General features: G+C 42.1%; 1 protein-coding gene across 1 annotated transcript; it reads right to left on the bottom strand.

Moving 5' to 3' along the window:
* Positions 1-24,418: 24,418 nt before the first annotated feature.
* Positions 24,419-134,048, bottom strand: TMIE (transmembrane inner ear). The gene is made up of 4 exons (XM_063450839.1): positions 133,755-134,048; positions 92,201-92,318; positions 42,099-42,248; positions 24,419-24,677 (listed from the first exon to the last, which is right to left on the bottom strand). Exons 1-4 carry the CDS (start codon positions 133,854-133,856, stop codon positions 24,571-24,573), a joined length of 477 nt encoding a protein of 158 aa, XP_063306909.1. The 5' UTR covers positions 133,857-134,048; the 3' UTR covers positions 24,419-24,570.
* Positions 134,049-144,179: the final 10,131 nt, after the last annotated feature.

Raw genomic sequence — 144,179 nt, 5'->3', positions numbered from 1 at the left:
CCGGTGGACCCCAGGTAAGTTGCCATACCTTCCTTAAATGGTCTGACAACTAACTGTTATAGAGCACCAGGCACTCCTGACACCATAACCACTACAGAGGGCTATAATGGTTATGGTGCTTAGAGTGGTTCTTCTAGAAAGATTTGACACTTCTGGTTTTTATTTCATTTTTAGAAAAAAACATTCCTTGCTCTCACTCTAACTTTTATTTCATGTTGTCGGTAGATGACAGCCCCAGAGATTATTATTAAACTTACAGCTGCTCTGTCATTACCCTGTCACTGTCGCACATTCCGTCAAGCTAATATCTTTACAAAATACTCATATTGATTTTTGAAATTCCAACGCAATCAATAGATATTAAATATAAAGCTTCTGTCTTGGGTTTGTTTAGATGTCTTACTTTTGTTTGTTCCAAGAAGCTCTGTGAATGTTCGTGATTATATTATATATTATTATATTATATCCAGTTTTGTTCCACAAAATTAAAGGGACACTCTAGATGTAGCTGGCGTAAGCACTTTATGTGTGAAGAGTGTGTCCTAGGTTTTCAATTTTGCAAAAAGGGCAGATTTCAACACAAACTGGCACTTTTATAAATGAACTTTGTTACACCTCCCCCCCCCCCTTATCAATTACCCAGAACACCTGCCTTGCAAAGACTTTTCATTGAGCTGCATTGGGAAGTCTGTTATTGGACAGTCACAGAATGTTTGGACTGGCTTAAAAGGGGAGGGCTTACAAAGGCTGCAGACAAGAGAACTGCCGCCTTTGCAAGCTGCTTTTAGATATAGCCCAATCAAAAAAGTGCAGAATTAAATGCATGCGTATTTCATTGGGTTATATCTACTAAAAAGTATTTTTTTTTTCATAGATTTTTTTGTATTTGGGAAGTGGACTATCCCTTTAACATTTTATAAGGGCTTACGAACCGGCGAACCGCCATAGACTTCAATGGGCAGGCGAATTTTAAAACCCACAGGGACTCTTTCTGGCCACAATAGTGATGGAAAAGTTGTTTCAAGGGGACTAACACCTGGACTGTGGCATGCCGAAGGGGGACCCATGGCAAAACTCCCATGGAAAATTACACAGTTGATGCAGAGTCTGGTTTTAATCCATAAAGGGCATAAATCACCTAACATTCCTAAATCACAATGGATATGGATTGACACCTGTCCTCAGAGACCCTGATACACACTGACACTTCAATGCCGCCAACAAATTTGTTCCGTTGTCACAAACCACTTTGCCTATATCCAGTTGCTGCGGAGTCAGCCACTTTTCCACCTGTGTGTTCAGGGCAGACAGGAGTGCTTGTCCGGTGTCACTCTCTGCTTTCAAGCAAGTCAAACCCAAGACGGCGTGACACTGCCGTATCCGGGATGTGGAATAGTACCTGGGGAGCTGGGGGGGGGTGACGTTGATGTGGAGCAAGACGCAGCAGCAGAATAGGACTCAGCCGAGGAGGTTATGGACGAGGATGGAGTAGGAGGAGTAGAGGAGGTGGCAGCAGGCCTGCCTGCAAGTCGTGGCGGTGTCACCAACTCCTCTGCAGAGCCACGCATTCCATGCTTGGCAGCTGTCAGCAGATTTACCCAATGTGCAGTGTAGGTGATATACCTGCCCTGACCATGCTTTGCAGACCAGGTATCAGTGGTCAGATGGACCCTTGCCCCAACACTGTGTGCCAGACATGCCATTACTTCCTTTTGCACAATCGAGTACAGGTTGGGGATTGCCTTTTGTGAAAATAAATTTCGTCCGGGTACCTTCCACTGCGGTGTCCCAATAGCCACACATTTTTTGAACGCCTCAGACTCCACCAACTTGTATGGTAAAAGCTGGCGGGCTAATAGTTCAGACAAGCCAGCTGTCAGACGCCGGGCAAGGGGGTGAATTTGTGACATTGGCTTCTTACGCTCAAACATGTCCTTGACAGACACCTGACTGTGGGCAGATGAGCGGGAACTGCTCAAGGCGAGAGACGGAGTGGCAGATGGTTGAGAGGGGCAAGGAGGACAGCAGTGGTTGATGTGGCTGAAGATGCTGGACCAGGAGGAGGATGGCGGCTTTGAGTTTGTGTGCTGCTTGTACTCATGTGTTGATCCCATAGGCGTTTGTGATGTGCGATCATGTGCCTACGCAAAGCAGTCGTACCTAGGTGGGTGTTGGACTTCCCACAACTCAGTTTCTTTTGGCACAGGTTGCAAATGGCATCGCTGTTGTCAGAGGCAGACACACAAAAAAAATGCCACACTGCTGAGCTCTGCAATGACGGCATTCTGGTGGTGGACACAGCATGCCTTGATTGGCATGCTGTCGGGCTGACCCCGGGTGCCGATGCATGCTGTCTGACTGTGCCACTAGCTCCTTGCGACGACCTCCCCCTGCTTCCAACTCGTCTCCTCCTCCTCTCTGTCTCCCCATCTGAACTTTCGCCCTGTTCTTCTTCTTGCCTAGCGGGCATCCACGTGACATCCATGGACGTATCGTCATCATTAACCGCTTCACTTGTAGCTGACAACTCAGCAAAGGAAGCAGCAGCGGGTACAACATCATCGTCATCACACCGTACGTCCATGTGTGTAATACTGCCTGACTGAGACATATCCCTGTTATCTACATCCTCTGGCAATAATGGTTGCGCATTACTCATTTCTTCAAACGGATGTGTAAATAACTCCTCTGACAGATAAAGTGAAGCGGCTGTGGTGCTAGTGTTGGTGGTGGCGGCAGGCGGGTGAGTGGTATCTTGAGAGGTGACCGAAGCTAAGCTGGAGGAGGATGGTGCGTCAAGGTTCCGAGCGGAAGCTGTAGAAGATTGGGTGTCCTGTGTTAGCCAGTCAACTATGTCCTCAGAACTTTTCAAGTTCAGGGTACGTGGCCTCTGAAAACTGGGCATTATTCTAGGGCAAAAGGGAATCACAGCACCACGACCACGACGGCCCCTGCGGGGTGACCTGCCTCTGCCTGTCATTTTTTTTGGATTAGTGGTACTATGCGTGCAAGCTAATGTGAGACCAGATATGAGTGGCAATGTGCACTGGCAGAGGTTGGCAGAGTACATGCTGTAGGCTTGACACCCGCTTGAAGACAACTAACTGCTATTCAATCTATAACAGTGGAAAAAGTTTTTTGGTTTTAAATGCACGCTATTGTGACACCAGATGTGAGTGGCAATGTGCACTGGCAGAGGTTGGCAGAGTACACGCTGTAGGCCTGACACACCCGCTTGAAGACAACTAACTGCTATTCAATCTATAACAGTGAAAAAAGTTTTTGGGTTTTAAATGCACGCTATTGTGACACCAGATGTGAGTGGCAATGTGCACTGGCAGAGGTTGGCAGAGTACACGCTGTAGGCCTGACACACCCGCTTGAAGACAACTAACTGCTATTCAATCTATAACAGTGAAAAACGTTTTTTGGTTTTAAATGCACGCTATTGTGACACCAGATGTGAGTGGCAATGTGCACTGGCAGAGGTTGGCAGAGTACACGCTGTAGGCCTGACACACCCGCTTGAAGTCAACTAACTGCTATTCAATCTATAACAGTGAAAAAAGTTTTTGGGTTTTAAATGCACGCTATTGTGACACCAGATATGAGTGGCAATGTGCACTTGCAGAGGTTGGCAGAGTACACGCTGTAGGCCTGACACACCCGCTTGAAGACAACTAACTGCTATTCAATCTATAACAGTGAAAAAAGTTTTTTGGTTTTAAATGCCTGCTATTGTGACACCAGATATGAGTGGCAATGTACACTTGCAGAGGTTGGCAGAGTACACGCTGTAGGCCTGACACCCGCTTGCAGACAAGTAACTGCTATTCAATCTATAACAGTGAAAAAAGTTTTTTGGTTTTAAATGCACGCTATTGTGACACCAGATATGAGTGGCAATGTGTACTTGCAGAGGTTGGCAGAGTACACGCTGTAGGCCTGACTACCGCTTGAAGACAACTAACTGCTATTCAATCTACAAAAGTGGAAAAAGTGTTTTGGTTTTAAATGCACGCTATTGTGACACCAGATATGAGTGGCAATGTGCACTGGCAGAGGTTGGCAGAGTACACGCTGTTGGCCTGACACACAGACGCTTGCAGACAACTAACTGCTATTCAATCTATAACAGTGAAAAAAATGTTTTTGTTTTTAAATGCACGCTATTGTGACACCAGATATGAGTGGCACTGTGCACTGGCAGAGGTTGGCAGAGTACACGCTGTAGGCCTGACACACAGACGCTTGCAGTCAACTAACTGCTATTCAATCTATTACAGTGAAAAAAATGTTTTTGTTTTTAAATGCAAGCTATTGTGACACCAGATATGAGTGGTGGCACTGGTGAAGTGGGCACAGTATCCACTGTGAGCCTGACACAGAAGCTGGCAGGCAGGCAGGCAGGCAGGCAACTGCAATTAGATTACACAAAAAAAAAAAAGCAGACTGATGTTCTAGCCCTAAAAATGACTTTTTGGGGTGCTGTCCTTACAGCAGAGATCAGATGAGTCCTTCAGGACTGTAGTGGACACTGAATACACTAGCCTAGCTATACATTTCCCTATGAAATGAGCAGCAGCTACACTTTCCCTCCTCTATCTAAGAATGCAGCTTCAGAATGAATCTAAAATGGATGCTGTACAGAAGGTGGGATGGTCTGGAAGGGAGGGTTTGCTGCTGATTGGCTGGAATGTGTCTGCTGACTGTGAGGCACAGGGTCAAAGTTGAGTCAATGATGACTAATAGGGGGCTGATCGAACCGCGCATGTGTTCGCCCGCCGTGGCGAACGCGAACACGCTATGTTCGCCAGGAACTATTCGCTGGCGAACAGTTCGGTACATCACTACTCCTCAGCTCATTGAAAAGTGCAGATTTTTTTCTAACTGCTCCATCATATCATTATCATACACTAGTTGCCTGGAGTATCCCTTTACAAAAAGTCATTTTGTGTATTGAAATAAAAGTTAATTCTGTTATTAAAAAATAAAGTTTTCCGATTTTAGTAGCATTATAATATTACCCGGAAGAAATGTTATTTTTTTATACGACATTAATCACAGCTTAGTGTCTAAGACCTGGTGTTCATTCGCAGCATCCGATAATAGAAACCGGCAGAGAGAGCGATTTGCATCTGATCTAGGGAATTTAAAGCTGTGCTGCTCCCCAAGGGCAGGTAGAGGCACAATGTAAAGTATTCTATTGAAAATCATCACTATAATAGAATGCTGCTGGGGGAAGATATCATCCCGTATATTGCAACATATTCCAAAATAAAATTAGAAAATTCTGAAATGCAATGACATGTCAAGTATTTTATGTATGAAGATGCATTACGGTGATTTTTCAATGCTTATTAAATTGCCACAATGTTTAAAATGAAATAATTTCCTTAACTGACACCTTCTATTGCTTCATAGCTCAACAATAACAAAAATGTGTGAGATTTCTATATCTTTAACCATTTATAGAATAGAGAGTTTGGGGTTAAGAGGTTGAAATGGATTTGTTATTTAATTTTACAATGAATTAAAGGAAAACCCCAAAAGAACCTTAGCTTACGATATCGTTTCCAGGACTAAGAACGTGTCTCATGTGCCTTATATTACGCAAGAGAAACCTGCACTTTTACAAACTCCCTTGGGTATCACCTCCTGGATCATCTAGATATATAGGATGGTTTCCTTCATCACTCGACAGATCACTTAAAGGAGAAGTGAGGGTATCTCATGGAGGAGCCTTGCTGGAGGATCATAGCAATTGCTGGGTGTCCCAATGCCTCGATATTAGAAGCAGTGGATTGGCCAAAAGTGTCTATGAGATACAAACTCCAAGCTTGTTATCTCTTAATGATACCTAAAGCAGTTTACTTAGTAGGCATTATCTGCTAATCTGTAGCACCAATTAAACAATGAATAACAGTCATTTCTATAAGAGGGAGTTAAAAAAAGAACTCTTATTCAGTAATTCAAATATTGACATTGGGTACCAAGCAGTAAAGACTACAAACTTGAAGGCCCCTAGGCTGGACGTGGACATCCAAGTGATGCTATGGCCATCTCCACCCCAGTATGATTAACCTCGTCAATGGAAATAATCTTTTAACAGTTGCTTTTTGCTTTAATTCAGTCATTTTAAATTAGGATCATTTGTGTGATGTTTCCAGTAGTATTTATCTACTTCAATATGATAACCTAGTGTCTGTTTGGCTTAAAAAACGAGTACAAAGAGTTGTCGTTAATGGTAAATTTTCAAGCTGGACAGAGGTGGCAAGTGGTGTCCCTCAGGGGTCTGTTCTGGGACCCCTTCTATTTAACATTTTTATAAAAGATCTTGAAGACAGCATTGAAAGCCATGTTTCAGTGTTTGCAGATGACACAAAACTCTGTAAAAGAATACAATGTGAGTAAGATATTACTTTGCTGCAGAGGTATTTAGATAGACTGGGGGAGTGGGCACTCAAATGGCAGATGAAATGTAATGTTGAAAAATGCAAAGTTATGCACTTTGGCATAAAGAATACACAAGCAACGTATACCCTTAATGGAAGCGAATTAGGGATAACAACACACGAAAAGGACTTGGGAATTGTTATAGACAACAAACTATGCAACAATGTGCAATGTCAATCAGCAGTGGCCAAGGCCAGTAAGGTGTTGTCATGCATGAAAAAGGGCATTCATTCTCGGGAATATCATTTTGCCTCTTTATAAATCACTGGTAAGACCACACATTGAATATGCTGTGCAATTTTGGACACCTGTTCTAAAGAAGGATATTATGGCACTATAAAAAGTGCAAAGGCGGGCTACAAAATTAATAAAAGGAATGGAACATATCAGCTATGAAGAAAGGTTAACACATTTAAACCTATTTAGTTTAGAAAAACATCGCCTGAGAGGGGATATGATAACAATATACAAATATATTCGGGGCCAATACAAACCATTGTGTGGAAATCTATTCACAAACCGGACTTTACATAGGACACGAGGTCATGCGTTTAGACTAGAAGAAAGAAGATTTCGACTAAGGCAAAGTAAAGGTTTTTTTTTACTGTAAGAACAATAAGGATGTGGAATTCTCTGCCTGAAGAAGAGGTTTTATCAGAGTCCACACAGATGTTCAAACAGCTACTAGATGCATACTTGCAAAAACAGAATATTCAACGATATAATGTTTCAATGTAGGGTAATAACTGCTTGATCCAAGTATAAATCTGACTGCCATTCTGGGGTCAAGAAGGAATTTTTTTCCTAGCTTGATGCAACATTGGAAGTGCTTCAAACTGGGTTTTTTTGCCTTCTTTTGGATCAACAGCAAAAAATATATGTGAGGGAGGCTGAACTTGATGGACGCAAGTCTCTTTTCAGCTATGTAACTATGTAACTATGTAACTATGTTTCAACTGTAAATTGATGGCTGTTTTCCATCATTTTCATTGTTGCTTCCAAATTCGAAACATAAAAACTGCAATCACAGCCTGGAATCCCTCATTAACCCCAAGACTTCCAGATAATTATAGTATGAAATGTAATAACCCATGTGTTCTAAGCTAATGGGGCACACCATTTCACAAAACTGAGCTGACTGAGAATTTTTCCAGCTCTGTTGAAGTCGTTTTCAGGTCACCAGCAACCTACTGTAGGGAATAGACCCTTCTAAACTCGGCACATTAATGCAGCACATTGTAATTCAATTGAGTAAAAATATTTTTGTTTTATTATAAATACAAAAATAATTGATTTGTTTTATATTGACCTAATGCACTTTTCTTACAAAACGCAAAGTCCTATTTATGAATTTGCAATTTGTCGATATTTTTTCCAGATTGAAATTCAGCCAAGCTTATGCATATTCGCTGTGTTTCCGAATTTTAAAATTCCAATCAAAAATGTATCTGAATTCTGAACAAGCTGAATATCACAATAGCAAGGCTGATCTTCTGACTAGCCGCTTTATCCCTTACCCCCACCAACCCCTCCCTGCCCCCCTTTGGATCCGTGGGTGTTATATCCTCAATAAAAAAAGTGATTGACAAAAAAATATGTGTTAATGTGTCGTTTTTTAACCAGCTATTTTCTGAAGATTTTTATTCTGTTATTTTAACCCCTTAAGGACGCAGGACGGTTCAGGACCGTCATCGGCATTTTTCCATTGCCGACCGACGACGGTCCTGAACCGTCCTAAATTTAAGATGTACTTACCCGATCGCCGTCGTTCCCCCGGCGGCGATCGGCGTTGCTCCCGGTGTGGGGAGACTGCCTGCAGCCCAGACAGTCTCCCCATGGCAGATTAGGACCCCTGTGGCCATGTGATCGCCCAACAGGGCGACCACATGGTGACAATAGGTGTCCATGTGTCTGCCTGCAGGGGGACTGTCTGTGCTGACAGGCAGTCTCCCTGCTAGTGTAAAATCATTAAAAAAAATTAAGTTAAAGTGAATAAAAAAACAAATATTATTATATATGTGTATATATATATATATGATATATAGACATATATTATACCTATATAATATATGGCTATATATCATATGTATAATGTCATACTAAGTGTATTTTTATATTAATATGTACATATATTAATATAAAAATACACTTATAATTAAATTACACACGTATATATATATAATATATATAATAACTATATATATTGTATATATATATATGATTATAAAATACAAATAAAAAGTAATTTAAATTAAATTAAACATGTAAAAATAATAATAAAAATTAAAAAAAATTATATATCTATACGAAATTTTATTCTAACTGTATTTTGATATTAATATATATATATATTTATATCAAAATACACTTAGAATGAAATTGTATATATATCTATGTATATATAAATAAATAAAAAGAATATGAACTATTCATATGTCCATATACAAAATTACATAAATAATTATATAAATATGCACGTAGACTTCAAATATATAAATAGGCATATATATTTAAATTCTACGTGCGTATTTATGTAATATTTTTACATAATTAAGTTATTTTATTGATTGCAATTTAAGGCACCTGCCTGCCAACCCAGGCCGAAAGTCCAGAGAATTTAATTTGCTATCACTGTATTTTACCCTGTAACGTTCTACGACACCCTAAAACCTGTACATGGGGGGTACTGTTTTACTCGGGAGACTTTGCTGAACACAAATATTAGTGATTCAAAACAGTAAAACATATCACAGCGATGATATTGTCAGTGAAAGTGACTTTTTTTGCATTTTTCACACACAAACAGCACTTTTACTGATGATATAATTGTTGTGATACATTTTCCAGTTTTGAAACACTAATATTTGTGTTCAGCAAAGTCTCCTGAGTATAACAGTACCCCCCATGTACAGGTTTTATAGCGTTTTTGAAAGTTACAGGGTCAAATATATGGGTCAAATATTTTTACATTGAAAATGGCCAGGTTGGTTACGTTGCCTTTGAGAGCGTATGGTAGCCCAGGAATGAGAATTACCCCCATGATGGCATACCATTTGCAAAAGAAGACAACCCAAGGTATTGCAAATGGGGTATGTCCAGTCTTTTTTAGTAACCACTTGGTCACAAACACTGGCCAAAATTAGCGTTCAATTTAGTTTTTTACTTTTTTCACACACAAACAAATATGAACGCTATCTTTGGCCAGTGTTTGCGACTAAGTGGCTACTAAAAAAGTCTGGACATACTGAATACCCTGGGTTGTCTACTTTAAAAAAAATATGTACATGTGGGGTGTTATTCAGCGATTTATGACAGATAATAATGTTACAATGTCACTATTGATACATTTTAAAAATGTATGTTTTGAAACCGCAATATCCTACTTGTACTTATAGCCCTATAACATGCAAAAAAATAGCAAAAAGCATGTAAACACTGGGTATTTTTAAACTCAGGACAAAATTTTGAATCTATTTAGCAGTTTTTTTCATTCGCTTTTGTAGGTGAGTAAAAGATTTTTCACATAAAAGTAAAAAAACATGTATTTTTTTCAATTTTTCATCATATTTTTTCATTTTTGAAAAATTAAATTACATGAGATTATATAAATAAGGGTATGTAAAGAAAGCCCCTTTTGTCCTGAAAAAAACAATATATAATTTGTATGGGAACAGTAAATGAGAGAGCGGAAAATTACAGCTAAACACAAACACCACAAAAGTGTAAAAAGATGCCTGGTCGCAAATGTACAACATCGCAAAAACAGTCCGGTCCTTAAGGGGTTAAATCATTATTTCTCATAGTATCACATTTTTATTTGCTATATATTTTTTGTGGTCAAAGTCTGAATATGGGGTTAACGTAAACATATACTACCCAGAAATAACTGAAAATATTAAGATAAAAAAATTAATATACTGTGAAAAAAATCCCAATATAGAGAATATATATTGTGCTGGTGTGATAAATGTAGAATTCACTAAAAATGTGCTCTCTTACTACTATTGTTAAACATAACGTGATCTTTTTTTTATGTTGCGGTTGATGAAAACACTTAGGTGAGATGTACAGCGGCTGTAATTAATTATTCAACTTTTGTCCTTATTTATCAATAATCTCCCACCTTTCACTGCCTATCCATTCTAACACTTACATGACTTTGAAATTACTTTTCTTCACATTTTGCAGTCATTTAAATCTTGTTCATTTTTATTTTTGATAAGCTAGATAAATAGCACAGTGTAGAAAAGTGATCAGAGACTTGAAGAATTGGGTCACACATTGGTAGATAATATATATTATGTATTTACAGTCATAACATCTTTTTTTTAGAAAACTAACAAATGAAAGTTAATACTCCAAATTATTAATGGTAGGCTTGATACATTTCAAAAATATATATTAAGCTCTTTGGCAAAAAAAAAAAAAAATCAGTTTTTGTACAGTACAATAAAATCAAGTTTTTGGGAGTAGGTGGAGGTGATACTCCTGGTAGGTTCCATTGGCAGAATGAATGTCCACTTTTTTCAGATTCCTCTAAGAATGTCATTTTTTTGCAGGGGGTTTCTTTGCCGGTGCTTTTGGGGCACCTGCCCCTTTTCCATCAGATTTTGCCCCTCCTGTTGATTTTTGAGCTCCGGTATCTTTCCCACTTTTCTTTCCTGCTCCCTTTTCTCCTTCTTTCTTTTTTGAACTATCTTTCCCGCCTTTATCCTCTCCTTTGGTTTTTCCATCTTTTCCGTCTCCTTTTCCTCCTTTGCCATCCCCTTTACCACTTTTTCCATCTCCTTTCCCTTCTCCCTTTCCTTCTTTACCTTCACCTTTGGCTTTTTCTCCATCTTTTTTCTTTCCCCCTTTGCCACCAACTTTCTTCGCATCTTCAGCTTCTACTTTCCCAGATACAGTTGGCACGTCCTTCTTTTTTGGCTCTGTCTTTGGAGCTGCATGTAATAAAAAAGAAACATTATTAAAAAGGAGTTCTACGGAAGCTTCCACATACCTAATTCGATGCCATAATACTAGCTGTATTTTATCACAACGGAAAGAGTAGAAAATCATAGAGAAAACATTACAACAGAAACACAGTGTCCTCTCTTCTACCCAAGTGCATTGAGCCATAAATACATATTGTACTTTGCTACAGCTCCACCTACTGTTCAGAAAGTAAAATACGCATATTTGAGTCTTAATTCGGCTGAGAATGGCTCATAAATTGGATTAAGGAGTTTGCTCACAGTTCTCTAACGTAGCTGCAGTCACAACTTGGCTAATTTAGCAAATTTTTATTTTTTCAATTTCCTAAAATACCGTGTTTTATTGAAAAAATTATCTGGAGAATAGTGTGCAGTTACACCAACACCTGCGAGTAGTTACAGTTTTTGTAATTAAACTGTTATCAGTTATAGAAGTTTCCATTCATTTGTAGCATTTTCATATCATTTCGAGCCATGCTCACGTTATACTGCAGCTTATTGGGACCTACTGCAAATTCTGAACCCGAGTTATCATAAAATGATAAACAAACATACGTTTTTAGAAAAGCTCATTTTCATTTTAATACATTGCTTCATAAACTATTTTATATTTTTGATTCAAGATTTTTTTACCAATGTTATATTTCTATACTTTGTTTTATAAACCATTTTATGATACATTGCTTTATTGACCTATATATTTTTGAAATAATGTTTTATACGTTTTGATCAGGGCCTTTCCACCTCTCATTCCTGTCAGTCAAAATGAGGTTCAAGAAGATTTGCTGCAATTACTTATAGATCGTGCTTACCAATGTTACAGTGCTGTGGGATATTCCCTGTATAAATCATAAAAAATATAATCATTTCTTGATTTTTGTTATTGCTGCGTATGCTTTGCAAATCTCCCTGCTATTGTACTATTCTTGGACCAATAAATAGTGTTTCTAGAGGACTTTGTATTTCTTATTGAAAAGTTAATCTACCATTTCTTCATTCTTTTAAAGATTACTAAATGCACAGAGACCACCTAATTTTAACAGCTACCAGGCGCCCAGACCACCGTATTTCAACAGCCACTAGAAACATCCAGACCACTACATCTCAGCAATCATCAAAGGCGCATTGACCACTTCAACTCAACAGCCACCAGAGGCACCCAGACCACTTTATCTCAGCAGTCATCAGAGAAGTCCAGACCATTTCATCTCAGAAGCCACCAGAGTTGCCCAGACCACTCTCAACAGCCATCAGAGGCTTGCAGACCAATTTATCTCACCAGTCATCAGAGGCGCACAGACCACTTCATCTCACCAGTCATCAGAGGCGCCCAGACCACTTCAACTCAACATCCACCAGAGGCACCGAGACCACTTCAATTAGAGAGCCACCAGAGGCACCGAGACCACTTCATCACAACAGCCACCAGGCACCCAGACCACTTATCTCAGCAGTCATCAGAGGAGTCCAGACCATTTCATCTCAGAAGCCACCAGAGTTGCCCAGACCACTCTCAACAGCCATCAGAGGCTTGCAGACCAATTTATCTCTCCAGTCATCAGAGGCGCACAGACCACTTCATCTCACCAGTCATCAGAGGCGCCCAGACCACTTCAACTCAACAGCCACCAGAGGCACCGAGACCACTTCAATTAGAGAGCCACCAGAGGCACCGAGACCACTTCATCACAACAGCCACCAGGCACCCAGACCACTTATCTCAGCAGTCATCAGAGGAGTCCAGACCATTTCATCTCAGAAGCCACCAGAGTTGCCCAGACCACTCTCAACAGCCATCAGAGGCTTACAGACCAATTTATCTCATCAGTCATCAGAGGCGCCCAGACCACTTCATCTCACCAGTCATCAGAGGCGCCCAGACCACTTCAACTCAACAGCCACCAGAGGCACCAAGACCACTTCATCACAACAGTCACCAGGCCCAGACCACTAAATCTCAGCTGCCAACAGAGGCACCCAGACCAGTTAATCTCAGCAGTCGTCAGAGGCATCCAGACAACGTCATCTCAGCAGCTACCAGAGGAGCTTGCTCTGCAACTACCAAGTTTCACTCATTCATGTGACAGTCAACGTCCCTATGAGAAGCATTTGATTGGATACGTACAGCACATGCAGCATACACACAACTTGTCTACAATGTCCTTCTATGAGAAGCATTGGATTGGTTGATCAGAGATTATTTGTTTTGTCTGAAGAAGCCAATGATTCGGCGAAACGTGTCATCTGACTAGGGGTAGATGTCATCACGCAAACTCCCCCTCCCGGAAGTATCCTGATCGATAGTACAGCCAGCCCTGGAACGTGTACAACACGAAACACAGAAAAGCCGGCGGTTACACTTATTCCAGGACTGTTACCATAAGGGATCCGGTTATATTTTACCTACAGCAGTATGTTTTAAGTATTATATTGGAAATAAAGACAGTGTTTACCTATCTACATTGGCTGCAGTGGAAGTCTGTGCTTTGGGCCATTACAGTTAGAGCAGACTTTTCTGCTCTACGTTTGTGAGTTTATTTCCAATTACTTTGACGGACGCAAGTCTCTATTCAGCTATGTAACTATGTAACTTTTGCATTTTAGTTATTTTTATCTTACAATATTATACTATATACTATTTTGTTTCCTTTTTATGTTCCTCGTTTGGAGCTGTATTTTCCCTCATTAATGTCTTCAGTGTAAGTTGTTATTAATTATACGCACCAGTTGCAGACTGCACTTTTATATATAAATATTTTGCACATATTTGCTGATTGTCAGCATACGCTTTGTCACTTTATGTGAGTAGGGTTGCATATTGCACTTTGTACTGTATATGTTGTGTTGCAAAATGACAGCCTATCTTTTTGAATATGCACTTTAATTTATAATATATATTGCGCACCCTTTTTATCTGTTTTTATTGTGTTAGGAGTGTTTTGGGCTAACACACGCTATAGGTGCTGCTTTGTTCCTAAGAAGTTTCTAGTTTTTATGGTTTTATGTATCGATCTAATTTTAAGCGTCATTCTTTCACTTGTTTATTTTTATTTGTTTTGTGTTTATCTTTTTGTTTATTTTTTTTTAGCTGCTCAGTCCCAACCATAGTTTTAGCCATATTTAACTGTAATGAAAGTGAAAATACAATGTGAATGCTAAGTGAATTTCAAATTTAAGCTCAAAATAGAAAAGGTCAGTTATACTTTCATTTCACCTACTCGGCCTTTAATTTGAAATTCACTTTAAGAAATAACCCTATGTAGGCTACGTGACACTTTACAATGTTTCTATAGGTGCCCAGCTGTCCCAGATATGACGGGACAGGCACAATTTCTGTCCCACTATTTTAGGCCTGAACTTTAATATCGCATTTTTGGAAGCCTTGAAAAAGTCTTCAATAAATGTAGTATGAGAGCATCATTCCTCTCGGAGTTCACACAACTGTCAGTTCAGCACTCAAACAGTTAATCTCTAACACTCTCTGCCATCGACATTATCACAGAACAGACCTAACACAGCATGACATACAGCTTGGGAGCATATAAAAAATAACCAGAATTTATTCCAGCAAAGTTATTTCTGAAGTCAGACTATTTTTAAAGCTCAGACAAGAAAGTCCTTTTACCTCTCATAACTATTTTTAGGCTGACATTTGCTTGCGCTTCTTAATAAACGAATTTAGTTTGGCAAAATCACATATTCCAAAGCGCAGTGGCCAATAGGACCAGACATAAGAGAATTCAGTGTTGTTGAAACTCCAAGCCTTTCACACGTTTTTAACCCTCCAAACGCCAAAAAGGATGATGGCATTTTCTGGCACAGTAAGTTTTCCTGCCACGGTGAAATCTTAAGAGTTCCTTCTAAGAGATCCGATCTGATGGAATGTCCATACAGTAAACTGTATGCAGGAAAACATGATACATTGCTGATTATACATTAAGATCAACTAAGCACTCCATAATGTTTATTAATAAACTGGAAACTGACTAGCGGATTCAAATTATAGGACAAAATAGGGAAAATTAAAAAACAAAAAAAACAAACATATTTTGCCCTAATTTTCGCAATTAACTGGCTAATTCCACACAATTTATTTAATTTTGTATTAATTAATTAATGCTTGTATTTTTTTTTATGTAAATGATTAAAAGGCAGCAGCATACTAACTACCAAGGGCTGTGTACCATAGATTAAACAAGAAGTGTTAATATATTTACTATAATTGGTTAGGAGGGTAGGTATTTACTCCACTAATGAAGTAAGAATCCTTGAATGAATTTTGCGGTGGGCGGCCCTGTTCTTCGTCTTGTACCTCTCCTAGTTTAAGACAGCTGGCTAGCTGAAACTGCGTTATTTCACTGGCTCAGGCCCACGGGAACCTTGCCTGATCCCTCGATTTTTGAGGGACAGTTATACATTGTGTGTTTTGTTGGGCAGGGAATGAAAGTACCGCCTGTCAGTATGTGGAATTCATCTATGCCCACTATGACATTAATAAATTAATTGATGTTAGAATCACAATGATTAACTCGATTTCCCCCGGGGGACTTATATATTTTATATCCTGCAGGGCAGGACTTTGATGCCCTAAAGGCCACAATAAAATATTCTGCAAAAATATTATGTTTCAACAACCCTGACGGATATGTGAAGATAAAATGTGTCAGTCACTGCTAATAGCTGTTAAAAAGGAGCTCTGTTTACATTTTGTTTATTTATTCAAATATTTTGTGTTTATTTATACAGTCACCTACGAACACAAATCCTGCTTGTGGCAGGGAGGTTTGGCCAGGCACTTCCTCTGCTTATGGTATAAAAAAGAATCCTTGAAGTTAAATGGTTTTATCTTTGAAACGTAAATTAGATGACAAGAGGGTGAATAAAATGAGACCCAAAGGGGGAGCTTACAGGTTCTCTAAATTCAGCTCTGGAATATAAGGCGTCTGGCATTTTCTGTTTATTTTGCTGTGTCCCATGTCTGCACTGAATACTGTGATAAATAAAGTTGTGTTATCACCTCCTTAATTCAGAAGTACAAAATATCGTCGCCCCTCCCCCCCCCCCCCCCCCCCCCCCCTTTGCGGGTGCCAACTGAATAAATGCCTGGCATGTTATATATATAACATGGGTTTTATCATCTTTTACGTGGAAATCTAATAGTTATTTTTCTATTTTATCAATATTTGCCAACTACGTTTTAATGTTTGTATGTGATCATTATCAGATACTCAATATGTTTATACTGACTTTACACCTTGTTTCCATGAGCTTCTGGCAAAAATATCTCTAATGAGACTGAGAGGGGTATCGTTCTAAACCCCTACATGCTTATAAACCCTTAATAAGGAAAACATGGGTTTGGCGGCGGCATTGTAACAGCTGTGTGATACAAAAGTGAATACAGATATAAAAACCAGGTCCTGCGCTCAAACTCTGTTCTACACTGACTTTTTAACTTGCTTCTTCGAGCTTCTAGCAAAAAATATATCTAATTTATGTTCACCTCCAAATTCTTATTCCGCCAAATACAGAATAAACATATGTTTATTCTGTATTTTGTATTCACACACAGTGATTTTTTTTATTGGGGTCCCTGAGGAAGTTCATAACGAACGAAACGCGTAGGACTATTCTTCTACATCCGTATCCTATGCTAAATTGGTGACTGCTTATATATTTATATATATTTTTATCGAATACATTTTCTTTACGTTTTTAAACCCTGACCTGTGGATGTCTTTGGGCGGAATAAGAATTTGGAGGCGAACGGAAGGATTGTTTTGACCCCCCATCATATCTGGGGAGGTACCCTTAGAGCGCTTATACCTACTTTTATTTAGTGAGTGCAACTGATTACTGCGCAATACATTATATTTGTAACAATATCACACTATGTTTTGCTTTATGTTTTCTCTGTAGATTTACACAGCTATCTCCCGAATTGTTTTTTGTTGTGGTTTCCTATATACGATATAGGTTGTTTTTTGGGTAACGACCTAGGGAGGCTGCTATACGTCATTTGAAGCTAAGTAACATTATTTGTTATATTTTAATTTTTATAATACTTTTTGCACTATTTGTATCTTCTGGTGATATATATTTGTTTGCTCTATCTAATTTATGCCAGAAGCTCAAGGAAGCAAGGTGAAAAGTCAGTGTAGGACCCACCTGAGAGGTTTGCCTTGACGTGGCAGGTGGGCTAAAAACTCTCATGGCCATTGGAGCAAAAATAACCTCAATTTGTTTAAATATGCATAGGGATTTGGGAAGAGCGCAGGTAACTTTTTTTCTTTGGTTTTTACTGTATGTATTGGGCTGATGTGTACTGTGGTCCTTGCTGCCGCCCAAGAGTAGTGGGAGTTTGAGCGCAGGACCTGTTTTTTTGTATTTGTATATATGTTTATAATTGCACTATGTTTATAAGATGATAATAAGAATATTTTGAACACCCTCACTAAAATGGCAGCAAAGTGCCAGGTTTCAGAATGGCTCAATTGTTTAGTTACCTTTTATCCTGATTCACATCTTCAACAAAGGTCCAGAGCTGATGGACATGTTTGTGCTAGGAGAGACCCATGCATCTGTATTTAGGAAATCTCTCATTTCTAACCATTAGCCTGGAGTAAAGTATAAGTAGGTGAGCAAATGGGATGTTATCCTAGTACAAAGAAAGTGAGTTTATCTCCATACTCCTTCCAATTGCTTGAGACATACATCCACATTAATACCCACGGAGAGACTTATATCCATATTATCCCCCTATGGACAGAGACTTACATCCATACTCCTTACTGTATTCCAAGGAGAGACCTACATCCATATTGTATCCCATGGAGAGACTTACATCCATACTGTATCCCATGGAGAGACTTACATCCATACTGTATCCCATGGAGAGACTTACTTCCATACTGTATCCCATATACTGTCTCCCATGGAGAGACTTACATCCATACTGTATCCCATATACTGTCTCCCATGGAGAGACTTACATCCATACTGTATCCCATGGAGAGACTTACTTCCATACTGTATCCCATATACTGTCTCCCATGGAGAGACTTACATCCATACTGTATCCCATATACTGTCTCCCATGGAGAGACTTACGTCAATACTGTATCCCATATACTGTCTCCCATGGAGAGACTTACATCAATACTGTCTCCCATGGAGATACTTACATCCATACTATATCCCATGGAGAGAATTACATCCATATTGTATCCCATGGCAGAAACTTACACCCATACTCTATCCCATGCAGAGACTTACATCCATACTGTATCTCATGGAGAGACTTAAATCCATACTATGTCCCATGGAGAGACTTACATCCCTACTGTATCTCATGGACAGAGACTTACATCCATACTGTATCCCATGGAGAGACTTACATTAATACTGTATCCCATGGAGAGACTTACACCCATACTATATCCCATGGAGAGACTTACATCCATATTGTATCCCATGGAGAGACTTACATCCATATTGTATCCAATGGAGAGACTTACATCCATACTGTATCCCATGGAGAGACTTACATCCATACTATATCCCATGGAGAGACTTACATCCATATTGTATCCAATGGAGAGACTTACTGTATCCCATATACTGTCTCCCATATACTGTATCCCATATACTGTCTCCCATGGAGAGACTTACGTCAATACTGTATCCCATATACTGTCTCCCATGGAGAGACTTACATCAATACTGTCTCCCATGGAGATACTTACATCCATACTATATCCCATGGAGATACTTACATCCATACTATATCCCATGGAGAGAATTACATCCATATTGTATCCCATGGCAGAAACTTACACCCATACTCTATCCCATGCAGAGACTTACATCCATACTGTATCTCATGGAGAGACTTAAATCCATACTATGTCCCATGGAGAGACTTACATCCCTACTGTATCTCATGGACAGAGACTTACATCCATACTGTATCCCATGGAGAGACTTACATTAATACTGTATCCCATGGAGAGACTTACATCCATACTATATCCCATGGAGAGACTTACATCCATATTGTATCCTATGGAGAGACTTACACCGATACTATATCCCATGGAGAGACTTACATCCATATTGTATCCCATGGAGAGACTTACATCCATATTGTATCCAATGGAGAGACTTACATCCATACTGTATCCCATGGAGAGACTTACATCCATACTATATCCCATGGAGAGACTTACATCCATATTGTATCCAATGGAGAGACTTACATCCATACTGTATCCCATGGAGAGACTTACATCCATACTATATCCCATGGAGATACTTACATCCATATTGTATCCCATGGAGAGACCTACATCCATATTGTATCCCATGGAGAGACTTACATCCATACTATATCCCATGGAGAGACTTACATCCATACTGTATCCCATGGAGAGATTTACATCAATACTGTATCTCATGGAGAGACTTACATCCATAATGTATCCCATGGAGAGACTTACATCCATACTGTATCTCAAGGAGAGACCTACATCCATATTGTATCCCATGGAGAGACTTACATCCATACTGTATCCCATGGAGAGACTTACATCCATACTATATCCCATGGAGAGACTTACATCCATATTGTATCCAATGGAGAGACTTACTGTATCCCATATACTGTCTCCCATATACTGTATCCCATATACTGTCTCCCATGGAGAGACTTACGTCAATACTGTATCCCATATACTGTCTCCCATGGAGAGACTTACATCAATACTGTCTCCCATGGAGATACTTACATCCATACTATATCCCATGGAGATACTTACATCCATACTATATCCCATGGAGAGAATTACATCCATATTGTATCCCATGGCAGAAACTTACACCCATACTCTATCCCATGCAGAGACTTACATCCATACTGTATCTCATGGTGAGACTTAAATCCATACTATGTCCCATGGAGAGACTTACATCCCTACTGTATCTCATGGACAGAGACTTACATCCATACTGTATCCCATGGAGAGACTTACATTAATACTGTATCCCATGGAGAGACTTACATCCATACTATATCCCATGGAGAGACTTACATCCATATTGTATCCTATGGAGAGACTTACACCGATACTATATCCCATGGAGAGACTTACATCCATATTGTATCCCATGGAGAGACTTACATCCATATTGTATCCAATGGAGAGACTTACATCCATACTGTATCCCATGGAGAGACTTACATCCATACTATATCCCATGGAGAGACTTACATCCATATTGTATCCAATGGAGAGACTTACATCCATACTGTATCCCATGGAGAGACTTACATCCATACTATATCCCATGGAGAGACTTACATCCATATTGTATCCCATGGAGAGACCTACATCCATATTGTATCCCATGGAGAGACTTACATCCATACTATATCCCATGGAGAGACTTACATCCATACTGTATCCCATGGAGAGATTTACATCAATACTGTATCTCATGGAGAGACTTACATCCATAATGTATCCCATGGAGAGACTTACATCCATACTGTATCTCAAGGAGAGACCTACATCCATATTGTATCCCATGGAGAGACTTACATCCATACTGTATCCCATGGAGAGACTTACATCCATACTGTATCCCACGGAGAGACTTATATCCATACTGTCTCCCATGGAGAGACTTACATCCATACTGTATCCCATAGAGAGACTTACATCCATACTGTATCCCATGGAGAGACTTACATCCATATTGTATCCCATATACTGTCTCCCATGGAGAGACTTATATCCATACTGTATCCCATGGAGAGATTTACATCAATACTGTATCTCATGGAGAGACACACATCCATAATGTATCCCATGGAGAGACTTACATCCATACTGTATCCCATGGAGAGACTTACATCCATATTGTATCACATGGAGAGACTTACATCCATATTGTATCCAATGGAGAGACTTACATCCATACTGTATCCCATGGAGAGACTTACATCCATACTATATCCCATGGAAAGACTTACATCCATACTGTATCCCATGGAGAGACGTACATCCATACTGTATCCCATGGAGAGATTTACATCAATACTGTATCTCATGGAGAGACACACATCCATAATGTATCCCATGGAGAGACTTACATCCATACTGTATCCCATGGAGAGACTTACATACATATTGTATCCAATGGAGAGACTTACATCCATACTGTATCCCATGGAGAGACTTACATCCATACTATATCCCATGGAGAGACTTACATCCATACTATATTCCATGGAGAGACTTACATCCATATTGTATCCCATGGAGAGACTTACATCCATATTGTATCCAATGGAGAGACTTACATCCATACTGTATCCCATGGAGAGACTTACATCCATACTATATCCCATGGAGAGACTTACATCCATATTGTATCCCATGGAGAGACTTATATCCATATTGTATCCCATGAAGAGACTTACATCCATACTGTATCCCATGGAGAGACTTACATCCATATTGTATCCCATGGAGAGACTTACATCCATATTGTATCCCATGGAGAGACTTACATCCATACTGTATCTCATGGAGAGACTTACATCCCTACTGTATCCCATGAAGAGACTTAAATCCATACTGTATCTCATAGACATAGAAAGAGATGCCTACTTCACGTTATGGCATATGAGCCTAATAACCCTCGTGGATATAGGCTTACAACTGCACTTCATGATCTGAGACTTAAATCGACACGCTGTACAATACCCTTCACAGCCTGTTACACACCTTTCCTAAAGTGGATAAATGATCATTATAATCAATGTATAAATGTAGTCTGAGCAAATCAACATGAGACTTCCAGATTTATACACTGTTAATGTCGGACAAATAAATTATCTCAATTTTGTAGACAAAATAATGAATTCAAATGTATACACTGTTTGTGATTTGTTAATACCCACTGTTTAAATGTTTCCAATCCATGTTGATTGATATGCTAGATATTCTATTTTCTAATAACATTTTTCTGAAGTTCATTTTGTACATAATGGACCCCGGCAAAGCTGTTTATTATTAAATCGACAAACATTTCACTGGAACCTAATTACACCTACGTAGTAACATAAAGATTAATTAGTATTTAGGTCATTGCAGCTTCATTATAGAAAATAAACAGCAAGCAGAGTAATTATCCCACGTATTACCAGATTCAACCTCCTAACAAGCCGCATGCTAATCTGTGCGCTCCAACATTATCGTTTGACATTAAATACAAAATTAATCAGAGAGATAATGAAATAAGATACGGCATAGGAGCATCTGTGAAGGTATAGTCGATTAGCATTCCTTATTTTTTATTTTAGTTTCTTTATACCTAATAAAATAAATTCACCTTGAAGCACAGCGGTTATTGAAAAAACAATGTGCATGACGAGTTAACAGTCAGGTAGGTGTAATCTGAGATTGATCAAAGTTCTTTTGTTTGAAAAGTTATGCCAAGTTGCAATGCAGTTTGTATCTATGGTGATTGCGGCACTGTTTAGGTCAGGGGCAGTCAACCTGCTCACTATCGCCCACTATTGGGCGGTTTGGGAGTTCAGACGGGCGGTGGTGCGTTCCGCAGAAAACACCCAGTGGACCAAGGCCGGCAGTGGAGATGCAGAGGCAGCCTCTCTGTAAGCCCTCTCTCAAAGATCTCTCTTACTGCCCCCCTGGCACTTAATTCCAGCAGAGGGAGGGAAGGACCTGGGAGGCTCTGTGTTCCTCCCGCAAGCAGGCTGGTTGGAGCGTTGCTGCGCATTACCATGGCATGCTGCGATACAGTGCTGTGCTCGCAGGAGGACAGGAGAGTCAGCCTGCAGCCAGAGGAGCTGCAGGATAAAGTGAACATGCCACAACTGAACCACCAGGACTTGCAGCATTATGTTCCCCCTCCCTGGTAAAAGGTAAGAAGAAGGGAGGTGGAGACATTAAGACAGATTTTCACATCCCACCCACCTACACACAGCATAGACCCTATGCATTCTTCACACACAAACACACAATACACCCCTCACACACACTGCCCCACTAACACACATACTTCCCGCGTCACACACACACAGACTGTCCACCTCACTCACACACACACACACACACACACAGACTGCCCCCTCATATGCCCTACACCCCTTACACAGACTGCCCCCTCACAGAGACAGCCCCCTTACACACACACAGACTGCCCCCTCACACACACTAAACCCACCATAACCATAAACCATAAAAATGAGGAAAAATATGAAGTACATAAAAAATACAGAGAGTAAATAAAATGATATGCACTCACATGCTTTAGGAGCTTAGGTGCAGCTCCAATTAGACACAGGTGGAACCATCTGGAGCTGATCTATAGCTCCTGAAAATTGTGTGTTTTATACTGCTTTCACCAACTGTCAGGAGATACTACACTATATTGTTTTCTCTTGGTTATTTTTCACATCCACTGACCCTCTCCAGGATTCGAGACTATCTGCAAGGTGCTGCTCCCTCATTTCCATAACGAACTGTACTTTTTACAAGAAGGAAGAGACTCTGGTTTGGGTTGTTATAGCTGCCTACTAATACTCTCATTAGCGCTATAAATCCTTTATTTGTTTTATTGTTTGAATTGTTATTGCTTAACAGACAAATTTTACCAAGAACTGTGCAATGGGTTAAAATGGGAGCAGGAGCTCTTACCCTGCCCTCACATGATGCCTGATGTGTGGACCACAAAAATTAGGGGTGGGTGTACATTATGCCATCAAGTGACTTGGAGATGTAAGTCATGGTAAATTTTTGTTTTTTGTATTTGAACCCTCATCATTTTGAAAATACATCACATATTAGGTCACACCGCTTATTATATGAAGAAAATGAAAAAAAAAGCAATTTTATTTTCACATTTTCATCTCACCACATAAGAAAACATTACATAAAAACATATAATATCTCTCACTGCACCGAGAAATGGTAGCTATACAAGAGATCACTTTTAAACCTGCATTTAATCAATCATGACATTTAAACAATACCATACGTACAGAGAAATTAACACGAAAACAGATGTGAAAGAAGTCGGAAGAAGATTGGAAACGGAGTAAAAGATGTAACGTCTAATTTCCTTGCTGAACTATTTCATCTTCTTCTCTTAAAACAGGAAGAGACCTGTGAGATCGAGACTGGACCTGGCCAGAAAGAGTTTGGAGATTGTCAGGGGATCCTGGGATAAGAAAAATCAAAACAAGGAAAGAATAGACAGTGGTTAGAAAAGGCAGGAAAGGAAATAAAGTGGCAGTCCTCCAAGTCTATAACTTTGTAAAAAGTACTGAATAAAATTTAGAGATCAAATATGTTATTGTGTCAACTTTTTCCTTCAAACACCAATGCACATTAACACAAATATCTTAACATGTAAAATGCTGTATATTTTTCTAAATACCAATTATGTTGGTGAGAATATAAGTAAATGAATGAACACTCATTAACTAAAGTGAATGGTAGAGAGTATGGCTTGATTTAGGAAACCTAGGTTCTAGTAACATTTTCCGTCTTAGATGAAATCCAGTCCCCCATCTAGCCTGTTAATGTATTGTGTGTCTATCTCATGTCTCTTGGTGTTACGCATAACCTCCTCTCTCTATTTTTTTAGATACCCTCTTTCTGTTGAAAATGTCACCTTTCTCTATCTGGATTACTCATGTGAAGAGCGTGCATATCTGATGCGCCAGCATAAGGCAGCATAGGCCGTAGAGTGAACTGTCCCAGGGGTAGGAAAATCTAGGTAACAGGTGGAGGTAACAGGTAGGACAAGGCTGCACAGAGCTCCCCTCCTATCCCGCCTCTCACTCTTTGTAGTCTGGTCTAATGGACCAAGTTAGAATATATTTTCATCCGCTATCCAGTCTGAGAAGGAGCTGCACGCATGAGGGAGCGGGGAATACAATCCACGAATGCGGATTAAAATATCCAAAATGGGCAAAAGGTTAGATAAGAGGGGGGGTTTAAGAGACACACAGGCCTACGCAGACTAAGACTAATATTTGGGAGTAGCAAAATGCATCCTCGCTTGTATAGTCCAATATCTTTGCATCAACCCTGCCTGTAATGGCATACACTAGCCATAAACCTGAGTTTCTCTCTAAGGGGAATTTTTTTTCTTACTATTACTAAAATCACACTAATAAAATACTGCCATTTCTGCAGCGAATGCCTATCCTCTATCACTCATAGAGTTATACAAGTTAAATGTTAAAATAAAACTTTTTAAAAAAACATTTTGAGGAAAGCAAGCAATATAATAACCCTAATGTCTAAAGAAATAATACAATTACCTTTGCGCCAATCTCCTTTATTTGTTTGTTTAAACTTTTCCTGGTTAAAATATCGATATTGCAGTTTTCCAATTATAACAACATGTCTGCTCTCGCCATTTACGAGGGAAAATCTATTAGTCTAATTTATTTTCTAACAGTGTATAAACCAAGGACGAAGAAATATTGCACATATTTAATTAAGTATGCAATGTCAAATGCATGGTGATCGCCACAAAAATTGGGTTATTTTAGATAATTTGTTGTTCTTTATGCAGGTCGATATTTTTTAGCACGTTTTTTAATTTCACGCTTTTGCAAACAATAGAACTGGTTTCCGTGGATCCTTGTTAATGAAAACAAAAACAGTAATTTTTTAAATACCTATTAGTTAATTATTGTATACCTGTCATGGCATCACTAACCAAATTCATTTTAAAAAATAGTGTAAAATGGATTTGAAACGTGGTATCTATAACACACAAACTGAGGACAAAACGGGAACTTTGTGCAAAAATTGGTGATAAGGTATACCCCGAAAATATATTAACTTGCAGAATTTAAACGTACTTTATTTGTTCTTCCCTTAAGGAAATATTAGTGAGGGGTAAAGCTCGGCAGACTATATAACACACATTCTGGAATTATCATTAAAAAAACTAAAATATTGTTTCTGTAATCTACAGTACATATGGCAAGTATGACTGATATGTAAAAAAATTATGACATTTTTAAGAAACTGCATGGGAAGGATTCCTAATGTGGGCATAATGCACATCTACTGGCTAAGATCAAGCTTATATTATGGATATTTTAGGCGGTTTTTGCAGTCTGTATCAAAGCCCTGCAGCATGTTCATATCACTGCTTCTTACTCTATTCCTGACTGCTACAATGATTTAGAATGTTTGAACTACAATGACTTATCTATAGCATGGAGAGGGCTACATTTATTGTACTTCTGAGTGAACAAAAGTAAATGTAAAGGAGATTTATGGGCTTAAACAATGGAGAGAAAATGAATGTTGAGTATGTATATACAGGGCTGGTAGGGTGATAGAGTAAGTGCGGTGGGTTATACGGTGTGATCTTTATTTGGGTAAGTGTGTGATCCAGACAGACGATAAGAGCAGTGTATGGGGAGAGAATGTTGGTTTTCCTTTACAAAGTCTCATTGTCTTTCATTCTGTAATGCTGCAGTTAGAGCTACAATCACTGAGCTATCGCACTACCTACTCGCCCTGCCAGTGTACCCTCTAAATGTGCCTCTATCACCAGCTGGGGTTCTATCAGATTCTAAGACTGCATGCGTCCTCGGCTGACTGAATAATATCCTTTTAATGAATGTCTAATGATTGTGCTGTCAAATGCTGATATTATTATATTAACCTGGTCTGACACCACATGACGTAATCTGATTTGTGTACTGCTCCTCTGTGACAGTACTGCCAATGCAATCATTGATTCCCGGATCATTACTAATCTGTGCAGCGTACCCTAGGTAAGAGGGGACCTTCATAAGAAATAAATCTGTCACCATCTGCTTTTTTTTGGGGGGGGGGGGGTTAAGATATGGGTTTTAATTTTCTATTTGAGCATCTTCTATTTAGTGGCATCACCAATCATCAATACATCAATCAATAACAGAAGGAATGAAAACTGCAGATTTAGTGAGAGACACAATATATTGATCCTAACACTTCTTTTTAGTCCTGTCATTCAATAGATTTGTTATTATGAAGGTAGAGGGCGAGCCTCCCTGTTGTTATTAAAGCGGTGACATGCTATAGGAAGCTATGATAATCTTAGTAGATTCTAATCCGTTACGCCAGCGGCGAGATAACGTCAATTGGAGATATTGTAGCATGCTGGGTGTCCTGTGCGCGCTGGGTCCACATGCTAAAGTCGCTCAATACTAACGCTGAGAGACAATTTTATGTTTCTGGTAAAATGCAGTGAGTTGGATCCCACGACACCAATAACGCTGGCAAATTGTAATGGTAATACGTCATATATTACTGTAAATATTGCTTTGTTCAGTTAATGGAGCTAAAATTAATATTATTAAAGGACCACTATAGTGCCAGGAAAACACACTTGTTTTCCTGTTTCTATAGGGTCCTTGGGGCCCCCTCACCCTCAGGGTCCCCCTCCCACCGGGCTCTAGGGGGTGGAAGGGGTTAATTCTTACCTGGTTTCCCCCACCAGGCTCCCTCGGCGCTGGGACTCTCCTCCTCCTTTTCCGTCATCGGCTGAATGCGCATGCGCGGCAAGAGCGCATTCAGCTAGTCCATAGGAAAGCATTCTCAATGCTTTCCTATGGACGCTGGCTTCTGCTCACTGTGAAAATCACAGTGAGAAGTGCGGAAGCGCCTCTAGCGGCTGTCAATGAGACAGCCACTAGAGGCTGGATTAACCCTAATGTTAACATAGCAGTTTCTCTGAAACTGCTATGTTTATAGAAAAAAGGGTTAAACCTAGCTGGACCTGGCACCCAGACCACTTCATTGAGCTGAAGTGGTCTGGGTGCCTATAGTGGTCCTTTAATGTTAACAGAAAGGAACATTCCAAGTACCATAACAATCACAGCTTGCTGCTGTGGTTATGGTACCAGGAATGCCCTGGTGCCTTTCTCTGCCTTTGCTTCCAATTCTGTAGAAACTTTCGCTAGCTCTCCAGGGACATTAAGAAACACGCGGGCCGTGATTGCAATCCAGCCGACAACATTTATAAGCAGTATATCGGCTCCCATAAACCTTTTATTTATTTTATTTATTACTGGTATTTAAAAAATGCCAACATAATTTTATAATATCAAAATTATTCCACTACTGTTGTTAAAGGATTATCATGAGCCGATACATTTCTGTTAGAATAATCTACATTTTCAGAATATACATAGAAAATCAATATTATAGTCAGCATTGAAAATGATGAATTTGGTGATTCAAGGTCATTTATCGAGGACGTAATCCTGGATCGGAAATATTGACTGCTAAAAGTAGTTGATAAATGCTTTTTTATTTTCTGTTGGCAGGGCTAGCAGCCAGTAGACAAATAGTTCAAAATGCCTTTTGGGGTCAATACCATCCCCCATTAGTAAAAGCATGGTTTATTACCACCCTCATGCCCTCACTCACCATGCCACAAGGGAAGCCATGTCCACTAAACAGCAAGCAGCCAGTGGGACTGGTCCACCTGTGGGGAGGGGTGTGACATGGACACCATTTAGGGGGAGTGTGGGCAATGGCATGTCCACCTTCTATATTTAGTTCAAAGTTTCACCCCCCCGCCCCCAATTAATGGGGGCTGGGGAGACACTATTATTTATTTATTTAGTTATTTATTAATAAAATATTTTACCAGGATGGATACATTGAGATTTTATTATTTTATTATTATTTTATTATTTATATAGCACCATCAGATTCCGTAGCGCTGTACAATGGGGATTTCTCTCATTTTCAAGTATGTCCTGGGTCCACAAAACATTGCATTGTTACAATAGGATACAGTATTACAAAAATATAACAGGTGATAAATATATTCAACCATGACAGGTGCGTTCTATGCTGAGGTATATTGCCATAGATCTCTTAAAAGATTTTAGATTGAATAAAGATTTGACTATGTCCCTGAGGTTAAATCTGGGAACAGCTGGGGAGAGCATGACTGCTGACCCTCTCCCTTTTTATCTTCCGTTACCCTTCCCCCCAATAAAACACAGACAACCAAATTGTGGGTAAGGGCAACGGCCACAGCTTTTATTATTAAGCCAGCATAATTTAAACCAACTGTCAGCTGCTGGGTTTTCCCAGCAGACAGCTAACACAACAAATCTTCCAGAGCCTCTTCAGCCTGAAGTCCGTCCTCAACCAGACCAGGCTGCGACTCCCCAAGCCCGTCCGGGCACTGCTCTCAGTTCCACTTGCTGGCGAAGGACAAACCGCAGCTGTGACAAAAGAAACAGAAAAGAAAACACACCAAACACAACACATATAACCATAACATATCCCGTGTTCACACCAACCCAGGGAGGGTGGGCGGGAAACAGCACTGCTAGGTTCCCTCAGCGTGCTCTCCAGTGGTCTGGTAAGTATTTCCCAGTGACCCCGGTCCAAGTTCATCCCAAACATTGTATCAATTTTTGTCACCATGGCAACCTCTCCGGGCAGCAGTCATGCTCCCCCTCCTTATCCACTCCGGGGGTTGGCCTTGACTGCTGACCCTCTCCCTTTTTATCTTCCGTTACCCTTCCCCCCAATAAAACACAGACAACCAAATTGTGGGTAAGGGCAACGGCCACAGCTTTTATTATTAAGCCAGCATAATTTAAACCAACTGTCAGCTGCTGGGTTTTCCCAGCAGACAGCTAACACAACAAATCTTCCAGAGCCTCTTCAGCCTGAAGTCCGTCCTCAACCAGACCAGGCTGCGACTCCCCAAGCCCGTCCGGGCACTGCTCTCAGTTCCACTTGCTGGCGAAGGACAAACCGCCACCGCAGCCTCTCCCCTATCCCTGGAGAGGACTGCGTCCCCCCGAAGCCAGCGCCTGTTCAATGGCTGACTGTAACCCCAAATTAAATATATCCAGCCCAATTTCGTTTAGGTGGACCCCATCAGCCCTCATTATGTTTGCGTTGTTCCCTTCCAGCTCCACATGACGTGCCACAATGCCACCCAGCCTACGCACAAAACGTGAAATCGTCATGTTGAAACGACGCCTGCCGCGCTCCACCGCCCTGGCGTGTGGCAGCGCCCCCCAAGCCGGTCGAGGAATAACTTCGGACCACACCAGTGTGACCTCGCTGAAAAGCGCCATACAGCGGGCCAAGTCGTGCTTGCACGCGTAAATTAAATCCACAGCTCGGCACCGTCCCAAGTCATTCCCCCCGGCATGAAGTACCAGAACCACTGACCCGGTCACGAAGCGCCGGAGCGCGACGCACTCCGGATACACTTGGTGCCACTCCAAACCCCGTATCCCCCGCCATCGAACCCTAACCTGCTCATGCGGGAGCCCTAGATTCCGGCCGTATGGTCTGTGCTCAGCGCGCCTAGCCGCCCAATAAATAAAGGAGTGACCGATGATCCAAACATACCGGGGGGAACCTGTGAAGAAAACAACACATCATAACTACCAACAGACTATAACAGATGAGGACGTATATACAGTTGAAACCTGCGAGAATCCCATCGACCCATGCGCTGAATTGCAGCATCGGACAACCCTACCTGTCGCGCCTGAGTTGCTGCACCAATCCGGAAGGAGTGGGGAGAATATCCCTTATCCTCTATGCCCAAAGCCCGCAAACTAGTCTTAAAAACACTGGAGAACTGAGACCGGGTTAAGACTGACCCATCTGCGTGAAGCAAAAAGGACTCTGCAGCCTCCGGCCGTAATCGCGCGTATTGACCTACCAGCGCCACAGGACACCACCTACCCCCAGTAGCACCAATGCTAACCGACCTCCCCCGACCTAACTGATCTGTTTTGGACTTCCGAATGAAAACCTCCACTCCACTCTGCCCTATGCGAACGTCCCCCCTTCGAAGAGATGCCAGAGCCCTAGCCGACGCGGCCACCAACTCACCTATCCGCAGCGCAGCGTAAAAACACAGAGAAAAGGCTACCCTGAAGAGCAGCGCCTCGAAGGGGGAGAAGCACACCGCAGAGAGAACCCCACAGAGATCATCCAATAAGTGGACGGACACCGGCCGTCTACAATCAGGAACCCTTTCTCTTCTCCATCCCCGAAGAACCCTCTGGACCACGAACTCTTTTGAAAGGTCCTCCCACCCCATACAACGCATCAGGAAAGAAAGAGCCCCTAAACTGCGTTCCACCGATGACACCGAAGCTGCGCGCTCCCGTAAGGAGGACATGAAAGCCAAAGTAGACAGCAACCTACCCTCAGAGGAGTACAAACCGAACTCTCTCGCAAAGACCAGCCACCGATCCCACACTGCCCGATAGGCAGACCACGAAGCGGGAGCCAGCGATCTCCTGAACAGGTCTGCTAGGTTCCGAAATCGAGGGTCCATAAGCACGTGGGACATACCAGACCGGCTTCCTCGGCTCCTGGAGCGACCTCCCGAAAACGATCCCACTGAAAGCGAGAAAGAGAGTCGGCAATGACATTAGACACTCCGGGAACATGGATTGCTCGGAACCAAATGTTAAATTCCAAACAACGCAGAACCAACCGGCGAACAAAGCCAATACTGGAACCGAGCCAGATGATAAACGATTCACCACATGGACCACGCTCATGTTGTCCGTGCGGAAAACCACCTGCCTGTTCGCAAGCTCCTCCCCCCATAATTCCACTGCTACCACAATAGGGAAAAGCTCGAGAAAAGTCAAGTTACGTATCAGGTCCGCCTCGCGCCATGCAGCAGGCCAAGGCTCCGCACACCAACGTCCCCGAAAAAATGCCCCGAAGCCCAGGGAGCCGGAGGCATCCGTAAACAACTCCAGGGCCACGTTAGATATCGCTTCTCGACGCCAAATTGTCCGACCATTGTACCCTGCGAGGAACTCACTCCAGACATTCAAATCGTCCTTGAGCCGCTTGGTGACCCGAATAAAATGATGGGGAAGGCTAATGCCGACAGTAGCCAGAGACAGCCGTCTACAAAACACCCGACCCATAGGCATGATCCGACATGCAAAGTTCAAGTGGCCCAACAGGGATTGCATCTGACGAAGCTGCACCTTCCGCGCACCCTTCACCCGATCAACCATGGTCGTAAGGGTCCCCAATTTATCACTGGGCAAACGAAAGACCAAACCGATGGAGTCAATCTCTATACCCAGGAAGGAAATAACCGCCTTCGGGCCCTCTGTCTTGTCCTCTGCCACTGGAACCCCTAAATCTCGCATAACTGCCTTAAACTGTCCCAACAAGAATTCACATTGCGAAGAGTGACCCGGACCGACGAACAGAAAATCGTCAAGATAATGCAAGAGGGAAGAAAAACCTGACACCTCCGATATGATCCATTCCAGCAATGAGCTAAAAACTTCAAAATAATAACAAGAAATCGAGCAACCCATGGGGAGGCACATATCGTAGAAAAATTCCCCCTGAAACTGACATCCCAACAAATGAAAACAGGAAGGGTGAACTGGGAGCAACCGAAAGGCCGATTGAATATCAGACTTAGCCATCAGGGCCATAGGCCCTGCTTCCCGAACGAGATCCAGAGCCCGATCAAAAGAAGCATATCGGACCCGACTATCCTCCTTCGCAATCCCGTCATTAACCGAAGCCCCCGCTGGAAAAGACAGGTGATGAATCAGCCGAAACACCCCCGGATCCTTCTTAGGAACGAGGCCCAATGGGGACACCCGCAAATTATCAAACGGAGGAAAGGAAAACGGACCCGCCATCCGTCCCAAGTCCACTTCTTTTTGCAGCTTAGCCGCCAGAATCCCTTCCCTACCCCGAATCGATGACAAATTGTGCGCAAACGACGCCTCCCCAGACGGAGTAAATGGGATCCTAAAACCGTCGGTGAAACCTTCCCAAAGCACCCGCGCATCTCTATGCCTGGGGTACCGTGCGAGCCACGGAAGCAGTTTTTCCGCCCGTACCGGGGTCCTCCCCCCGAGGAGCGTCATCCTTAGATGCCGTCCTGGGGAGGGGTTTTCCTCTTCTAAAACACCGAACCGCCGGGTGAGCCCCACCACAGTGGGAACACTCATGTTTAAATCGACAACTGTTGTACCACCTGCACTGACTCTCATTGAAGAGCCAGCAGATGCCCTTCTTGATCCCGGCCGACGCTCCACCAGGAGCGCCGGCGGCCGAAGGAAAGGACGATGAGGCTGGACGGCACGGGGTCATGAGAAGTAACCAAAGGTTACCATCTTGCATTCCAAAATGCATGTGTGGTCGAACCGCCATTTTTTGTCTAAATTGCTGGTCGTATTTAAACCAGCATTGACCCCCATAAACTTTATAAGCCCCCCAGATTAAATCCAAATAAGAAAACAAAGACGGGGCCCGCTCTGGAAACCTCGTCGACAAAATACTAGCGTAAGTTGCAAATCCTTGCAACCAATTACCGAAGGTACGGGGGAGCTCCTTACCTTTTCCAATCTCCGTCGCCTCACCACGTCGCGGTCTATCCGCAGATTCCCTATCAAAAGGGACTAACGATATGAGGTCCACATACTCACCCTTCAATATTTTCTCCTTCACCTCCAGCGACACATGCATCCCCAGGGGGGCTATGTCACACACCGGCCCCCCTGCAGTACCCTCCATAGAACCCAACGGAGGGGGCCCCGTGGGAAGTGAAGCGTCCTGCGCAGTTAAGCCAACCTGCCCTAAGCGATCTAATACTAAGCGCAGCAATTTTAAGACTTCCCCAGTATTCCCTTGTTCCAGCCCAGAGACCTCCTCTGTCCCTAACCAAGCGCGTGCGCACTCCAACTCACGGTTCTGGAGCAGGGGTCTCTCCATCAGCTCCACATCCGATCCATCCGTCAATACAGGTCCTGTGGCCAGCCTGCCAGCCTGCCCTCCAGGGGGCTGGCGGCTCACCCCCATGGTAGCTCCAGATCTTCTGGGGTGGGTGTGTGGAGGGGAATCCTGCGTCCCTCCCTCCTCTGTGGCTGCAGAAGCACGTTCAGGTCTCCTGGGGTGATGAAGAAGAGGGGAATCCTGCGTCCCTCTCCTCTCCCTGGTGGTCCCAAGATGCCCTGGCGAGTTCCTCCGCCGGCCTGCCTGCACCCGCTGGCCATCTCCACTTTCGGGGGGCCAGCGGTGCTCCGTTCCGGAATCCCCGGATCCATCTTCACCCGGACTTCCGGGTTCGGCAGTGGCCTGTGACGTCTGCGCTCCTTGACCCGCAGACGTCACGTACGCGCCACCGGCGTTCCGGCGTGCGGCGCCCCGCCTCTTCCGGCGTGCGGCCGCACGCCCTGACGTCACATCCGCTGCAGCCGGAAGAGAAAGGTGAGGACTGCGCGACCTCACCTCTCCCACAGCGCCATCTTGGGATCCGCCATCTTGATGGCCAGGCCCCGACCGGGCCATCCGACGCGTGGAACACCTCTCCCCGCTCCTTCTTCTTCCGGAAACCGGATTCCTCCGCAGGGGGCCAGCCTCACTCGGCCCTGGACTGGTAGTAGTTGGTGGCACAGCCCTGGCTCTCCTCACCGGACTGGGAGACAATCTGGATGGCGGCCTGGAACGGCGGGTACGACGTCCTCTGGTGGGCCCCGACCCCTCTTGAGACTCCTGGGTGTTTTGGACGCTGTGAAGCAGTGCAGCATAGGACTCTGCGCCGTGTGTCCTCTGAAAGGCCTGCAAAATCGTGAGTAGAGCCTCTCTGGGCATGTCAGGGACATGAGCCATGATGTTAGGTTATTAACTGCAGTGGCAAAATTCTGGAACAGCAGTTTTAAAACAGTAACAGCAGTTTTTCTTTTTTTAAGGTGACCAGAAACAGCACTGCTAGGTTCCCTCAGCGTGCTCTCCAGTGGTCTGGTAAGTATTTCCCAGTGACCCCGGTCCAAGTTCATCCCAAACATTGTATCAATTTTTGTCACCATGGCAACCTCTCCGGGCAGCAGTCATGCTCCCCCTCCTTATCCACTCCGGGGGTTGGCCTTTCTACTCTGGGTGGGAGCTTTCCAGAAATGCTCTTATGCACAAGGCTGGAAAGATGAAGAGTGCGTCAGGATTCCAGCGATAGCCAGTTTAGCTCTTTTAACATGTCACAGAGGTGGGTAAAGTAATTACATTCTAGTACAAAGCGGTAGAATGAATTATATAACGTATTAAAGGATCACTATAGTGTCAGGAAAACAAAGCAGTTTTCCTGACACTTTAGTGCCCTAAGGGTGCCCCCACCCTCAGGGTCCCCCTCCTGTGGTGCTGAAGGGGTTAAAACCCCTTCAGCAGCCCACCTTAATCCAGCGCCGGGCTCCCTCGGCGCTGGTGACCTCTCCGCCCCCGCCAACGTCAGCTCACGAGTGGAGCGGAATGTGAATGCGCGGCAAGAGCCGCGTGGGCATTATAACAGTCCACAGGAAAGCATTCCTCAATGCTTTCCTATGGACGCTCTGCACGCTGGATGCGAATTTCAGATCAAGCGTCGCAGATGCGCCTCTAGCGGCTGTCAGAAAGATTATCCTGCTATGTAAACAGAGCAGTTTCTCTGAAACTGCTATGTTTACATCTGAAGGGTTAAAACCTGAGGGACCTGGCACCCAGACCACTTCATTGAGCTGAAGCGGTCTGGGTGACTATAGTGTCCCTTTAAGATTATTAAGGTGGGTTTGCTGTGCGGGTGCATACACTACATCCCCATAATCAATGACCGGCATTAGCATTTGTTGCACTCTCTGTTTCCTTACTGTAGGGCTTAGGCAGGATTTGTTTCTGTACAGGGCACCTAGTTTGGGTAAAGTTTTGAAGAGATTTTTTTCAATGTGAAGGCCGAAGGATAGATTGGGGTCTAGCAACATACCTAGATATTTAAAAAAGCAGACTGCTGTCAGTTTGCTATTTGAATTTGTTCTGATGAATTTGTTCTGATGAATTTGTTCTGATGAATTTGTTCTGATGAATTTGTTCTGATGAATTTGTTCTGATGAATTTGTTCTGCGCATTCAGCTAGTCCAGTTGTTGATTTTGTAGTTTACGTAATTTAGGTTCCAGTTCCAAAGATCATTGCGCAATCCACTTTTCTACCTCTGTGAATCGGATTTGGAGCACAGCCTCAAGCTGCGGTAGCTTGGGTTTACTAGCGTAGGTGTTGTCTGCAGACATGTGTACAGTTGAGGATTTGCAGACGTTGGGAAGATCATTTAAAAATAATGTGAATAGCAGGGGGCCGAGTATGGAGCCTTGGGGATCACTACATGTGACTGGAAGAGGGAGGAAAGCGCTAATAGAAATGGCCACATATTGCAATCGGTCTGAAACGTACGATCGAAACCAGGTTAGCGGACGATCACCAATGCCTGAGTTTTTAGGTTTTTGCAACAGAATGTGATGGTCTACTGTGTCAAAGGCCTTGGCAAAGTCAAGGAAGATAGCTCCAGTTAGGTCTCCTTGTTCCATGCCAATTTGGATGTCATTGCAAACTTTTAAGAGGGCAGTCGTAGCTGAGTGATTTGGAATAAAGCCTGATTGATTTTGCATTTGCAGTCTTCCAAAGTTTGGGTATGTATCCTGATGACAGGTTTAGCAATTGCTGGCACACTGAGCTTCAGCACTATTTCTGGGACTTGATCTGGTTCACACAGGTTTTTAATTTTTAAATTATTAAGATGTTTATTAATGACACTAATAGGCACAGGTCTAAATTTTAATTTCTCTATATGAGGATTTGGAAGATTTGGCAGGGCCTGATCTTTATTTGTGGTCTGAAAATGAGTGTCATTTATTATCTTAGCAACCAGGGTGGCAGCACATCCAACAAAATAATTATTAAAGGCATTTGCTACATCTAGGGGGTGTTCCAGTGTTTGGTTATCCATTTTGACAGTGGAGCGTTGGGAGTGGATTTTTAGGGTTTGTATGCTATTTATGATTTTCCAAAAGTTTCTTGGGTTTGATAGGTTGTTGTTCGAATTGTCACAGAAATATTGGGCCTTTGCCATTTTTGTTTTGTGCATGCATTTCGCCATTGTCTGTAAGTACAGTGATCGTTCATGGAGCCAGTACGCTTGAACTTTGACCACAGCGAATCTCGAAACATTTAAATGAGGTCAGCTGTAACCCAGGGCAGGTGTGTCCCTTTTAGTTGCACTTTACGCAGAGGGGCATGCAAATTCCAAAAATGCAAGAGCTCGGACTGAAAAAATGCAATTGCAGAGTCTAGATCTGGTATTAGACTTAATGTGTCCCATGGTATGTTCTTGAGATCGTTTAAAAAGCATTCAAGATTAAATTACACCATGGCTATTAATTAAGTATGCCTAATTAATCATTAATTTTATTAATATAATTAATTATAAAAGTTTTAGCTCCCACACACTGACAATGGGTAGGGTAAGGGGTGTATTATTTTATTGGTTGGCTCCATCATGATGGCAGAAAAAGGCACTGGGATATCACCTCCACATTTTATTTTAATAGAGTCCCTACCTGCTGACTACAGGTGGGTGCATGGTAGGACAGTGATCTGTTTATGCCAAGTTCTAGAATCTCCACTTGTTGCCCATGGGTGGAGTATTACTAATGGCTGGGCAGCAATAGCCTATCAAGGGCAAGCGTGTTATTACAGTGATTGGTACCTCCCTTATACTAACATCGGATTCATATATTAGACATTAAAAAAGGCTGATAAATGTGTTAGTTAGGCACATTTATTGAACAATATTTCTTGAGCACCCAACCTGTTTATGGGGTGCTCATAAATTGTTATAGTTTGTCTTGCTTCTATTATCCTGTGCAGGTAGCTTTCTTCATAGTTTTAATGACTGAAACTAATCGCAGGATGAGTACAGAAAGCTAAGAGACTATCGACAACTCCATTAAAGCCTTGGTGCATTTCACACCAAATTACCAGTGAACTCTTCAATGAGCCACCAATGGAATTTGTCAATTAAAATGTGCCTTTAGCTGCTCTTTCTGTGTCACGTTTGCCCACATCTTCTGTAGAAAGGTATGAGGGCACCAGAGTTAGTTTTAAAACTTCTCAGCCACTCCTTGGACTGGGCAGCATTCACTGCAGACGCTACACATCTTAATGCTGTAAATATAGGCGTTTCAAAGTCAAGAATTATTTCATTTAGAATTATTCTTTGTATCGTTTTTATGCTTATTTTTTTTGTTCTTTAATGTTTAGTATCAAGGCCCTCAACCCCCTCTGATCCTGTGCATTCAACTTGTCTGGCTAGAAATACTTGCCTGTTAGTCCACCCATTGTACAGCGCTGTGGAATTTGTTGGAAATTTATAAATATTAATAATACTAATGCATTAAAAAGAGACCCGGCATCATTCTTGAGTATTCTTTCTATTTAAATGAAAAAATATATAAAATGACAAAAAAATAAAGGTCACAATTTCTCTTTAATCTTCTGGCAAGACTCTACAATAAAGATGACATTATAACAGTAAGCCTGCGTTTACTTTATAAACCTTTTCATTATTCTGCACTCGTCTGTTTATTCATATGAGCGAATCTGTGACAAATGTAGTGAATGTTACACATCTCGTACAGAGATTCTGAATGTCGGGATAGTAATGTCCCCACAGCATAACCATTTTATTCACCAGCACAAATTATAAATGCGGAAGCTTATTAGTATCAAAGAATAGAAGAAATTGAGACGTGGTCTGAATCCCACTGTGCTTTTCTATTAATTTGTCAGAATTAAACAAATCCTGCATTCATTCGCCACCAGAATGAGCCTATAATAACAAGCAAATTAAAATAGTAAAATAGAAAATGATTGTGGATGGATTGAGATGTTAATTTATTAAATACTTCATTCTTGAAAATGTAACCTCACGATTATTATTCTGTTTGTTTGCATTAACGTTGGGTGAACAGGTTCTCTATACAATTAGCAGATTGATCACACACATACCTCCTTTCAGGGATTAGCATTAATTGCTAATTACCCACTTACATAATTCAGAGCCTCTTGATTGATTACGATACGATTCTTTTAACCGCGGTAAATATATGTGTGTGAGCATCTGTATGTGTGCATGTATTTTATTAGGTACTTTTTTAAATGCATGCAGTCATTTCATCTAATGTGGTAAACCTTCTCAACACAATAAATAAACATATTACCATCTAATTACTTATCTGACATTCTGCCACTACACTCATAACAAACCACCTCCACAACTAGCTACGCAACGCCAACTATATTAATAAATAAATTAGTTCCATCCCCAAAAAAAGTCAAGAACCAGAGTTCGAGACAGGCTCCCTGGTTTCAATCAGTACAGCTACTGTAGAACATTTATTTGACCTCTTTAGTAAGGTACAGCATATACGACTCCAGGCACAATAAGCGAAGTTCATTTTAACAATAAAAGGGATTTCAGACTCATTGAGGCTTTCTAACTGTTCGATTTCCCATAGGGTGAGTCATCAATTAACCATTTTTTTTAGTTTTCAGTTCATGTCTCTTATACTTTATTTTTTGGCCTGTTTGCAGGGTCAAGAATGCCCCGAGGGGACCTACTGTATTCTGGCTACTTTCAAGTAAATAAAATGTAATAGATTCATATTGTGTTCATACAGTGCAGCCCTTGCCCTTGCCAAACAGTCCTATTTTTCCTCTCTCATTAGCTCATGTTCCCGCAACCCCAGGCGTCTCTTTGACACCTTTAATTCTCTTCTTCGCCCTGCTGTGGCCACCCCCAAAACTAACCTTACTGCTGATAACTTTGCATGTTACTTCACTGACAAGATTGAACAGCTAAGGAAAGAATTCTCCCCTCCTTGCCATTCTGTTACTCAACCACACATAGATCATGCCTTTCCTACCCTTCAGACATTCCCCCCAGCTACTGACCAAGAGGTGGCTGCTTTTCTTTGCTCCTCTCGCCCCACCACTTGCCCGCTCGATCCTGTCCCATCTCACCTTATCAGATCTCTCTCCACTTGTCTCGTGCCTCCTCTAACACACATCTTCAACTGCTCGCTCTCTTCTGGCATCGTCCCTGCTGACCTTAAACATGCCACTGTAGTACCTATACTAAAAAAACCATCCCTCGATCCATCCACCCTCTCTAACTACCGTCCCATATCCCTGCTCCCTTTTTCCTCAAAGCTTCTGGAAAGACTTGTCTTTACCCGTGTGTCTCATTTCCTCAATTCCAACTCTCTCCTTGACCCCCTTCAATCTGGCTTCCGCCCTTTCCACTCTACACAGACTGCCCTTATCAAAGTTACTAACGACCTAATCGCAGCTAAATCCAAAGGCCACTACTCCATACTAATTCTTCTTGACCTCTCAGCGGCCTTTGACACCGTTGATCATGCTCTCCTTCTTCAAACTCTTCAATCGCTTGGTCTTTGTGACTCTGTCCTCTCGTGGTTTTCCTCTTATCTCTCCCAACGCTCATTCAGTGTCTCTTTTTATAATGATACCTCCTCCCCTCGCCCTGTCTCGGTTGGAGTCCCCCAAGGCTCCGTCCTTGGTCCCCTTCTATTTTCTCTTTATACTGCCTCTCTTGGCAAACTTATTACCTCTTTTGGATTCCACTACCACCTGTACGCTAAGGACACCCAGCTATATCTCTCCTCCCCGGACCTCTCTCCTGCCGTCCTGCAGCGTGTCACTGCTTGCCTTTCTTCCATCTCTGACTGGATGTCCTCCCGCTTTCTGAAACTTAATCTCTCAAAAACTGAGCTCCTTGTCTTTCCTCCTCCTAATACTGATCCTCCTCTTTCGCTCTCCCTTAAAGTTTGTGGTACCAACATCAGTCCATTCTTGCAAGCGCGCTGTCTTGGCGTCATACTTGACTCTGGTATCACCTTTGAGCCTCACATCCAGCATGTTGCCAAATCCTGTAGATTCCATCTTAAAAACATAGCCCGCATCCGCCCCTTTCTTGCACCAAATACTACCAAGGAGCTTGTCCATGCTCTAGTAATTTCCTGCATGGATTTGTGTAACCCTCTCCTGATTGGTCTTCCCAAAAGCCATACTGCACACCTACAGTCCGTAATGAATGCTGCTGCTAGACTGATTTTCCTCTCTAGTCGTTTCTCTCACACCTCACCCCTCTGCCAGTCCTTACATTGGCTTCCTGTATGCTATAGGAGTCAATTCAAGGTACTAACTCACACCTATAAAGCACTGAACAACTCTAGCCCCTCTTATATCTCCTCACAGATCCATAGGTATGTCCCTTCTCGGTCTCTCCGCTCTGCCCGTGACCACCTCCTGTCCGTTGTCTGCACCAGTATGGCCAACTCGCGCTTGCAGGACTTCTCGCGGGCGGCTCCCTTCCTATGGAATAGCCTGCCTACCGCCATCAGACTCTCCCCTAGTCTTGCATCTTTTAAGAAGTGCCTTAAAACCCATCTCTTTAGGAAAGCTTATGGCCTCCAAGACTAACCCCTACCTCACATACCTGTCTCTTGCCCTCTCCTAAAGGGCAGCCCACCTTATTTGATTGCAAATTCCTGTCCTAATGTGTTTTACACCCTACCTCCTATAGAATGTAAGCTTGATTGAGCAGGGTCCTCTTCAACCTATTGTTCCTGTAAGTTTATTTGTAATTGTCCTATTTATAGTTAAATCCCCTCTCATAATATTGTAAAGCGCTACGGAATCTGTTGGCGCTATATAAATGGCAATAATAATAATAATAGAATGTAAAAATGTTACCTCCAGGGATTTCTGTCAACTCGTTTAATGGAGGAACACTCTCGAGTTTGTCAGCGTATTCTTTGCCTGCTTGGCGCTGAGCGTACCGTGCTTCAATCTCCTTCTTGGTCCTCGGAATCCGGCATTTAAAAATGCAGCATAGTGTGATGACTTTGTGGAAGAGAGTTGACAAAATAAACAAAAAAACAAATATTCAAAAAATAATTAATGTTCAAATATTAGGGAAATTAATAATAATTGTAATTAAGTAAAATATTACAATATTATTTGCATGTATAATTAGACAGTATGTTAAACAGTAGATAATGTAAGCCAAGTTTTACTGTATAATACCCGTCTTCTACTTTTTGTTATAGAGTTCATTAATTAAAACACCAAATTATGCCTCTGTCCCTCTTTTCTCTCCTAATGTCCATCTTTTCTATTTTAATGTCCCTCTTTTCTAGGAGCTCCATATTGTTGGTGTGTCTGAGTGTATAACAGAGCTCCACAGCAATAATACTCCCAGTAATGTGTCTGAGTGTGTAACAGAGCTCCACAGCAATAATACTCCCAGTAATGTGTCTGAATGTATAACAGAGCTCCACAGCAATAATACTCCCAGTAATGTGTCTGAGTGTATAACAGAGCTCCACAGCAATAATACTCCCAGTAATGTGTCTGAGTGTATAACAGAGCTCCACAGCAATAATACTCCCAGTAATGTGTCTGAGTGTATAACAGAGCTCCACAGTAATAATGCTCCCAGTAATGTGTCTGAGTGTATAACAGAGCTCCATAGCAATAATACTCCCAGTAATGTGTCTGAGTGTATAACAGAGCTCCACAGCAATAATACTCCCAGTAATGTGTCTGAGCGTATACCTGAGCTCCACAGCAATAATACTCCCAGTAATGTGTTTGAGCGTATAACAGAGCTCCGCAGCAATAATACTCCCAGTAATGTGTCTGAGTGTATAACAGAACTTCACAGCAATAATACTCCCAGTAATGTGTCTGAGTGTATAACAGAGCTCCCCACCAATAATACTCCCAGTAATGTGTCTGAGTGTATAACAGAGCTCCACAGCAATAATACTCCCAGTAATGTGCCTGAGTGTATAACAGAGCTCCACAGCAATAATACTCCCAGTAATGTGCCTGAGTGTATAACAGAGCTCCACAGCAATAATACTCCCAGTAATGTGTTTGAGCGTATAACAGAGCTCCACAGCAATAATACTCACAGTAATGTGCCTGAGTGTATAACAGAGCTCCACAGCAATACAACTCCCAGTAATGTGTCTGAGTGTGTAACAGAGCTCCACAGCAATAATACTCCCAGTAATGTGTCTGAGTGTATAACAGAGCTCCATAGCAATAATACTCCCAGTAATGTGTCTGAGTCTATAACAGAGCCCCAAAGCAATAATACTCCCAGTAATGTGTCTGAGTGTATAACAGAGCTCCACAGCAATAATACTCCCAGTAACGTTTCTGAGTGTATAACAGAGCTCCATAGCAATAATACTCCCAGTAATGTGTCTGAGTGTATAACAGAGCTCCACAGCAATAATACTCCCAGTAATGTGTCTGAGCGTATACCTGAGCTCCACAGCAATAATACTCCCAGTAATGTGTTTGAGCGTATAACAGAGCTCCACAGCAATAATACTCCCAGTAATGTGTCTGAGTGTATAACAGAACTTCACAGCAATAATACTCCCAGTAATGTGTCTGAGTGTATAACAGAGCTCCACAGCAATAATACTCCCAGTAATGTGTCTGAGTGTATAACAGAGCTCCACAGCAATAATACTCCCAGTAATGTGTCTGAGTGTATAACAGAGCTCCCCACCAATAATACTCCCAGTAATGTGTCTGAGTGTATAACAGAGCTCCACAGCAATAATACTCCCAGTAATGTGTCTGAGTGTATCACAGAGCTCCACAGCAATAATACTCCCAGTAATGTGTCTGAGTGTATAACAGAGCTCCACAGCAATAATACTCCCAGTAATGTGTCTGAGTGTATCACAGAGCTCCACAGCAATAATACTCCCAGTAATGTGTCTGAGTGTATAACAGAGCTCCACAGTAATAATGCTCCCAGTAATGTGTCTGAGTGTATAACAGAGCTCCACAGCAATAATGCTCCCAGTAATGTGTCTGAGTGTATAACAGAGCTCCACAGCAATAATACTCCCAGTAATGTGCCTGAGTGTATAACAGAGCTCCACAGCAATAATACTCCCAGTAATGTGTCTGAGCGTATAACAGATCTCCACAGCAATAATACTCCCAGTAATGTGCCTGAGTGTATAACAGAGCTCCACAGCAATACAACTCCCAGTAATGTGTCTGAGTGTGTAACAGAGCTCCACAGCAATAATACTCCCAGTAACGTGTCTGAGTGTATAACAGAGCTCCATAGCAGTAATACTCCCAGTAATGTGTCTGAGTGTATAACAGAGCCCCAAAGCAATAATACTCTCAGTAATGTGTCTGAGTGTATAACAGAGCTCCACAGCAATAATACTCCCAGTAACGTGTCTGAGTGTATAACAGAGCTCCATAGCAATAATACTCCCAGTAATGTGTCTGAGTGTATAACAGAGCTCCACAGCAATAATACTCCCAGTAATGTGTCTGAGCGTATACCTGAGCTCCACAGCAATAATACTCCCAGTAATGTGTTTGAGCGTATAACAGAGCTCCATAGCAATAATACTCCCAGTAATGTGTCTGAGTGTATAACAGAACTTCACAGCAATAATACTCCCAGTAATGTGTCTGAGTGTATAACAGAGCTCCCCACCAATAATACTCCCAGTAATGTGTCTGAGTGTATAACAGAGCTCCATAGCAATAATACTCCCAGTAATGTGTCTGAGTGTATAACAGAGCTCCATAGCAATAATACTCCCAGTAATGTGTCTGAGCGTATACCTGAGCTCCACAGCAATAATACTCCCAGTAATGTGTTTGAGCGTATAACAGAGCTCCACAGCAATAATACTCCCAGTAATGTGTCTGAGTGTATAACAGAACTTCACAGCAATAATACTCCCAGTAATGTGTCTGAGTGTATAACAGCGCTCCACAGCAATAATACTCCCAGTAATGTGTCTGAGTGTATAACAGAGCTCCACCGCAATAATACTCCCAGTAATGTGCCTGAGTGTATAACAGAGCTCCCCACCAATAATACTCCCAGTAATGTGTCTGAGTGTATAACAGAGCTCCACAGCAATAATACTCCCAGTAATGTGTCTGAGTGTATAACAGAACTTCACAGCAATAATACTCCCAGTAATGTGTCTGAGTGTATAACAGAGCTCCACGGCAATAATACTCCCAGTAATGTGTCTGAGTGTATAACAGAGCTCCACAGCAATAATACTCCCAGTAATGTGCCTGAGTGTATAACAGAGCTCCACAGCAATAATACTCCCAGTAATGTGTCTGAGCGTATAACAGATCTCCACAGCAATAATACTCACAGTAATGTGCCTGAGTGTATAACAGAGCTCCACAGCAATACAACTCCCAGTAATGTGTCTGAGTGTGTAACAGAGCTCCACAGCAATAATACTCCCAGTAATGTGTCTGAGTGTATAACAGAGCTCCACAGTAATAATGCTCCCAGTAATGTGTCTGAGTGTATAACAGAGCTCCACAGCAATAATACTCCCAGTAATGTGCCTGAGTGTATAACAGAGCTCCACAGCAATACAACTCCCAGTAATGTGTCTGAGTGTGTAACAGAGCTCCACAGCAATAATACTCCCAGTAATGTGTCTGAGTGTATAACAGAGCTCCACAGCAATAATGCTCCCAGTAATGTGTCTGAGTGTATAACAGAGCTCCACAGCAATAATACTCCCAGTAATGTGCCTGAGTGTATAACAGAGCTCCACAGCAATAATACTCCCAGTAATGTGTCTGAGCGTATAACAGATCTCCACAGCAATAATACTCACAGTAATGTGCCTGAGTGTATAACAGAGCTCCACAGCAATACAACTCCCAGTAATGTGTCTGAGTGTGTAACAGAGCTCCACAGCAATAATACTCCCAGTAACGTGTCTGAGTGTATAACAGAGCTCCATAGCAGTAATACTCCCAGTAATGTGTCTGAGTGTATAACAGAGCCCCAAAGCAATAATACTCTCAGTAATGTGTCTGAGTGTATAACAGAGCTCCACAGCAATAATACTCCCAGTAACGTGTCTGAGTGTATAACAGAGCTCCATAGCAATAATACTCCCAGTAATGTGTCTGAGTGTATAACAGAGCTCCACAGCAATAATACTCCCAGTAATGTGTCTGAGCGTATACCTGAGCTCCACAGCAATAATACTCCCAGTAATGTGTTTGAGCGTATAACAGAGCTGCACAGCAATAATACTCCCAGTAATGTGTCTGAGTGTATAACAGAACTTCACAGCAATAATACTCCCAGTAATGTGTCTGAGTGTGTAACAGAGCTCCCCACCAATAATACTCCCAGTAATGTGTCTGAGTGTATAACAGAGCTCCATAGCAATAATACTCCCAGTAATGTGTCTGAGTGTATAACAGAGCTCCACAGCAATAATACTCCCAGTAATGTGTCTGAGCGTATACCTGAGCTCCACAGCAATAATACTCCCAGTAATGTGTTTGAGCGTATAACAGAGCTCCACAGCAATAATACTCCCAGTAATGTGTCTGAGTGTATAACAGAACTTCACAGCAATAATACTTCCAGTAATGTGTCTGAGTGTATAACAGAGCTCCACAGCAATAATACTCCCAGTAATGTGTCTGAGTGTATAACAGAGCTCCACCGCAATAATACTCCCAGTAATGTGCCTGAGTGTATAACAGAGCTCCCCACCAATAATACTCCCAGTAATGTGTCTGAGTGTATAACAGAGCTCCACAGCAATAATACTCCCAGTAATGTGTCTGAGTGTATAACAGAACTTCACAGCAATAATACTCCCAGTAATGTGTCTGAGTGTATAACAGAGCTCCACGGCAATAATACTCCCAGTAATGTGTCTGAGTGTATAACAGAGCTCCACAGCAATAATACTCCCAGTAATGTGTCTGATTGTATAACAGAGCTCCCCACCAATAATACTCCCAGCAATGTGTCTGAGTGTATAACAGAGCTCCACAGCAATAATACTCCCAGTAATGTGTCTGAGTGTATAACAGAACTTCACAGCAATAATACTCCCAGTAATGTGTCTGAGTGTATAACAGAACTTCACAGCAATAATACTCCCAGTAATGTGTCTGAGTGTATAACAGAGCTCCACGGCAATAATACTCCCAGTAATGTGTCTGAGTGTATAACAGAGCTCCACAGCAATAATACTCCCAGTAATGTGTCTGATTGTATAACAGAGCTCCCCACCAATAATACTCCCAGCAATGTGTCTGAGTGTATAACAGAGCTCCACAGCAATAATACTCCCAGTAATGTGTCTGAGTGTATAACAGAACTTCACAGCAATAATACTCCCAGTAATGTGTCTGAGTGTATAACAGAGCTCCACAGCAATAATACTCCCAGTAATGTGTCTGAGTGTATAACAGAGCTCCACAGCAATAATACTCCCAGTAATGTGTCTGAGTGTATAACAGAGCTCCCCACCAATAATACTCCCAGTAATGTGTCTGAGTGTATAACAGAGCTCCACAGCAATAATACTCCCAGTAATGTGTCTGAGTGTATCACAGAGCTCCACAGCAATAATACTCTCAGTAATGTGTCTGAGTGTATAACAGAGCTCCACAGCAATAATACTCCCAGTAATGTGTCTGAGTGTATAACAGAGCTCCACAACAATAATACTCCCAGTAATGTGTCTGAGTGTATAACAGAGCTCCGCAGCAATAATACTCCCAGTAATGTGTCTGAGTGTATAACAGAGCTCCACCGCATTAATACTCCCAGTAATGTGACTGAGTGTATAACAGAGCTTGACAGCAATAATACTCCCAGTAATGTGTCTGAGTGTATCACAGAGCTCCACAGCAATAATACTCCCAGTAATGGGTCTGAGTGTATAACAGAGCTCCACAGCAATAATACTCCCAGTAATGTGTCTGAGTGTATAACAGAGCTCCACACCAACAATACTCCCAGTAATGTGTCTGAGTGTATAACAGAGCTCCACAGCAATAATACTCCCAGTAATGTGTCTGAGTGTATCACAGAGCTCCACAGCAATAATACTCCCAGTAATGTGACTGAGTGTATAACAGAGCTCCACAGCAATAATACTCCCAGTACGGTGTCTATTAATTACAATAAATGTGTTTATAAATCAGTCTGTGTAAATAAGACAGTCTTCTTGTTCTAGAATACATTTTAGATGCATTCATTTTTATTAGTAAGTCACCTACATTTTTCAGTACAGCCCTGCCCCTGGCAACACTCCCACTCACAACCCTAAAATTGAAGGGCACTGCGCTGCCCAAATACAAAAACATCAGTCTTTAGTAAATATACCCCCCAATGTATCTAAAAACTAATTGAAAAGGCTGCAGATCCTGTGTGCAGCCTTTACAAGCCCTCCCCTTCTTACCCCGCCCAGACTTTCTGTGGCTGTCCAATCACAGACTTCCCAATGTAGGTCAATGAGAAGTCTTTGCAAGGCAGGTGCTCTGGGAAATTGCTTTCTTTTGAGTTCAGTGCAAATCAGGGAGTAACAGGGCCTGATTGAAAGCCAGGGGGTGTACCAAGGTTAATTTAATTGTATTGAAATCTGCACTTTTTGTAAGATAAAAAAGAGGACACACTCTTCACACATAAACAACTTCAGCAAGCTAAGGTGTTGAAGCTGTGGAGTGTCCCTTTAAAATGTCCCTTTTTGTCTCTGATGTATTCAGAACATATGAGTTATACTTAATACAGTGAATGATGTCTCTTTCACAAACGTACCCATACATTCCTTTAGTTTAACCAAAAGGTTGAGAATTAAGTCGTAGATCAAATTCCCACCGAGAAGTGCTGGCAAGGGATGCGGGGGCGCTATTACCTGGCAGGCTGCTAGTTTAGAGAGGATCTTGGGCTGCTGCTTTATAGTTCAATATCAAACTATGTTATGTAACTGTATTATTTTATTATTATTGTAGTCTTGTTCTGGCAGTATAAATAGAAAACATTTGATGTAAAATTAATAAAAGGAGTGCAGTTTTCTGATTTGGACTCAAACTGGGCTATTCATTTACAGTTTCCCCCAGGCCAAATGTTTCCCCCAGGCCCTCCCCTGAATTCACAAAATGATTACATGGTGAGAGGGAATACCAAACTAGATGTTTTCCTTTTTATTATCTATTTAATTGAATTGAGCATAGCCTGCTGAGTGCTCCATCGCAAAAAAAAACAAATCCCTGCCAATAATTAAAGAACAATGTAACACAGAAAGTAAAATGAGCCTGACAGAGGAACTAGAATCACCTGGAGACCTTTTAATGTGATACATGCTTAATGCGTGTTGTCACTGTGCGGCGTGTGTAAACTTTCTTTGCTGTTGGTGGTTATTTTTTTATACGGACACAGCTCTAAATAATTCTGTTGTGTTGATTCCAAATAAAATGACGCACTATCTATCATGGAGGTAAAAGAACTTTGGCATCTGATTGGCACTTTGCAAACCAATTGGCTGGGCTGAACAATGATGCTGTCTGATTGGCTGTGGCATGGGTAATGGTGAGCACAAAACTTGGGTTTATTCTGTAGAATGGAAATTGTGGCAAATTGTCTGGGGGATTGTAACTTTCATGACAATATGGAAGAGCTGGAAAAACTGACGAGTTAGAGAACAAGACTAAATAAATTGGCATTTGTGGCCCAAAATGTGCAATCCCTCTCCACATTCTCTGTGGTTTAGGGAAAAAACCCCGTTGAGTACCTGGAAAGATTCAATTTCATTTTGCACTGCTCGGATTAATTTTACTTTTAGCTTTATTTACAATAATTAAGATTAAAGCGTACCATCGCCTAAAGCAGTCATATGGATGAAATGGAACTGAGCAAGAATGCACATTAGAATTTGGTTTCAAGGTACAGAGTATGGGATTTTCAGATTACTAAGGATGGCAGATTCTCAAAAAATTCATGGTTTTATCCTAAAACACTAGAGGCATACACCCTCAGGATTTCCCTTCCCGACAGTGTGATGCCTCCAGGTTTATCACTGCTGCCCTATCTCCCACAATCTTTCAACATCTCTCTAACCCTAACTTCTGCTAAAACATGAATATGTCATAGAAACGGTGGTCTTAATGTATAGCAGCTCTTTTCTTGGAAAATCACAATATTCACAATTTTTATTTTAAGAATTTGGTTCGACTAATGCCTGGCTTATTTCTTTATTATTTATTTCAGATGTAAAAAAAAAAATGAAATTAGTATCTTGCAATACCTTTTTTTATTGGACTAAAAAAATTTGTAATTACAATTTTTTCGGGGAATTTCCTTTTTACAAGTCTAAAGAATTTTTGAGCTGTATTTCTTTTGTGGCCATCGTGTAGATTTATTTTATTCATTTCAAATGTTGGCTGCCCACTAATCATCAATCATCTATTTTTTGGCACCATGGAAAGAATTCCAAATCACCAGCCAAACAAACTTATTAGCCAATTGTCCGTGTCGTTTTGTGATACATCCATATGGCACTTTGGAGTTACAGAATTTGGACGACCCACCAATCGGCCAATTTTCTGACAAATTGCAATTTGTTTGAAACCGAAAGTACGAGTCTATTGTTTACAGTATGAAAAGGAACTAATGGAAGAGAAAGCTAATTGAATGTTTATATTTTGTACATTGTTTGTTCTGTTACAACCTGTTTTGACTGATTTGTGAATGAATGAAAAACTGGACCTCTTCCAAACTATAAAATTGCCTAATTTAAAACAGAAAAAAATAATCATTAAACTTTTATTTGTGAATTCATGCCGTGTTATGGCCGTTGCAATGCAATAACAAAAGTCTGGAAAAGATTTAACGAAGGGAAAAAAAATCCCTGAAATTACATCTGTGAATAAATAATTAAGCAATGTGGCATTTTTCACAAGAGCAAAGGTAGAAGGCATTTACATCTGATCATTAAAAGAATTGCTGATGATGAACCGAACATGTATCTAAAGGATTTATTGAATATCGGTACATATTCCCCAACAAAAATAAATATGCTATGCATAGATACCTAGAAATATTCTTCCTAAAACATCAAAACAGTTCATATATTTAATTTTAAGAGGTTTACATGGTATGAGCCCCATTATTTTGAGTTTCTATTCTGTTGTACTCGCCTTACATTGCCCATAATTGTGGTAACAAGGGGGTGTTACCAGGAAGAAAGTCGAAGAATGTGCCAGAGAGAATAACACACATGGGTTAACCATCACATGATTATTTCAATGTCAAATGCTCAAATTATCTACATGGGACAGTTGAGGTGGTGGCATCATAAATGGAAGTGCCATTTTAAACATTTCAACAGAGTATTACCCACTGGTCAGTACATGGACAAGACACCATGAATTGGTTTATCAGTCAGTATGAGCTCAGAAGCAATCTAAGGACGCTTGCAATATATTCTACTCTGGTGTCAAGGAGGAATGGTAGTTCAGAATGTCATGGTGGAATAATGGGACGCGAATCCCCAGTCAGGACTTAGCCTAATGTGCTGCAGTAAGAATGTGTGCAATATGTGCTAATCAGCCACATGTACGAAGCAGATACAGGCCTTCGAAGAAACTTAGAAATGATTTACCAGATGAACCACACCATATTGTACCATATTGAGAGATGGGATGGACGAAATAGGGTTACCGACTTTAAAAATGCAAACTGCAGGGCTGTATTACCAATATACCGTATTTTCTCAAAAATCGACAGTGCGCCTTATAATGCGGTGCCCCTGATGTATGGTTGTGCTTTCTGTCCTAGAACCGATTTTATGTGGTACACGGCGCTCAGAAATCTGTCAACATGTTTTAGCATGGCCTTGGTAAGCTACGAAGCTGCACTGCTTGCAGGGCCGGACTGGCCCACCAGGATACCGTGAAATTTCCCGGTAGGCCGCATTAAGCCCTAATGATTATTATAATAAATCCTCCCCTCGAACTGTGCCAGCCTGTCAGTCCGAGGGGAGGGAGGAGCTGGGGGCTGGTGTGGCTGCCAGCAGCTGCAGGGAGACCTGTCAGTCTCCCTGCACAGTCTCCAATCATTTCGGCCGCATGCCCCGCCCCCAAACGGAAGCTCTGCCTCCCGCCCACAAGCTGTTTTGTATTTTGTGTGTAACACTGAACAATGTTGAGAGTTATTGTGAAAGAGTTGAATAGAGTTGAATAAAGTTTGACTTATCAGAGTTTTGTTTCATTTAATGCGTGCGCCTTATAACCCGGTGCGCCTTATGTATGAAAATAAACCCGTTAGCAGTCGATCAATGATATTGCGCCTTATAACCCTTATGGTCCGAAAAATACGGTATGTTATAACACACTGCAGGCCTGTATTAACAATATATGTTATAACACACTGCAGGGCTGTATTACAAATATATATTATAACAAACTGCAGGCCTGTATTACCAATATATGTTATAACACACTGCAGGCCTGTATTACCAATATATGTTATAACACACTGCAGGCCTGTATTACCAATATATGTTATAACAAACTGCAGGCCTGTATTACCAATATAAGTTATAACAAACTGCAGGCCTGTATTACCAATATATGTTATAACAAACTGCAGGCCTGTATTACCAATATATGTTATAACAAACTGCAGGCCTGTATTACCAATATATGTTATTGTGGTGGAATCTCGGTAAAAATAAATTTAGTAGGCCGAGATTACCACGTGGCATGTGTACGTGCATATGCTGACGTATCGATCAGTTGGTTGCACGAGGCAAGATACGATCAGTAGTGTACGGAGCATGTGCAAGAATACAGGATATAGTATTCCCCTCCTCCATTGTGCTGGACAAGCCATGCGGTCAAGCAGGAAGTTAATTCTTGTTTGTATTGATTGGTCAAGAGAATGTGCGGGTGGAGCTTAATATGGGAGGAGTTATGTGCCTATATAAGGAGCCTGCACTATTGTCCGGGGCTCAGAACTTGCTGTATTTTGGTGACATTAGTCCCTCTGAGTCCCGATCGGTGATCCAATAAAGAATCTCTTCCTTCCTGAAGAAACCTGTGTCCATCTCTCTGTGCTTGGCTTCCGTCAGTTTCTCCGGTATCATTTGGTGCATTGGCCGGGAAGCTCATCGTTCAACGGTAGCTGAGAGGCAGAGGCGTGAGACGGTCTATCTTTGCCCACGTTCTCTACGGCTGCACCCCTGAACTTCTGCGTGGACTTCCCTTCGTCTCGGCGGCACTGGTCTGTTGTCCAGGAGATCATCGGCCTCTACGTAAGAAGTGCTGGGGTGTCCCCGTCGATGAGTGTGAACTCAGGTTCAGGAACGAGGAGGTAAGACAACTGCTGTTTTAGACGGCAGACCCACTAGGGGTATACCGATTGTGCGGTAGGCCCATAAGGGGTTTGAATTGTGTATGGAATCTGCCCCCTCTGTCGGAGGGAAGGAGCGAAGGCGCACCGCTCAATCGAACGCTCTTTAGTAAGACCGTTTGATTTGGTTAGTCAGGCGGGGTCATGTGTAAATAGCCCTAGCCGGACACCGGTGTCTTGTCTAGACTAGCGTTCTAGGGTGTATATTACGTTCGCTAGGTTGGAGGGACCGGGAGACTAAGCGGCGCCTGTGTAAATTCGGTTCGCTAGCTCTCAACCTATCTTGGCTAAGTGGGAAGGCGTGTAAATTTGGAACCCACTAGATTTTTGATAGTAATCGACTAAGAGGCGTTTGTGTAAATTCGGTCCTCTAGCTCGCTATATGTGGTGCTTGGGCAGTGTGGCTAACCAAAACGGGTGTATATAGTTTTAGGTAGTCCATTCAAGGTACTGGCCAATAGTTTAGTTGGGATTGTAAATGTGTTAAAGATTGTTTAGTAGCGTGTATATCTTGTTAGATAGCGCAAGCTCAGCCGTCTAGCGAGAGTGTTAATAGTGTGTTGCTGTATCATAGTGCACGGTACCATAACCCTGTATATTTACTGACACTGTATATAAGTACTAATCACTGTCGTCCATTGCATGTTTAACACCATAACCACTAATAATTGTATTGTGACCTTAAATTGTGCTTTGACCTATGCTAACCGTACTGTAACCGCTATTTGTAAAAGACGATGTTACTGGGGTGTGTTATAGACGGGTAATTCATATATAGAGAATTATAGCGTGGGTGACTGTATAGTTTCGCCAAAGGGCATAATATTGATTATCTAGTGACTGGTGTAACAGCTGTGTGTGTACGGGAATTCCCTGAGTGTTTATTGTGTTATTGTGTACGTTTCACTTGGTAACCGTACCACGTGGTGCTGTTGCCAGAGGAAACGGGTGTGACTGTTGAATAGTACGCGTGCATAGTATTCGTTGTCAACGACGTTCCATTGATAAGTATGGGCGCGTCGGAGTCAACGATTCCGGATCCCTTAGGTTGTATGGTAAAGAATTTTAAAAAGGGATTCAAAACGTGATTTTGGGGTTAAAATGTCTCCTGTACGTTTGGTTACTTTGTGCACTAGGGAGTGGCCTACTTTGGTTGCGGCATGGCCGCCACGTGGTAGTTTGGATCCAACCCTGATACAGCGTGTACACGTGGCTGTGTCAGGTAGGCCTGAACTTTACGGACAGTTTCCATATATTGATTGTTGGAGACAGGCCGTAAACGACTCGCCAAAATGGATTCAGATATGCCACGAGGAGCAATGTCGCCTCATGGTGGCCAGGACTTGTTTGTCCACTAGGACTGTGGTTAGGCCCATTTTGGACACGCCCCCTGAGTCCGAGATCCCTTTGCCGCCCCCTTACTTCCCTTTAAGAGGAAATGACGCGAATGCAGGAAGTTCTATACCCCTCCCCTCATTGCCCTCATCCACTTCCGCTTCCTTTTCTAGTACAGAATCCACCCCCCCTCGTATTAAACCTGCCCTTCCGGAACCAGAACCAACCCCCGTTAGATCTAAATATCCTGATTTGGCGCCACTTCAAACTTCCGGTCAAGCTTCTTCTAGCTCGGCTGGGAGTATTCTATTTACTAACTTTTCCCAAAATCAAGCTCCCACATCCTCATGCCCTATTTCCCCCCGACTGGAACCTCTAACTGACGCCCCTCCACGTAGCCCCATACTAACCCGACAACTGACCGGTACCCAACAATTAAAACATTATCAGATGCCTCTTCGTCTGAATCCTGGGTCAGCCTATATCGATGCCGCAGGTCAAATGGCACATGCTGACCCAGTCTTTGTATATGTCCCGTTCACGACTACCGATCTCTTGAATTGGAAGACCCACAATTCCTCGTACACTGAGAAACCACAAGCTATGACCGATCTGTTCACCTCGATAGTTCAGACACATAACCCGACATGGGCTGATTGCCAGCAGTTATTAATGACTTTGTTTAATAATGAGGAAAGGACAAGGATTAATCAAGCGGCCATTAAAGCGCTAGAGGATAGAGCCCGTGCTTTGAATCAAGCCAATCCAGCAGCATGGGCCGCAACACATTACCCTAATACCGATCCCGACTGGAATGTAAATGGCGCAGATATGGTTCAACTCAGAGCCTATAGAGACGCTATAATTGCTGGCATGAAAGCCGGAGGGAAGAAAGATATTAACATGTCGACGACAGTTGAGGTGATTCAGAAAAGTGATGAAGCGCCCAGTGTCTTTTATGACCGATTATTGGAGGCATACCGCTTGTATACCCCCTTTAATCCGGAAGACGCAGATAATTCCCGAATGGTGAACTCCGCCTTTGTCAGCCAAGCTTACGGAGATATTAAGCGCAAGCTACAGAAGTTAGAAGGGTTTGCAGGTATGTCTATTACCCAACTAATGGAGGTAGCGAATAAAGTGTACATGAACAGGGACACAGAGACGAAGAAAGAGGAAGAGCGCAAGATGCGTAAAAAGGGTGATATGCTAGCGGTAGCGATCGCAGGCGTAGATAGACGGGGCCCAGATAGAGGCGATAGTAGATGGAATAGGGAGCCTTTGAGTAGGAATCAGTGCGCGTATTGCAAGGAAGAAGGGCATTGGAGAAACGAGTCTCCGCAAAGAGAGCAGTACGAGAGAGACTTACCCAGGGCAGGTTACGGAAACTTTAGAGGCAGAGCGAGAGGTAGAGGAGGCCCCGGAGGGAGCAATGGTAATAGAGGGAGTAATGGGAACAGAGGAAGTGTAAGGGAAGATAGGTACTATCCAGCAGCGCAAAGGTCCCGCGATAGAGAAGGTAGGGACTTTGTAGGATTGGCTGACACGGTCATGGAGGACTATTGATACCGACCGGGCTCCATCCCCCTTGGTCGAGCGGAGCCTATGGTCGATGTATCAATAGGGGGAAAAAGGAGTGCGTTCATGATCGACACTGGTGCTGAACATTCGGTGGTGACTGACCTAGTTGCTCCTCCATCTGGAAGAACTATTACTGTAATAGGAGAAACTGGAAGAAGTGCTGCAAAACCGGTTCTTAAAAGTCGACTCTGTACATTGGGAGGCCACGTAGTAAAACATCAATTCCTTTATATGCCTGAATGTCCAGTCCAATTGCTGGGACGTGATATGCTATCTAAGTTACAAGCGCAGATTACGTTCCTACCAAATGGAACAACATCTTTAAAGTTCAATGGACCTTCAGGTAATATGACATTATCCGTACCAAAGGAAGAAGAGTGGCGACTTTATACAGCGTTGACTAGCCAAAACCCTAGGAGTGATGAGTCCTTATTCAACATACCAGGAGTTTGGGCAGAGAACAACCCACCAGGACTGGCCCGCAATATTCCACCTATTAAAATCGAACTAAAACTTGGGGTTTATCCAGTGAGCCTAAGACAATATCACATCCCGCAGAAGGCTAAGAAGAACATCCAATCTTATCTGGATAAGTTCATACGGTATGGTATCCTAAAATTCTGTACTTCCCCCTGGAACACCCCATTGCTGCCTGTTCAAAAGCCCGGTACAGATGAGTATCGACCTGTGCAGGACTTGAGAGCAGTCAATGATGCGGTTGTTAGTATACATCCAGTTGTGCCCAATCCATATAACCTGCTTGCTTTAATTCCGGGCGGGGCTACTTACTTTACAGTCTTAGACCTCAAAGATGCCTTCTTTTGCCTCCGAATTGCCGCAGAAAGTCAATGTATCTTCGCTTTCCAATGGGAAAACGCTGTAACGTGCTCAAAACGCCAAATGACCTGGACAAGACTGCCCCAAGGGTTTAAAAATTCACCTACCCTATTTGGTTCAGCTCTAAGTCAAGATTTATTGGATTTCGAGTCCATCCCAGGAGAGTGTGTATTGTTACAATATGTAGATGACTTGTTGATAGCAGCAGTTACAAAGGAAATATGTCAGCAAGCGACGCACGATCTACTACACATTCTCTGGAAGGCAGGATACAAGGTGTCTAGAAAGAAGGCTCAGTTGTGTTTGCCAACTGTCAAATATCTGGGATTCCATATCTCTGAAGGTCAAAGAATTATGGGGCCAGAGAGAAAAGAAGCTGTGTGCCAAATACCGATACCCAAGAATAGAAGACAAGTGCGAGAATTCTTGGGGGCAGCAGGCTTCTGTAGGATATGGATTCCCAGCTACGCGATACTGGCAAAACCTCTGTATGCAGCTATCAAAGGTACAGAGCACGACCCCTTCTTATGGACTCAAGAACAGCAAACGGCATTTGAAGATGTGAAGAAGGCTTTGATGAGTGCCCCAGCATTAGGTCTACCTGATCACACACGACCATTCTACCTGTATGTACATGAGCAAAGAAGAATGGCTGTGGGAGTATTGACACAGTACTTGGGATCATGGCAAAGACCTGTTGCCTATATGTCTAAGCAACTGGATGCAGTGGCCAGCGGACTTCCACCTTGTCTAAGAGCCGTAGCTGCAGCCGCCCTGCTAGTAGCTGAAGCCGATAAACTCACTCTGGGTCAAGAACTTTATGTACGAGTCCCACATGCAGTACAGACGTTGTTGGATTACAAAGGAAATCATTGGTTTAGTAACAGCCGTATGACCAATGTTGTGTGAAAACCCAAGAGTGCATTTAGAGACTGTAAACACCTTAAATCCAGCTACCCTTTTGCCACAACCTACTGAAAGTCAACATGATTGTTTGGAAGTAATGGATGAAGTATTTTCAAGTAGACCAGATCTTTGTGATTTTCCCATCCAGAACCCCGATGTTCAATATTACACCGACGGCAGTAGTTATGTGAAAGAAGGGATCCGCTATGCAGGATATGCAGTAACAACGATAGACAAGGTGATAGAAGCTCGGCCACTGGCAAAAGGAACATCAGCACAAAAGGCAGAATGGATAGCACTGACACGAGCGTTACAATTGGCTGAAGGTTTAAGAGTGAACATCTACACGGACTCCAAGTATGCGTTTTTAACCACTCATGCCCACGGAGCTTTGTATAAAGAAAGAGGACTATTGAATTCAGAAGGCAAAGAAACCAAGTACGCAGCCGAAATCCTACAACTATTGGAAGCAGTGTGGGAGCCGAGAGAAGTCGGTATTATACATTGTCGAGCGCATCTGAGAGGAGATGGTGATGTAACCAAAGGAAATCGGATGGCAGATAGTGCAGCTAAGCGTGCCGCTGAATCGGGAAGACAAGAGTATGTGGGGCATATAGCTGCTCTTATACCAACTCCACTGTCTCAATGGACTCCAGTTTATACAGCTCAAGAAGAGGAGTGGTTAAAGACTGAACCTGGAAAGTATTTGGAGAACAAATGGTATCAGTTAGAAGATGGAAGAATAGTCATTCCAGCATCACTAGCGGTAGAAATTGTCCAAAACTATCACAACGGGACACATTCTGGGAGAGACAGCACAGAAGAATCTCTCAGAAAACGTTTCTACATACCAAGATTGTCCAACTTGACTCAGGCCATTGTATGAAGATGTGTAACGTGTGCTAAAAATAATGCAAGGCAGGGACCAGTAAAGAAACCAGGAGTCCAGTTTATGGGGGGACTCCCCATGTCCGATTTACAAATTGACTATACAGTGATGCCTAAATCTGGTGGACATCGCTACCTGCTGGTGGTTGTGTGTACCTATTCAGGCTGGGTAGAAGCATGTCCTACTCGTACAGAGAAAGCAGGAGAAGTTGTGAGATTCCTGTTACGAGAAATAATACCCCGATATGGACTACCCTGCTCTATAGGATCGGACAATGGTCCAGCTTTTGTTCATCAGTGCCTACAACAACTGACTCATATGCTTGGTATAAAGTGGAGCCTTCATACGGCATATAGACCCCAGAGTTCTGGTAAGGTAGAGAGAATGAATAGAACTATTAAGAATCAGTTGGCTAAAATGTGTCAGGAAACCCAACTTAAGTGGAACGTTCTTTTACCCATAGCTCTATTGCGAATCCGCAGTACACCTACCAGAAGGATGGGCCTCTCTCCTTTTGAAATCATGTATGGGCGACCACCTCCCGTACTTGGTAACTTAAGGGGGGATTTGAGTCAGTTGGGAGAAGGAATTACCCGGCAGCAGGTTGTAGAGTTGGGTAAGACTATGGAGGAGGTACAGAAATGGGTACAAGATAGATTACCTGTGAATATTTATCCCCCAGTTCATAGTTACCACCCAGGAGACCAAGTGTGGATTAAAGAGTGGAATAATGTACCGTTAGGGCCCAAGTGGAGAGGTCCTTATGTTGTTCTTTTGTCTACCCCTACAGCGATAAAAGTAGCCGAAGTGACTCCGTGGATACATCACTCCAGGGTTAAACCAGCAGCAGTCGATTCTTGGCAAGTTACAGCAGATCCAGAGAATCCCTGCAAGATCCAGTTAAAACGCACGACTCAGTCGGAGTGACGAGGAACCTTGTGGATTACAAATTTTATTGTTTCAGAGATTTGGTAAGTGAGTGAGAAGGCCATAATAAAGCCTGTCCGCTCACTGACGTATAGTATATAAGCCAAGAAAAGTCTCGAAGGGACCCCTGTGAAGACGAGCAGAACTCCATTCCCTGCAGCCCTTACACCCTGGAAGCTGAGGTGCCTTCGCACGGACGAAGACTGAGAAAGATGTGTTCTTAATAATGTTTTTATATGTGTATTTTTATATTCAGGAAGGTAGAGGTACCGACACTCCTAGCTGTGAGGTATGCATTAAGACTACAAGAACAGGTAACCATATTTCCCAAACCCTAATTTGGCATTCACAATACGAGTGTAAAGGAGATGTATCAAGATGTAGATACCTAAATATAGAATATAGTGTGTGCCATTTAGGAGTAGGAGAACCTAAGTGCTTCAGTCCAGAGTATCAACCTCGTACAATTTGGTTGACTCTCAGGAATGGAGATCCTCAGGGGACCCTAATTAATAAGACGGTATTAGAATCCGTACATTCTTCGGGTGTTCTGCTATTTGATGCGTGTAAGGCGATATCAAGTGGTAGAAAGCCGTGGAATGTATGTGGGGATCTTAGATGGGAGAGGACGTATGGGTCTAACGATAAATATATTTGTCCCAGTAGTAAAAATAAATATGTGAGTCCTAGATGCCCAAATAGAGATTATAACTTTTGCCCATATTGGTCTTGTGTGGGGTGGGCAACTTGGGGACAGACAGTAGACAAGGACATGATTGTGACTAAGTTGCCTACCAGCCCATATTGTAAGTCTATGGAATGCAATCCAGTCCATATACTTATAAATAACCCCGACAAGTTCTTAGATAAATATGGTAATTTATTTGGGTTTCAAATATATGGGACGGGTTTAGATCCTGGGACAGTATTGTTTATAGGGATAGAGACTGATACGGTATCCTCCCAGACTCATCAAGTATACCATTCCTTTTATGAAGAGATGAGCATAGATAATAAGATCCCCCATAATGCTAAAAACCTGTTTATTGATTTAGCCGAGAGTATTGCCGGTAGTCTTAATGTTACCAACTGCTATGTGTGTGGAGGTACTAACATGGGAGACCAATGGCCTTGGGAAGCAAAGGAGGTAATGTCCGGTTCTGAGGCAGTTGACCAATTAATATCTACACAAGCCGATTATCATATGAGTGTTAGAGGTAAATCTGAGTGGAGATTAAAGACCTCCATCATAGGTTATGTTTGCATAGCAAGGAAAGGAATGATGTATAATACTTCTGTAGGAGAATTAACTTGTCTAGGGCAAAAAGCTTATGATGATGATACGAAGAATACAACTTGGTGGTCGGCTTCAAATGTCTCAGAACCATCTAACCCGTTTGCTAGATACGCCAATTTAAAGGATTTGTGGTTTGACCTATCCATCACATCTACCTGGAGAGCCCCAGCAAATTTGTACTGGATCTGTGGTAAGAAAGCCTATTCGGAGTTGCCACAGGACTGGGAAGGGGCATGTGTGTTGGGTATGCTCAAACCATCCTTCTTCTTGTTACCTATTGAAACAGGTGAGACTTTAGGTGTTAAAGTGTATGATGTGAATCATAGGAAGAAAAGGGGACCCATAGAGATAGGCGCCTGGGAAGATAATGAATGGCCTCCCCAGCGTATTATAGATTACTATGGGCCAGCCACGTGGGCAGAGGATGGTACCTTTGGTTATAGAACCCCTATTTATATGCTCAACCGTATTATAAGATTACAGGCGGTGGTTGAGATCATTACTAACGAGACATCACAAGCGCTCAATCTTCTAGCGAAGCATAATACCAGGATGAGGACAGCAGTATACCAAAATAGATTAGCCTTGGATTACCTTTTGGCAGTAGAGGGAGGTGTATGTGGGAAGTTTAACCTGAGCAATTGCTGTCTTCAAATAGATGACGAAGGGCAAGCAATAGCTGAGCTTACTAGCCATATGGTTAAACTAGCGCATGTGCCTACTCAGGTATGGAAAGGGTACAATCCAAGTAGTTGGTTTGGTAGCTGGTATGAGTGGTTTGGAGGGCTTAAGGCAGTGGTAGGTGGAGTCCTACTGATTTTAATGTTGTGTCTACTCCTGCCGTGTCTTACACCCTTAGTAGTTAGGTCTGTGCAAAGCCTGATAGAAAATATAGCAGAGAGGAAGGCTGCTGCACAGATAATGGCAATTTATAAATATAAGGCTCTAGATCAGGGAGAACCAATGCAGGAAGATGAGTGTTGAAGATTCACATCATAAGATAAGTCTGGTCTGGTTCAAGGTAACTTGCGGTGTATGCAAACTAAGGTTAAGTGATGCCTCAAGTAATTGTGAAATATCAAGAGGCATCAAAGGGGGGAATGTGGTGGAATCTCGGTAAAAATTAATTTAGTAGGCCGAGATTACCACGTGGCATGTGTACGTGCATATGCTGACGTATCGATCAGTTGGTTGCACGAGGCAAGATACGATCAGTAGTGTACGGAGCATGTGCAAGAATACAGGATATAGTATTCCCCTCCTCCATTGTGCTGGAAAAGCCATGCGGTCAAGCAGGAAGTTAATTCTTGTTTGTATTGATTGGTCAAGAGAATGTGCGGGTGGAGCTTAATATGGGAGGAGTTATGTGCCTATATAAGGAGCCTGCACTATTGTCCGGGGCTCAGAACTTGCTGTATTTTGGTGACATTAGTCCCTCTGAGTCCCGATCGGTGATCCAATAAAGAATCTCTTCCTTCCTGAAGAAACCTGTGTCCATCTCTCTGTGCTTGGCTTCCGTCAGTTTCTCCGGTATCATTATAACAAACTGCAGGCCTGTATTACCAATATATGTTATAACAAACTGCAGGCCTGTATTACCAATATATGTTATAACAAACTGCAGGCCTGTATTACCAATATATGTTATAACAAACTGCAGGCCTGTATTACCAATATATGTTATAACAAACTGCAGGCCTGTATTACCAATATATGTTATAACAAACTGCAGGCCTGTATTACCAATATATGTTATAACAAACTGCAGGCCTGTATTACCAATATATGTTATAACACACTGCAGGCCTGTATTACCAATATATGTTATAACACACTGCAGGCCTGTATTACCAATATATGTTATAACACACTGCAGGCCTGTATTACCAATATATGTTATAACACACTGCAGGCCTGTATTACCAATATATGTTATAACACACTGCAGGCCTGTATTACCAATATATGTTATAACACACTGCAGGCCTGTATTACCAATATATGTTATAACACACTGCAGGCCTGTATTACCAATATATGTTATAACACACTGCAGGCCTGTATTACCAATATATGTTATAACAAACTGCAGGCCTGTATTACCAATATATGTTATAACAAACTGCAGGCCTGTATTACCAATATATGTTATAACACACTGCAGGCCTGTATTACCAATATATGTTATAACAAACTGCAGGCCTGTATTACCAATATATGTTATAACAAACTGCAGGCCTGTATTACCAATATATGTTATAACACACTGCAGGCCTGTATTACCAATATATGTTATAACAAACTGCAGGCCTGTATTACCAATATATGTTATAACAAACTGCAGGCCTGTATTACCAATATATGTTATAACAAACTGCAGGCCTGTATTACCAATATATGTTATAACACACTGCAGGCCTGTATTACCAATATATGTTATAACAAACTGCAGGCCTGTATTACCAATATATGTTATAACACACTGCAGGCCTGTATTACCAATATATGTTATAACACACTGCAGGCCTGTATTACCAATATATGTTATAACACACTGCAGGCCTGTATTACCAATATATGTTATAACACACTGCAGGCCTGTATTACCAATATATGTTATAACAAACTGCAGGCCTGTATTACCAATATATGTTATAACAAACTGCAGGCCTGTATTACCAATATATGTTATAACAAACTGCAGGCCTGTATTACCAATATATGTTATAACACACTGCAGGCCTGTATTACCAATATATGTTATAACACACTGTAGGCCTGTATTACCAATATATGTTATAACAAACTGCAGGCCTGTATTACCAATATATGTTATAACAAACTGCAGGCCTGTATTACCAATATATGTTATAACAAACTGCAGGCCTGTATTACCAATATATGTTATAACACACTGCAGGCCTGTATTACCAATATATGTTATAACAAACTGCAGGCCTGTATTACCAATATATGTTATAGCACACTGCAGGCCTGTATTACCAATATATGTTATAACAAACTGCAGGCCTGTATTACCAATATATGTTATAACAAACTGCTGGCCTGTATTACCAATATATGTTATAACAAACTGCAGGCCTGTATTACCAATATATGTTATAACACACTGCAGGCCTGTATTACCAATATATGTTATAACACACTGCAGGCCTGTATTACCAATATATGTTATAACACACTGCAGGCCTGTATTACCAATATATGTTATAACACACTGCAGGCCTGTATTACCAATATATGTTATAACACACTGCAGGCCTGTATTACCAATATATGTTATAACAAACTGCAGGCCTGTATTACCAATATATGTTATAGCACACTGCAGGCCTGTATTACCAATATATGTTATAACACACTGCAGGCCTGTATTACCAATATATGTTATAACACACTGCAGGCCTGTATTACCAATATATGTTATAACAAACTGCAGGCCTGTATTACCAATATATGTTATAACAAACTGCAGGCCTGTATTACCAATATATGTTATAACAAACTGCCGGCCTGTATTACCAATATATGTTATAACACACTGCAGGCCTGTATTACCAATATATGTTATAACACACTGCAGGCCTGTATTACCAATATATGTTATAACAAACTGCAGGCCTGTATTACCAATATATGTTATAACACACTGCAGGCCTGTATTACCAATATATGTTATAACAAACTGCAGGGCTGTATTACCAATATATGTTATAGCACACTGCAGGCCTGTATTACCAATATATGTTATAACACACTGCAGGCCTGTATTACCAATATATGTTATAACACACTGCAGGCCTGTATTACCAATATATGTTATAACAAACTGCAGGCCTGTATTACCAATATATGTTATAACAAACTGCAGGCCTGTATTACCAATATATGTTATAACAAACTGCAGGCCTGTATTACCAATATATGTTATAACACACTGCAGGCCTGTATTACCAATATATGTTATAACAAACTGCAGGCCTGTATTACCAATATATGTTATAACAAACTGCAGGCCTGTATTACCAATATATGTTATAACAAACTGCAGGCCTGTATTACCAATATATGTTATAACAAACTGCAGGCCTGTATTACCAATATATGTTATAACACACTGCAGGCCTGTATTACCAATATATGTTATAACAAACTGCAGGCCTGTATTACCAATATATGTTATAACAAACTGCAGGCCTGTATTACCAATATATGTTATAACACACTGCAGGCCTGTATTACCAATATATGTTATAACACACTGCAGGCCTGTATTACCAATATATGTTATAACAAACTGCAGGCCTGTATTACCAATATATGTTATAACACACTGCAGGCCTGTATTACCAATATATGTTATAACAAACTGCAGGCCTGTATTACCAATATATGTTATAACACACTGCAGGCCTGTATTACCAATATATGTTATAACAAACTGCAGGCCTGTATTACCAATATATGTTATAACAAACTGCCGGCCTGTATTACCAATATATGTTATAACAAACTGCCGGCCTGTATTACCAATATATGTTATAACAAACTGCCGGCCTGTATTACCAATATATGTTATAACAAACTGCCGGCCTGTATTACCAATATATGTTATAACAAACTGCAGGCCTGTATTACCAATATATGTTATAACAAACTGCAGGCCTGTATTACCAATATATGTTATAACAAACTGCAGGCCTGTATTACCAATATATGTTATAACACACTGCAGGCCTGTATTACCAATATATGTTATAACACACTGCACGGCTGTATTACCAATATAAGTTATAACACACTGCAGGCCTGTATTACCAATATATGTTATAACACACTGCAGGCCTGTATTACCAATATATGTTATAACAAACTGCAGGCCTGTATTACCAATATATGTTATAACAAACTGCAGGCCTGTATTACCAATATATGTTATAACACACTGCAGGCCTGTATTACCAATATATGTTATAACACACTGCAGGCCTGTATTACCAATATATGTTATAACACACTGCAGGCCTGTATTACCAATATATGTTATAACAAACTGCAGGCCTGTATTACCAATATATGTTATAACAAACTGCAGGCCTGTATTACCAATATATGTTATAACACACTGCAGGCCTGTATTACCAATATATGTTATAACACACTGCAGGCCTGTATTACCAATATATGTTATAACACACTGCAGGCCTGTATTACCAATATATGTTATAACACACTGCAGGGCTGTATTACCAATATATGTTATAACAAACTGCAGGCCTGTATTACCAATATATGTTATAACAAACTGCAGGCCTGTATTACCAATATATGTTATAACAAACTGCAGGCCTGTATTACCAATATATGTTATAACACACTGCAGGCCTGTATTACCAATATATGTTATAACAAACTGCAGGCCTGTATTACCAATATATGTTATAACACACTGCAGGCCTGTATTACCAATATATGTTATAACACACTGCAGGCCTGTATTACCAATATATGTTATAACAAACTGCAGGCCTGTATTACCAATATATGTTATAACAAACTGCTGGCCTGTATTACCAATATATGTTATAACAAACTGCAGGGCTGTATTACCAATATATGTTATAACACACTGCAGGCCTGTATTACCAATATATGTTATAACAAACTGCAGGGCTGTATTACCAATATATGTTATAACACACTGCAGGCCTGTATTACCAATATATGTTATAACAAACTGCAGGCCTGTATTACCAATATATGTTATAACAAACTGCAGGGCTGTATTACCAATATATGTTATAACACACTGCAGGCCTGTATTACCAATATATGTTATAACAAACTGCAGGGCTGTATTACCAATATATGTTATAACACACTGCAGGCCTGTATTACCAATATATGTTATAACAAACTGCAGGCCTGTATTACCAATATATGTTATAACAAACTGCAGGCCTGTATTACCAATATATGTTATAACAAACTGCAGGCCTGTATTACCAATATATGTTATAACACACTGCAGGCCTGTATTACCAATATATGTTATAACAAACTGCAGGCCTGTATTACAAATATATGTTATAACAAACTGCAGGCCTGTATTACCAATATATGTTATAACACACTGCAGGGCTGTATTACCAATATATGTTATAACAAACTGCAGGCCTGTATTACCAATATATGTTATAACAAACTGCAGGCCTGTATTACCAATATATGTTATAACAAACTGCAGGCCTGTATTACCAATATATGTTATAACAAACTGCAGGCCTGTATTACCAATATATGTTATAACAAACTGCAGGCCTGTATTACCAATATATGTTATAACAAACTGCAGGCCTGTATTACCAATATATGTTATAACACACTGCAGGCCTGTATTACCAATATATGTTATAACAAACTGCAGGCCTGTATTACCAATATATGTTATAACAAACTGCAGGCCTGTATTACCAATATATGTTATAACAAACTGCAGGCCTGTATTACCAATATATGTTATAACACACTGCAGGCCTGTATTACCAATATATGTTATAACACACTGCAGGGCTGTATTACCAATATATGTTATAACAAACTGCAGGGCTGTATTACCAATATATGTTATAACAAACTGCAGGCCTGTATTACCAATATATGTTATAACAAACTGCACGGCTGTATTACCAATATATGTTATAACAAACTGCAGGCCTGTATTACCAATATATGTTATAACAAACTGCAGGCCTGTATTACCAATATATGTTATAACACACTGCAGGCCTGTATTACCAATATATGTTATAACAAACTGCAGGCCTGTATTACCAATATATGTTATAACACACTGCAGGCCTGTATTACCAATATATGTTATAACACACTGCCGGCCTGTATTACCAATATATGTTATAACAAACTGCAGGCCTGTATTACCAATATATGTTATAACACACTGCAGGCCTGTATTACCAATACATGTTATAACAAACTGCACGGCTGTATTACCAATATATGTTATAACAAACTGCAGGCCTGTATTACCAATATATGTTATAACAAACTGCAGGGCTGTATTACCAATACATGTTATAACAAACTGCAGGCCTGTATTACCAATATATGTTATAACAAACTGCAGGCCTGTATTACCAATATATGTTATAACACACTGCAGGCCTGTATTACCAATATATGTTATAACAAACTGCAGGCCTGTATTACCAATATATGTTATAACACACTGCAGGCCTGTATTACCAATACCTGTTATAACAAACTGCACGGCTGTATTACCAATATATGTTATAACAAACTGCAGGCCTGTATTACCAATATATGTTATAACAAACTGCAGGCCTGTATTACCAATATATGTTATAACAAACTGCAGGCCTGTATTACCAATATATGTTATAACAAACTGCACGGCTGTATTACCAATATATGTTATAACAAACTGCAGGGCTGTATTACCAATATATGTTATAACACACTGCAGGCCTGTATTACCAATATATGTTATAACAAACTGCAGGCCTGTATTACCAATATATGTTATAACAAACTGCAGGCCTGTATTACCAATATATGTTATAACAAACTGCAGGCCTGTATTACCAATATATGTTATAACAAACTGCAGGCCTGTATTACCAATATATGTTATAACAAACTGCAGGGCTGTATTACCAATATATGTTATAACAAACTGCAGGCCTGTATTACCAATATATGTTATAACACACTGCAGGCCTGTATTACCAATATATGTTATAACAAACTGCAGGCCTGTATTACCAATATATGTTATAACAAACTGCAGGCCTGTATTACCAATATATGTTATAACACACTGCAGGCCTGTATTACCAATATATGTTATAACAAACTGCAGGCCTGTATTACCAATATATGTTATAACACACTGCAGGCCTGTATTACCAATATATGTTATAACAAACTGCAGGCCTGTATTACCAATATATGTTATAACAAACTGCAGGCCTGTATTACCAATATATGTTATAACAAACTGCAGGCCTGTATTACCAATATATGTTATAACAAACTGCACGGCTGTATTACCAATATATGTTATAACACACTGCAGGCCTGTATTACCAATATATGTTATAACAAACTGCAGGCCTGTATTACCAATATATGTTATAACAAACTGCAGGCCTGTATTACCAATATATGTTATAACAAACTGCTGGCCTGTATTACCAATATATGTTATAACAAACTGCAGGGCTGTATTACCAATATATGTTATAACAAACTGCAGGCCTGTATTACCAATATATGTTATAGCACACTGCAGGCCTGTATTACCAATATATGTTATAACAAACTGCACGGCTGTATTACCAATATATGTTATAACAAACTGCAGGCCTGTATTACCAATATATGTTATAACAAACTGCAGGCCTGTATTACCAATATATGTTATTGATACCGGAGAAACTGACGGAAGCCAAGCACAGAGAGATGGACACAGGTTTCTTCAGGAAGGAAGAGATTCTTTATTGGATCACCGATCGGGACTCAGAGGGACTAGCGTCACCAAAATACAGCAAAGTCTGAGTACTGAATACATAGAGTACATTCCTTATATAGCACTGTAGCTCCTCCCACAATTAACTACACCCACACATACCCTTAACCTATTTAATGAATAGAGTCTAAACTCATCCATCCGGTCTAACCACGTGGCTCATCTGATACAAAGGAGAGGGACGCGTAATTCCAGTTCTTACATTCCTGCACCTGGTCAGTACAGTGATGACAGTATCTTAGCTACGTGTAATTAACTAACTGATACTACAAACACATATACATACATATGCCTTGTGGCAATCTTAGCCTGCTAAACTTGTATTTTACTGGAATTACATCACATTCCCCCCTTTGATGCCTCTGATATTTCACAATTACTTGAGGCATCACTTAACCTTGGTTTGCATATACCTCAGGTTACCATGAACCAGACCAGACTTATCTTATGATGTGAATCTTGAACATTCATCTTCTTGCATTGGTTCTCCCTGATCTAGAGCCTTATACTTATATATCGCCATTATCTGTGCAGCAGCCTTCCTCTCTGCTATACTTCCTATCAGGCTTTGCACAGACCTAACTACTAAGGGTATAAGACACGGTAGGAGTAGACACAACAGTAAAATCAGTAGGACTCCACCTACCACTGCCTTAAGCCCTCCAAACCACTCATACCAGCTACCAAACCAACTACTTGGATTGTACCCTTTCCATACCTGAGTAGGCACATGCGCTAGTTTAACCATATGGCTAGTAAGCTCAGCTATTGCTTGCCCTTCGTCATCTATTTGAAGACAGCAATTACTTAGGTTAAACTTCCCACATACACCTCCCTCTACTGCCAAAAGGTAATCCAAGGCTAATCTATTTTGGTAGACTGCTGTCCTCATCCTGGTGTTATGCTTCGCTAGAAGATTGAGCGCTTGTGATGTCTCATTTGTGATAATCTCAACCACCGCCTGTAATCTTATAATACGGTTGAGCATATAAATAGGGGTTCTATAACCAAAGGTACCATCCTCAGCCCACGTGGCTGGCCCATAATAATCTATAATACGCTGGGGAGGCCATTCATTATCTTCCCAGGCGCCTATCTCTATGGGTCCCCTTTTCTTCCTATGATTCACATCATACACTTTAACACCTAAAGTCTCACCTGTTTCAATCGGTAACAAGAAGAAGGATGGTTTGAGCATACCCAACACACATGCCCCTTCCCAGTCCTGTGGCAACTCCGAATAGGCTTTCTTACCACAGATCCAGTACAAATTTGCTGGGGCTCTCCAGGTAGATGTGATGGATAGATCAAACCACACATCCTTTAAATTGGCATATCTAGCAAACGGGTTAGATGGTTCTGAGACATTTGAAGCCGACCACCAAGTTGTATTCTTTGTATCATCATCATAAGCTTTTTGCCCTAGACAAGTTAATTCTCCTACAGAAGTATTATACATTATTCCTTTCCTTGCTATGCAAACATAACCTATGATGGAGGTCTTTAATCTCCACTCAGATTTACCTCTAACACTCATATGATAATCGGCTTGTGTAGATATTAATTGGTCAACTGCCTCAGAACCGGACATTACCTCCTTTGCTTCCCAAGGTCATTGGTCTCCCATGTTAGTACCTCCACACACATAGCAGTTGGTAACATTAAGACTACCGGCAATACTTTCAGCTAAATCGATGAACAGGTTTTTAGCATTATGGGGGATCTTATTATCTATACTCATCTCTTCGTAAAAGGAATGGTATACTTGATGAGTCTGGGAGGATACCGTATCAGTCTCTATTCCTATAAACAATAATGTCCCAGGATCTAAACCCGTCCCGTATATTTGAAACCCAAATAAATTTCCATACTTATCTAAGAACTTGTCGGGGTTATTAATGAGTATATGGACTGGGTTGCATTCCATAGACTTACAATAAGGGCTAGTCGGCAACTTAGTCACTATCATGTCTTTGTCTACTGTCTGTCCCCAAGTTGCCCACCCCACACAAGACCAATATGGGCAAAAGTTATAATCTCTATTTGGGCATCTAGGACTTACATATTTATTTTTGCTACTGGGACAAATATATTTATCGTTAGACCCATACGTCCTCTCCCATCTAAGATCCCCACATACATTCCACGGCTTTCTACCACTCGATATCGCTTTACACGCATCAAATAGCAGAACACCCGAAGAATGTACGGATTCTAACACCGTTTTATTAATTAGGGTCCCCTGAGGATCTCCATTCCTGAGAGTCAACCAAATTGTACGAGGCTGATACTCCGGACTGAAGCACTTAGGTTCTCCTACTCCTAAATGGCACACACTATAATCTATATTTAAGTATCTACATCTCGATACATCTCCTTTACATTCGTATTGTGAATGCCAAATTAGGGTTTGGGAAATATGGTTACCTGTTCTCGTAGTCTTAATGCATACCTCACAGCTAGGAGTGTCGGTACCTCTACCTTCCTGAATATAAAAACACATATAAATAAACACTATCAAAAGCACATCTTTCGCCGTCATCCTCAGTCTTCGTCCGTGCGATGGCGCCTCAGCTTCCAGGATGTGAGGGGCTGCAGGGAATGGAGTTCTGCTCGTCTTCACAGGTGTCCCTTCGAGACTTTCCTGGCTTATACACTATGTGATGGTAAGCGGACAGGCTTTATTATGGCCTTCTCACTCACACCTGTAACAATAAAATTTGTAATCCACAATAATTCCTCGTTACTCCGACTGAGTAGTGCGTTTTAACCGGATCTTGCAGGGATTCTCTGGATCTGCTGTAACTTGCCAAGAATCGACTGCTGCTGGTTTAACCCTGGAGTGATGTATCCACGGAGTCACTTCTGCTACTTTTATTGCTGTAGGGGTAGACAAAAGAACAACATAAGGACCTCTCCACTTGGGCCCTAACGGTACATTATTCCACTCTTTAATCCACACTTGATCTCCTGGATGATAACTATGAACAGGGGGATAAATATTCACAGGTAATCTATCTTGTACCCATTTCTGTACCTCCTCCATAGTCTTACCCAACTCTACAACCTGCTGCCGGGTAATTCCTTCTCCCAACTGACTCAAGTCCCCCCTTAAGTTACCAAGTACGGGAGGTGGTCGCCCATACATGATTTCAAAAGGAGAGAGGCCCATCCTTCTGGTAGGGGTACTGCGGATTCGCAATAAAGCTATGGGTAAGAGAACGTTCCACTTAAGTTGGGTTTCCTGACACATTTTAGCCAACTGGTTCTTTATAGTTCTATTCATTCTCTCTACCTTACCAGAACTCTGGGGTCTATATGCAGTATGAAGCCTCCACTTTATACCAAGCATATGAGTCAGTTGTTGTAGGCACTGATGAACAAAAGCTGGACCATTGTCCGATCCTATAGAACAGGGTAGTCCATATCGGGGTATTATTTCTCGTAGCAGGAATCTCACAACTTCTCCTGCTTTCTCTGTACGAGTAGGACATGCTTCTACCCAGCCTGAATAGGTGCACACAATTACCAGCAGGTAACGATGTCCACCCGATTTAGGCATCACTGTAAAGTCTATTTGTAGATCGGACATGGGGAGTCCCCCCATAAACTGAACTCCTGGTGGCTTTACTGGTCCTTGTCTTGCATTATTCTTAGCACACGTTACACATCTGCGTACAATGGCCTGAGTCAAGTTGGACAATCTTGGTATGTAGAAATGTTTTCTAAGAGATTCTTCAGTACTGTCTCTCCCAGAATGTGTCCCGTTGTGATAATTTTGGACAATTTCTACCGCTAGCGATGCTGGTATAACTATTCTTCCATCTTCTAGCTGATACCACTTGTTCTCCAGATACTTTCCCGGTTCAGTCTTTAACCACTCCTCTTCTTGAGCTGTATAAACTGGAGTCCATTGAGACAGTGGGGTTGGTATTAGAGCAGCTATATGCCCCACATACTCCTGTCTTCCTGATTCAGCAGCACGCTTAGCTGCACTATCTGCCATCCGATTTCCCTTGGTTACATCACCATCACCTCTCAGATGCGCTCGACAATGTATGATACCGACTTCTTTCGGCTCCCACACTGCTTCCAATAGTTGTAGGATTTCAGCTGCGTACTTGATTTCTTTGCCTTCTGAATTCAGTAGTCCTCTTTCTTTATACAAAGCTCCGTGGGCATGAGTGGTTAAAAACGCATACTTAGAGTCCGTATAGATATTTACTCTTAAACCTTCAGCCAATTGTAACGCTCGTGTTAGTGCTATTAATTCTGCCTTTTGTGCTGATGTTCCTTTCGCCAGTGGCCGAGCTTCTATCACCTTGTCTATTGTTGTCACTGCATATCCTGCATAGCGGATCCCTTCTTTCACATAACTACTGCCGTCGGTGTAATATTGAATGTGGCGAAACCGAACTCGCCACGTGTCCTTGGAGGGGGCTGCTTGCCCGCCTCTTGCCTTTGGACTATGGACCAGACTTTATGGGAATGTGATACCCCAGATAGCCATACCATGGAGCCTATCTATATAATGAAAGACTATGGGAAAGACTTTAGCTCCATGGCAATTGTACTGTGTGAATAGGATCTGCGCGCTATTCGGTAGTTTTGTGCGTGCAGATCCCAGCTATCTGGGGATAGGTGAAATGTCTGTGTGTTATGTGTAAATGTGACTTTATGTATTTTAAAGTGTTTTATGTTGTTTTGCAACCATGTGGTTAATGGAGTCTGCCTTTAGTCCTGGGTAATTGGATTACTTCTCCAATTAACTCCAGGGCAGAAGGGAGGAAACCAGGGTGCATTGTGGGGATGTTTTTCTGCCAGCCAGAAAGGAACAAAAGATACTTTTAGTAACTTTTAAACCCCTGGTCGGATTCATGCCATTTTTTAATATGTTGTTCCCCTGAATGGATTGATTGTGGATATGTATTTTTATGTGAATGTGATGTATGGTTTTAAAGTTATGAAAGTTGTGTAAAAGTATATTTTACTCTGTATGCATAATGGGATTATGTGTCACACTAAGGGGAGGGGATGTGTGGGAGGTAACATCTATGTCATTGGTTCTTTTATGCCTCCCCCTGGGTGTGGCCTGTATGTGTGAGTTGGAAATAAAAGCCAGGCTGGATGAGCCAGTCCAGAGTTCTATTTTTACCCTCAACTTGAGTCCTGTCTCTTATTGGGGGAATCTGCTACAAGGGATTGCTATGCTAGGCATATTCCCTTGCTATAATCACTGAGCTCTTGTAAGAGCTTGTTCCTGCTTCGTTCTGAAGGGAGATAGCTGCAGCCTGCAGTGCTTATGGTGTCTGGTGGAGTGCTTGGAGTCCTCTGGAAGCGCTAGGAGCATCTTTCAACGGAGGTACCCAGTCGGGGTGCCAGTTGATCCGTTACATTGGTGGCAAGCGGTGGGATGGCGTCCTAGTGCGAGGAGAAGCAGCTCAGAGACACCGGTAACGTGTGGAGTTGTGCAGCGTCCCTATCTTCAGCAACATAATGGAACCAGCAGTGGCTACAGCAAGCATGGCGTATAGCTACTCCGTACTAGAGTTTGGCACGATGGTAGGGTTGCGCCTGAAGTTTTACGGACCCAATCCAGAGGAGAAATACGTGCGGTTCGTGTGGGACATGGTGACCCGGAACCTACAACACAGGGCGTTGAGGGAAGGCCAGTGGGCACGTTGGGAGAAACTCCAGCCACAGGTAGAGTGGGACGAGGAAGAAACCGAAGTGGCCGGGGGAGATGGGACCGAGGTCTCTCTACCGGCCCTACAGGGATGCTGGGCACCCGGCCCAGATCCCCAGCGGCAGTATGTTTTACAGGGAGGGGAGACAGTCGGTCTCACTCCTCAGCGGCAGAATGGGTTATTGGAGGAAGAGACAACCGGTCTCCCTCCCCAACAGCAACCAGAGGTACCCGAGGTAGAGGACCTCATAGACTGGTCCTGGGAGGACCCCCTGCAGGCAGGTGGAGATGGGACCGAGATCTCTCCACCGGCCCTACAGGGATGCTGGGCAACCGGCCCAGATGCCCAACTAGAGCTGGAGTTACAGAAAGTGGAGAGCATCGACCTCCCCCCCCAGCAGCAGGACAATGTATTGGGAGGAGAGACAGTCAGTCTCCCTCCACAAAGGCGGAAAGTATGTATGGGAGAGGAGCTTGCTACCACCTCTCCCCAGAAGCGGATCATTGATGTGCAGGGAATAGGGAGCCCAGTCTCCTTTCCCCAGCAGCAGGGCACTGTATTGGGAGGAGAGACAGTCGGTCTCCCTCCACAAAGGCGGAAAGTATGTATGGGAGAGGAGATTGTTACCACCTCTCCCCAGCGGCGGATCATTAATGTACAGGTAATAGAGAGCTCAGTCTCCATTCCCCAGCGGCAGAGTGTTCTAATGGGAGAGGAGCTGGTTACCACCTCTCCCCAGCGGCAGCTTAATGTACCAGGGGGAGACTGTAAGCCCCACACCTGTGCAGATGGGACAGTGGTCTCTGCACTTCCAGCACAGGGGGTAGGGACGGTCGGTCCTGCCCCCCCACGACAGGGCTGTTTAGCCAAAGGGGAGACAGTCTGTCTCCAGCAGCAGAGCTGTGTACCCAGAGGGGAGACGGTCGGTCTCCCCCTCCCACAACCAGGCTCCAATCAGGCTACTTCAGTGGTAGCGCTGGCACCAGGGCAGAGTACCACTGGTCTCTGCCCACTCAGCAACCCACCAAGGCAGACTACCAGTCCCCCACACAGCCGTGGTGAGGCACCTGGACCTGGACAAAGTTCTCCTCTACCCAGGTGTAGTAACCAGTTATTGTGGGTGGGAGGTACTGCTGTTTGTGCTTCATGGGTGGGTTGCTGGACTAACCAGGGCACGGACCGGCAGGAGGTCAGATACCCTGTTAGTCTGGGGGGTAAAGGGGAGAAGTGTGGCGAAACCGAACTCGCCACGTGTCCTTGGAGGGGGCTGCTTGCCCGCCTCTTGCCTTTGGACTATGGACCAGACTTTATGGGAATGTGATACCCCAGATAGCCATACCATGGAGCCTATCTATATAATGAAAGACTATGGGAAAGACTTTAGCTCCATGGCAATTGTACTGTGTGAATAGGATCTGCGCGCTATTCGGTAGTTTTGTGCGTGCAGATCCCAGCTATCTGGGGATAGGTGAAATGTCTGTGTGTTATGTGTAAATGTGACTTTATGTATTTTAAAGTGTTTTATGTTGTTTTGCAACCATGTGGTTAATGGAGTCTGCCTTTAGTCCTGGGTAATTGGATTACTTCTCCAATTAACTCCAGGGCAGAAGGGAGGAAACCAGGGTGCATTGTGGGGATGTTTTTCTGCCAGCCAGAAAGGAACAAAAGATACTTTTAGTAACTTTTAAACCCCTGGTCGGATTCATGCCATTTTTTAATATGTTGTTCCCCTGAATGGATTGATTGTGGATATGTATTTTTATGTGAATGTGATGTATGGTTTTAAAGTTATGAAAGTTGTGTAAAAGTATATTTTACTCTGTATGCATAATGGGATTATGTGTCACACTAAGGGGAGGGGATGTGTGGGAGGTAACATCTATGTCATTGGTTCTTTTATGCCTCCCCCTGGGTGTGGCCTGTATGTGTGAGTTGGAAATAAAAGCCAGACTGGGTGTCCCAGTCTAGAGTTCCTGCTTAACCCTCAAAATGAAGTGTCGTCTCGTTCTTGGGGGGGATTGGATTGTAAGCTGACTGCCAAGAGTGTAAGCCGATTGTATGCTTTTCTTGTTCAGCTGTTCCAGTTCGGAGTGTCATTTCGTATCCAGCTCGTGAGTTCTGATGTTCTGCAGTAGCTGTGCCTGTCTATGGAAAAGGGGATTATCGCCTAAACGCATTTTTCCCCTTTTATGCTGAAACGGTCCGTTACATTGAACATCGGGGTTCTGGATGGGAAAATCACGAAGATCTGGTCTACTTGAGAATACTTCATCCATTACTTCCAAACAATCATGTTGACTTTCAGTAGGTTGTGGCAAAAGGGTAGCTGGATTTAAGGTGTTTACAGTCTCTAAATGCACTCTTGGGTTTTCACACAACATTGCTTGATACTTGGTCATACGGCTATTACTAAACCAATGATTTCCTTTGTAATCCAACAACGTCTGTACTGCATGTGGGACTCGTACATAAAGTTCTTGACCCAGAGTGAGTTTATCGGCTTCAGCTACTAGCAGGGCGGCTGCAGCTACGGCTCTTAGACAAGGTGGAAGTCCGCTGGCCACTGCATCCAGTTGCTTAGACATGTAGGCAACAGGTCTTTGCCATGATCCCAAGTACTGTGTCAATACTCCCACAGCCATTCTTCTTTGCTCGTGTACATATAAGTAGAATGGTCGTGTGTGATCAGGTAGACCTAATGCTGGGGCACTCATCAAAGCCTTCTTCACATCTTCAAATGCCGTTTGCTGTTCTTGGGTCCATAAGAAGGGGTCGTGCTCTGTACCTTTGATAGCTGCGTACAGAGGTTTTGCTAGTATCGCATAGCTGGGAATCCATATCCTACAGAAGCCTGCTGCCCCCAAGAATTCTCGCACTTGTCTTCTATTCTTGGGTATTGGTATTTGGCAGACAGCTTCTTTTCTCTCTGGCCCCATAATTCTTTGACCTTCAGAGATATGGAATCCTAGATACTTGACAGTTGGCAAACACAACTGAGCCTTCTTTCTAGACACCTTGTATCCTGCCTTCCAGAGAATGTGTAGTAGATCGTGCGTTGCTTGCTGACAGATTTCTTTTGTAACTGCTGCTATCAACAAGTCATCTACATATTGTAACAATACACACTCTCCTGGGATGGACTCGAAATCCAATAGATCTTGACTTAGGGCTGAACCAAATAGGGTAGGTGAATTTTTAAACCCTTGGGGCAGTCTTGTCCAAGTCATTTGGCGTTTTGAGCCCGTTACAGCGTTCTCCCATTGGAAAGCGAAAATACATTGACTTTCTGCGGCAATTCGGAGGCAAAAGAAGGCATCTTTGAGATCTAAGACTGTGAAGTAAGTAGCCCCGCCCGGAATTAAAGCAAGCAGGTTATATGGATTGGGTACAACTGGATGTATGCTAACAACCGCATCATTGACTGCTCTTAAGTCCTGCACAGGTCGATACTCATCTGTGCCGGGCTTTTGAACAGGCAGCAATGGGGTGTTCCAGGGGGAAGTACAGAATTTTAGGATACCATACCGTATGAACTTATCCAGATAGGATTGGATGTTCTTCTTAGCCTTCTGCGGGATGTGGTATTGTCTCAGGCTCACTGGATAAACCCCATGTTTCAGTTCAATTTTTATAGGTGGAATATTGCGGGCCAGTCCTGGTGGGTTGTTCTCTGCCCAAACTCCTGGTATGTTAAACAATGTCTCATCACTCCTAGGGTTTTGGCTAGTCAACACTGTATAAAGTCGCCACTCTTCTTCCTTTGGTACGGATAAAGTCATAATACCTGAAGGTCCATTAAACTTTAAAGATGTTGTTCCATCTGGTAGGAACGTAATCTGCGCTTGTAATTTGGATAGCATATCACGTCCCAGCAATTGGACTGGACATTCAGGCATATAAAGGAATTGGTGTTTTACTACGTGGCCTCCCAATGTACAGAGTCGACTTTTAAGAACCGGTCTTTCAGCACTTCTTCCAGTTGCTCCTATCACAGTAATAGTCCTTCCAGATGGAGGAGCAACTAGATTAGTCACCACTGAATGTTCAGCACCAGTGTCGATCATGAACGCACTCCTTTTCCCCCCTATTGATACATCGACCATAGGCTCCGCTCGACCAAGGGGGATGGAGCCCGGTCGGTATCAATAGTCCTCCATGACCGTGTCAGCCAATCCTACAAAGTCCCTACCTTCTCTATCGCGAGACCTTTGCGCTGCTGGAATATACCTGTCTTCCCTAACACTTCCTCTGTTCCCATTACTCCCTCTATAACCATTACTCCCTCCGGGACCTCCTCTACCTCTCACTCTGCCTCTAAAGTTTCCGTAGCCTGCCCTGGGTTGGTCTCTCTCGTACTGCTCTCTTTGCGGACATTCGTTCCTCCAATGCCCTTCTTCCTTGCAATACGCACACTGATCCCTACTCAAAGGCTCCCTACTCCATCTATTATTGCCTCTATCTGGGCCCCGTTTATCTACGCCTGCGATCGCTACCGCTAACATATCAGCCTTTTTACGCATCTTGCGCTCCTCCTCTTTCTTGCTTTCTGTTTCCCTATTCATATAGACCTTATTAGCTACCTCCATTAGTTGGGAGATTGACATACCTGCAAACCCTTCTAACTTTTGTAGCTTGCGCTTAATATCTCCGTAAGCTTGGCTGACAAAGGCGGAGTTAACCATTCGGGAATTGTCTGCGTCTTCCGGATTAAAGGGGGTGTACAAGCGGTACGCCTCCAATAATCGGTCATAAAAGACACTGGGCGCTTCATCGCTTTTCTGGATCACCTCAACTGTCTTCGACATGTTAATGGCTTTCTTTCCTCCGGCTTTCATGCCAGCAATTATAGCGTCTCTATAGGCTCTGAGTTGAACCATATCAGCACCATTTACGTTCCAATCGGGATCAGTGTTGGGATAATGTGTTGCGGCCCATGCTGCTGGATTAGCTTGGTTCAAAGCACGGGCTCTATCCTCTAATGCTTTAATGGCTGCTTGATTTATTCTTGTCCTTTCCTCATTGTTAAATAAAGTCATTAATAACTGCTGGCAATCAGCCCATGTCGGATTATGTGTCTGTACTATTGAGGTGAACAGATCAGTCATGGCTTGTGGTTTCTCAGTATACGAGGAATTATGGGTCTTCCAGTTTAAAAGGTCGGTAGTGGTGAAAGGGACATATACGAAGACAGGGTCAGCGTGTGCCATTTGACCTGCGGCATCGATATAAGCTGACCCGGGATTTAAGCGAAGAGGCATCTGATAGTGCTTTAATTGTTGGGCACCAGTCAACTGTCGGGTTTGGATGGGGCTACGTAGGGAAGCGTCAGTCATGGGTTCCGGTCGGGGAGAGATAGGGTATGGGGATGTGGGAGGTTGGTTTTGGGAAAAGGTAGTGAATAGAACACTTCGGGCCGAGCTAGATGAAGCTTGACCGGAAGTCTGAAGTGGCGCCAAATCAGGATATTCATTTTTAATGGAGGTTGGTCTATCTGGTTCCGGAAGGGGGGATTTAGTACGAGGGGGGGTGGATCCTGCACTGGAGGAGGAAGCGGAAGTGGATGAGGGTAATGAGGGAAGGGTTACAGGACTTCCTGTATTTGCGTCACTTCCTCTTACCGGAAAGTAAGGGGGCGGCAAAGGGATCTCGGACTCAGGGGGCGTGTCCAAAATGGGCCTAACACCAGCCCTAGTGGACGAACAAGTCCTAGCTACCATGAGGCGACACTGCTCCTCGTGGCATGTCCGGAGCCATTTTGGCGAGTCATTTACGGCCTGTCTCCAACAATCAATATAAGGAAACTGGCCGTAAAGTTCAGGCCTACCTGATACAGCCACGTGTAAGCGCTGTACCAGAGTTGGATCCAAACTGCCACGTGGCGGCCATGCCGCAACCAAAGTAGGCCACTCCCTAGTGCACAAAGTGACCAAACGTACAGGGGACATCTTAACCCCAAAATCACAAACTTTGAATCCCTTTTTAAAATTCTTAACCATACATCCTAAGGGATCCGGAATCGTTGACTGCGACGCACCCATATTTAACAGTGGAACGTTGTCGACAACGATTACTATACACGCGTACTATTCAACAGTCACACCCGTTTCCTCTGGCAACAGCACCACGTGGTACGGTTACCAAGTGAAACGTACACAATAACAATAAACACTCAGGGAATTCCCGTACACACACAGCTGCTACACCAGTCACTATATAATCAATATTATGCCCTTTGGCGTAACTACACAGTCACCCACGCTATAATTCTCTATATACGAATTACCCGTCTATAACACACCCCAGTAACATCGTCTTTTACAAATAGCGGTTACAGTACGGTTAGCATAGGTCAAAGCACAAGTTAAGGTCACAATACAATTATTAGTGGTTATGGTGTTAAACATGCAATGGACGACAATGATTAGTACTTATTATATAATGTCAGTAAATATACAGGGTTATGGTACCGTGCACTATAATACAGCAACACACTATTAACACTCTCGCTAGACGGCTGAGCTCGCGCTATCTAACAAGATATACACTTTACTAAAACAATCGTTAACACATTTACAATTCCCAACTAAACTATTGGCCAGTACCTTGAATGGACTACCTAAAACTATATACACCCGTTTTGGTTAGCCACACTGCCCAATCACCACATATACATAGCGAGCTAGAGATCCGAATTTACACAGGCGCCTCTTAGTCGCACTATACAACGAGCTAGAGATCCGAATTTACACAGGCGCCTCTTAGTCGTACTATCAAAAGTCTAGTGGGTTCCAAATTTACACGCCTTCCCACTTAGCCCAGATAGGATGAGAACTAGCGAACCGAATTTACACAGGCGCCGCTTAGTCTCCCGGTCCCTCCGACCTAGCGAACGTAATATACACCCTAGAACGCTAGTCTAGACAAGACACCGGTGTCCGGCTAGGGCTATCTTACACCAGGACCCCGCCTGACTAACCAAATCAAACGGTCTGACTAAAGAGCGTTCGATCGAGCGGTGCGCCTTCGCTCCTTCCCTCCGACAGAGGGGGCAGATACAGATTCAAAAACCCCTTTGGGCCTACCGCACAATCGGTATACCCCTAGCGGGTCCTGCCGTCTAAAACAGCAGTTATCTTACCTCCTCGTTCCTGAACCTGAGTTCACACTCATCGACGGGGACACCCCAGCACTTCTCACGTAGAGGCCGATGATCTCCTGGACAACAGACCAGTGGCGCCGAGACGAAGGGAGGTCCACGCAGAAGTTCAGGGGTGCAGCCGTAGAGAACGTGGGCAAAGATAGACCGTCTCACGCCTCTGCCTCTCAGCTACCGTTGAACGATGAGCTTCCCGGCCAATGCACCAAATGATACCGGAGAAACTGACGGAAGCCAAGCACAGAGAGATGGACACAGGTTTCTTCAGGAAGGAAGAGATTCTTTATTGGATCACCGATCGGGACTCAGAGGGACTAGCGTCACCAAAATACAGCAAAGTCTGAGTACTGAATACATAGAGTACATTCCTTATATAGCACTGTAGCTCCTCCCACAATTAACTACACCCACACATACCCTTAACCTATTTAATGAATAGAGTCTAAACTCATCCATCCGGTCTAACCACGTGGCTCATCTGATACAAAGGAGAGGGACGCGTAATTCCAGTTCTTACATTCCTGCACCTGGTCAGTACAGTGATGACAGTATCTTAGCTACGTGTAATTAACTAACTGATACTACAAACACATATACATACATATGCCTTGTGGCAATCTTAGCCTGCTAAACTTGTATTTTACTGGAATTACATCACATTATAACAAACTGCACGGCTGTATTACCAATATATGTTATAACACACTGCAGGCCTGTATTACCAATATATGTTATAACACACTGCAGGCCTGTATTACCAATATATGTTATAACAAACTGCACGGCTGTATTACCAATATATGTTATAACAAACTGCAGGCCTGTATTACCAATATATGTTATAACAAACTGCAGGCCTGTATTACCAATATATGTTATAACAAACTGCAGGCCTGTATTACCAATATATGTTATAACAAACTGCAGGCCTGTATTACCAATATATGTTATAACAAACTGCAGGCCTGTATTACCAATATATGTTATAACAAACTGCAGGCCTGTATTACCAATATATGTTATAACACACTGCAGGCCTGTATTACCAATATATGTTATAACACACTGCAGGCCTGTATTACCAATATATGTTATAACACACTGCAGGCCTGTATTACCAATATATGTTATAACAAACTGCACGGCTGTATTACCAATATATGTTATAACAAACTGCAGGCCTGTATTACCAATATATGTTATAACAAACTGCAGGCCTGTATTACCAATATATGTTATAACAAACTGCAGGCCTGTATTACCAATATATGTTATAACAAACTGCAGGGCTGTATTACCAATATATGTTATAACAAACTGCACGGCTGTATTAGCAATATATGTTATAACAAACTGCAGGCCTGTATTACCAATATATGTTATAACAAACTGCAGGCCTGTATTACCAATATATGTTATAACAAACTGCAGGCCTGTATTACCAATATATGTTATAACAAACTGCAGGCCTGTATTACCAATATATGTTATAACAAACTGCAGGCCTGTATTACCAATATATGTTATAACAAACTGCAGGCCTGTATTACCAATATATGTTATAACAAACTGCTGGCCTGTATTACCAATATATGTTATAGCATGCTGTGGCGAAACCGACCTCGCCACGTGTCCTTGGAGGGGGCTGCTTGCCCGCCTTTTGCCTTTGGACTATGGACCAGACTTTATGTGAATGTGTTAACCCAGATAGCTATGCCATGGAGCCCATTCATGTAGTTAAAGACTTCGGCTACATGGCAAGTGAACTGTGTGAATAGGATCTGCGCGCTATTCGGTAGTTTTGTACGGACAGTCGGTCCTGCTTCCCAGCGGCAGCCTAGCCCACCAATGGGAGATGTTAAGCCCCACAACGGTGTAGATGGGACCGTAGTCTCTGCATCTGCACCACCGGGGATAGGGACAGTCTGTCCTGTGTCCCAACAGCAAGCCAAGGTATTGGAAGGGGAGGCAGTCGGTTTTCCCCTCCAGCAGAGAGAGCGTCAGGGAGAGGAGCCTGTTACCCCCTTTCCCCAGCGGCAGCTTACAGTGCAGAGAGAGGAACTTGTTGCACCCTCTCTCCAGCGGCAGCCTAACCCACCAAGGGGAGATGTTATACCCTCTGTGGCGAAACCAGCTTCGCCACTGTGAACTGGAGAGGCCTGGTTGCTAGCCTCCTGCCCTGCGACTACGGCCCATAGACATATTGCTCTATAAACACTATATTTGGGCATGTAATAATTTATATTGCTGCTACTGGCCCTTTAAAATCAGCGATGGACATATTGGGACTTTTGGGACTAATGTCCCTTTAAGACTTTGTAACATATCACAGTAATACTGTCTTAAATATTATGTAGGTATTTATGTGTTCAGTTAAACTGGGGATATGTAGAAATGTGTGTTTTATGTGTTAAATGTATCAGTATGTAATTTTATGTCTTTTACTGTCTTTTTGCAACCATGTGGTTAATGGAGTCTGACTCTAGTCCTAGATAATTGGATTACTTCTCCAATTATCTCCAGGGCAGAAGGGAGGAAGCCGGGATGCATTGTGGGGGATGTTTTACTTCTGTTTGGGCCAGATTGTGCCATGCTGCAAGCCAAGGCCCAAAAGATACTTTTAGTAACTTTTAAACCCCTGGTCGGATCCATGCCATTTTTTAATATGTTGTTCCCCTGAATGGATTGATTGTGGATATGTATTTTTATGTGAATGTGATGTATGGTTTTAAAGTTATGAAAGTTGTGTAAAAGTATATTTTACTCTGTATGCATAATGGGATTATGTGTCACACTAAGGGGAGGGGATGTGTGGGAGGTAACATCTATGTCATTGGTTCTTTTATGCCTCCCCCTGGGTGTGGCCTGTATGTGTGAGTTGGAAATAAAAGCCAGACTGGGTGTCCCAGTCTAGAGTTCTTGCTTAACCCTCAAAGCGATGTGTCGTCTCGGTCTTTGGGGGAATGGGATTGTATGCTGACTGCCAAGAGTGTAAGCCGATTGTATGCTTTTCTTGTTCAGCTGTTCCAGTTCGGAGTGTTATTTCGTATCCAGCTCGTGAGTTCTGATGTTCTGCAGTAGCTGTGCCTGTCTATGGAAAAGGGGATTATCGCCTAAACGCATTTTTCCCCTTGTATGCTGAAACGGTCCGTTACAATTGGTGGCAAGCGGCGGGATCGTTCCTACAACCAGAGGGACAGCTACAGACAACACCATTTCTGGATTACAAATTGAGGGCAACGTTAGTATCCGTACAGCGACCCTATCTACAAAGGAACTCAGAAAATGGAGGAGAAGCTTCAGGATAAAGTGTACAGTTACGTACGCCTGGGGTCTGGAGTAGTCCCAGAGGAACACCTGTTGATGTACAGACAGAGGGCCAGAGACGAATTGTGGGACATAGCCATAGGAGAAGTACAGTATTCACGAGGGGATCAGCGCCGCAGCAGAAGGCAGCGAATCCGGGCGAGAATGGCAGAGCGGATGTTCCTCCTGAGAAAACAGACCACAGAAAAGTGGGTGACTAGACTCGAGATTCTAGTATACGCAGAACTGACGCTCGACTACGCGTACCAGGCGCTACAGTGGTACGCGGCTCAGTGTGTTCCCAGGATGGCAGAGTATGAGTTCCCAGAAGGCGGAGATTACACTGGCCCCGGTCTATTTTGGGATAATAGTGGTGACGAGGACTTTGGGGAAGATACCGGCTCTCGTTTTTGGGACCTGTACGGCATCCGAGAGAACATGCTGGGTCTCTTTGGCGCTATGGACCTCGAGGCAGACCTACGATATTTGGTCACCGAGGAATGGAACCTGGAGGGGGATTACCTGCGACTCATCAATGAGGCCTGGGAAGAGACAACCGGTCCTCCCGCCCAACAGCAACCAGCAGTACCCGAGGTAACAGAGCTCCTAGACTGGTCCTGTGAGCAACCCCAGGGAGATGAAGGTGTCGTCCTTCCTCCCCAGCGGCAGATTGTACCTCAGGGAGCTGAAGGTGCCGTCCTTCCTCCCCAGCGGCAGTGTGGGTCCCAGGGAGATGAAGGTGTCGTCCTTCCTCCCCAGCAGCAGGCTGAGTTACAGGGGGCAGAGGTTGTTGTTCCTGCCCCCCAGCAGAAAAGTGAGATGCCAAGAAGGCAGTGTGAAGTGAAGGGAGAGGAGAACAGCGTCCTCCCTCCCCAGCGGCAATGTGTGCCCCAGGGAGATGATGGTGTCGTCCATCCTCCCCAGCAGCCGTGTGTGTCCAAGGGAGCCGAAGGTGCAGTCCTTCCTCCCCAGCGGCAGGCTGAGTTACAGGGGGCAGAGGTTGTTGTTCCTGCCCCCCAGCAGCAAAGTGAGATGCCAAGAAGGCAGTGTGAAGTGAAGGGAGAGGAGAGCAGCGTCCTCCCTCCCCAGCGGCAACGTGTGCCCCAGGGAGATGATGGTGTCGTCCATCCTCCCCAGCAGCCGTGTGTGTCCAAGGGAGCCGAAGGTGCAGTCCTTCCTCCCCAGCGGCAGGCTGAGTTACAGGGGGCAGAGGTTGTTGTTCCTGCCCCCCAGCAGCAAAGTGAGAGGCCAAGACGGCAGTGTGAAGCGAAGGGAGAGGAGAGCAGCGTCCTCCCTCCCCAGCGGCAGTGTGTGCCCCAGGGAGCTGATGGTGTCGTCCATCCTCTCCAGCGGCAGTGTGTCCTGCAGGGAGCAGAGACAGTCGGTCTCGCACCCCAGCAGCCGGACAAGAGAATGAAAGGGGAGACAGCTGGTCCCCCTTTCCACCAGCAGAGAGAGTGGCAGGGAGAGGAGCCTGCTAAACCCCCTCCCCAGCGGCAGTTTACCGTCCAGAGAGAGGAACTTGTTACACCCTCTCTCCAGCGGCAGCCTAACCCACCAAGGGGAGATGTTAAGCCCCACAACTGTGCAGATGGGACCGTAGTCTCTGCACTTACAGCACAAGGGATAGGGACGGTCGGTCCTGTTCCCCAGCCTCAGTGTGATGGATCCAAAGGGGAGACAGTCGGTCTCCCCCTCCGGCAGTCGAGCTGCGCACCTAAAGGGGAGACAGCCAGTCTCCAGCAACCCGACGCCCACCAGACTACTCCCGTGGTAGTGCTGGCCACAGGACAGAGTACCGCTGGTCTCTGCCCCCTCAGCAACCCACCAAGGCAGCCTACCCGTCTCCCACCCAGCAGTGGTGAAACACCAGAACTTGGACAAAATCCTTCCTCCCCCAGATGTAGTAACCGGTTAGTGTGGGTGGGCTGCTCTGTTATTTCTGTTTTGTGGGTGGGTTGCTGGACTAACCAGGGCACTGACCGGCAGAAAGTCAGGTACCCTGTTAGTCTAATTGGCAAAGGGGAGAAATGTGGCGAAACCAGCTTCGCCACTGTGAACTGGAGAGGCCTGGTTGCTAGCCTCCTGCCCTGCGACTACGGCCCATAGACATATTGCTCTATAAACACTATATTTGGGCATGTAATAATTTATATTGCTGCTACTGGCCCTTTAAAATCAGCGATGGACATATTGGGACTTTTGGGACTAATGTCCCTTTAAGACTTTGTAACATATCACAGTAATACTGTCTTAAATATTATGTAGGTATTTATGTGTTCAGTTAAACTGGGGATATGTAGAAATGTGTGTTTTATGTGTTAAATGTATCAGTATGTAATTTTATGTCTTTTACTGTCTTTTTGCAACCATGTGGTTAATGGAGTCTGACTCTAGTCCTAGATAATTGGATTACTTCTCCAATTATCTCCAGGGCAGAAGGGAGGAAGCCGGGATGCATTGTGGGGGATGTTTTACTTCTGTTTGGGCCAGATTGTGCCATGCTGCAAGCCAAGGCCCAAAAGATACTTTTAGTAACTTTTAAACCCCTGGTCGGATCCATGCCATTTTTTAATATGTTGTTCCCCTGAATGGATTGATTGTGGATATGTATTTTTATGTGAATGTGATGTATGGTTTTAAAGTTATGAAAGTTGTGTAAAAGTATATTTTACTCTGTATGCATAATGGGATTATGTGTCACACTAAGGGGAGGGGATGTGTGGGAGGTAACATCTATGTCATTGGTTCTTTTATGCCTCCCCCTGGGTGTGGCCTGTATGTGTGAGTTGGAAATAAAAGCCAGACTGGGTGTCCCAGTCTAGAGTTCTTGCTTAACCCTCAAAGCGATGTGTCGTCTCGGTCTTTGGGGGAATGGGATTGTATGCTGACTGCCAAGAGTGTAAGCCGATTGTATGCTTTTCTTGTTCAGCTGTTCCAGTTCGGAGTGTTATTTCGTATCCAGCTCGTGAGTTCTGATGTTCTGCAGTAGCTGTGCCTGTCTATGGAAAAGGGGATTATCGCCTAAACGCATTTTTCCCCTTGTATGCTGAAACGGTCCGTTACACCCTCCAACGATGCAGATGGGACCGTAGTCTCTGCACTTGCAGCACAAGGGGTAAGGATGGTCAGTCCTGTCCCCCAGCCACAGAGCTGTGAACCCAGAGGGGAGACGGTCGGTCTCCCCCTCCCACAACCAGGCTCCAATCAGGCTACTTCAGTGGTAGCGCTGGCACCAGGGCAGAGTACCGCTGGTCTCTGCCCACTCAGCAACCCACCAAGGTAGTCTACCAGCTCCCCGCACAGCCGTGGTGAGGAACCTAGACCTGGACAAGCTGCTACTTTATCCAGGTGGAGTAAACATTTATTGTGGGTGGGAGGTACTGCTGTTTGTGCTTCGTGGGTGGGTTGCTGGACTAACCAGGGCACTGACCGGCAGGAGGTCAGATACCCTGTTAGTCTGGCGGGTAAAGGGGAGAAGTGTGGCGAAACCGACCTCGCCACGTGTCCTTGGAGGGGGCTGCTTGCCCGCCTCTTGCCTTTGGACTATGGACCAGACTTTATGTGAATGTGTTAACCCAGATAGCTATGCCATGGAGCCCATTTGTGTAGTTAAAGACTTCGGCTCCATGGCAAGTGAACTGTGTGAATAGGATCTGTGCGCTATTCGGTAGTTTTGTGCGCTCAGATCCCCATCTGGGGATATGTGAAATGTCTGTGTGTTATGTGTAAAAGGTGAATTTATGTATTTTAAAGTGTTTTACTGTCTTTGTGTCCCCATGTGCTCAATGGAGTCTGTCTCTGTGCTGGGAGGTAATTGGATTACTTCTCCAGGAGAGAAGGCTCTGTAAAACCGGTCTGAGCTTGAAAGCTAGGGGTTTTAAAAGATACTTTACTAACTTTTGAACCCCTGGTCTGATCCATGCCATTTTTAATATGTTGTTCCCCTGAATGGATTGATTGTGCATATGTAATTTTATGTGAATGTGATGTATGGTTTTGAAGTTATAAATATTGTGTAAAAAGTATATTTTAAACTGTATGAATAATGGGATTATGTGTCACAATAATGGGAGGGGATGTGTGGGTTGCACCTGTGATGCTATTGGATATTTTACACCTCCCCTGTGGGCGGTCTTATATGTGTGAGATGGAAATAAAAGCCAGGCTGGATGTGCCAGTCCAGAGTTCCTGCTTAACCCTCAAAGTGAAGTGTCGTCTCATTATTGGGGGAGGATTTATTGTATGCTGTTCCAGTTTGACTGCTAGGAGTGCAAACCTATTCGTATGGTTTCCTATTCAACTGTCTACAGCATTCATATGCTTGAGAGGATTTATACGCTTCTCTGATTCGGTGGTTGTGGTGTCTGCTGCAGTGCTTGGAGTCCTCAGGAAACGCTAGGAGCATCCATTAACGGAGGTACCCAGTCGGGGTGCCAGGCGATCCGTTACACATGCATTGTTTATGAAGCATATTTAACTAAAATCGCAGTCTGACAACCCTTGGGCTAAGACAGTCACAACACAAAATAAGTATGAAATTGATATGTCGATACTGGTATCGTACCTTAACACAAGGTAATTCTGCCATTCCCAGGACTGTCTGACTGCATGTATGGAGTGTTCTAGACAACATATTGCAAAACAAATGGAGTACTAGGCAGGATCTGATCAAAAGTAATCACTTTGTCAGAACTCAATTCTTATTTTTCTTTTTAACAATATCTATATATAAATGATGGACTAAACTTACTGGAGTCAGCTGTGTCAATATTTAAAGATGTGTTCGTTTAATTGCCTTGTGTTTGTGTACTTTGAAGACATTGTTTAGTTAATTGTAGACACCTGTGGATGGCTGACCTGTCCACGGCCTCCATATATCGGTAACAGGGTTTGTGTTTTGCTATCAGTCATCATGGGTTAGTGAAGCTACACACACTGAATAACGTGTTCCATCCTGAATTCCAAGCGCGATGCAATGACCGTCAAGAACTCGGAGATAAGCCCACTTATATAGGTGAGACTGACTGGGAGGGGCTACAAGAAAGGACTCAGCTACTTGGGGGGGGGGGGACTTCGTGGAAGGTAACACTGGAACGAGGAATTTTAAAAAATATAACTAATACAGGAAACTGAAACAAAATGCTGAAATAAATCATGTAGATATTACCCGCCATCGACAATGTTGCAATATATCTGCACCTTGATCATTCATTTTATATTTAAGTTCACAAATTTTAGGGACCAAAGAAAACCCCATACTGTTATTTGGCTTTCTATCCGATTTGAAATGCCAACAAACAATGCTGCAGCTAGCCCTATACATTAAAATAACATTTTAAAAGCTGACTTTGTTCAAGACACAATACTTCTATTTTAATGCAAAATGTCTAATGGGGTTTTATTAAAAATAGCTAATTGTGTTGTAGTTATTACTGAGCAAATTATACCATAATTAAAATGTTATTTGAATGTGTCTCTTTATTGCCATCTAGTGGTACACCTTCAAATTACAACCGCAAATGATACTATTTTGCAAATCAGTGATGAGTTAATCTTGGCACTGCAGATATCTGACTGTGAATTACATTTACCAGGATACTCAGGGAGAAATGTAGCTCACAAATATCTGCTGTTCTACGTGCCGTGATGTACATAATCATATTTGATTACATTTGCTGAATTATTTATTTTATATGTGTTTTTTGTCTATATCTAAAACCAAAGGTTGTGTTTCTTATTTTATCTAATGATCCTCAGTCTCATTGTACAATGGTGGGTATCATGTAATATCCCATTAACGTCACCGCACCCCTTGGTGGCACACTGCACCCCTTGGTGGCACACTGCATTGTGCGGATCTGTAGCAATTTTAGATCTAATTCTACATATTAACTCCTTCAGTTGGCAAACAAGTGACTGAACTTATCTTGTCCTGAACGTATTTTCCCCTGTGTGCTGCAAATTACAATCCATATTAATTATACAAGCTGCAGAAATTTCCAGAAATCTCATTAGCAGTAGGCATTGTCATTATTGCCAGTAAAACAATCAGACATAAAATTCAACTTACTGACTCCGAGCACAAAAATTGAAAAGACGCCAATAACCTGCCACAGTCTAAGCCCCCAGAATACCACTGTTTCCGATGTCACTGGGTCTGGCTTCTGTTTTGGTGGGTCAGTTGGTGCCTGGAAGAAACCGTAAAAATGTTAATCACATGTTTAAACAGTCGCTACCTCCATCAGAAAATACACACTCGGTTTACAAAAAAAGGACAATGTGAAGCATTTATTCTGTTGGAAGATTTGTCACCTAACACATGACAGACTGTTCATTGGAAAGGTCACAACCTGTCATTGCTGCCGATGACTGTCAGGGGTCCAAGGACCAGAGACAATCCAGGGACCTTCATGGCATTTTATATAGGAAACTGGAAACATGTTATTGCCTGGGATGGCACCACAGGGACTCAAAGCATTATAATCACTTCAATGAGATGAAGTGGTTATGGTGCCCAGTGTCCCGTTAACCTCACTTATAACTGCAGGCCTGATTTACTATGTAGAATACTTAGCAAAGAGAAGTACTGTGTAAAACTGGAGTGTGACACGCTCAGGATATGGACAGAGCTTTTTCTCTGTAGATATTTTTTATTTATTTTTGCATTAACAGTCTTTTTCATCCCTGCTGCTCTGCAACTTAAAATCCAACACGTCAAGCTTTGTGTGAATTTGTGTTCAAAGGAAAGCCATGCATCGATCAGTTGTTAAATCTTGTTGTTGGCATTGTTCACTGTTACAAAACATGTTTTCGGCACTGAAATGACACATTGCGTTGTGAATCTGGCCACAAGTAAGCCTTATTAATCATGTTTTTCTTACATTGAATGTTGAAACAGAACTTCTCAAACGTCCGCTCCAAAACCCGTGCTGTAATATCTACACATGAGGTATTTTGTTTTTTCATCAAACACACATTTCTCCATGAATGAGTTTGTGGATGTTCGACATAAGGAAGTTATAAAACTTTATTCAGAATAAGTGTAAGTTTAACAAGTTATTGTCGTAATTTACTGTGCTGAGACCGGTGATGGCAAACGATTAGGTTAGTTGAGGATTATGGGAAATACAGTTCACAGAACTACTGCTACACACCAAATGACTAAAATGGAAACATTGACATCTTACACCAGATCGACGGTCCCAGACTGAACTCATAATGCCTGGCAATCGTGGCCAAAGCTAAATTCCTTTTCGCAGAGCAGGGATGTATTTTCACAGCACTTAAAGAGCTATCTTTGTCCCCTTGCCATACTCGTAATTAATACACGTGACAATCAACTAGAGCCCAATATTTTGAGGTGCCACAGTTTACAAAAACTTGACAAAGTATGCCATTCCACAATTATTCCAAGAACCATTCGGCCTACACTCATAAATAGGGCCATCATAATCCAATCTGGGATTATTCACTAACGCCAGGATTATGTCACTATCTGTGATCCCTAAACTGAGTATTTCACCTATCAGTGTTATCTAATTAATCTCTGTAATTTGAGAGTAGAAAATCCGTCTGATTTATTAGCTACAAGGCATTGCTTTCAGACAAACTGGGGTTAATGATTCAATGTGTTATAAAATGCGTTGGAAGCTCAATACCTTGGTAGGGTTAACATTAAGCGTGGCACATGCAACACGCCCGGGACAACCTGCCAAGTCCAGAAACAGCCATTCTCTCAAAACTGGATTTAGACATTTCAGGACGGGGCAGGAGTAAATTCCCCATTTCAACATTCGTGGACTGAAACCAATTTCCAGTCCAATAATCTATATTCAGGGCACGCCTTAATCTGGCTCCACATAGCGGCCCAGCTTGAGGTATGTGTTTATAGAACATCTCCTGTCTAACATTAACACTGTTTACATGTTCAACGATAGCCTGGCTGACCTCTTGTCAGGATCGGGACAGGGATCCAACACGCAGAGTACAAACAGTAGCCAGATACGTATACCGGACCTTAGAATGGCCGGACTAACGTAAGTAGTACAGTATAGAATGGTCAAAGACAAGCCGAGGTCGAGGGTAACAGAAGACAGGTAAGCGAGAGACAAGCCGAATCAAGGGTAACAGAGATAAGCAGAGTAAGGTAAACAAGCCGGGTCAAAACCAAAAGGGATAATAGAATACACAAGCACTGAGTGACTAGAACAAGCTAGAACCACGACAGGGCAATGAGCTAATGAAAGAAGCTCTGTTAAATACCCTGTTCAGAGCAGTAACCACGCCCCCAAGACGTCCTGATTGGTCCTGCAGCCATTGACTGACAGGTTGTTCCGGGGGAGTGTCCTGATGACTACTTCCTGCCTAGATGCTGTAAAAGGCAGTCACTCCCTCGCGGCCGGCCTAGCATGACCGGATAGACCGCGGGGAAGGGAGCCATCAGACCGTCTGGATGGAGGAACAGCTAAGTCTCTACCTCTTTCGGAGGTAGAGACCACAGGTACCCTGACAGTACCCCCCCTCTCAGATACGCCCACCGGGCGGAATGAACCGGGACGAGATGGGAAGCGAGAGTGATATGCCCTGCGGAGACGGGGAGCATGAACATCCTCCTGAGGTACCCAACTCCTCTCCTCAGGACCATATCCCTTCCAATCAACCAGATATTGTACTCTCCCCCGGGAGATTCGAGAATCAATAATAGAGTTAACCTCATACTCCTCCTGACCCTCCACCTGAACGGGGCGAGGAGGGGCTATTGTGGAGGAAAATCTGTTACATATGAGTGGTTTCAGCAATGAAACGTGACACGAGTTCGGGATGCGTAAGGTATTAGGAAGAGCTAAACGATACGCAACTGGATTGATACGGGTCAGCACCCTGTAGGGTCCAATATAACGAGGAGCGAACTTCATGGAGGGCACTTTTAAACGGATGTTCCTCGTGCTCAGCCATACCCTATCACCTGGAACAAAGACCGGAGCCGCCCTTCTACGTTTATCAGCGTGTTTCTTGACCAACATAGAGTTGTGCACAAGGATTTGTCGAGTTTGATCCCACAACTTCCTCAAATTGGCAACATGAACATCAACCGACGGCACCCCCTGGGAAGGGGAATCCGAAGGAAGAATAGACGGATGAAAACCATAATTCATGAAGAAGGGGCTTGAATGAGTAGAATCGCAAACGAGATTGTTGTGTGCAAACTCCGCCCAAGGAATCAAACCGACCCAATCATCCTGGTGTTCAGAAACAAAGCATCGTAAATATTGTTCAATTTTCTGGTTGGTACGTTCAGCAGCTCCGTTAGACTGAGGATGATAGGCAGAAGAAAAGTTTAATTTAATACCAAGTTGAGAGCAGAAGGACCTCCAAAAGCGGGAAACAAATTGGGAGCCTCTGTCCGATACAATTTGAGAGGGTATCCCATGTAGGCGAAAAATCTCCTTAGCGAATATCTCTGCCAATTCGGGAGAAGACGGGAGTTTAGGCAGGGGAATGAAGTGTGCCATCTTAGTAAACCTGTCAACCACGGTGAGGATAACAGTCTGTCTTTTAGAGATAGGTAGATCGACAATAAAGTCCATGGCCAAACAGGACCATGGTTTTTCTGGAACCTCCAAGGGTTGCAGGAATCCACATGGAAGCGTATGGGGTTGTTTGGTTTTAGTACAAACTTCACATGCAGCGATGAACTCCTCAATGTCCCTCCGTAAAGCAGGCCACCAGAAGTCCTTAGAGATCAACGCGTAAGTTTTGCGGATACCAGGATGTCCCGCCATCTTGCTATTATGTAAACACTGTAAAAGTTCCAGTTGAAGAGCAGGAGGAACGAAATGACGGCCCGCAGGAGTCTGTTTAGGTGCTAGATGTTGCAACTTAATGATCTCGGCCAGTAATGGAGAATGAATCCTGAGATTCGTATTAGCAATGATATTGCATTTCGGAACTATAGAAGAAAGAACTGGTTCAGGTACAGTAGAAGGTTCATATTGGCGAGATAATGCATCGGCTTTAGAGTTTTTAGAACCAGGTCTGTAAGTCAGTACATAATTGAAGTGAGTCAGGAATAAGGACCAACGAGCTTGTCTAGAGGATAAGCGCTTAGCCTCCCCAATATAGGACAAGTTTTTGTGGTCCGTCAAAATCGTAATCGGGTGTAGGGTCCCCTCCAACAAATGTCTCCACTCCTTTAAGGCTTTAATGACTGCTAACAGTTCCCTTTCTCCGATGTCATATCTGCTCTCAGGCCCAGAAAATTTCTTAGAGAAGAAACCACAAGGGTGTAACGGTTTATCCACCCCTAACCTTTGAGACAGAACAGCCCCAACTGCTGTCTCAGAGGCATCGACCTCGAGCAAGAAAGGCAGAGTCGTATCAGGATGGACTAGAATGGGAGCCGAGGCAAAAAGTTCCTTGAGAGTCTTGAAAGCACCCAGAGCTTCCTTAGACCAGAACTTAGTATCAGCCCCTTGTTTGGTCATATTGGTAATAGGCGCAATGATAGAGGAGTATCCTTTAATGAAGCGCCTATAGTAGTTGGAAAAACCAATAAACCTTTGGATAGCCTTGAGTCCTTTGGGCAAGGGCCAGTCTAAAATAGATTGAAGTTTTACAGGATCCATTTTAAAACCCTCCCCAGAAATCACGTATCCAAGAAAGTCTACCTGAGACTGATCAAAACTGCACTTCTCCAATTTGCAATATAGACCATGTTGCAGCAGCTTGTGTAATACCTTTCTGACCTGTCTATGGTGAGTCTCAATCTCCTTAGAGTGTATTAGTATGTCGTCCAGGTAAACAATAACACAATCATGCTGAAACTCCCTAAGTACCTCATTAATCAAATCTTGAAATACTGCAGGAGCATTGCATAGTCCAAATGGCATAACAGTGTATTCGTAATGGCCATACCGGGTATTGAATGCCGTCATCCACTCGTGACCTTGCTGGATTCTCACCAAATTGTAAGCCCCTCTGAGATCTAACTTGGTGAAGATTTTGGAGCCCTTAAGACGATCAAATAACTCGGTAATCAGTGGGATAGGATAGGCATTTCTGACAGTTATTTTATTCAAGCCTCGGTAATCGATACAAGGTCTCAGCGTGCCATCCTTCTTCTTAATGAAAAAGAACCCAGCCCCGGCCGGAGAAGAAGACCTCCTGATGAATCCCTTTTCTAAATTCTCCCGAATATACTCCTCTAGAACCGAGTTTTCCTGAACAGACAAAGGATATACATGGCCCCTCGGAGGCATAGTGCCGGGTAGAAGCTTAATCTTACAGTCAAATGACCTGTGTGGAGGCAAAGAATCGGCATTCTTCTTGTCAAACACTGCCCTTAAGTCTAGGTAAAGGTCTGGTATTTGTCTTTCTGTGGACTGAGTAGGATTCTCCGGTATGTTAATATTAGCTAATGGAGAAACCTTGCACAAACACCGATCCTGGCAGCCCTGGCCCCACGAGAGTATCTCTCCTAACTCCCAATCGATAATAGGGTTATGTTTTTTCAACCATGGGTACCCCAGAACTATGGGAACGGAAGGAGACGAAATGAGCAGAAGAGATAAATTCTCCACGTGCAGGATACCAACATTTAAATTAATGGGTATGGTCTCACGAAAGATAACAGGGTCTAGTAGTGGTCTACCATCTATGGCCTCAACGGCCAAAGGTGTCTCCCTTTGCTGGGATGGGAAATTGTTCTTACTAGCAAAGGCTTGGTCGATAAAATTCTCAGCAGCACCGGAATCTATCAATGCCATAGCCCTTACTACTTCCTTCCCCCAAGTTAAGGAAACTGGTAGCAGAAGCCTGTGATCTTTATAATCAGGAGTAGAGGACAAAATAGAAACACCCAAGGCCTGTCCTCTAGAGAGACTTAGGTGCGAGCGTTTCCCGGGCGGTTAGAACAGTTCGAGAGTAAATGACCCTTGGCTCCACAATACATACACAAACCCTCTCTTCTCCTGTGCTGTCTTTCCTCCTCAGAGAGGCGGGTATACCCTATCTGCATAGGTTCAGTAAGCAAAGATATCGTGGAGTCAGGACTTGGAACAGCGGGAGCTAACCTAAAAGAAGGTCTCTGGTTCCCCTCTCGAGTGTTCTGTCTCTCTCTTAGACGTTCATCTATACGAGAGATGAACGAAATTAAATCCTCTAAATTCTCAGGGAGTTCTCTGGTAGCAACCTCATCAAGGATTACATCAGATAGGCCATTCAAAAATACATCCATATACGCCTGCTCATTCCACTTGATTTCTGCCGCCAGAGACCTGAACTCTAGTGCATAATCCACCAGTGTTCGGTTCTCCTGTCTCAGGCGCAACAGTAATCTGGCTGCATTAACCTTTCTACCTGGAGGGTCAAATGTTCTTCTAAAAGCAGCTACAAATGCGTTATAGTTATAAACTAATGGATTATCGTTCTCCCATAGTGGGTTGGCCCATCTCAGAGCTTTCTCAATGAGTAGGGTGATAATAAATCCTACTTTTGCCCTATCTGTAGGATAAGAGCGAGGTTGCAATTCAAAGTGGATACTAATTTGGTTTAAAAAACCACGACACTTCTCAGGAGCCCCACCATAGCGTACTGGGGGGGTAATGTGAGAAGAAGCACCCACTGTGGCTACCTCTAGACCTGAACCGACAGGAGAAACAGGGGTATTACGTATCTCCTCTGGTGGTTTATTGGCACAAGCTAATAGAGCCTGTAGCGCAAGCGCCATCTGATCCATTCTGTGATCCATGGCCTCAAACCTAGGATCAGGAGCAGCCAGCTGACTGTTTGTACTTGCAGGATCCATTGGCCCTGTCGTAATGTCAGGATCGGGACAGGGATCCAACACGCAGAGTACAAACAGTAGCCAGATACGTATACCGGACCTTAGAATGGCCGGACTAACGTAAGTAGTACAGTATAGAATGGTCAAAGACAAGCCGAGGTCGAGGGTAACAGAAGACAGGTAAGCGAGAGACAAGCCGAATCAAGGGTAACAGAGATAAGCAGAGTAAGGTAAACAAGCCGGGTCAAAACCAAAAGGGATAATAGAATACACAAGCACTGAGTGACTAGAACAAGCTAGAACCACGACAGGGCAATGAGCTAATGAAAGAAGCTCTGTTAAATACCCTGTTCAGAGCAGTAACCACGCCCCCAAGACGTCCTGATTGGTCCTGCAGCCATTGACTGACAGGTTGTTCCGGGGGAGTGTCCTGATGACTACTTCCTGCCTAGATGCTGTAAAAGGCAGTCACTCCCTCGCGGCCGGCCTAGCATGACCGGATAGACCGCGGGGAAGGGAGCCATCAGACCGTCTGGATGGAGGAACAGCTAAGTCTCTACCTCTTTCGGAGGTAGAGACCACAGGTACCCTGACACCTCTATGATTTATACAGAGTTTATCCTCGGTCCTTGCTGTTTTATTTACAGAGGAAGTAGAAAGATGTATCTCGTACTATTTAATTGGGCCTTACACAACTAAACTGTTTGTTAGTATAGGATTTGTATATACAGTGTTAGACGACAGATACATAATAAAGAAATACAGAGATATTGAGTATAGTACATTCCATCCACAACCTTTATACGAGACAGTATTCCACAGCTGCTGCATTAATGTATTGTGGGAATCACAGGACGAGCTCCACATTGAAAATTACACATTTTTCAATTATTAAGAAACTCTGTTAAAAGGCAACCCTTTCCAAAAACACAGAATGTCATGTCTTTGGTGTTGTGTGACTGCCACCTACTGGCAGAATAAATGAACGTCTGTATAGAGAGCTCCTTCCTGTGTATAGTATGAAGACACGTTTGATGCTGTCTAGTTTGCTGTTATAATAATGGGAGGAATTGCATAGAGTTGTTCTGCTGGAAGTGATAAAAATTCAATTCAATTAAAATATCGGTTAGATTCCATTCCGTGAGCTCAGGAGGAATACCAGCTATTCCAATATGGCAGTAGAACTGTGAGAGTGAAGAAATGAGCAGTAAACATATGTGGCTTGTGGAGCCCAGGGCATAATTCTCTCCACGTGCATGTGGAACCTTCAGAAAAAAAATCAATCAGCAGATTTTTTCAAGATTCCTTAGTAACCAGTAAAAACGGATTTTTATCCAAATCTTCTGACTAGAAATGCACCATAACTGGGTCTGTTGGAGTCTCCAACTCAACCTTGTACTTTCTGGTCAAAATGTCTATGCTCCTTGACCAAGGAATACAAGACATGCTCCTTGACCAAGGAATACAAGACATGCTCCTTAACCAAGGAATACAAGACATGCTCCTTGACCAAGGAATACAAGATATGCTCCTTGACCAAGGAATACAAGACATGCTCCTTGACCAAGGAATACAAAACATGCTCCTTGACCAAGGAATACAAAACATGCTCCTTGACCAAGGAATACAAGACATGCTCCTTGACCAAGGAATACAAGACATGCTCCTTGACCAAGGAATACAAGACATGCTCCTTGACCAAGGAATACAAGACATGCTCCTTGACAAAGGAATACAAGACATGCTCCTTGACCAAGGAATACAAGACATGCTCCTTGACCAAGAATACAAAACATGCTCCTTGACCAAGGAATACAAGACATGCTCCTTGACCAAGGAATACAAGACATGCTCCTTGACCAAGGAATGCAAAACATGCTCCTTGACCAAGGTATACAAAACATGCTCTTTGACCAAGAAATACAAAGCATGCTCCTTGACCAAGGAATACAAGACATGCTCCTTGTCATAATCACCAGGGGAACCTAAGCACGCAGACAGGACACAACACATATAATTGCAATACCTGTCCTTAGAATGGCCGGGCTATGCAAAAAGGATAGTCAAAGTACAAGCCAAAGTCAAAGCGAAGCAGAGAGACAGAATAAACGTAAGACAAGCCAAAGTTTGTTAACCAAATAAGCAGACAGAGTATAACGCACTATTGGGCTAAACACAGACCACAACAGGACACTGAGGCAAGGGGAAGGTTAGCTTATAAACACACAGGGTGTGTCTGATTGGCTAACCTCCAATTATTGATAACCACAACACGTGGGAATTGTTTCTTCCTTCCCTTGTGGTGTTTGAGGTCATCACTGTGTGCCGGGTAACATGACCGGATCAGAAACACTGTCAGTCTGGAGCACGGCGACGGGGACAGCCGGGCACCACAGACAGGGACCGGATGGCGCTGCTCGTGGTGACGGAGTAAGCAAGGCACAAAGGCAGGAGACCTGACACTCATTGACCAAGGAATACAAAACATGCTGCTTGACCAAGGAATTCAAAACATGGGAATCTCCCGCAGGTGGTCTTAAGGAAAGCCCCTCACACTAACAAGGTTATTCACTAAAGTGAGCATTGCTGGGAACGCAAAGTGAATATCAAATTTAAGGTTAAAGTAGCTTAACTGATAACTTAGCTGACATGGAGAAGGGGACATTTTAGGACCAGGGATTCGCTTGCCATTGTGCTCTAATTAATAGATTATAGAGGCTTGAAGACTCCCAAACCCATCTTTGTATATCGTCTGATTTATCATCCATCCAGGAGTATTTACAGGAACAACACATTAAACAAATTGCATTTTATTTACTATTAAGCCCTCTTTGTATTAAAAGAGATTTGCCATGTATTGAGAAGGTACACTATAAGAGAAGACCAGTAAAATAAGATATAATGGAATGTTCCTCACTAATGCTCCAGGAGAATTGTTGTATCCTATTTTTCTGGTATTTTAAACAAAAAAAATCCATATGTGATGGTCTTGATTAGTTGATGCTTATAAGATAGAGTGCACAGACTCAAAATAAAATAAAATACAAAATAATATAAATGCTTTTCTTTGCAGCCATTGTAGAGTCTAGTATCTTTAAGGGAACCTATAGTTCTGAAGATTACAATTGTTTTCTCTCATAGAGAAGCAATGGATTAGAGATAGGCATGCACAGCTATGCAAAGTGTTCCTCCAATCAAATGCTGCTATCAGCAGTATTACCATCCCAGGGCCAAGTTTCACTCTGGAGGACGCTAGAGGTGAGTTTCCAAAAAATTGCCATGTTTTATATTGCAGGGTTAAAATGACAAAACCACGACACCCAGGCCACTTCATGGAGAAGAAATGACCTGAGTGGCTTTAGTGGTCTTTTATAAATGTTACACTGACTATAATAAAATACATTTGTTTTTAATAATGCTAAACTAGCCCTCTTATCCTATAATATCATGGACAGCTAGTTTAGTTAGTCTATTTACAATCAGGTGTCAAAACACAATTTTTCTTATTCAAAGCCCCATAGCAAACTCCGGAGCAAAGAAGATTGTCAAATATACAAGATGTATCTGCTGGTATAGTCGACTAGTTTCATCTTAAGTTACCGCATGGGTAACAATACAGTAACGGTTACTGTAAGGGCAGAGAGCCAGTACCTCATACATCAAAAAGGTAAACATACCGAAGGACAGTCCGAAGTGTCACCCTGCATCAATAAACTATTGGGTATGGTTGGAGAATCAGTTATCAAGAAGGTATACGTTTATGAAGTGTTAGCCCACCAGTTCCACCGTTTGTAAAAAAAAGTCAACTAAAATCACAAAGTGTAAAGCATGTGGTTTACTAAAGATAGTAAACTAATAATCTAGATAGTTCAGTGCAATAATGTTGTAGAGGGATGTTTTCCAGAATACAGTGTCAATACTTTTGAGAATATACCCGAAGTACAAGAGATAAAGGTAAAATCTACATTCCACTTGCAAATAAACTCTACTCAGTCCACAACATTATTGTTCAGACACATGCTCTAGGTTATACCTGACCCATTTTGGGTCAGTTCTTACTTCACTTTTAGTGCAGATTGCTGAAATATTGAAATTTGCAGACATGGATTCTATAGGGAAATGCAAAAGAACATTGCAATGTTTATTAGTTCTATAGTGAGAAACAGAAAATTCAGCTCAGGCCAAACCATTTCCCCCAAATATAGAAACATTTTCGGCACACTCGAATTCCGATTCGGCTTGGCAGAAAGGTACCAATTCGGAAACTGAATCAGAAGAACAAGATTTGAAAATGGGCCAGTCAATGTACTGCAAAATATATGCGTAATATATTATTATGTATAGTTAGCAATACACTGACAAGAGCATTTTCCTGCCATTTAGTTCACATATCAAGTGAGAAAAAGTAACCACTAGAGAGAGAAAAAGGAGGAGTAAAATTGAAGATTATGCTAGCGCTAGTGTACTTATAATCTTAATTTTAATAATGACAGGAGGCGAGTATTTTGCTTTACTCTCTTTACTAAAACTCCATAGCAGTAAAGAAAGTGAATAAACGTTTTAACCAATCAAAATGCAAATAGGGAGTATATTATTTCAGTCAACAGGCTCCTCCCCCTCTTTCGGAAGCGAACATCGGAACAGGGAAGAAAATAGTGATAAAGTCTGTAACGAACATCCGTAATGGAATCCAACCGGAATGATGAACTTCTTGGGTTGAGTAGGAAAAAAACAGGCACCAACCGGAGAACTTCCGATGCTTGGTCTTTATATGATGAGAAATATCGTTATGGTCATGCCGTAGATGTTCCAAATTCTTTCACACTTAAACTGAAAAGAGAATATGAGAAAGGTTAAGCACCGGTCTTGAAACTGTTTGTAGTCATGACAGTGATCCATCGGATTACATTGCAATAATTTAATTTGTATATTCAGTGTATAGACTACTAGTAGTTAAATAGGCTAATGACAACAGTGAATACTTTATGTCAACATGTGATTCAAGGAGTTATGAAGAAACAGAAGAATGAAGAAATGTAGATAAGTATGATTAGAGTATGAATAGAGTGGTTCCCCTCCTCCCCGGGTGGGAAGGGTGGGAAAATACTCGCCTCCTGTCATTATTAAAATTAAGATTATAAGTACACTAGCGCTAGCATAATCTTCAATTTTATCACATGACAGGAGGCTTCATATTTTGCATTTTTAACGCTGTAGAATCAGAGACATGGCAGCACTGGAATTCGGACGGAAATAGAAGGTGCGGAATGTAGATTCCCTAGACCAATCAGCGGAGCGTAGGATATCCGTTAAGGAGGCACCCGCCATGAAGGCTGAGGATGCTGCTGCTCCGCGTACTGAGTGGGCTCCGAATGTAGTGTCCACACCGGCTAGCGATAGTAACCATCGAACCCATCTTGCTAGGGTGGTGGAAGTGATGGGGACATGTGGTCTGACGTATGATACTAGGAGTTGACCTGATGGTGTAGACCGAAGAGGTAGGGTGGTTTCCACGTACTGTTGTAGTGTGGAGACAACGCAGAGTTGCGGTTCTGTGGGGAAGATGTGGAGTCCGTCTTAGTGCGGCGAGATATCCGGAATGTAACTCCTTCTGGAGAGATTGAGAAAGCGTCTATGTCCAGTGCTCGAATGTCTGACACTCTGCGGAAGGAGACCAGGCAGAGCAAGACTGTGAGTTTTGCTGATAATTGACGGAGGGAGAGTCTGTCGTTAGTTGGCCAGTCTTTCAGGAATCGGAGGATTACGTCGACGTCCCAGAATTGAGAGTATTTGGGCCCTGGGGGACGTTGTAATCGAATGCCTCTCAGGAGTCGGCATACAAGTGGTTCTTTGCCAACTGGAATCCCTTGTATGGGGACGTGGGCCGCTGAAATAGCTGAGCGAATTACATTAAGTGATCTGTAAGAACGTCCTAATGAGAAAAGGTGAGATAGGAAGTTCAAAATGGCTGAAACAGGGGCCGTAAATGGATCGAAGTTCCGTTCCAGACACCAAGTGGACCAGGAATTCCAGGCGGATAGATAGCATCTTCTGGTTCCGGGGGCCCATGAGTCCCATAGCAGTTCTTTAGCAGCCTGCGATAGTTCGCCGACTTGCCAGGAGCCCCTGAAAGCGTCCAAGCCACCAGATGGAGATGGTTGTCTAGGATTAGTGGATGAGGGTTGCCTTTTGGATCTGTTAGAATGTATTGATGATGAGGTAGTAGAAGGGGATCGTGGCATGATAGAGCTAGGAGATCTGGGAACCATGGTTGTCCCCTCCATAGTGGAGTGATGAGTACTAGTGAGGTTTGCTGATTCTTCAGATAGTGTATGGTCCTCGCTATCATGGCGAAGGGAGGGAAGGCGTAGGCTCCTGTGATCGGCCAAGGTTGTAGGAATGCATCCACTGCTGCGCTCTCCGGGTCCGGGAGCCAGCTGAAGTATAATTTCGTTTGTCTGTTGTTGCGGGACGCAAACAGGTCCAAGTGGAGTGGACCTAGGCGTTCCGCAATGCAGTTGAAGATTTGTGGATCTAGTTTCCAGTCGCTGGTGTCCCGCCAGTGGCGTGAGAACCAATCCGCTGTGAGGTTTGTCTCTCCTGGGAGGTATTCCGCCGTGAGGGAGATGTTGCGGGGTAGGCAAAAGTCGAAAATTTCTTTTGTTATTTCTGATAGGAGACGTGAGCGGGCTCCTCCTAGGCGGTTGATGTAACGGACTGCGGAAATGTTGTCCATCCGGAGTAGGATGCAACAGTCCGACTTGTCCTTTGCTAGGCTTCGGATCGCGAAAGACCCGGCTAGGAGTTCTAGGCAGTTTATATGTAAGTTGAGGTCTTGGGATGTCCAAGCACCTCCTGTCGATACATTTTCGCTCGTCGCTCCCCATCCCCAGAGGCTGGCGTCTGATTCTAATATCATGTCGGGAGCTTTCCCGAAGATGGCTCGGCCGTTCCATGCTTCCATGCTGTCCAGCCACCATCTGAGTTCGTCTCTGACTTCCTCTGTCATCGGGACCGGCTGATCTTATGAGGGGTTTTCCCTGAGAAAGGAAGCTTTGAGGCGTTGCATTGCCCTGTAGTGAAGTGGACCTGGAAATATAGCTTGAATGGAGGCCGAGAGAAGCCCTACGATGCGTGCGAGGGTGCGGAGTGGAATGGTGTGGGAGCGGATGGCCCTGCGTAATTCCTTGCGAATGGCTGAGATTTTTGCCGTCGGTAGACGTAGAGTGCTGGAGGTGGAATCTATCTCGAATCCCAAAAATTGAACTGTTTGTGATGGGGAGATAGCTGATTTTTGAAAGTTCACTGTGAAGCCCAGGGATGATAGGAGATCCGTGGTGTAGCGTGTGTGTTGTATCAGTCTGAGTCTGTCTGAGCAGAACAGAAGGAGGTCGTCCAGGTATATAATGCAACGAATGCCTTGAGCTCGAAGATGTGCGACCACGGGTTTCAGCAGTTTGGTGAAACACCATGGGGCCGAACTGAGGCCGAAGGGGAGGCACGTGAATTGCCAGGGACGGCCTTGCCAATGGAAACGAAGGTATTGTCTGCAGGATTGATGGACGGGTACTGATAGATACGCGTCCTTGAGATCCAGTCTCGTGAACCAATCCTTGTCTTGTAGGAGGTCTCTTAAAAGATGTATGCCTTCCATCTTGAAATGGTTGTAAGTGACGTATTGGTTGAGTTGTCGTAGGTTTATGACTGGTCGTAGATCACCCGTTTTCTTCTTGACTAAGAAGATGTTGCTGAAGAAACCTCGAGGTTCGGATGCGGGTTCTATCGCGCCTTTTGAGTATAGGGTTTGTAGTTCTTCGTTGATGAGAGATTTGTCTGTTCTTGAGCAGTTGATGGGACGTGGTATTTCCGTCTGTCGGGGTTGGTCTACGAAGTCTATGACGTAGCCTCGTACTGTCTGTAGGATCCATGCGTCCGCGGATATTGAGGTCCATTCCTGGAAGAAAAGAGATATGCGACCTGCTGTATGCATTGGAAGGGAAACATGAGTGAATTGGTTGCTTACCTGAGGAGAAACGTGCTCTGCCTCGAGTGCGTGGTCCGCGACCTCTGTCTGCGCCTCGTGTGTAGGAAGATGGTCGGTATCCCATCTCTGGGTAAAAAGGCTGTGGTCTTGTAGCTCTGGGGCCTGAGGGCCAGAAGCGGCTGGCAGCACGGCCCCTTTGGCGGCCAGCCCGTCCAAAAACACCCCTAGAGGGGTTTTGTCTAAAGACTCTTCTCATTGATGATTGAGCCTTGTTCAGGGATGTGTAGACGTTAACATGTCTGCTTAATTCTTTAAGAAATTGTTCTCCGAAAAGCTTGCCCTGTGCCATAGGACCTAACTCCTTGGTGCCCAACTCCACCAATTTCCCGTCAATGCGGAGAAGTGCTGCTTTGCGTCGCTCAGATGATAAGGCGACATTGGCATTACCCACAAAACAAAAGCACCTTTGTGCCCATTCCCGCACGTCATGCGCCCATTCGCGCACCATAGTAGGGTCAAATTGATCGGCTTTGGCTAGGGCATCATCAGCCAAGTACATAATTCTGGATAGTGGTCCCACCGAGTCCAGAAGTTTATCTTGAACCCCTCTAAACCCTTTTTCCACACCTTTTCGTGGGTCACGGCCACCTCGTGACATAAAAGTTGTCATCACTTGGTCAAATTCTGGCGTGTCCGCCACGTGGTCGGGTAGAAAAGGCCTTGGGCATTCTGACCTCAAACGGTTGCGGACCGTTTTGTCCATGGGCTTTCGTAGCCAGAGGTGCATAAACCTCGCTAGGTGGTCAGGTGGTGTCCAATCGCTTGAGCGAGGGTGTCTAATTTTTCTTGGGTCAAAAAGTTTTTGTCCCAGTGGGTCAAGGATGGTGTCTTCATCCTCTTGCGGGTTTTCCGCATTATCTTGGTCTTGGGGTTCTCCCATGAATGTGTGTTGCGGAAAAAATGATTGGGATCCGGAGTCTGAACCCCAACCACCTTCATTGGAGTCTGAGTCGTCCGCTTGCCATTCATCTAAAATGGCCATGGGTTTAGTTTGGGACTGTTTTTCATCCGAAGAGTAGTCGTGTTGAGGATTCGTGATGGTGGCAGAAATGGGTTTAGCGCGTTTAGCGGGGTTTTTGCTTTTATGTGAGTGGTCTTTTTCGCCTTTCCACTGGCGTTTGCCCGTGAGAGTTTCAGGGCTTTTGTGAGATTCTTGTGCATCAGAATCGGAGTCATGGCGGGATGGGTGGGCTTTAGATGGTTTCCTCTTGTCGGAACCAGAGGCCATCATCTTGGAGAGGACTTTCGCCATTGAGGCAGAAACGGCCTCATTCACCATATTTTGGAGATCTGTGGTTTGAGAGGTCTCCATGGTGTCTGGGTATATGATTGGCACAGGGCGTGGTAGAGGTCAGTCTGCTGTATTTTAGTCGATATAGACTGTAGTAATATCGCTATGCGATACCCCAGCAGGGTGCAATAACGTAAATTTTTGTATAGTAGTACAATCGGAACCCCAGCAGGGTTATTAGAATAAATAATAATAATAATAAAACCGAGTACCCCAGCAGGGTCTAGACGGTATAGTAACTGGTCAGATGTAAGCCAGATAACCCCAGCAGGGTTGTAATAAAATGATACCCCAGTAGGGTATGAGTAGTGGTATGTTGGAGATTAAGCTCCAGCAGGATAGTAATCCAATTTATATAATCACCCCAGCAGGGTGTATAATGCCCAATGGGCTAGTAACAGGTGTGTAACCACTTGGCCCCAGCAGGGCAAATAGACCACTTGTTGGGATTTTAAATGTGTTCTGGGCCTCACCCAGTATGACAGAGGTGGCCACAAAGCGACCTCCTTAGCAGCACAATATAGGGCAGCACCCCAGTCAGGCACAGGTTAATACCTGATGTGCCTTTAAACAGCTTGTGTGACTGACCTCTTGTAGCAGACTGTAGAAGGCTTGCAGTGTCCGTTGAACTTGCCGTTCTGAGGTTTCGCGGCAATTTGCTGCGGTCCTAAAATGACGGCCGTAATCTCGCGAGACGCGGGATTAAAAATGGCCGCCGCGAGAAGGAAGCCGCGGCTGAAATAGGGCTGCGGAAAACGCGGCGGAAAAGAGCCTCCGAGCGGCGGCAAGGTGGGGAAAAAGAAGGATGCAGGGAAAAAACCCAAGCAGAAAGGAGAGAGGTAAACTACCACTAGGGTGAAGTAACCCCGGTGGTACTAAACATAGGATAGATAGTAGGATAAAAACGGTTTAGAGACTACAGAAAATAGCAGAACTATATAGATAATGAAAAAGTTAGATAATAAAATAGTATATATGAGGAAAAAAGGTAAATAAAACATTCACATGAGGTAAAATAGGGAAGAGCCAAAAACTCTGACCTGTCTGCGATGGAGCAGTAAAGAAAGAGGGGGAGGAGCCTGTTGACTGAAATAATATACTCCCTATTTGCATTTTGATTGGTTAAAACGTTTATTCACGTTCTTTACTGCTATGGAGTTTTAGTAAAGAGAGTAAAGCAAAATATGAAGCCTCCTGTCATGTGATAAAATTAATCTCTATTTATATAACATATATTAATCAAATGTATAATAAACAAATATAAAAAGAGATTTATTTTCCTTTTCTTTTTCCCTCCATCGCACACTTTCCACTTGCCCACTAGCCATCAATCATGTTTTTTTCTATCAACCTATTTTCTGTCTTGATGGGCAGAATTTGGAATCTCAGCCCAAAACCGAACATAGTAAATGATTGGGTACATTTCCGCTCGGGATTACAGCTGGTCAGCCCATTGGCCCAAATTATTCCGAATTGCAGTTTGACTCAGAACAAATCTCCAAGTCTAGCATAGGCTTAACAGCAGTGAAAGGCATGAGTCCATGGGGTGACCTGGATAATCCTTGGGTCAGCCCAGCCTGCAGTCCAGACATGGCCCTTGTATACATGTATATAGACACTGCACTCACGCTTTCCAGCTCGTTCCCTATTTACAGGTATTTAAACAAACAGAAAACTTAATTCCAAGAGACAAAAACATTCTCACCCTAAAATTTCAGGGTGCTTAATAAAGTTTATTTTAAATAAGCTTTGAATGAGCTTTACTGGATTTCAATACATTATCCTCCAAAGAGACATTTTCAGACAGTTTGCCAAAAATATTTAAATATCTAAGAAAATCTCTATATTAGAGAGGCAGAAAATCAGGATATAACAAAGGTCAGAAAGAGAGCTTTTATATAAAAATACAAATATATAAAAAATTCTAGCTCTGTATTAGAAGTACAAAGTGTTTATTGTCCGGTTCCATACAGTTTCCACGTTCATTTTAAAGATTTCCTTGTCATTTTTTTTTAAGCCTGGCCGCCGCTTGGAAATCACATTTTCAATCACAATTGTGCAGCTGATACGAATAAGACTGTTCTCAGTCAATATTCAAGTGATTCCCTTCTTCAGAGCCAAATGAGAAATACTTTGGAAATTCTCATCCGACAATGTCTCTCTTATGCATCTCTCCCAACTAAACATTTTACAGATGTTTGTAAACCTTGGAAACGTGCATGCTGGTCAGACATACAAAGATAAGTACTGTTGTAATGAGAGATTTAATTTGGCTCAGCTCCCTGCCTGGCAAAGAAACTGTCTTCCAACCAGATGAAACATGGTGTAAATATTCACGGGAGAAAAAAGTAAACAGCGTAAATAGTTAACCCTCTGTCATATCATTGTATTGTAAAATAAAATAAAATTTAAAAAATACATTTTATTTGATCCTTTATTCGTTAATACAAAGACATACAAACATCAGCTGGATCTGATTTTGGCATAAAATAAAAACTGTTACAAACTAATGCAACCGTGCCAAAATGAGTGGCTACCATTTATTAAAAACTAATAATGGTATTTAAAAAAAAAATTATGGCAAATAATCTTAACACGAAAGTGAATCACTCAAAAATGTTTCCTACAGATAATATTAAAAGGAGTAGGAAATGTGAATATTTGTTTAGATTTTTTTTTTTTCTGCTCTAGATTTTGCAGCACCCAATGTTTAAGCTGAATTTTAAAGGAACACTCCAGGCACAATAACCACTACATTGCAAAACAATTAGGAGAAGCAGCAAACATGCGTTATTTTACATGAATTAAATTACTGGAAATTTCTCCCACACAAGGGCAAATAACAGGCATGTGCAAGTGTAAAGGTACTTACAGTTAGACCATCTGTGATGTAATGAAGTGATGTCAGACCATCAGGTGGTGGAATGGACAAGTTGGGACAAAACTTTTTTTATGATTTACTGCCGTGGCAGAAAACAAAATCTTGTAATGCTAATTCCAATGTGAGGGTCTGATATTTTAATATTTTAAAACAATTCCTAAGTAAAATGTGCTGAGTGTCCATTTAATCCATGTTGAATCTCCTGATTTGATGTAAAATGCAAAAATACTTTAAATATATGCTGGGTCCGAGGGTCCGTGGAGATCAATTGGTTTCATGGGAGACCCATCCAGACCTCTCAACATTCACAATTTGGCAGGACAGTCCCTATTTCAGAATTTGTTTTTTGATGTTCGACTTTTGAAGACACCATGGAACTGAGTCTCAGAAAGTGTAGTGTATTACTAGACACGCTCACACTACTCTATGAGCTCTCAGATGACACAGAGCTCGGAAACCATGGTCTTAGCATGGTCCGTCCTTAATGGGCCAACCTGTGTTATTGGCAGGAAGCCTGCCATAACTTCAACATGTCTCTGGCCCACACTCTTTTACCCTGTCCATCAGTGTGCTGCTTCACAGGTCACCGATGTTGGGGTCATGCATATGTCTCATGACATATGTGGCCCTCTATTTTCTTCATGCTATTGGAAAGTTCCATTTTAGAAATGGGATCATGTGATATGATGTCATAGTTGGGAGAGAGGAGGGAAGAGAGAGCTTTGTTACAGAAAACACTCATTGGCTCGCTAGCCTAGTAGAGAAAAGAAAGATTTTCGGTTGGACTGCTCCAACACACCGGGGACATAACATCTATTGCTTTTCTAGAGCATGCCATTATCAATATTTGAGTCATAACCAGCAAGTTATCAATTATGCATGTTTTTATTTTATTTGGTTAATACAATTACCTGCACCTTTTGGATTAAGTATTTATTAATAGTAATACGATGAGAAAAACTTATTGAAATATAATGCAATGTGATGTTAGGCAGTAAAACAGTAAAACATTACCATGAAAACTGGCAGACTCTAGCATGAAGAGAAAATTTAGCTCGGCCAGACCATTTTACAGTGCTGGGCCAATCAGATGGTCTCCATGAGGCAAGGTCATTAAAATAGTCAAGTTTAACTTGGTTATTTCAGCGAAAGCGCCTCTAGTGGTTGCCCGTATAACATGGCACCCAGACCACTTCATTGAGTTGAAGTAGTCTGGGTGCCTATAGCGTCCCTCTAATTTAATGCCCCCCAAATTCTCAGTCAGTGACGTGTATTCTGGTTGAGCATTGAGAGAAGTCAGGAGAGATACAGTTCCCTTGGGTTCCAAGAACATTCACCAATTTGCTAGGACATAAAGTCAAATTTACTAAACACAAAAATATATTTTCAAGAAAAATTCTCTATAATGTAACCCATATTTAAAAACGTGTCTGCAGACGGCAAGCTGAGCATAGAATGTAACAGATGAAATATTTACGAAAAACAGAGAAGGATCCAGATTTTCAATCAGATTTTGGAACCTTGCTCTCTTTAACAAGAGGGTATATTTATAACAATCTGAAAGCGATACTTCGAGTCAATGCACAGGGTGGGTTCTGGTCCAATAAATTTCAAAGGCTGCTTGTGGCGCCTTTCACGGATAGGAGTCATGAAAAAACATACTATCGCTATACAGAAAAATATGAATATGTTATGATTTTAATGGCGTGTTTTCAAACATGACTAGTTTTCTGCCTCTGTGTTCTTGTCTTAAGTCATTTTCCAATAGAAAATGCATGATGTGTTTACAGAATATCAAATCTATTTCCCTTACAAATTTAAAGTTAATTTGGCATTCTTTGACTGCAGTTTGACCTTTACATCTGTAAGCCGGAGTATGTGATCGTGTATTCGGGTAGCATCAAAAATCGGTTTTATTATGGCTTGAGTGTTGTTAATCTGTGCAGTGCAGCAGGAGCTTGTTGGCTGTTTGTGTTGGCCTGGCTATGCCTGGCTAAGAAGGTTCTGCTTTGTTCGTATAGTAGGGCACATTGACACAACACATTGGCTTGGATTGCTATCATAACATCTGGATAATTCTCTTCATATGAAATAACTGAGTCGTATCTGTTTTCGGTTTTGCTGAAATGTATTATTCATGGAGACTTGGAGAGATTGACACCTTAGAAAAAAACAGTTTAAATGTGTTTTTGTCTTAAAGGAAATAAAAATAAAAGAAGTATGCATGGATTGAAGACTACTTATGGCAATTTTATGAGAAGTAAGAGATAAAACTAATTTGTTGGTTGTTGGTAAACCATCATTTTTTAGATCGTGGAACAGGGAGGTATGAAGGCGATTGGATGGAACCCATAGATATCCTTTTGCTCCCAGTAATTGTATGCAACTGTTTATCTCTATGTAGAAGCTTTGATAATGTGAGATGAGACCTCAGTCTGTAGTGCCTCCCCCCAGAGGTAGAGGTTAGAAGGGAGACTTGTTTTGTTTTGCCTGTTAATTGACAATCGTGCACTAAAAATGACCTACATTTTGGCTCACTTCTTTCCTGGACAAAAAGTCCACAAGAGCCATCTGCCACTTGTAATGAAACTGTTGAAAGAGCAGAGAAATGATGACAATTATTCAAAGAGAAACTCAATCCAGAACTGTGTGTCAGCCTTCACTGCTGCTTAACACAAAGGACTCAATTTATTACAAGTAAATATTACGTTTATGGTTTTCTTGGTACATTGCAGTGTAAAGCAAAATAATTGCACTTGTCCCCCATAGTCAGACAGTAACTCATAACTATAGCAGTGTTTTATTCTTCTTGTGTCATCCACCCAGTCCAGCTTGTGCGTACAGTATTCACCATTTACATTTATCACAGTCTTTAAACATGAGGACCAAGCTGCATATCCCATAAAACCCCACCGGGAACCCCACTCGAACATGTTGACATTACTCTTTTGATGGGAATGAAAATAATGATTGAAATTAAAATGGTGTAGGATCTGCACGGAAAGGACACAGCACTATTCCAAGAATGGAAGTATCAGTGGGCAGTGTCAGGATCGGGACAGGGATCCAACACGCAAAGTACAAACAGGTACAGGGTACGTATACCGGACCTTAGAATGGCCGGACTAACGTATGGAGAGTATAGAGAATGGTCAGAGACAAGCCGAGGTCGAGGGAACGAGAGGACAGGTAAGCGAGGAACAAGCCGGGTCAAGGATAACAGAGGTAAACAGAGTAAGACAAACGAGCCGGGTCGGAACCAAAAGGATAACTGAAAAACACCAGAGCACTGTGTGACTAGACAGGCTAGAACCACGACAGGGCAATGAGCAACAAGTATGTTTAAATACCCTGGCTAGAGGGGATAGACACGCCTCAGACGAGTCCTGATTAGTCTCCAATGGATTGAGTGACAGGTCGTTCCGGATTGGCGTCATGACGTCGATCTCCGGATGCCCTGCTACATAAGGAAGTGACTCCCTCGCGGCCGGCGTTTATGTGACCGGGACGACCGCGAGGAACAGGAGAAACCTGGCGTCCGGACGGATAAACGTTTAAGTCTCTACCTCTCTCGGAGGCAGAGACTTCAGGTACCCTGACAGGCAGAGACATAAAGCACAAGGACAGAGTGAACCACCTCTCCCATTGGCCTGGAGAACGAGCTATACCCAGGAGGTTTAGCAAATAACCACAAATCAACACTCCTGGGACAACTCCAGCTCTTTCCAGACAAGATTCAAGCTCATATTTGGGTAAAACTTTGACTTGTTTTATGAAGAAATAAATAGTTATTTACTACAGCACACTACGTAGTTATAGTCACATAGCTAAATATAGTTACACTTAAAGGACCACTATAGGCACCCAGACCACTTTAGCTTAATGAAGTGGTCTGGGTGCCAGGTCCAGCTAGGGTTAACCCATTTTTTTTTTTTTTATAAACATAGCAGTTTCAGAGAAACTGCTATGTTTATTAATGGGTTAAGCCTTCCCCCAAATCCTCTAGTGGCTGTCTCATTGACAGCCGCTAGAGGCACTTGCGTGATTCTCACTGTGAAAATCACAGTGAGAGCACGCAAGCTTCCATAGGAAATACTTTCCTATGCGACCGGCTGAATGCGCGCGCAGCTCTTGCTGCACGTGCGCATTCAGCCGACGGGGCGGAACAGAGGAGGATCGGAGGCCGAGATCTCCCCGCCCAGCGCTGGAAAAAGGTAAGTTTTACCCCTTTTCCCCTTTCCAGAGCCGGGCGGGAGGGGGACCCTGAGAGTGGGGGCTTCTCAGGGCACTACAGTGCCAGGAAAACAAGTATGTTTTCCTGGCACTATAGTGGTCCTTTAATTTCACCTAAGCACTACAATCCACCCAACTCTCCTCACCCCCACACTGGTTCCTACGTTTCAAGCATGTTGCTCCATCTGCTTCAGATCTTCTATTACCTCCTCATTCCCCTACATGTTAAGAGTACATGCAATTATCCTTTAATTCTGTCTGCCCATCACCTCCATACCCCCCCCCTCCCCCCCCCCAGCTATATATTGTCTCAACTCACTATTTTAACCTTTAGATTGTAAGCACATGGGCTATCTAGCTTAATACTTCCACAGCCAGAGCTCAACTCACAGGCAGGGCCCTTAATACCTCTTGTATTGGTCTGTGCATACTGTCTTGTTCCCCAGTTGTACAACTCTACGTAATATGTTGGTGCTTTGTAAATGCTAGTATTAATAATAGTGTTTGAAGTGTTTGGATATGTACTGCTGCAAAACTGTGTATGGTGTGCCTTAAAATAAAAAAACAAGAAAATCAAACATTCAATTTGAAAAAGGAAATACTATAGACATAAAACCAATTTGTTCTGTCTTAGGGAAAGATGTTAAAAAAATAACAATATTGCTCATAGTTCTTACAGTGCTATAATAGCATTATATCATGGAAGTATTACCCATAATGGCTGGTTTTAAATAACAAAAGACTCCAGAAAGCTTTTTAGCTCCATTTATATAATGATCTATCTACTTGTTTTGTCTACTTCACAGATTATAAAACAATTGTATAAAATATCTTAAAAGGACCAGGCAGCATGCTTTCATATTATCATAAAAAACATTTACAGTTTAAAAACAGCATACAGATTTATTTACTAAAGTGTAAATTGTGGGGAATTGAACGTGAATTTCAAATTTGGTATAACAGCCAAAATGGAAAAATCCTCTTAAAGGGACCCTCAACTGCCCAAATACAAAATAAATAAAAATCAATGCTTAGGAGAAATAACCCAAAACAAAACTTGCATGCATTTAATTACACATTGTTTAATTTGAGGTATATCTAAAAACAGCTTACAAAACCATTTCTTTTCTGCAGCCTTTGCAAGCCCTCCCCTTCTAACCCCACCCAGACTTTCTGTGGCTGTCCAATCACAGACTTTCCAATGCAGCTCAATGAGAAGTCTTTGCAAGGCAGGTGCTCTGAGCAATTGTTGCCTCTTTAGGTCAGATGCATTTAGCTAACCAAACCAGGAAGTAACAGGACCTGGTGTCTGATTGAAAGCAAAGGGGGTGTAACCAGGTGAATTTATAAAAGTGTCAATTTCTATTGGAATCTGCATTTGTTGCAACATGAAGAAGAGGACACACTCTTCACACATAAAGATTTTCACCAAGCTAAAGTGCTTTAAGGGTCTGGAGTGTCCCTTTAAGTTGGCTATGTTTTAGCTAGTGAGAACTGTTTGGGAATTTACAGTGAATTCAAAATGATTTTCAAATTTAAGGCCAAAATAGCCAAACTAGAACATAATTGACTTGAAAATATTTCTAATTTGTCTTTTTTGACCTACATCTTTTAATTCACTCCAAATTCCAAGCAATTTGATTTGAAAAACTCTGTTTAAATTCACTTTGAATTCTAAAATCCCACTTTAGTAATTGACCCATTAGTTTTCAAGTGTTATATATGTTCCGTATCTACATGGTGACATCTGTCCTTCCATAACAAATTAACTTCCCTCTGAAAAATACACAGGCTAGCTCTTAGCCCACAAAGCCCCACTTACTTTTCGGTTTCTGCAACACTGGCCCTGCATCCCTCTGTATCTCTGCAGAGAGGCTGTAAACTGCAGATATTTTTCCTCCTACCGCAATCAGCAACCTTTGTAGGGCAAACTTCACGGGCGAGTAGAGAAGGGGGGGCTCTTAGCACAGTCAACACACTACAGGGATTCATAATAGGCTGCTATTTCCTATATAGTGTAGTACTTCGTGTACATGACCCTTATGACCAGGTACAGTTATTTTTACAATTTGGTGGCATTCCATGGAGCTGCATTCACAGAAATGCAATCAAGTTCTTTCAAATGAAATAGCAATTAGTAGAATATTTGATAATTTTATTTGTCTATTTTTTTCACACCTACTGTATATGCCACAGATTACAGTTATGCTTTTATGTTGTTATGTCAGACATATCATGTCAAGAAAATATTAAAATTATTGTATCAAACACACTGTTGGTCATAATTGGGAAAAACAGTATCAATGCCATTTTGTAGCAGATAAACTGACAACTTTTTGTCTGCCATAGAGTAAAGCTGAAATAGCAGGTAGTTGATACTCAAATACCTTATTAGACAATGGTCTGATGTAATCTATGACTTAAACCACTTTAACGAAGACAGAAAACAATTCGATTTTGTTGGTTTGCCGAGTTATAATACTAGTATGTGTTAACAACAGAGAGACTTCTATGTCACGGTGCATAACAAGAACTCTTGTCAGATTAATTAATTATAGCACTTCTTGTCTTAAAGACACAGCACACTTTTTTTTTTAATGAATTTGTATAGCTTGCATAGGTATAAAAAATATCCGAGTCAACATTTTAAGTCATTTTTCCATTTTGGGGAAAATAGCCTCTGTGTATTTAAACTCTATGTCTACAGCTCAGATTGAAAATATGTAATAATTCTCATGGTATTGATCCTAAAGGTATTAATCCTGTAATTATTGATTCGTTTGTTGAATTCCGATATGAATCAATACCTATTATCTTGTGAGTACATAGAGATTTTCTTAGGGGCTACCTAAAGTTTCTAAGTAATAATCTTGAATACTTGTTAATATTATTTTATAGATTTTTCTACATATTAATATTGCAACCAATACAGTGAGATATAGTTATTGCTATTACTATTGTTTTAATACACTATTTTCAGTTCCAAACTGAGAGTGTCTGAGTGGATTGGAGAAGTGGAGAAAGTTAATTTAGTTTGCAACCATTTGTGGAAATAGTTGGTTATTATCAGATATCGTCTATGCTTCTTCATTGCAGGAGATGTTGTAATATGATACCCTGTCATATTGTAGTTAAAAATATTAAATGTCAATGCAAATATTATGTTGAGTTATTGTATGCGTTAGTGATAAATTCTTTGAGCCAGTAGCTACATTACTCATTACCCAAATTTTCATTGTCTACTCTGGAAATTATCATTTGACATATTTGAAGCAATTGCTCTGTGTTACATTTGTAGGATCACTGATTATTTTATTATTTTATAGATTGTTGTCACAATCCATTATATTTTAAGTAATATAAATATTGTACGTTACATTGTATTGAAATATAATTTAGAATCAGAGATAAAATAGTAGGTATCTCTATAAATCAAAATTGTGGGCATGGCCTTATAACAATTAATATTGCCACCATTAGGGCACCATAATTCCCTTATCAAACCCCTTCTTCTACTGAGAGCTGGAAGCTCCTGTCAGGAGCTTCCATAAGTCCTCCTGCACTCAGTCTTGCAGACAGGACCTCATTGGCTGAGAGTGTCAGTTGATCTCTCTCAGCAACCCAAGGCGTAGCTCATTCAGAGAACTTTTAGCTACAGAAAGACGGTAACCGGTGACCAGTGAACACCAGGTAAGATGATAGCAATCCGTTTGACTATTTACACTGAGAGGGCATCAAGTCACTCTTAACACCATAAACACTACAGGTCACTGTGATTATGGTGCTTGGAATGTTTCTTTAACAACTCTTTGTGCACATTAGCAAAACAAGCACTACGACATACGTGTGTTTGTGCAGATGTGGATTATTACAGCAGCGTCTGCATCTTCCAAGATGTACGTAATGCCAGGTTATCGCATTGGCTGTCAATGACACGTGATGCCATCACTAAACCTGTTTATCATAAAACTCAAGCTCTTCATATTTATATTGAGATCATATAATTAATGACAATTGCATGAGTTAAACTGATATTACGTTGATATTGTTTCCTACCTTCAATAACAAACCAGCATGAAATGGTAAACACCTAGAGCACAATGTACTGGCTGAGATTGAGAAAGAGTTATGACATGAAACCAAACGGATTGAGCCATAGAATTCTTCAAAGGATAGATAAATTAAAAAAAATCACAGTGTCAACATAGTGTCAATTTATAACAGCAAGCTATGGAAAATATTTACTCTAATGTTTATGTGCTACCTATATACCCCTTGTTTCAAATAAATATTATATAACAAAAATAACTAGTTTATAAATGGGTTCAATGTGACTTTTCTTAAATGATATACAGGTGATTGGTTTTAATCCTCTCACTACTGAATTATTAATTAAATATAACTTGTTTTATTTTGTATTTTTTCATATGTATTGACCACTGTTCAAGAATACTAAAAGAAAATTTAAATTTACAGATTTTTTTATTTTATTCACCTTTTGCAGAAATACTGGTAGAGCAGGGGTAGGCAACCAATGTTTGTATACCCCTGTGGTAGAGTATAGAGATATTGGAAGGTTTATGGTATCCCTTGACTTTTAATATACTCAACATGTTTAGAAAAAAAAATAAGAAAAATATAAAGTTGTACCATCATGCAGCCTGGCACTTGCTTATTGGTATTTGTAAGAAATATGCAGACGTTTTGGGGAATTCTCTAATAAAGGCTGGAGTTAGGATAATGGTAGGGAATTTTATGGATACATGTTGTTCTGGAGTTTGTTTGTTTTTTTGTTGGATTTTTTCGGATGTATATTATTTGTAGATTCAATAGTATCAACAGAACTCTATTAAATTGCATAAAACACCTCTAGAAAACAGTATGAAAAATGTCAAATAAAAGATCCTTTTTCACACATACTTTGTGACTGATGTTTTTCAGTTTGGCATTTGTCTTTCAAAGAATAATTATACTTTTGATATCATAGGACTCCACATTAAACATAGTGTAACTTGAAACATGTTCATATGTTTAGGCCACTGTCAAGCCTCTTTTTCTCACATCCCCAGGCCTTTATTTTCATCATGTCACGTCCGTTTTACATACGATTCAGTGGCATAGTTTCACTATATTTTAACACCCTGGAGGTGTAGCTTATATTTTTACCACACCACGGAGATGTCTGATACATACGGACATGATGACACCGATGCTAGTGAGCGTTCTTTAACAGGCGAGACTGAGCCTCCCCTTGGGGGAGGCGGTTCAAAGAGTACTGCTGCCTTTCCCATCCCCTCTCATTTGAGAGGGGGGTGTGACAAGTTTTTGTTGTAGACACACCTCCCTGGGGTGGTGGTTCGATATGTCTAGTCTTCATGGGAGTCTTCTTGTGACTGATTGTGGAGTTTAAGTGAGGTGGTCTTGTTGAATAAGTGTACACAGTTGAGATGAGTTTCTAATCAATCCATTATGCATTTCTAATTGACTATTGACTTACATAGGAGGGATTTACATTCCTTTTTATACCAGCTTTTCGGTCAGCACCGTTTCTTCCCCTGACGTCTATGCACTAAACCGCACATTGGAAATTTTAAATTTTTCACTTCTCATCTAGAACTTTTTTGAGCACTCTTATTATGGCCCCTATGTAGTCCTCTAGTTTAGTAGTAGTGTGACCCTCTCAGCTCAGTTCAGTTATAGGTGGTAGTAGGTTGCTGTTACCTGGGCAACCGAGGTATCCTCTGACCTTCACTTATTTAATTACTTTTATTTATCTCTCCTCATGCCCCTGTCTTTTCCTACTACTGTAGTGCCTTGAGATTTATGGTTCCTTTTGGAACACCTCTAGACACCGGTTCATCACCAGTGAGTGTGAAACTCTAACATCATTGAGGAGGGCTCACTGCTCTACATATACTACCCCCTCTTCTATTTACAGGATTATCTGAGGAAATTGGTATTCATCTACTTTTAATACCCTGTGTACTACTTACCTATTTGAATAAAACGATGCAACGTTATTTAGTCTTTGTTACCGTGTACATTTGACCACATTTAATAAAGTTTGAATAGTGCATTGTAACTATTTTTGGAAATCTCCTCTATACCTTTATCTAATCCCGCAACGTTTAGACACCTTTCGAGAGTATGAGTGTCTGTAATTTCTCATCTACCAGCTAGGGGGCTCTGTCTTTGGATAGAGCTGTTTCCAGTATTTTTTCCAATTCTATATTTGGGTTCATGCTCTGGGTAGACTGGTACTACCCACATTGACAGTGTCCCATTGAGAGTGACGCTCCTCTTTTGTTGAGTGCTGTCTCTCGGTGAGACATCATACTTTATTTATTTCAATTATTGCAACTGCAGACAGATCCACTAGAGTGCATCATGGGACACTTTCAATGTAATTAGCTTTTTTTAATGTATTTTTTTTTTTTATTCTTTATTTTATTGTGCTCGTGAAAAAACAGAGGCATGCAATGCCACAACAGTAGTTGCTCGCCGATCAATTCAACACTTATAAACATGTGTAAGGCATACATTAACGGTGCACTTTTTAAATTATAAAGTATAATAGTCACAAGAGAAATCTCAATGGTAGCTAAAAGATAAGATAAAGTCGGTACTGAAGCAGATTGAAAATGCTGAATTAGGGATAGGAAGTCGTGTGAGAATTTGCTTAAGTGGGATAGTTCCCATAATACAAATTATATAGAGACTTAGGGTGTCAAGTTGCTAAGTGATTCTTTGGACAGGGCAACCCCCCCTCTGCAGCGACCACGGGTTCTCTAATGGTGTGGGCTAGTGAGTGCGCGAAGGTTGGCAAATGGTTGAAGATTAAACCAAGAGCTAAAAGTACTGGCCCAGACTAGCTAGAACAAACCATCTTACATTTACCCACCTAGCTAAGGGAAGTCATAAGGTGAAGCTTGAACAAAGATGCACTTATACTGAGTCAAAGTATGCTGTGCATTTTTTAAAGGGAGATAGGAAAATAACAGGAAAGAAACATACTGAAGGGTATGGCAGGCTTATTACTTCTGGAGGGAGCCCCTGGGTGGAATCCAGTGGACAGCGAGACTACAGAGAAAAGGTTGTCTGAATTGAGGATATAGGCAGAGACATCAATTAATTGCACACCGCATTCTCGTAGGCAGTCAGCTGTAGTGAGTAACCCAGGGTCTTTCCTCACAGATAAGTCCCAGAGCCAGTCTCAGCCTATGCCTGCTATGGGCACGACACAGTCCCAGAGTGAAGAGGTACACTGCTTGTCGCCTGGCCAAGGTGCAGTACAGCAGGTTGGGGCACGTATCTTGTGTGGGTTGCTGCTTCAGGTCGTGTTTGCGGTCCTGCTTGTGTGCGCTTGGGTGGGTTCTTCAGCGCCATTTTTATGCTAGACGCTGTTCGTCTCTTGATCCGCCGCCATGAGGGGATTTGTGCAGCTGGAGATGCCGATTGCTTGGGTGGAGAACGTTTAGGTAAGTGGGCATCTTTATGTGGCAGGGCGGGCTGGAACATTAGGTATTCTAATTTCCGCCAGACGTTAGAGAAGTGTCTGGCTATCCTGGCGAGGATATCGCTGGGGTCTTTGTGGGCGCCAGGGATCCACGTGGTCGCCGCCATATTAGGTAGGGTTGGATGTGATCCGCTTGCACCCGTGTCCCCAACTTGCTCCTTTTCCGAAGTTTGGGAACCCTCCAGGAGTAGGCCGGGATCACCCCCGCCGGCCCAAGGGGGGGGGTTACGGGGCACTGGCACCCGCTTATCAGCCACTGGGCACTTCCAGTCCAGGAGTTTGGCCGTCACTCCCGCCCGGCGCACCCTAGGCCGCACTTGCCATGGTGGAGGTAGGAATCCCCCGCCCGTTCGCATATCACTTGCCAGCATGTCTGTTGTATCAGGTGTGGAGACCTTTGCTTGTTTTGCCCCAAATTGATCGGTTACAGGTTTTAAAACGCTGTTTATTGCAGAGCTCTGGAGGAGCTCAACACAGACACGTCTGCCCTTGTTGACAGTCAGGCCCCGCCCCCTTTAATGTATTATTTATATGGTGAGTTAAAAATGAAGGATTACATTTTTTTTCTAGACAATCCCTTTAACCCTGTCACTGTGTAAGGGGTATGCCACATCCTGCCTCAGACTTCTCCTTAGAGGAACCTGTGCTGTTATCACAATAATCTGAATAATCTGTTCAGGAATGGGCGATGGGATCGCTGGGTTTAGAGAATTATCATGTGATTTTATTGTGGTTTATTAGGGACAATGCAGGAAATACCCAGCAATGCCAAGCACAACAAGACAATCTGCTTCACCCAGCAGCCATGCATTAAAAGGAACAGGTTATGCTAGTGGTTATGGTACAAGGAGGCCTTGTGTGGAACTTTCTCTGTTTTATTTTTTGTCAAAACGACAGCATGTCCGTTCTGCTGAACTCGCACACTGTCTGTACAATGCCATCTAACCTTGGACCTTAAACTGTATCATAGAATGGAATGATACAATGAGCTGTAATTACACAATGACCTGTAATGATACAATGAGCTGTAATAATACAAGGAGCTGTAATGATACAATGAGCTGTAATAATACAATAAGCTATAAGATTACAATGAGCTGTAATGATACAATGAGCTATATTAATACAATAAGCTGTTATAATAATACAATGAGCTGTAATGATACAATAAGCTGTAATGATACAATATTATGCTGTAATAATACAATGAGCTGTAATTACACAATGAGCTGTAATGATACAATGAGCTATAATAATACAATAAGCTATAATGATACAATAAGCTATATTAATACAATAAGCTAAGTTATAATAATACAACAAGCTGTAATTATACAATAAGCTGTAATGATACAATATGCTGTAATACTACAATGAGCTGTAATTACAAAATGATCTGCAATGATACAATGAGCTCTAATAATACAATAAGCTATAATAATACAATGAGCTGTAAAGATTGAATGAGCTGTTATGGTATAATAATCTGCAAAGCAATGATAGGGTGCAATGGTACAACGAGCTGTAATGATACAATAAGCTAAAATAATACAATGAGCTCTAGTGATACAATAAGCTGTAATAATACTATGGGCTGCAATGATACAATGAGCTGTATTGATGCAATGAGCTGTAATAGTATAATATTCTACAATGATACAATAAGCTGTATATACTGTATGTGTGTTAGCACATTTCATTACACTGTGCACAATTGCTCACAATAATTAATGGAGAGGTAAAAGCACTATCCACTGACCTGACACTAAAATAAATAGTCTCTTCTTAACCCCTTAAGGACCAAACTTCTGGAATAAAAGGGAATCATGACATGTCACACATGTCGTGTGTCCTTAAGGGGTTAAAGGACAACTGTCACCTGAAAACTATCTTTAATATAACAATCTTTTCATCAAGTTTTGAAAGAAAATCGTTTTCTTTAAATTAAAAATATAAAAAAAAAACACTAAAAATTTGAAAAATGCATCCCCACCTTGACAAGATCCTTCATGCACCTTGTGTCAGACAGTGTTTAAAAAAACTGACAGTTAGTCTCTACGGTTAGTCTCTACGGTTAGTCTCTATGGTTAGTCTCTACGGTTAGTCTCTACGGTTAGTCTCTATAGTTAGTCTCTACTGTTAGTCTCTACGGTTAGTCTCTATAATTAGTCTCTATGGTTAGTCTCTACGGTTAGTCTCTATGGTTAGTCTCTGTGGTTAGTCGCTATGGTTAGTCTCTACGGTTAGTCTCTATAGTTAGTCTCTATAGTTAGTCTCTGTAGTTAGTCTCTACGGTTAGTCTCTACAGTTAGTCTCTACAGTTAGTCTCTACAGTTAGTCTCTATAGTTAGTCTCTTTGGTTAGTCTCTATGGTTAGTCTCTATAGTTAGTCTCTATGGTTAGTCTCTACGGTTAGTCTCTACGGTTAGTCTCTATAGTTAGTCTCTATAGTTAGTCTCTATAGTTAGTCTCTACAGTTAGTCTCTATAGTTAGTCATTATGGTTAGTCTCTATGGTTAGTCTCTACGGTTAGTCTCTATGGTTAGTCTCTACAGTTAGTCTCTACGGTTAGTCTCTACGGTTAGTCTCTACGGTTAGTCTCTATGGTTAGTCTCTATGGTTAGTCTCTACGGTTAGTCTCTACGGTTAGTCTCTATAGTTAGTCTCTATAGTTAGTCTCTGTAGTTAGTCTCTACGGTTAGTCTCTACAGTTAGTCTCTACAGTTAGTCTCTACAGTTAGTCTCTATAGTTAGTCTCTTTAGTTAGTCTCTATGGTTAGTCTCTATAGTTAGTCTCTATGGTTAGTCTCTACGGTTAGTCTCTATGGTTAGTCTCTATAGTTAGTCTCTATAGTTAGTCTCTACAGTTAGTCTCTATAGTTAGTCTCTATGGTTAGTCTCTATGGTTAGTCTCTACGGTTAGTCTCTATGGTTAGTCTCTACAGTTAGTCTCTACGGTTAGTCTCTACGGTTAGTCTCTACGGTTAGTCTCTATAGTTAGTCTCTATAGTTAGTCTCTATAGTTAGTCTCTATGGTTAGTCTCTACGGTTAGTCTCTATGGTTAGTCTCTACGGTTAGGCTCTACGGTAAGTCTCTATGGTTAGTCTCTATGGTTAGTCTCTACAGTTAGTCTTTACAGTTAGTCTCTATAGTTAGTCTCTATAGTTAGACTCTATGGTTAGTCTCTACGGTTAGTCTCTACGGTTAGTCTCTATGGTTAGTCTCTACATTTAGTCTCTATAGTTAGTCTCTACAGTTAGTCTCTATGGTTTGTCTCTATAGTTAGTCTCTATGGTTAGTCTCTATGGTTAGTCTCTATGGTTAGTCTCTATAGTTAGTCTCTACAGTTAGTCACTGTAGGTATTCTCTACGGTTAGTCTCTGTTGTTAGTCTCTATGGTTAGTATCTACGGTTAGTCTCTACAGTTAGTCTCTACAGTTAGTCTCTGTAGGTATTCTCTATGGTTAGTCTCTACGGTTAGTCTCTATGGTTAGTCTCTATGGGTAGTCGCTACAGTTAGTCTCTATGGTTAGTCTCTACGGTTAGTCTCTGTGGTTAGTCTCTATGGTTAGTCTCTACGGTTAGTCTCTATAATTAGTCTCTATGGTTAGTCTCTACGGTTAGTCTCTATGGTTAGTCTCTGTGGTTAGTCGCTATGGTTAGTCTCTACGGTTAGTCTCTATAATTAGTCTCTATGGTTAGTCTCTACTGTTAGTCTCTACGGTTAGTCTCTATAATTAGTCTCTACGGTTAGTCTCTACGGTTAGTCTCTATAGTTAGTCTCTACAGTTAGTCTCTACAGTTAGTCTCTGTAGGTATTCTCTATGGTTAGTCTCTACGGTTAGTCTCTATGGTTAGTCTCTATGGGTAGTCGCTACAGTTAGTCTCTATGGTTAGTCTCTACGGTTAGTCTCTATGGTTAGTCTCTGTGGTTAGTCTCTATGGTTAGTCTCTACGGTTAGTCTCTATAATTAGTCTCTATGGTTAGTCTCTACGGTTAGTCTCTATGGTTAGTCTCTGTGGTTAGTCGCTATGGTTAGTCTCTACGGTTAGTCTCTATAATTAGTCTCTATGGTTAGTCTCTACTGTTAGTCTCTACGGTTAGTCTCTATAATTAGTCTCTACGGTTAGTCTCTATGGTTAGTCTCTATGGTTAGTCTCTGCGGTTAGTCTCTACGGTTAGTCTCTATGGTTTTCCCGGCTTCACTCCCTACACAGAAGAAGGGAAGACTAACTGTTGGATTTCCAACACGTTCACAAGGTGTATGTATATGGCTGAAGGATCCTGCTATATACTAAAAATAGGGATATGTTTTTCTCATTCTCTACATGTACTTAATATAAAAAGATAATATATTTCCTTTCGAAACTTGATGAAACAAATACTATATTAAAAAACTGTTTTCTTTTAATTCAATAAATTGCCTTTTCCTGCCACCAGACCAGACCCTGCACCTCCCATGGCTTTGTTAGAGGAACTTACGCTAACCAGAAATTTCAATATTCTGTTTACTTATCACTAAATTTACAAAAAAATGGTAATTAGGAGGTGTGAAGAACTAAATTAAATATAGAAAGTAGCATAGTTACAAATAAACATGTGTAACATAGGTACAAATAGCAGATATGTGTAATTATAAAGAAATTAGCTCACTATGAACCCAGGGGTTTAATTTCACGTGTAATGCTGGGATACTGGCAGAGAAAGACTAATTAAATAGGATTTTTACGGTAGCATTATAAGGCTCGAACCCACGGTGCTCTCTAATGTAATTCACTTTGTGTCTTTTTACGCATGCTGGCTTTTCTCAGCTTAGTAAATGGCTTTTATAAATAAAAAAAAAAAGATTAATTGCTTTAGATTTAGACTGGTGAAGAGCTTGAAATTGTATCAGAAAATAGCCCGTCAGATTCGCAGTGTTAAATGTCAGCAACCATTATCCCGTGATACGCATCGAGAAGTTCCACTTTGATTGGAAAAAAACTCACCATGTTCAGTCAAATTATTAGCAACAGCAAGGGGATATATAGATTAATACATTTCCAGGGCCTGGAATTATTGCTGAAGCGGCCATAGCTGTAATTGGTGTAATAAGGATTGTTACAGAGCATCAATGTTTATATGAAGAGTGTAAGAGAATAGAAATATTCAAGGCTTGGAATCACAACGAGGAAGGAGACTGTAATGGACAGTGATAGGAAATCCACTGGGTGGGTTTGCAGTATTAATCTTCAAACTAATTATCCAAAATTATAAAGAGGACAGAGGCGGTAACACCGCCATCCTTTCTGTCAAACACTGGAGGGATTGTTTATTAAATCATAAGATGACAAAGGAATAAGAAAGTACAGGACATGACATTATTCACATAGAATTTTTTTTACCTGACTTCCTCGTGTTTATTTACTGAGGTCCGCAGTTTGGACGAGCCAATTTGGAATTAATAATTTTGGAGCAAAGTGGGGGTGATAATTTAAAGAAAATGCTCTGAATTATTATTATTATTATTATTATTATATTTACCAAAAATTAAGCAAGACCATTCTGAAATTATCCCCTCTTCTTGTGTATCCAAAATACTACTCGATAATTACCTGACCTGCACTGGAATCGATGGGGAACTTTTTTTTTTTTTTCAGGATTCCGAAAATTCAGAGAAACATGAAAGCAATTTAATCCCTGAGAATATGACGGAGTATTGTCCTTTACGCTGAATGCTTCCAGGTCACAGAATGAGAAATATGAGCCATTTAAGATCATCATCAGGGAAAAGACTTTAAACTGATTCTGTCACATGTGATAAAAACATCATTTAAAGCTATGAAAATAGCTGTGCTGTTACTGTTCTTACGTCTATGATTTTGGTACAGACAAGCTTTTCATGCATATTTGATTACAAGGCTGAGAATCTTCAACAATGACAAAGCCAGCAAATCAGAGCTCAAGTCTTCTCGCAATGCACGGCGTCAGATCTGATCAGAATAGCTTCTTCTTTTAATAATAGGATTTGGGGGTAACTTTCTCTCTAGGTCTGGGACAGTTTTGAAGTGTATAATGACATTAAAGTGGTTTATGGAGAGCCTGTTATACCAATGGTATTTATTGTATATTTTTACACTGTTGTAGCCTTAGGGAACAGAGGAACCTTTATATTTTCCACTTTTTTTAAAATATAAAATCCATAGATATCCAATATGGGGTCTTTTTACTCCCAAATAACTTCTATTAACAGGTCACTAACAGGACTGTACACTGTCAGGTCTAATATCACACGGAGGACTTGTTTCTCCCCATGTCATTGAGCTAACAGACAGCCCCAGGTTGCAGCTACTTTCTATGTGTGTGTGATAACATACAGGGATCAGACATCAATCTCCAGGCTGAGACTGGTATCTTATAACACAGTGAGTGGAATCAGACAACGGTCTCAGCAGTACTGGGAGAGACCCAATGCTGGGGTCCACCATGAAAACCAGGTGACATCTTTGAGAGGATGTCAGCTCTCATTGACCAGCATGAGGTCGTTAAATTTGGCCCAGCTTTCATTAAATGACGTGAAATTGATCATTAGTCCCCAGACAGACAGTACACACCAGCAGACATGTTTAGGAAAGTCATTGGAAAAAAAAAAGTATTCAAAATATAAATTTATCATCAGTCATTGAACCTGGTCTTGTCAACTAGGTTCCACCAGAGAACAAGATGCCTATGGGGACTATTCACTAAACAGCTCATCATGGCGAGTTTGCAATATTGCCAGCTATGAGATTTATGCTTAGCGTCTCCTACTCCTACTGATAAATTGAGAAATTATTTTTCTAGCACCACTATTGTGTTTATTAAATCAGTTCGCTGTCTATTGGATAAACTAGTATATGTAAATAAGTTTGCAATAGATAGCATGATCTTAGATCAACGCATTTCTCATGTAATTTATCTTTGTTTAAAATTCTGGAATCCTTAACCAGAAGGTTACAAAACGTTTTGATTTCAGCAGTGAAAATGTTAATGAATACAGGTAGGAGCTCTCATGTCAAAATTTTTCTAAAGACTAGTGTGGTCTCCGATACTTCCCAATATCCGGAGGTAGGAAGATGAGGTGTGAGGTGACTGGAGTCGGAGTAAGGAGTGTCGGTAATCTCGAGGGCTGCACCGTTCCTGTGGAACTTGCTTCCCTCCTCCGTTAGATGCTCACCCAGTCTCCACTCCTTCAAAAAATCATTAAAAACCCACTTCTTCATAAAAGCGTATCAATTAAACTGTTAATAGCTCCCAGCTGATTCCTCTTCTGCAACTGTCACTAGTCTAATACTATCCTTACCTTTTTGTGTCATTTTACCCCATTCCCTCTAGCATGTAAGCTCATTGAGCAGGGCCCTCAACCCCTCTGTTCCTGTGTGTCCAACTTGTCTGGTTACAACTACATGTCTGTTCGTCCACCCATTGTAAAGCACTGCAGAATTTGATGGCGCTATATAAATAACCTAATAATAATAATAATGCAAATGGTGTCAAACATGATCCCCAAGCCATGACAGGCAGTATGTAAGTACAGGGCGCAGGTACCACAGACTGACTTCAAACCCTGCCAGCCTGATCCACCACAGGCCTCCCATTATGTTAGTTCTTCTGAAGCACCAGGGACCTATATAAAAGGACTTTCCACTGCCCAAATACACAATGAATAAATAAAAAAAATCACTGTTTAGTGGATATACCCCAAGTAACCATGCATGTATTTAATACTGCGTTTTCCATTGGGGTATATAGCCCTCACGTCTAACCCCGCCCAGACTTTATGTGGCTGTCCAATCACAGACCTCAGAATGCAGCTCTTTGCATGGAAGGTTCTCTGGGCAGTTGCTCTTATGCTAAACAACCCAGGAAGTAACAGGACCAGATGTCTGATTGATAGCTGGGGGGGCTGTAATAAGGTCAATTTCAAGAGGTTAATTCTGTGCCAGCACCTGACATCAGACACAGCAGGAGGGTCGCTATTCAGTAACATTAACAGGCAGTGTATGTCGGATATAAAGCTATTTTCTGGAAACCCCTGGCTGGCCCTGAGCAGGAATCCTCTGCTTGATTCCCTACCAGACCAGGAGATGCTCTCTGCTCACTATTGCTCCCTCACTGCTGATACAGGTGAGCTGGGGATGGAGAGAGAGCTAATCTGGTGAAGTTGCAGCAAAATCTAAACTTAAATTTTATATTAATAATATTGTTGATATGTTTATCTTGCAATGTGTTTTTGCATCAGGACTTTTCAATACAATGCATTCAAAAGGATACCTCAAAGAATGCGGTTATGCAACAAATTTTAAGTTGCGTATTCAATAATTCATTAATTTAATTTATTTTCTTTCATTCACTCATTCATTTATGCTTTAATTTTTTCATTCTTAACAGCTTATGCAACATAAATGGCTAATAAATGCTTAATATGCATTTTTGTTTATTTATTAAATTTTGCAGTATTTCAGTAATTAAAGAGACACTATATAAATTAAGCAATTTTAGGTTAATGAAGCAGTTTTGAATCAGATGTTAACTTGTTTTAGAAGTTTATTTCTCCTGCTTTGTAAATGGAACTTTAATCAAATACAGGAGGCTCCTGCATGCTCTAGAAGGCTACTAACAGAGCAGGAGATAAGAAATTCTAAATTAAACAGAATGTGCAATAAAAGAAATGTAAACATTAGATGTCTTGTTACAAGAAGTGTTAATTAACACTATAGACACCAATATTTAACACTATATGCACCAAAACAACTTAGCTTACTGAAGAAGTTTTTGGTGTGTAGCTCATCCGGGTCATTAGGCGACTTTGCTATGCATGAGACATCCAGCGTCACCAGAAACCCCATAGAAAAGCATTATACAATGCTTTCCTATGGGTAAAGTTCTAAATAAAGAGCGGCCATTGTCACTCATGTGCATTAGGTCCCCTTGCTGGCTGACGTTGGCAGGGAAGAGCGATGGCGGTGTGAAGCCACGTAAGTGACAGAAGGGATTTTTAACCCTTTCTGCACCATGGGGGGGTTGGGGGGGGGGGGAGGGGGCACAAGGTAGGGAGTACTATAAGGAAATATGGTGCCAGTTTTCCTAGTACAATCGTTTCTCTTTAAACATTAGATATCTATTTACATGAAGTGTTAAAGGGACTATATAGGCACCAAAATAACTTTAGCTTAATGAAGCAATTTTAGTGCACATATCATGCTCCTGCCGTCTATCTGCCATTTAGGAGTTAAATTACTTTTGTTTCTGTCCATGGAGTCCTAACCACACTCCCCTGGTTGTGATTCACACAACCCTTCCATCAGATGTTAAATTACTTTAGAAAGTTGTATCTCCTGCTTTGTAAATTGAACTTTAATCACAGACATGAGTATCATGCATGGCCTAGAAAGCTATAAACAGATTAGATAAGACCTACTAAATTAAACAGAATGTGCAATAAAATAAGTTTAAACATCAGATCTCTCTTTACAGGAGGTGTTTAGGAAGGCTGTGCAAGTCACGTCCAGGGAGTTGTGGCTAGAGCTGTTTAAACAAAGTGATGTAACTCCTTAATGGCAAAGATTGAAAGATTAAACAGTGAAACTGCATGGGGCATGACCTATACGCCAACAAATGCTTCCATAAGCTTAAGTTGTTTTGGTGCCTATGGTGTTAACACTTCTTGTAAAAAGACATCTAATGTTTACATTTCCTTTATTGCACATTCTGTTTAATTTTGAATTCCTTATTTCCTGCTCTGTTAGTAGCCTTCTAGAGCATGCAGGATCCACCTGTATATGATTAAAGTTGAATTTACAAAGCAGGAGAAATAAACTTCTAAAACAAGTTAACATCTGATTTAAAATGAAGCCAATTTTTTTTTTTTTTTAATGCAGGGTATGTGAGTCATAGCCATGTGAGGTTTGGCTAAGGCTGCATAAACACAAACAAATGTGATTTAACACATAAATGGCTGAGAATTGAGTAGTGGCAATGATCTGTACACCAAAAATTCCTATAGTATTGGTTTAAATTCTGAAATACACAATTTAGCGAATAAACACTCAAGTGCAAATCAAGCAATTATTGGCAGTCTATATTGTTCAGACTGAATACATAAATTAATAAAAGAGTGAATGAACGAAAGAAAAGAAATGAATGAATATGCAACTTAAAGATTGTCGCACAACCTCATTAATTTAGGGGGATTAAAGGTTCTCTTACTTTGGTATATGATCTCAAGCACTATTAATATTACAATATCAAACTATAGATCTATAGAAGCCTCTTTGTTCTGTTTATATTCAGGAAGGATAATTCATGTCAAACAGATTTTGCTAGTCTAGCAATATCTTTTCTCGTACTATAAACAGCATCTTTTTTTGGATATGAAAGCTCACTAAATTCTGAATGGAAATAGTTAATGTAGTACCGTCTATCTAGGAAGTCAGTAACACACTATGCTATACGTAACCCATCCTGAGAAAGTCCAGAGCAGAACCCAGCCAGGATTCCAGAGAGATCATTCATTATATAATGTGATCTGCTTCTATTCAGGAATCGGTGAAGATCCACTGCCAGTGTAACTTATTATAAAACATAGAAATCGATTAAAGAATTATCAGTTCATACTCCAGAGCTGAGAGCTAACTTTGCAAGGAACCCCCCGTGTTTCTAGCGATGTATCACTCCCCAAAGTAGCATGGATACAATAAGCAAATTAACAGGATATCATCCCACAAATTGTCCCTAATTGGTCCAGCTTCCTGGAGGAAGAAGGACGACAGACAGGATCCTGAGTAGCCTGTCACATCCCCAGCTACATCTAACCCTGAGCATTTCCAGAATACACACAGACGATGTGGCTTACCTCCACCAGCTGGGAATGAGCACATCTCATAGACACAAGGATCATAAACAGCAAGCCCCTTGGAGATGGGAATAAAAGACAGAAACAGGAATCGCACGCCATCTTATACCCTCTGTATCAGAGCCTCTGCCTCTGTCCCTGGTCACTTAGAATTGACCAAGAAGGCCCGCTGATTGATAGCCAACTAGTCGCTGCTGCTGGCTCCTCTAGCATTTGCCTCTATATCTTCTTGCAGCAGTAAATTTCTAGACTAGCAGTCACAGTGAGATACTTCCCATGGGAATAATTAATTAATGAGACTGGTGTCATTTACACTCAGTGCATGGGAGCAGGGGGTGGGGGATACTTCAACACAAAATATAGATCTCACATGGCAATATGCCTCGGAAAAAAAGGAGCTATGAAAAAACTGGAAAAAGAAAAAAAATGGGTACTTTGTGTTTTCATTTTATTCCTACATTGTATCACAATAAATCCCAATAACAATGTCGATTTGTTCTAGACAAAAACAATTTAATCCGTACAAAATTGTCATATGTTTACAATGAAATAACAATTTTAACTAAGACAAGGTTTTTAACATTAAAGATAAACTGTTTTATAATGGGCAAAGGATGGGTAAGTGTTACTATTTTGGAATAAAATATAGAAGGCGATAGCATTTTGTTGTACACCAAGCTAATACCAGCTAATTCTTTAAAACATTTATTAAATATAAAGAATCTAAGTGGTAACAAATAAATAGATATTCATTTTAACAGACAAATTAGTAATACAAAAATGAGTTTGGCTTTTCCTGAATATATACAGTAAGGCATTGCGTGATGGACTGCTGCGGAATAATAAGGCCCACTGTCACGCTCATTATAGTTTATTAATCCACTGTATCACTATATCACTGTGTCTAGTCATTCAATTAGAGAGGTTTTCAAATTTGTAGCCAAATAAGTGCTTTGTGCATAATGTCATAGGTGCACCTGTCGTCATGTCATGCCATCCATTTGAACGCACACAGGCAAGGCCGCAAGCCAGCAGTGTGAACATTGAATGCAGCCCTATTAAACACAATAAAATGTGCATGAATGTCTGTACATAATACATAATAACACATAATGCATATTGTATAAAATATTACATCACACATGATAAATAATGCATGATATATTCTGTTATAATTTATATAGTGCCAGCAGTAGATATTGTACAGGATAGACCCTAGTTAAAAGTCAGGGACCCATATCCAGGGGCCTGTGTACCTTGTACCACCATGTTTCATTGTGACACATATCTTCTATGTAGCCCCAGAGGTGCCAGAGAAATATATATATATTTTTACATTGTGCACGCGATGTACTATCACAATTTAGTAGATCATGCCTACAAGATAGTTAACCCATGGGAACATTTTGACAATTCAGGCAAAGTAAATATTATGGCTTATGCTAGTCTAGATGACCGAATAATCAGCATTTTATTAAAGACAGAAGATGAATATCAGCTTTTACCTTCCTTACTGAACGTCCCAGCTGGTGCCATCGTTAACGCGGAGCAAACGGGGCAGCTGCCCAAGGCCCAACTACTTCTGGAAGGTCCCAAAGCAGCTGCCCCATGGCCCCACCGCCTGCAACAATTTCTTCTTCTTTTTTTTTGGTATATGTGTCTGGGTAAATAGTGCAGCTGCACCTGGGCCTACACCCTAAGGGGGCCCACTGCAAAGCAATGCCCATGCACCTAGGGCCACCTGGGGGTCACTTGTCAGCTGGGGCCTGGTAGAGCACTGTGGCCCTTCAACAGTGCAACAAAGTCACTTTCTTTTCAGCAGCCTGGCAAGAAGTGACAGCCACAAGTCACTTCCTCACAGATAGGCTGGAGTCTCGGCCCGCACGGGAGAGAGGAGGAGAGGGCAGGGAGGACAGGGGCTAGGCAGGGAGAGCCATACCCCAACTCCCAACAACCTCAGTCACCACACTGGACCCATAGGAAGTCACCTTTCTGTACTCAAAAGGTAGGAAACTGGAGGGTGGCTCTTAAAGAGCAAATTTTGCTTGTATGTCTGTTTCTGTGTCAGTTTGTCTGTGTGTGTGTGTGTCTGTTTGTGTCTGTGTGTAAGTCAGTATGTCTGTTCTTGTATATGTCTGTGTCTGTGTGTGTCAGTATGTCTGCCAGTGTATGTGTCTGTTTGTGTCAATATGTCTCTAAGCAGTTAGTGTTTGTATCTGTGTATCTGCATGTGTGTCAGTGTTTGTGTCTGTGTGTATGTGTATCTGCATATCTGTTATAGTTTGTATATTTGTGTATGTGTATCTGCATGTGTGTCAGTGTTTGTATCTGTGTGTCTGTATGTGTGCCAATGCGTGTATCTGTATGTTGTCATTGTGTGTGTCTGTATGTTGTCAATCTGTGCATCTGTGTATCTGTATATTGTCAGTATATGTATCTGTGTGTGTATCTGTATGTAGTCAGTGTGTATATCTGTGTATCTGTGTCAGTGTGTGTATCTTTGTGTCTGAGTATCTGCACGTGTGCCAGTTTGTGTATCTGTTTGTCTATGTGTGTCCATGTGTGTGTATCTTTGTGTCTGTATCTTTGTCAGTCTGTGTATCTGTATATGTATGTGTGTCAGTCTGTGTATATGTGTCTGTATATTTGTGTATATTTGTATATGTGTGTCAGTGTGTAAATCTGTGTGCCTGCATGTGTTTCAGTGTGTGTGTGTGTGTTTGTTTGTGTATGTGTTCATACATATCTGCATTTAAATGCCAACACTATACACAAATACACTCCTGCATTCAAACTTCAACACTATATACAAACCTAAACCTGCATTGAAACGTTAACACTACATCGAAACACAACTCTGTGTTAAACACCAAAATTATATATAAAAATACACCCCTGCATTAAAAAACCAACACCACACATAAATGCATGCTTGCATTCAAACGCCAGCACCACATACACACACCCCTACATTCACACAAACATACTCCATACAAAAACATGCTTACATTCAAACACACAAACACTGCTCACTGCTAAATATGACCCTGCAAGCATGTGGAAATAGTAAAGCCCCAGCTGTCAAAGCATTTTTGGAGTTGCACAACAGATGGGGATCACCCTTTTGACCAACTTTGTGATAGGGGACCCAAAAAGATTCTTGCACCAGGGCCCTCTCTAGTTTAGTTCCGTCACTGCGTTAGTTGGGGGGCATGATTGCAATCAGGGAGTGGTGGGGAGGGGGGTTATACGGTCCAGGGGGCCTATACAAATGCTTGCCCAGGGTCAAATCATTTTTAAAGACTGCCCTGCTCCCAGCAAAAATACAGTTAACAGAAATCTAGAAAAAAAATTAACCTATCACATAACAGTACAAAGGCTTAGTGCAACACCTGCCAACTTCTCATTTTGATGCTGTAACCAAGAAAATCTGGAGAAAAATGGGCTTGGCCAAAGATTTGGTGTGTCAAGAAATGGAAAATGTACTACTTCTGGTGAAAAAAAAATGCATGTTGAAAGCTTTCCCAAAGAAATCACAAGCATAAAAATAATGCAAGTTTAGCTGATAGTTGTAGAAAGAGGTCTGTGTTGTCTGGTAAGGATTTGAGAAAACAGAGAACTGAAGGGACCTCCCAAAATTGAGAATATTTTGAAGAAGGAGGTCTAGCAAGTCTGATCGCCCATAGTAGACAAATCAATGGATTGTTACTGATGCAAGATCCATCCAGCGGTATGGATATTTTTTCGATAATATTTCCATTGTTCATATAAGAATGCCTACCACAGGTGCTGGAAAGAGGTCAAGCAATCCCAGAATCTCCAAGCAGCAAGGTAGGATTTGCAGGTGGGCCTCCAGCCCATTGTTGGAGGAATGCGTCTACTGCCAGGCAAAAGGGATTTGGAAGCCAGTTGAAGAATACATCTGTTTGGCATTTTAGTTTGGTGACTGAGTCTGGAGAGCCCCGAACACACTGGATAGAGTGAAAAATCCGGGGTTCCATGTGTCTATCGCTGTAATTTCTCTGTAATCTCTAGCAAGAACCAGTCCGCTACTAGGTTGTCTAAACCAGGAAGGTACACCACTGAATGGTTTCTGTGCAGGCAGAACAGGTATAATTCTTTCATCACATCTGAGAGCAGTTTGAAACGGGAACCACTCAGTCGGTTTACGTAACGGACATGGGGGATGATGTTCATGCAAAGACAGCAATCTGACAAGTCTGACGTGTTAAAACTGTGAAGAGTAAAGGGGCCTGTTATTGATTGTAAGCAATTGATATGAAGGGATAGTTCCTCTGGTGCCCACATGCTACCCGTGTTGCTTCCCGCGCAAGTAGCTCCCAATACTACTTGCTGATGTCTGATTCCAAGATAAAATTTGGTTGGGACCCAAAAAGTGCTTTTTCGTTACATGCCTTCATCACTGTAGCTCGAGATGTACCTTGTCTATCAGGTTGACCAATTGTTCGTACGTGGGAGATATACTAAGATATTTAATTTTCAGTCTTTGCATTGCACAATAATGAAGAGGATGGGGGAGATAGCTGGTATAGAGGAGGAAAGGAGTCTAATGATTCATGTGAGATCTCGGTGGTGGACCTGCAGCAACTGTTAATAGCTCCCAACTGGTTCCTCTTCTGCAACTGTCACTAGTCTAATACTATCCTTACCTTTTGTGTCATTTTACCCCACTCCCTCTAGCATGTAAGCTCATTGAGCAGGGCCCTCAACCCCTCTGCTCCTGTGTGCCCAACTTGTCTGGTTACAACTACATGTCTGTTCGTCCACCCATTGTAAAGCGTTGTGGAATTTGACGGCGCTCTATAAATATCATAATAATAATAATAATAATAACTGAATGACTTTATTTTGGACCGGGAAAGTTTGAGAACAAATAATATTAGGTCAATTGAGAAACCAAGGAATAAATGACTTGGGAATGTTGAAGTTCTCATTGGTGATTATTTCCAGGTTCTGTCATTTATGTATGATGATTGAGAGTGCTTGGATCTTGTGCCAGAATTAGAATATTGTCTAAATAGATCAGTTTGGCGAAGCAACATGGGGCAGAACTGAGACCACATGGGAGCCAAGTGAATTTACAGATTTTGTTGTTCCAGACAAATTGGAGATATTTCAGAAAGTTTGGATGAATGGGAATCGTAAAATTGGCATCCTTGAGGTCCAAGCGAGAGAACCAATTGCCCAGTTGCAATTAACAGAAGTGGCCAATTTTCTGATCACAGCTTAACACCACAATTAGAGAAGAAGCAAATCAGCTTTTTTGATGTAGTGCCTGTGATTTAATGCAGCTAACTAAACTGGATCCCTGGCAGTATAATGTGAGGCTAAGAATGGTAGGAGTTCAGCCGGTGTAGCCCAATAGTGTTGTAGAATGATTTGGATGGGCTCCAGGAAATATGGTAGTATTTTAATTGAGATTTGTAGAATTTTCCATGCAATTTTTGATTTCTTTGATTTTCCAAAGGAAGAGCTTGTGTTAAGCATGCACAGTATACTGCTTGCTGGGTTTGTACCTGAGACTCCTGGTTTGGATTCTGATGGTGTGTGAATGTGCTGTGTAAGTGGTGATCAGTGTCACACACGTCACTTCTAAGTCATCCATATAGTAATTATGGCTGCCCATTGGCTCTGCCTAATTTTGGGATTGGTAATGCCTACATGTCAATTAATTCTTTTTCATGTCCAGAAAATAGGCATACATTTGGGTAAACAACATGCAGGATTTCTTCTTGTCAGGGATACATACATTCTAAAAGGTCTAATTCACTAATCAGTGAGGTGCTGTCAGTTGGTTAATGACTTGCAAACCTGAGACCAAAATAGCAAAACATGAGAACACTACAACTCCGAATTCTTTTTTTTTTTTTTTTCTAGTAAGTGCCAACAAAGCGCCGGTTTAGTGAATAAATCCCCCTTAGCATTGCAAAAATAAATGATTAGTTTAACAAAGAGAAATAATATATTTTATAAATAAATAGGTCAAATGTGAAGCTTGCCCATTTTATGCTGATTGCAAATAATCAGTTGGCACGACTTTAATTATAGTATATTGTCATAAAACATTAAGGTCGTAAAGTTCCAAAGGCAATCAATCTACAGAGCGTGTTTTCGATAAAAGCACTGCGCTGAGTTAACACTTATCTTGGTAAGACACATTGATAACCAAATTATTTTTGTCCAGGTTAATTATACGGCTAGTATGGAGTGTGTCTCATCTGCGTCTTCATTTTCAAGTGCGCAAGGCTGTTCCCTCTGCCGAAACATAATTGAGTTCCCATCAAAGCCATAGAGAATGAAAGCTTGTGCGCCTTCCACTTATTACGTAGCCGCAGTTCTAATCAGCCAGTGTTAATATAGGTTAATGTTCAATAATATTTTAATAGAAATGCCATGACCCTTCGTTTAACTGGACAACATGGCAATCTTGTTAGAAGCTCATTCCATTACAGCCTGATATTCTATTAAAGCATGCACGGACAGGTAAAAATAGCAGACCGTCCAGGGATCTTCTGGGAACTGTTAAATTGTGATAAATGTTTATTCAACCTTTTTATTTTACCAGGCTATAGAATTACTGCTTTCCTGAGCTCATCACAGGCAGCAGTCATGCTGGGCAATTATTTTATTCACATTTGGATTCCACGAAAATAAAACATTTATTGACAAAATTTACTAAAGCCAAATACGAGCTGGAATTCGGTCAGTCCCGAGAGAATCTGCAGCAATCGCACGGATGTATTCGACGTTTGGATTAAAATAGATGTTTTTTGCATCCGTATTCTATACATAGTAACAAATCACCAGTTTAATGCTGAATAGGGACTGATTGCATCCAGTGGACAAACAATTCAAAATCCTTGGCACTGCCGGGGCTAATTATGTAGAGACCGGAACAGCGCTTGTTAGCCAGCAGTCACATTAAAAAAGTAAAAACAAAATATTTAAGAAAGATTATTAAATTGTAAAATAAAAAATGGCAGGGCATCCAAATGTCTGCCCCTTCCCCCACGCGTGATTAGCGACTAAGGGCTACTCACTGATGGTGGTTGGATCTCAAGTAATATATTCCCACGGCACATTTCAAGAAAAGTCAGACTTGCCTGTCAGAGCATGGAGGCCATACGGGGTGAAGATGGAGTTTTGCTATTTGTTTTTTCCTTTCAAGAGTTTCGTAATGTATTACGACGTTTAATTTGGATTTTTTTCAGGGCTGAAAATAAGAAGATTTACGAGAAAGCAAACTGGCAAGTATCTTTTTCTAATTTTTCTATTAGTTTTATGGTTTTTGACCCAGGCTGATAAATATCTGGAGAAGAACAATGCCAAACAAGCCTGATGTGGATTGATTGGTTTCGCAGTGTGAAGGTATTCCAGATTTGTATGATCTGTGTATATTGTTATGGGATGGGAGGTACCTTCCAGTTGGTGTCCAATAGTTCTGTGTCACTCAGATGGTCCTTTAGATGGTCCTTTAGAATAAAATGCAACAGGATGAAGGGTGTCTGTTTCTTTATCTCTTTGTGGCAGGTCCCAATACCACTTCACATCTTTCTTTGTGAGACGAGAATGCAGTTGAATAACCCTGGAAAAAATACGTACGAATCGCCCATAGAAATTAGCAAAGCCCACAAATCACTGTTTCTTTGCCTGTTTCTTTGTCTGGGGTTTTGGCCATTGCAGAATAGCTTTAACTTTACATGGATCCATCTCCACCTTTCTTGGGAATGATGAATCCAAGTTAATGAACACAGGTTCTCTCAAAGATGCATATTTCTATTTTAGCATATTGTGTTGTCGTAGATGTTTCAAGACTTCCAGCATGTGGCAACGATGTGTATGGAAATATATAATAATATATTCTGCAAAATAAGCAGAAAGGAGCAGAAAGGTAAAGGACCAGAAGGAGCCAAATATAGAAGACAGTGTCAGAAGAAAACAAGACTGTCAAATGAAGGAGAAGAAAAGGAGATTGGAGCAGGAAGGACAAATGAAGTGAACCCTCCACTTTATTCTGGACACCACATCATAAGGCTTTGGTACCTGGGCCTGGCAGGGAAACTCTGGACCTTCTCATCTCCCCAGGTTAAAAAAAAAAATCTATGTTAATGTGTTCACTTTTATTTACTGAGTGTCAGGAAGCACAGAATGCCGCTGGGTAGGGGTGTTGCTGATTGGCTAGAGCGGTCAGCTGGCACTCTAAGCCAATCAGTAGCTCCCCATTCATAAAAAAGTTAAAAAAAATTATGAACCGGGAACTAGCGATTGGCTTAGAGCGTCAACTGTCAACTCTAGCCAATCAGCGGCACCCATGCCTGACGTCAATCTGCACTTCCTGACACTCCGTTTCAGATGCCGAATACCACTGAGGGACCTGGAGCTGGAGGAAGCCTTTGGGGTTAAACCATTTGAGAGCGGTTTAACCCCTTAAAGGAAAGAGCCCCCAGGGGCTTCCTGGCATCATAGCATTTTCATTTAGATGAAGTTGTTATGGTGACCAGAATGTTCCTTTAATTTGCTTAAAGGAACACTATAGTGTCAGGAATACAAACATGTATTCCTGACACCATAGTTGTGAAAACGCTATTCACCCAGGCTTTATGTGATAACGACTATGCTCCTCCCCTTCATGACACTGTCAAAAAGGGGCCAAGCATAGATGTCATTACAATTATGCCCCCCCCCTGGAAAAAATCCTGCGGACGCCCATGGATATAGGCACCTCTTAAGTCCAGCTTGGTATATATAGATGCAATCTGTAATCTCTCAATTAATTCAGGAATTAGAGAGAGAGATTATTTCTTCTTTATAGTGATCTGATTTAATTTTCTTGACATATGCACCGTCGTTATTCGGCAGGTGCTACTTTAGTTTTACCTTAAATAAAACACTGACACCAAATTTGTCTGTTGGATTATAACGTCCACAGCTTTATTAATTATTAAAATATATAAATAAATAAATTAACATTTAGGGTCATTGTCCAGCTAACATTATATTACTATCCCCCCGCACAATACCCCTGACAATGACCCTATCTTTTGAACAATAATTGACATTCACTTAACATTTAACTAGTAACACACGGCCTACCAAAGAGGCCCCCAAACCATACTGTTAACTGTAGGGGTGTACCCAGACACCCCTACCCCCTAGGTTCGTAGCCACCGAAGAGCTTGAACCTACCAACACTCTAATCCATCTCGCCTACTCCAGCCTAGGCCTTGGCCTGTCCATTCCCAATTCCAGCTAATTCCTGCCTTTAACACGCCCTGTTCCCGCCGCTGTGACCAAACGGGAACTAACCTCAAATATAGGGAGGGAGGGAGGGACAAGTAACAGGTCAGTGAAATTCAGATTAACTGGCCCCTCTCTTAAGATGGCCGCCTATTTAAACTACCTATCTCCTCCCCTTCTTAGCCCTGCCCTAAACCCATCCCATAATTTTCCACCTGCCCCACTTCCTGGCCTTGTCAAGGCCCACTACCCTGTTTCACTGTTCCATGGGCTTCATGACATATGCACCGTCGTTATTCGGCAGGTGCTACTTTAGTTTTACCTTAAATAAAACACTGACACCAAATTTGTCTGTTGGATTATAACGTCCACAGCTTTATTAATTATTAAAATATATAAATAAATAAATTAACATTTAGGGTCATTGTCCAGCTAACATTATATTACTATCCCCCCGCACAATACCCCTGACAATGACCCTATCTTTTGAACAATAATTGACATTCACTTAACATTTAACTAGTAACACACGGCCTACCAAAGAGGCCCCCAAACCATACTGTTAACTGTAGGGGTGTACCCAGACACCCCTACCCCCTAGGTTCGTAGCCACCGAAGAGCTTGAACCTACCAACACTCTAATCCATCTGGCCTACTCCAGCCTAGGCCTTGGCCTGTCCATTCCCAATTCCAGCTAAATCCTGCCTTTAACACGCCCTGTTCCGCCATAGCACATGACTTGATCCCTTAAGGACATGTGCGCCCCCCACCACCCTGAAACAGGGCCAAGCTAATCACTTCCTGAAAACCTAGATTGAGCAAGTCACAACCTACGTCGGACAAGTGTACCCCGTCTCTCCTAAAATATCCTGGTAACATATCTTCCAGTTCCCGATGCCGAACTACAATGCCCCCCACTCGCCGAATAAAGCTCGCCATTTCCCTGTTATCCTTGCCCCTACATCGAGCCACTGCAGCCGGATCCCTGGCGTGCCGCCACGTGAAACGGGGGACCATTTCCGACCAAACCACCACCACGCCAGGGACCATATCCAACAGCCGATCAACATCTCTCTTCATCCGCCTAACCAACTCCCTTTGTGGAATCAGTCCCAGATCATTCCCTCCCCCGTGCACTAAAACTATGTCTGGTGAGGACCCTTCTGC

Source organism: Pelobates fuscus, chromosome 4 (genome assembly GCF_036172605.1).
Source record: "Pelobates fuscus isolate aPelFus1 chromosome 4, aPelFus1.pri, whole genome shotgun sequence".
NCBI classification, from domain to species: domain Eukaryota; kingdom Metazoa; phylum Chordata; class Amphibia; order Anura; family Pelobatidae; genus Pelobates; species Pelobates fuscus.
The sequence above is the reverse complement of the archived record's forward strand: the minus strand, read 5'-3'. Positions and strand labels throughout refer to the sequence as shown.

Coding starts and splice junctions, on each gene's coding strand:
- TMIE (XM_063450839.1), bottom strand. CDS start 133,856: ATGGCGTGCGATTCCTGTTTCTGTCTTTTATTCCCATCTCCAAGGGGC. Junction 92,319..133,754: donor CTCATTCCCAGCTGGTGGAG/GTAAGCCACATC, acceptor GGTTTCTTCCAG/GCACCAACTGACCCACCAAA. Junction 42,249..92,200: donor AATTTTTGTGCTCGGAGTCA/GTAAGTTGAATT, acceptor TCTTCCACAAAG/TCATCACACTATGCTGCATT.